This window comes from Mauremys mutica, chromosome 14 (assembly GCF_020497125.1).
Source record: "Mauremys mutica isolate MM-2020 ecotype Southern chromosome 14, ASM2049712v1, whole genome shotgun sequence".
NCBI lineage: Eukaryota > Metazoa > Chordata > Testudines > Geoemydidae > Mauremys > Mauremys mutica.
The window spans coordinates 12,782,473-12,913,458 of record NC_059085.1 but is presented as its reverse complement, the minus strand read 5'-3'; the positions used below and the strand labels follow the sequence as shown (position 1 = coordinate 12,913,458).

Genomic DNA, 130,986 nt, shown 5'->3' with positions numbered 1-130,986 from the left:
AAATCTTAGCCTGATTTCCAGAGACATTGCACCCTGCAGCATGCACATAGAGAGGTATTACGTGCCTTTCTTTTTTTGGCAAAGTAAATGTAAAACAATAGTTTGAAACTCCCTCTTAGTTGGCACTCTCTCTTTTGACTTCAAAAGAAGAGTCAGTGAAATGTCTGGTGAGATGCCATCAGTACACTATTCTAAAAGCAGCTCATTCAGGCCAGGACTGTGTGTGTTTCCCATAGAAGAAGAATTTGCCTTTTTTTAAATACTGGTGAAAGGTGATAGATCAACATAGAACACAAGCACTGGTCCACCCCTTGCCTTTGAAGGTCCACTTCACCTGGTGAGAGGGTCAATTCAGTCTCCATGCAGTCTCTTTGCTGAGATTGCCACCAAATGTAACAATGGCAAGCTGTGGCTTCATCACGTGGCCACCTCTCCTGCAGTCCAGCTGAAGTGAGGCCACCAACTCCTTCTATCACATAGTTCTCAGATGATAACTTTCAGTTCAGTGACCAAAGCCAGAGTTGAGCAGAGGATGGAACCTGAAGGGGGGTTCCAAAGAGGATGGAGCTCGGCTGTTCTCAGTGGTCGCAGATGACCGAACAAGGAGCAATGGTCTCAAGTTGCAGTGGGAGAGGTCTAGGTTGGATATTAGGAAACAGTATTTCACTAGGAGGGTGGTGAAGCACTGGAATGGGTTACCTAGGGAGGTGGTGGAGTCTCCATCCTTAGAGGTTTTTAAGGCCTGGCTTGACAAAGCCCTGGCTGGGATGATTTAGTTGGGGTTGGTCCTGCTTTGAGCAGGATTGGACTAGATGACCTCCTGAGGTCTCTTCCAGCCCTAAGTGTCTATGAAAGGATCTATTTCAGGGCCAAACGAACACTCACTGAAGACAGCGGGGCCTTTCAATGGGCACTAAATCAAATTCTTAATCACCTGTCTCATGAGCAACCCAGTCCACCTGGTAGGATACTTATAAAATATCCATAGCCACTTTCGAATTGTTTCTATAGGAAATGGACCCCTTATAATAAAAGCTTTGGTCTCCTTGCAAATAATTAGCATTTCTCAATACTTTTCAGGAGAACGTTGTTTAAAAGGGCAGGAAATTAAAAGAAAAGGGAGGTTTTACCATAATACAGCAGATTAGGTTAAATGAATAGAACATGTGAGCAAAGTTGCTCCGGAGATGTGTAGATCACAACCCACGCCATAAATGTGAGGGTTAGCAAACAAGAAATTGCTGTTCAAAACGCAAAATGTAAACACAAGTGAGACGATGCCCATCAGTCACAGCTCTATTAAAGTCAAGGCAATGGGGCAATCACACAAGTGAGTCTTTGGTTCAATCACACTAAGTACAGCGGATTAAAATAGGGGCAGATCATCAATACAATAACGAAGAAAGATCTTCAAGGGGACTATTATCCATAACAAGCAGAATGATCTGAAGCACTCGTTACAGCATAATGTGAGTTGAGAGAGAGTCATAGCACAAGATTTATTCTTGTCACAATCAACAGTTTTCAGTACTTTGGTAGTTAACGCTGCCTCTCTCCAGATTCCTCTAACAAAAACATGGAACAAAATAGTGCTTACGCCAGTCAATTTTGTGATCTCATAGTGAACACAGCATGATGAGATATGCTGCTCGTGGCTGCAGGATCCATGGGCTTTTTTCATTTGCACACACAGAGCAATGAGCAAGCCCCAAAAGAACTGGAGCCAGCCAAAGCTTATCTCAAAGTATCCACGCCCTGCTGCCCAGGTCTCCCATTGAACTCACGGAATACGCAGTGGGAGTGGCTCACATTCTGCAGTGAGAAAATGGGGCCCAGGAATGGCCCAAACTGTCACAGACTCAGTGTTTAATTTGTCCCAGAGCTGAGCTCCGGCGCCTCCGGGCCCGGCCGTTCAGAGCCCCCCGGGCGCCTCCGGGCCCGGCCGTTCAGAGCCCCCCGGCGCCTCCGGGCCCGGCCGTTCAGAGCCCCCCGGCGCCTACCACGTCAGTTATGAAAATAAAACAATTGCTTGAGCCCCAGCACCTCCTTCATTACAGATTGAGCACTGCCTAGACTTCTAGGGCACGTCTACACCACAGCTGGAAGGTCCATCCGAGGTCCGAGCGGGTGGTTAGCCTGAGCCGTTGCCCAAATGGCAGCCCACGCCGCCACAGCCACAGGGCTATTTTTAGCATGCTAGCTTGAGCGGAGCTAGCACATGTATGTCTACCCAAGCTGTGACTCACACCATCCAGCTGCTGTGTAGCCCCTTAGTTGGAATAGACCTGTGGTATCAGGCCACGCAATTCATCTCCCTGACAGCAGAGCCCTCACTTACCTTGCTGCATGCACTGGGTGCTAAAGTGATGAAACTTACTGAGCGGTGGGGTGGGATATTAGCACGGCTAGGGAGGGGTGAAAGGGAGAACAGTTCTTCTCTCTCTAATCTATTTAATGTGCTATCACTATGGTGTCTGATAACCTGGTATCTTTTTTAAAGCCTGCCACTTTAAAAATCCTCACTCTTGCTTTTCAATGGGAGTGAGCATGCTCTGTGCAGGGTACGTTATGGAAGGGAAGGCACAGGACTTGGTAGTAATGAATGTAAGGTGGGTGCTTGACTGAGACTGCTGGACTCAGACTCACTCGGTGGTTTTCTCCAGCTCTCTAGCTCAGACTAATGCAACTTCTGCTGCCTAGTGTCACCATAGAGGGTTTCCTCTCAATGTTGGATTAGGAAGCTGTGGAAGGATGACTTTACTATAGTACGAAAGAGTAACTTTAAACCAAGCATTCTTTAAACTAGTGCACGGTCCCTGCTGGACTTTTCACTTCCCCAGTCACTCACTCACCAATCAAGATAGATTACAGTTTTATGACTGAATTAGGCCAGAAATACATTTCAGCATAGAGCAGATCTACAAAAAGTTACTGCTGCTCTTTCAAGGTGGAAGGGAAAGGGCAGGACAGAATAGCCTAATAAAGTACGGCCAGAAGAGACTTTGGCCTCAAGTCTCCTGTACTAATAGAGGATGTGTCCCTGAAACTGGGGACTGTGGGTTCGTGTAATGAGGAATCTAAGGGGACCCACTGGAAAGTTAACTGACCAGTGTAGAAGTGCCTGCAGTTAAAGATTTTCAAAAGCACTTAAGTGTGTTTGGGGTGCACAACTCAAGATACCGGAGAGGGGCCTGATTTTCAGAGGGGTGGGGGCGCCACACTTTCTGAAAATCAGGACATGTAGAAGTGTCCAATATGGGGCACCTAGAAGTGGAGGGTCTAGTCACTTCTGAAAATCCTGGCCAAACTGAAACTCTCTCAGATCTGTGAGCCTAGCATAAATATAGACCATTTCCACAAGTTCTGAGCCTTGAATGGGTTTTAAATCATGAAAGGAAGCATTTGTTCCAGCTGGCTTAGTCTGAAAGCATGGCTGTGGGGCTTCAGTGCTTTCTGCAGCATTATGCTCTCAAGATCTGAGATCACTCATTTGTTCCATCAAACTTCAGCCCTTGCATCATCTCCCTTACTGCAGTAATTTTAAACACACTAGTCATTGCTCACTCATGGCACCTAATTCTGGGCCAGCAAACAGTGTCAAAGTCATATCTAGTGATTTTAGTTCCTTGGCAGCCCCTCATGTTCCAAATTCTTTGGAACATTTTCCAGAGTTCCTGGCTGACACTGGGGACTGCTAGTACCAGATGTATTGATGAGTTGCCCAACAGTGGCCTCACAGAGTCAGTTATTGGAGGCGACAGGATGGTGGTGGGGGACTGGTGAGGATTTCCGTTGATGGAGTTCAACCCAGCAGCTCCACCTCACAGCTTATGGAAAATCCTCAACACATCATAAATCACCACGTGACAACTCAAATAGAGGAAAACTGTCAAAGGAAGTGCAGTCAGAACGAGGAACTGAGAGTGCAGACTCCTGGGTTTCTATTCTTACCAATTCCCTGCAGGACGTTGGGAAAGTCACTTGGTCTTGGTAAATTGGGGATAATAGTATCTACTTCACAGGGGTGTCATGGGGCTTAACCTTTGTAAAGTACTTGAGACCCCTGGTGAAAGGAACAACAGCTCTACCAAGTGTTATCACTGTAACCATACTGGACCAGATTCTGGGCTCTGTTACTAATCAGAAGGCAACATTTGCAGTGGCGGGAGGTCCATACCCTAAAATGAATTGGATGAGTTCTCCTGTGAAAAAAGCAGCACCGTAAATTACAATCGTTTTAGAAAGCGAGTCACGTGCTTCACAAACCAACTGATAGTGTGTCCTTGTGGTCACACAAGACGTGCTTTTGCAAAACATAACTGAAAGCAGAACTAAAAAGAGGATGTCTCTTCTGTGTGGGAATATCCTGTCAAGTAGTTCAGTTACGGGGGCTTATGCCATAGTGGCTGCAGCGTATTTAGGAATCAATTCTGCACGTCTAGGTCGCTCAACAATAGCTAAGTAGAATCCTAGCAAACTATCAACAATAAAATCATGTCTGACCTGAGGCTGAGAAATCTGAATTGAGGAAAACTCGAGCAGAAAGAGTGAAGAACCCGAAACAAAGGTTTAGTATGAAAATGCTTCCTCGATTTCTGCCATTTCACTAGCACGATGCTCTGTATGTATCATAGATTCCAAGTCCAGAAGAGAGCTCTGATCATCTAGTCTGACCCCCTGTATAACACACATCAGAGAATTTCCCCCAAATAATCCCTAGAACAGACCTCTTAGAAAAATACCCAGTCTTGATTTCAAAATTATTAGTGAGGGAGAATTCACCACAACCCCTGTTAAATTGTTCCAATGATTCATTACTCTTACCATTAAAAATGTACGCCTTATTTCCAGGCTGAATTTGTCTAACTTCATTTTCCAGCCATTGGATCGTGTTACACCTTCGTCTGCTAGACTGAGAAGCCCTCTATTAGCAAATCTTTGTTTCTAAGGTAGGTGCTTATCGACTGCCACTAAGTCACCCATCACCTTCTTTGTTAAGCTTTTAACAGATTGAGCTCCTTGAGCCGAAGTGTGTGCAAAGCAATGTCCCTGTTGATGGATAACAAGCTATTTTATTGCAAAGATTTTTTTAGGCTCCTATTTCTCTTCTACTTGAGCATCATTAAAGTTAAATAAACAACCCAGACACTTCACTTAATCACTAAACACATTCTGCCCTAAGCCATCTGCTACCTGCCAACCCGCAAAGCACACCAGACTGGGAACCCTGCAATTAAGAAAAAGCTACATGGGGGGTGGGGGGGGAGAGCGCGTTAGAGGCAACAGATTCTCATGGAGCTGCCAGAGGAAGGAAATTCCAGAGACATACAGGCTCCAGCAAGGATGCTGTACTGCTAGCTTTCCCGTGTTCAGCCTTGGGGAGGTGGAGGGAGACTGGCAGGCCCGGAGAGTTAACTCAGGTCTCAGGACACTTGGGGCTTCATAGAAGAGACTCAGCAACTTAAATTGCACCGGGAAGCTGCTGGGTAACCAGTGCAGTGGCCTTAAAAGGTAAGAAGCTGCATTCTGCACCGTGCAGGAATGAGAATTTAAGCAACCGCATGGTTTCTAAGACTGCCTCCCTTTTGCAGTAGCGTTGTCACTGCCACAGGTGTCCTGGGGGAGAAGGGTTAGATTTGGATGCAAATCATTTTATTTTCAGTGGGAAGGGAGGGGAGCTTTTTGCTCTCTCTCTGGGAAGATGACATGCCATTCTGTGCAATCTCCCACCCCGCCCGAGCGCCTCCAGTCTTCTCCAGGCTTTCGGATATCCAGGGAGAATTTCATCCTGAACCAAGAGGTACGGCCAAGAGCTTCCTCTAAATCTGACACCATGACTACATCACGAGTTCCACCATAGAAAAGCTATTCTGGGCACATTATTTCTAACAGCAGCAGCCCGAGGCCCCAGATGAGGTCAGGGCCCCACGGTGCTAAGCTCTGCACGAACACATAGTGAGAGAGTCCCTGCCTAAAGAGCGTACAGGCTGAACAGACATAACAGATAAATGGCAGGAGGGAAACGGACACAGCGAAGGGATGCGACTTGCCCCAGGTCATCCATCAGGTCAGTTACAGAGCCAGAAAAAGATCAGGTCTCCTGACTTCCAAGGCAGTGCCCTCCAGTGGAGATCCCTGCCTCTTCCCTCTCCACCCCCCCAGCTCAGAGGGCCAGGCACATTATACCCATGTGAATCTAGGCCCCCTGAATTCACACCCTACACACTTCTGCAATAATATTTGTATAAAATACGCCTTGTGTGGTACCATATGAAAGCTAATACCCCGCTGGTTATTAATATCGTTGCAAAGTGCATGTGTCAATGGTATACGTGACGTTAGGGATTCCCTCTGATGATGTCACTAGAACATGTTTAAGACCAGACAGCCTAGCCTAGGTAAAGGTGATAAACAGGCCTGTCCTAGACAAAGGAACGTGGGTTTACCTTAGTTGATATATTACCAGTAAAAAAAAAAAGCCACTGAGATGAACCCAGTGAGGGTTAGCCTGAGCCTAAAACAATCAAGATGGCTCCTGTATCCCAGAGAGACACAGGAGACAGATTCCCCAGCAGGCCTTCCTAACGTGTAAGACAGACATCCCTTTGGGGATATAAGGAACACAGAGACTCTCCATCTTTATGGAGAAACCAAGCCATTTGATCTCTGTGATGGGTCCTGGTATGGCCGGCAACGGCTGGAAAGGAGACTAGGGGTGAGAGAAACCATCTTGAACAAAGATTTTAGATGAGTTTTTCCCGACTTTTATTGGCTTGTAACCATCACTTCCTTTTTCTCTCACTTGGCATCACTTCGTCCAAGCTCCTCTGTTCGTAAACTTGTTGGGTGTTTCTTATAAATCATCAGGGTGGCGTAAGTTAAGTAAAGCGTGAGTTAAGTAAAGCGTGTGCTTCCAGAAAGCTGACAGCTTGGAGTGTGTCTCTCTGTAAAGGCAGCAAACCAAACCCTTTCTCTAGGAGGGTCCAGTGAGAGGGACTGGTCCCTGCAGTGGGATGATTTTGGGGTGAATTTGGGGCTGGAAGGATACTAAGGTCAGCCTGCAAAGAGTAATGGGGTCAGGCAAAGCCTGGGTGAAGCTTGTGGGCTGCTGGCAGGATGCTGGAGTCAGAGCTCTGGACCAAAGCTGCACAGCCACAAGACACCCAAGGTCATAAGACAGACAGTGACCGACCCCCATATTGGCCCGGATGAGCTCCGAAACGTCACACCCCACCAACATCTGAATGTCATCTACATCGGGGGAGTCTCCTGCTGGCATGCAAGTGTTCCAGCCGGCAGCTTAACATGCTGCCCCAGCTTTACTAGTCTGACCATCACCTGTCTGTAAGAATTCCACTTTGGGGTGTGTTGGCTGGTGTCTCCCTCTTGTGTGCACACCCCCCTCCGGATGATATTGTGTAAGCTAAATTAGATCTAGCAGGCCATTGATAACAAACAAGAAGCCAGAATTGTTTGATCATCTGGTGCGTAGTGTAATACCAAATAAGATGCAAAAGGCATTAATTGACTTAGCTCCTCTGACAAATTTGAAATTGTAGTTAAATAATAATAATGAAAAGATGCTAAGTGATTGGTGCTGCTGTTTCTTGCGAGTAGTCCTGTTGAAACAGAAACGCACTCTGGCCTGCTTGCCTTCTCACCTATACTGGGTTTTACACCATTGTCACTCTATTGACTTCGAGTTACCCCAACGTAGCTGAGTGCAGAATCCGTATATTAGGGACTTTTAAGGATCCTATGTTGCACACAGGCAGAGTCTAACAATGAGTAACACATTTGTACAGATCTGTGCATCACAAATGTTCTACAGACACTTCCCAGTAGATCTTATTCGACCCACCACAAATAATTCAATCACTCTTATTCCAGCATCACTGTCTGTATCCGGCTGGAAAATGACACACACATCCAGGAGATGTGTCACATCCAGAAAGACAGGCAAGTGACATCTCCAAATACCGGATAAGAAAAAAAGGGAATGGAGGTGGGGTGGGAGGAGGAGGAGAGAAAGAAACCCAGTGATGTGCATCAAGCTATGAATAAACTTTCCCATCCTCCTACCCGAGCTTCAGGGAGACAAGAATCAGCCCATGTTGCCAGGACTGTATGAAATATTAACTGAATATTGCACCTGTGAGTTACAATGCTGAACCCAACTGAAAAAACCTAGACATGCAAAAAACATCGTTTGCCAATTCTTTCCACTAACTCTTGACATGAACTCCTAACCATCCCAGAGAAACTGCAGCTGCAGGATGCCGTCTTTCACGCATGAACATCCTCCAGTCGTAAACAGAGCGCTCGCTTAAAGGTTATCCGCTGTCAATGCCAGAACCCAGCTTGCAAGCTCAGGCTTTAAATCTCCCCTCTCCTTTTTATTGGATGGCATCTTTAGACTAAAGAATATTTTAAAGAACTTCCAACAGCTGTGTAGGGTTTCTATTTTTCTGCTGCCTTTGCTTTTAATCAGTTTATTTTAAATCAGCCAGGTTGGCTGGAAGACAGCGTAACCCAGACCTTATACCCAGATAGCCTCCCTCCACAAAGCCTGGCACAGCCATGGAGTGACTGTGGGCCAAGGCTTTCAAAGACTGGCTATATTTAGGTGTTTAAATAACTGGCCTGAATTTCAAGAGTGGGAAACCCTCTAACTTTAATAGGAGGGGCTGGGTGCTCAGCGCTGTGGAACATCAGGCTGGTTGGGAATCTAAACATGAAGTTTCTTTTTTAAAATCTTGGCCCAATGAGCGCGTTGGTGCATTGTTTATGGTGCTAGCTTGGAATGTGGGTGACCTTGGCTCAGTTCCCTCTCACCACAGGATTCCCGTGTGCCCTAAGGGTTAATCCCTAGCTGCGAAATGGGGATAATAATACATCCAACTCTGGGTGAGGATAAGACATCAAAAATTGCAAGATGCGCAGATACTATGATAACAGAAACCTTGTAAGTATATAAGAGAATTACTGTATAATTGTGTCAAGTATCAGAGGGGTAGCCGTGTTAGTCTGGTTCTGTAGAAGCAGCAAAGAATCCTGTGGCACCTTATAGACTAACAGACGTTTTGCAGCATGAGCTTTCGTGGGTGAATACATGTACATGCAAGTGCATCCGAAGAAGTGGGTATTCACCCACGAAAGCTCATGCTGCAAAACGTCTGTTAGTCTATAAGGTGCCACAGGATTCTTTGCTGCTTCTGTATAATTGTGGAGGCTAATATTGTTTGGCCTCAAACTTCCCTTTCAGCAGTACGAGCCATTAATCACAACACTTCACAATTCTTTGTCAGAGGATCTTAAAGCACTTACATCTACCAACAAATAAAACGTTACCATAATCCTTTGAAGGTTACTTGGTAGAGGTGCTCTGCCCAGTGGGACATTTCCGGGGTGGAACACAGCTGCTGTTAGAAACAGAGAGTGGTGGAAAAATTAGGACAGAAAGTGAAGATCATCATCTCCAACAGAAGATACGGGAAGTGTTTAGTTAGGAAAGATGACTTACCTAAGATATGGGGGGGGGGGACACGGGGAGGGGCGCTGATGTTTACACCCCACCTTGTATGGAAAAACTAACCATCCTTTTATATACAAAATATATACGAATGAGAATAGGTCATGCTGATGGGAGAGTGGCACTATATGTGAAAGAAAGCAGAGTTAAAAAAAACAAGTAAAAATCTTAATGAATCAAACGACAGAAATTCCGTGCTTGAATAAGAGTAAAGCAGTGGGAATAGACTACTGACCACCTGACCAGGATGACCAGGTGACTGTGAAATACTCGGAGACAAGAGAGGCTGCAAAGGCAGAACACACAATAATAAAAGGGGATTTCAACTATCCTCATATTGACTTGGTACGTGTCACCTCAGGACGGGATAAGGAGATAAACATTCTAGACACCAGTAATGACTGCTTCTTGGAGCAGCTACTCTTGCAACTCACCGAGGGAGAGGCAATTCCTGATCTAGTGCTAAGTGGCGCACAGGATCTCGTCAAAGAGGTGAATATAACTGAACTACTTGGTAATAGCAACCATAATGTAAATTAAATGTAGCATTCTCATAAGGGGACAAATATCAAAGAAACCCACCACGGTAGCATTTAACTTCAAAAAGGGGGATGTCACAAATATGAAGAAGCTCATAAATGGAAATTAAACGGAACAGTCACCAAAGTGAAATGCCTGCAAACTGCACAGAGACTTTTAAAAAACATAATAATAGAGGCTCAAACTAACATATACCACTCAAATAAATACATACACACAGGAAGAGGACCAAAAAAATACCACCTTGGTTAACCAAGAGAATAAAAGAGGCAATTAGAGACAAAAAGGCATCCTTTTAAATTTGGAAGTCAAATCCTAGTGAGGCAAATACAAAGGAGCAGAAACTCTGGTAAGTCAAGCATACCAGTATAAGAAGGAAATCCAGGAAAGAATTTGAAGAGTAACTAGCTAAAAACAAAAAAATAACAGCAATTTTTTTTAAAGTATATCAGAAGCAGGAAGCCTGCTAGTCAGTGAGGCCAACAGACAATCAAGGTGCTAAAGGAAACCTCAAGGAAGACAAGGCCGCTGCAGAGAAGGTAAATGAATTTTTTGCATCATGTGAGGGAGAGTCCCACAACTGAGCCATTCTTTTTTGGTGACAAATCTGAGGATTTGAGGTGTCAAAAGAGAAGGTTTTGGAACAAACCGATAAATTAAACAGCATTAAGCCACCAAGACTTATTCACCCAGGAGTTCAGAAGGAACTCAAATATGAAATTGCAGCACTACTAATTGTGGTATATAACCTATTGCTTAAATCGGCCTCTGTACCAGATGACTGGAGGATAGCTAATGCAGTGCTGCTTTTTTTTTTTTTTTAAAAAGGCTCCCCAGGTGATCCTGGCAATTACTGACCACTAAGCTTCATTTCAATACTAGGCAAATTGGTTGAAACTATGGTAAAGAAAAGAATGATCAGATATAGATGATCACAATATGCTGGGAAACATCAACCTGGCTTTTGCTTCACTAATCTATTAGAATCCCTTCAGGGTGTCAACAAGCTTGCAGACAAGGGTGATCCAGTGGACATAGCATACTTGGACTTTCAAGGTCCTTCACCAAAGGCTCTTAAGCAAACTAAGCAGTCATAGGATAAAAGGGAAGGTCCTCTCATGGATCAGTAACTGGTTAAAAGATAGGAAACTAGGGGGTAGGAATAAATGGTGAGTTTTCACAATGGAGAGAGATAAATTGCTGGATCCTCTAAGAATCTATACTGGTACCTCTGCTGTTCATAAATGATCTGGAAAAGAGGGTGAACAGTGAGGTGGCAAAATCTGCAGACGACAAAGTTACTCAAAGATGACTGCAAAGAGTTACAAAGGGATCTCAGAAAACTGGGTGACTGGTCAACAAAATGGCAGATGAAATTCAATGCTGATAAATGCAAATTAATGTGCACTAGAAAAAATAATCCCAACTATACAAAATAATGGGGTCTAAATTAGCTGTTAATTCTCAGGGAAGAGATCTTCTAGTCATGGTGGATAGTTCTCTGAAAACATTCACTCAATGTACAGCAACTGTGAAAAAAGCTAACAGAACATTAGGAATCATTCGTAAGGAGATAGTTAATAAAACAGAAAAATATAATAATGCAGCTATAAATCCATGGTATACCCACCTCTTGACTACTGAATGCAATTCTAGTCAGTCCATCTCAAAAAGATATATATATTTGAATTGGAAAAGGTACAGAGAAGGGTAACAAAAATGATTAGGGGGATGAACAGTTTCCACATGAGAGATTAAAAAGAATGGGACTGTTCAGTTTAGAATAGAGATGACGAAGGGGGGATATGATAGATGTCTATAACATGAAGGTGTGGAGAACGTGAATAAGGAAGTGTTATTTACCCCTTCATATGACACACGAACCAGCAATCACCCGATGAAATTAATAGGCAGCAGTTTAAACAGACACAAGGAAGTACTTCTTTACACAATGCACGGTCACCCTGCAGCACTTGTTGCCAGGCGATGTTGTGAAGGCCAAAAGTATAACTGGGTATTATAACCTAATGGAGGATAGGTCCATCAATCGCTATTAGTCAAGATGGTCAGAGATACAACTCCATGCTCTGGGTGCCAATAACTGCCAGAAGCTGCGACTGGATAACAGGGGATGGATCACTCATAATTGTCTTGTTCTGTTCATTCCCTATAAAGCAACTGGCACTGGCCAGCATCAGAGGCAGGATGTTGGGCTAGAATGATGGACCACTGCTCTGAGCCAGTATGGCCGTTATGTTCTGTTCTCTATACATCCTCAACCCCTAAAATAAATTGTTGGCATTAACCCAAATACAGTAGAACTACTTATCTCAAAAATAACTAATGATGTTTTGTACCACCCGCGTAATTGCATAAAACTGCATTTTTCAATAACTTGAGTATTTTTTTTTCTTTTGACCAATTGTGACAGATTGACAGTATCCTATAATAGCCCGGACAAACCTTATTGAGTTGAATATCTTTGGAGTCCATTGTATTAGAAATGCAATTGTCTGGGTGTTATTCAGGAACTTTATGTATTTCCACTGGGAGAGTAAAGAAAAGAACAGCATCATGGTGACCAGGCAAATTCACACAGGTTGTAACATCTCCAGAGAAACACCACCGTCTGAAGCGGTCTGCCTACACTAGTTCAAACTCTATTCCCCAGGGACCAAGAGACAAAGAAAAGATTTTTGGATGAATAGCCGGGTTTTAAACTGATCCAGCAAACACACAGGACTTCTGGTCTAAGGGGATCCCAATTTTAGGGAAAGGCTGGAAGGACAAATCACCACCCAGAGCCCTTGTCAATGTGGCCAGTGATCTCTGGGAAGCTTATTAGCAGGTTCTTTTATTGTTGCTAATATATTTTCTATATAATCCTTTCTACCTTAATAAATCAATCATCTTGCTTAGATAGAGAAATGTGGTAGCGTACAGCTGTAGCAGTTACACCGTATACCATCTTGGAGGAGAGAAATGAAGCAGGCCTATTTAGGCAGCCTATCTTTTGCTGGGAAAAGTCACAGTACAGTCAGGGAGCTGAGGAGCCTAGAAATACCCTGGGCAGTAGGGGGAGAGATGCCCATCTCCACCCAAGAGAGGCAATACCTGGAGAGGCCACAAGCCTGGGAGTGAGTTCCCTTGCTGACCAATGAAGGGGGAATACTAGGGCAATTACTCTGAACTACGATGATTTAGATGTTAGAACAGGAGTCAGCAATCTCTGGTACGTGGCTCACCAAAGTAAGCACCCTGGCGGGCCAGGCCAGTTTGTTTACCTGCCGCATCGGCAGGTTTGGCCGATCACGGCTCCCACTGGCCACGGTTCGCCAGTGGGAAAGTTCTGAAAAATTTTGTTCAGGCCAAAACATTGTTTTCAAAGGGCTAGATTCACAAAATGCCAAGAGGAGAATGTCCCCGTATAAGCTTTTGCCCAGTGGTTAGAGCATTCACCTGGGATGTGAGAGACCCAGGCTCAATTCCCCCCTCTACCAGATGTGGGGAAGAGATTTGACGCTGGGTCTCCCTTGCCCTAACCACCAGGCATTGGGATGATAATTACAGTGTTGCCAACTCTAATGATTTTGTCACAAGTCTCATGATAATTATTGTTTTCCTTAAAGCCCCAGCTCCTGAGGTCAAATGGATGTGTGATGATTTCAGCCTTCATTTTTAAAGAAAAAGTAAGTTTCTAGCCCTCGTGGCTGGGGAGAAAGCTTCAAAATGTGACCCCAGTGTACCCCAAAGGCTCAAATAGAAGGTAAATAAAAAAAGCCACCAAATCATGAATTTTGAACATTTGGGGTTGGCAATACTGATTACATAATCACTGGAGCTGGTGCAGGAACTTGGGTCTTACATCTCCCAGCTGAATGCCCCACGCACCAGGCTGCAGCACTTCTCTCTCTCTCTGGCCTTTCAACTTCCAGATTCTCCTAGGGCACTGTACTACTTTTTAAAATGGATCCTGCAAACTGGAAGGTATTTTTTTTAAAGCCACTGAATTTAGCAGTATGGATTAATGGTTCATACAAAAATATGCATGCAAATGATCTGTTATGTGTGCGCAGAGCTTTTTGCTAGATGGTAAATAAAAGTTTTGTTTTTTTTTAAATTATTTGCCATTGTCTGAAGTTGTAGTATATATGGTTAGAGTAAATTTGGTGGCCAAACTGCATGTAAAAAAACCCTTTCAAGAAAAGTCAGTCAAATTTTCAACCTTGTCAGCATCCCCTTACCAGTATTGTAAGTACTTTGGGAATCTTTAATATTTTTGGAATATCAATGCTAAAAGGGAATTTTAGGATTAGATGAAATGACCACTGGATGTCACTGTTGCTTTTAGAATGGACAGTAAGTTTGGAAATGACAAATGACAGCAGTTTGGAAACAAAACCTGTTAGCGTCGATCACTAAAAAGGGGTCAGAAATAAAACTGACAGCCATTTGTTTTCACTACACAGAAGTTTATTATGAAAGTTAAACATACAACACAAAAGGTAGCAAAAGCAATCCTGTAGCTTAAGGCAACTCTTAAAGGAGACGAATTCAAGAAAAGGATGATGCAACTTCTGTTTAAATTAGAAATTATGAAAAATATCAAATTGCATCAATAACTTAAAACGTACTTTAAAAAGTCTGCACTAACCAGCAGAGGGTAAGGGTTTCTGATCTTAATGCCAGCATTAAGATATAGTAAGCAGCACAATGCCAAATGATGATAGGGAACGTTCAGTATTTACACGAAGATAGTAATGTTTATACCTGATAGTATAATTTCTTGTGTACTTATGGTTTGGAACCATGATCTGAAACCATTAGGAACATTATGTAAAATAAATCTTCATACTATTCCATCGACAATACAGGGGATGCAGAGAGGATCCAGGACTAGAACGATGGGTACCTTAAATATCACATTGCAGAAGCTTTTCAGAAAAAAATGCTTCTTCCGGGAAGAGGAGAGGAAAAATAACATGAGCCACAAAGAATGTGAAACCTTATCTGTCAGATTAGCCAAATTTAAATTTATGTATCAATATCAAAGTATTTCCATTTTATGATGTTGTCACCGCAGTTACAGATAAGTGTTTTAGCGAACTTTTAAATATTCATGGTATTAACATACAAGGAGTCCCGTTCACATTTCCATTATTTGTTTATAGTTTTGCAAGACCTTGCCATCAGTAAGGGGACCATATAAAAATAAATATTTAGTGATCCTAATCATACACTATTTCAGTTCATTTTCAAAATTAATCATGAAACCATAATTTTTCTTTAAAATAGTGGTCTAGCTTCAGCATTTTAATATTAAAGATTATTTCAAATGACAAAAAATTAATTAAGCTATACAGAAAGCATCAGCTTCAAACAATGCCAGATGACACTGCTGTTTCCAGTTGTTTCTTTAAAGTAATGGATGTTGATGGAAAACTGGGAATAAACCTGTTACAAAAATTATTCATACAAATGAATCCATCCCAAATCTTACCCTGTTGGAAAATGCCATATATACTGTAAATTAGTTTTATATGTAGACGATTTAATAAAAGGAAGTGTCCCACAGGCAGTATGAGAGATTCTACACACAACCCCAAATCTCTCCTTTCATCATTCAGCATAAATTTACAAAAAGCATAAGATATAAAATACACTTAAAGCAGGTATCTTAAACATGATTTTTAATACAATATCACCATTGCAGCTGATCACCTTTGTCCCCAGTTTAACATGCTGTCAAATCCAATCGTGAAGTTGCAATATCCCTTTCCAGAACTATTTAAAAAAATCCCTGAATAAAACAGAAGCCAGCCTGCAACTTCCTAGGAGTCTCAGTAGGTACTATATACAGGGCTATATTAACCATTCAAACTCATTTAGTACAGAATAGAAACTAGGTTAGATCCTGGGGCAGAATGCACTGACATCAAAAATATTTGTAAAACATTTTATTTAAAAAAAAATGGAACCAATGAATTGCTAGCAGTTAAAAGGATATTGCAACTTTAACAAACATACATGCATGTTAGAAAGTTGATTGACAGCTCTGTGCTACTGGGTTTAGCTCGTAAATAATGCAAAAAATGTCAGCAGTCTTTAAAATGTCTTGCAAATTTTGAAGATAAAGAAGAAAATTGCAAAAAAGACAAGAATGCATATCTAAAATAGAGCAGGAGCACAATAATGACAACCAAAACTTCCAAAAGCCCATATAAAAAGATTAAGCTTAGAAAGCCTTGGCTTCCAGCAATTTACCAAAAACAAAAAAAATTGTAATCTGCAATGTCTTGACCTATTTTTAAGTGACAATTTTTTTTATTACAGTTGAGAAAAATGGTTTATAGCTGCTTAAGTTTCCATTTCACTAAAATAGTGCCAACAAAAATAAGCTTGCATAGAAAAACAATCTCAAATTGCCACTGGCTACATGCTTACAATAGGAAATGCAGATATTGTAACATAAACATAGTGCAAACCATGGCAGTTCATGCTGGTTGTGACTGCCGCAGGTCAGGAAATAGACCATAGTAACCCAGTTATCACAGTTTCTGGTCTTTTATTTAATCTTTTGCCAAGTATAAGCAATGCATATGCGCAGACCCATGGCATGTCTGCTGCTGCTGTTGATTAACGCAGTTTGAGGTCATCGCCACTTCCTAGGTTAGATCCAGGACTAGGGTCTTGTCTTCTTGCCTGCATTAATAAATATATATTCAAGGTCAAAGGTATGGTTTGGAAATATCAATTTAGTTGATTTTTTAAATGCATTAATTACAAGCTTATGACCACAAATAATTCCATGACACAAAATTTACACTGCAAACTGTTAAATAAATACTATAAATACAAAAATACCTTCAATACCTCCTACTTAATCATCCACCTTCGTGCAAAAACCTGAGCAAAAGCAAGACTTCACACAATCCTTTGAAGGTCTGGCTCTGGTTTTGATGGATCAGCAGAGGAAGAGCACTCTGGAGTAGAAGACCCTACACTGAAAATGCTGCGTCACAAGTTCCTGATATTCAAATCTAAGGGCTGTTAAATTACTAAATTAATTTCAACAGATGGGAGAGGTCAGAGGTAGCAGAATGGCTACTAAATATAGTACAGACTCCAACCATCTAAGGCTTCATAGATCAAATTTAACACCTTGCATTCTTCTTAGAAGGCAGCTAGAGGACAGGGAAGCCTACAGAGCACCGTTGCAATAAACTTGCACCACGTAGGCAAATGGCAGCATTCTGTCAAAAAAATGAAGTGTCTAGATGTCTTCAAGTGCAGCCCTAAGGAGAGCACTTTGCAATAATACAATCTGGAGATAACTAAGACATGGATAAGTATGATTAAGTCTGCATCCGAGGACAGACCTTTATGTAGTCTCTTTGCACCCAAAAAACTGCACACCTCATTTTAAAAACATTTAAAAACATTCCTTTAATTGGAGGTGAAGATATCAACCATGCTGTTTCCTGTAAATTCATCCCCTACCCACCAGCATCACCTCCCTCTTGTCTGACTTGAGCTTCTACTGACCTTTTTATCCATGCCTTAAATGAGGCCAACCATTCGGAAAGCCAAGTGACTGCATCGTCTTGGTCAGACAATAATGCAGAGCTGAGTGCCAGCCACAGAGTGGTGACCATCCAGCCCATCCTGTCTCACAATCTCCCCTACTACCCACATACAAAAACTGAACCAAAGTGAGAACAGAAGCCTGCAAAAATGCTTGCTGAGGGCAGTGAGAAACTGCCCATCACCAGCCTCTGGAATCTCTCTGACAGGAAGGAATAAGAGTCACTGAAGCACAGTCTGTCCATTCCTGCTAGATATCATGTGAAAAAAGTCTCTGTAACCTCAGAATTAATACTATGGTCAAAGGCTGATGACAGCTCCAGGAGACTCATCATGGACACATGACCTCTGTCTGTACCCCAAATTTTCCATGACAAAAATCTAGATCCTCATTATGGCACATCTATGTCTGCTGGGATTCTACCTCTCAACTGACAAGCAGCCTGGAGACAACAGTCAAATCATGACATGGATTTGGTCTTCACTCTCCCAGTATCCAAACTTAACTTTTGTTTAAGATCTGTAGTACATCCATCCACCTGTTCAATGAGTTCTCCTTTACCTGGAATAACTACCATGAAACTATAGTATTTCAAACACTCTGTAAGAGCTTCATCCACTCAGAACTTGAAGTCAATCAGGACAATACATCTCTGACTCCAACGCCAGGCCAGAGAAGAAAACTGTTAACTTGGGCCTCAATCCTGCAAATACATACTTGCTTGACTTCATGCATAAGTAGTCCTAACCAAGTCAGTGGGACTATTCACATGTGTAAAATTAAACATGCGTAAGCATTTGCAGGACCTTTGATGGGACGTCTACAGTATAACAGGGCAGCTTTACACACAACCATTAATCCCAAATAAATCCTCTCCTGAAATTTATTAATATGATGGATGTTAACTATAATCCTGTTTTGGAGTGAAGAACTTCCACACACACACACGAAATATAAATAAATCCATTACAATTGTATCAGATTTTCTGCTATTTAAGTCAAGAGTAATAATACCAAAATTTGAGACAGAGATCCAGTAAAAACATCTAACAGTGTATGTGATGTATTTTCTTGTTCTATGACAGAAAGAAGACACATTTTTAATGTCAATGCCTCTAAAAATGCAAGAAATGAATCTGTAACTCAAAGATTTAATCACAATACCAACTCCACCAGTATCAAGACTGACCAAAACAATTAGAGAAGAAGCTGTTCAGCTAATATAAAATGTTACTTATCAACACAATGAAAACACAGTAATATGGCAGGTCTGTCCTCTTGGTGGCGTGTCAAACTGTCTCGCTTGCCTGACTAGTTAAGTTTTTATTTCCTTATTGTGCAAGCAGTAACAAGCTCAAGTGAAGAAGTAACACAGAATAATAGGATTCCGAAACGACGAAGAATATTCTATTTTCAGAGGTGTTTGCCTGCAGGTATAAAGGCTGGCACTTTTTTTGATCTGTTGGTAGAGGAAATCCATTTAAGGCTGACAACGGTCAAACTGTTAATAATTTTGAAATCATCTATATTCTGGTGAGAACATTTTAAGAGTAAAAATAAATCCCCAGCCAAAAAACAACATCATTAACCTGCAGTTAGGGTTATAAATATAATCTTAGATGTTTACCTTCTTGTAGTTTTCATAAACACAATGCCCAAAAGCAAGGAATTTCTAAGCTGACAATTCAAAAATATAAATCTGAAAGGGGAGAATTAAGTTCTCTAACCTTAGTTCTCTTCTCCAGTGCATCCCCACGCTGTCTACTCTCTTAATGACAAGTATCACAGCAAGTCTACATGTGAGCCCTGGAAATCTTACCAGTTGTCCTGGCTCGGGGGGGTGACACGCTTGGGTGGAAGGGGCGGGGCTGGGGGCTAGCCTCCCACAGCCAGCGGCTCACGTGCTGCCCATACCTGTACTGCAATTCGACACCCCCAGCTGGCCCACACCAGCTGACTTGACCCACGGGTCTCAGGCTGGAGGGCTGTTTAATTATGGTGTAGATGTTCAGCCCAAGCTCTGGGAGCCTCCCACTTTGTAGGGCTCCAACCCAAGCCTGGATGTCTCTACCGCAATTAAAACAGCCCTCCAGCCCAAGCCGTTTTTAATTGCAATGTCGACATACCCTTAAAGACCCATTTCTGCCATGTTGCTTATAATGAATCAAGCAGACTTGTATATAATTTGCCTATTATTTCCCTTCCCATGCCTTGCTTCTGCTTCCTTGTGCTTAGACTGTGAGCTCCTCTGAGCAGGAACCATCCTTCATAACTGTTTGGAAACCACCTAGAGTGCAATGAGTGGTACCACAAACAATAATAGTTTTTTCTTTGCATCTGAATGAAAAGTGACAGAGGCACAGGACAAATCTAGTTAAGAGTTTTTTTTGTTCAAGATCTACATAAAATGATCATGTTTATTCCCTATAGGCTTTTCATTAGACTAATTCAGTTTAAACTAGTCTAAAAGGGTTTACTTTTGCCTCCAGTTCTGCTAATTTGAAGTCATGGAGGAAACATTACTGACTTCCTATTTAAGAGTGCCAAAGGTGTTAACAGCTGCAGCCAACTTGACAAGATTGGAAGAACATATTACAAACTGTGCCTTTAATAACTATCAAAGCCTCTTTAAGCAGGATTTTTTCATTCCTTTCAGAGTGATATTCTAACAACGTACCCCACGATTTTCTAATAGTACAAGAAAGTCTTTTACTCAGCAAGCTCTTCTAAAAGGTGTTTTTCCTTGTTCAATATATAAAAAGATTTTTTTAAAATTAGTTCTTACATTTTTCTAATGTCCAGGAAATGTTTCACAATTTTAAGTATTCTAATATCTTGATATATTTATTTATTTTATATTTGTACAGTGCATAGCACAATCAGGTCTTGCTTCTAGGCACTACTGCAAATGCAAATAATATTGCAGACCATATTCTCAGCTGGTATATATTAGCATAGCTCCCATGAAGTCAATGGAGCAACAATGATTTACACCAGCTGAGGATCTGGCTCTTCATGTTTTTTGTGGTTACAGTCTCACCATGTAAGGCCTCACTCCTCTTTGCTGTAATGTTGACATCAGTTATTTAAGTAATGATTAAGGCCCTACTTGAATTGCTGTATGATTGTCAAATAATTACAGACAAGACAAGGAAAATTGCGGAAAAGTAATCATGGACCTTTATTATTGCAGTAATTTGGAAAACCCGTCCTCGCTGTCAGCCGCCCAGGGTGGCCAATGGCCCCCACTGTCAGCCACCTGGATGACAAAATTGCAGTGAATGCCTAATATTGCGGGATCCACAATATTGCAAATTAAGTCGAGCCTTAGTAATGATCCAATTTACAAGTCAACTCATAACAATGCAAATATTATAATTAAATGTGACTCCAGAACAGTAACTAAAAATTACATCATTACAGTACTTATTTGTTCCTTGTATTTCTTTTGAGTCATACTTTCTGAATTTATCGACAGAGGAAGTTTCCCCATCATTACTGCAGTTAACCTACTTGTAGAACATGCAACTTGTTCTCTGCTAACTCCAAGTATTAATTAACCTCAACCCCTAATCATTTGACACATATGTTCAACTCCATTCCCTCCTAACCCGACTTTTTTTGCTCTCTCATTGCTTCCTCTTCCTTACTCTGAAACCATCCTCTCACCTGATTCCTTTATCTCTACCTTCAAGTACAACGCTATCTCATTTTAAGAAAGAAAAACCAACCCAAACTCAACAGAATAGCCTCTTCTCTATTTTCATCCTTTATTTATTTGCCAATTCTAACAGTCAAGTATTCCATCCCTTAATCTTGGGCTTTTGTGACACTGCATGCTCTCTTCCTCCACAAGCATACCTCAGAGTACTCCGTTCTCTCCCTCACACTGTCCTTGTCTTCCCACCCACCACCTCAGCTAAACTGATGACTCTCAAATTTACCTCTCTTTAAATTCTTCCACTCTGTTCAGTCTTGCACCTCCAACTGTCTTTCTGACATGATTTGCTGGATATCCTATCATTAGCTCAAACTAAGCGTGGCAAAAGTTGAACTCTTTCAAAACTAAAGCATCTACTCTGTTCTCCATCACTATTGTGAACTCCACCTTTTCGCCCATAATGGAAACTTGTGACTTGTATTCAACTTCTTCCATGTTATCAGACTGTAGCTAAATTCTGTCTATTCCTCCTTCCACTACAATTACTCTAAAATTTATATTTTCTCTTTACTATTCCCACAACAAAAAACCTTTGTCCATTTGTGGTCATCTGATCTCTTTTGTAACTTCCTCTCTGGTCACCCGGCATTTCATACCTTTCCATTCAGTATGGACTGTGACTGCTAAGATCTTACTACTTCAATGTTCTGATAATATGACTGAGCTCTTAGATTCCTTCCAAAGGCTTCTTCTCATCTTCTGCATCCAAGTTCCTCATCTTCACCTTCAAGGCTCTGCACAACTCAGCTCCTGTCTACATCTCATTTACTCCAATTATCGACACTCCTTCCAAGCTCCCCACACAAGTGCCCTTTTATCCCCTTTCTTCCATGCAGATCCTTATGCTTGGAAGTCCCTCCACAGCTGGGTCCACCAAATTTGAGATCGAAATTTCATCTAGTGATTTGATGCATTTGTCTGTCCAAACATTACTGTCCACTTTGGATTATAAGATCTTTGGGGCATGGACTGCTGGGTCTTCCTTTATTATACCATTTACACACTGGTGATACTCAGAGCAAGCTGTATTCCTTTCTGCCGGCCTCTCAGCTGAAAATTGACAATTCCAGCTCCCATCACTGTAATGTATACAAAAGCCTGATTTTTCAGAAAGCTTTCTGTGTGCAGACAATTGAATTAAAAAAGGAAATAGTCTATTAGTCACACGCAGCACTACAGCTTTTAAATGCTAGTGGGCATCTGTCCCTTGCACCCAAGGAAGGCTTTTGTAAACTGCCTGCCTCCTTTATATAACTAGAGAACATTTAGAGACTTTGTTTAAATCAGTTTTTTCGCATTAATTTGTTAACCTTTTTACAGTGTTAATGATGGTACAACCTGAATTATTCAATTTTAATGAGGCTGCAGTTCAATTTTCTTCCCACAAAAGGAGAATTGTGATGCATAGTTATATCCTACTACAAAACATAATTTGTAATTTTGAAAAGTATAACCAAACTATCATTGAGACTTGCTAGCAAAAGGTTAACCTTATTTATTTTTTTGCTTAGATTATTGCTTCTAATTTAGAGTCTCCCGCTGTTTGGAAAGAAGTGGAGTGCGATCTACATTTATGATTTTGATGATTGTCTCAATGCAAAACCTTAGATAAATGTAGTTATTAAATTTACTTTCAGTGCATGTTTTCACATCTAACGGTAAAAACAGCAAAATCACTTGACAGCATACTTCTGCTTTAAAAAAGTTTATTTTCATAAAAAAATAATTTCCACAATAATTTTATTGTCAAATCTCAATGAAGACTCCAAAGCATATGGTTGCATTTATAAATTTTCTTACGGGGCCTTTTCTTTTAAATTTATGAAAGTACCCACGATTTATGACATCAGAGCTAGTTGTAAGTTTTTGCACAAGCCACTGTGGAACTACCACCAGCTCTGCCCTTTCAAATAATGTGAAAGGAATGACAAATTATGCTCAAGTGTATTGAAAAGCATTCATTACAGTATCTTATTATCTTACTAGTAAATATTGACAAAGATGTAATTTTCCATTTCAACGAGTGGGGAGTTACACAGGCAATTCTGACAGTGAAATGACAGCCCAACCCAACTGAGTCATCCCCATTTATATGTACTGACCTGTACATGTATAAATATATGAAACATGTACTTGTTCTATCAATCACCAGTCTGCCAAACCATGTAGGCCACTGTATATAATTAATACATACAAACAACAACAAGATAGTTCTTTAGATCCTAGGAATACGAAGGAACTATATATATTATTTATTTTTATACTATACACACACACTAAATTAAACACTTCCTCACTAAACTTCGTCGCTTCTTGGGTGCAGAGTAAGAACCAAGCAATGTGCAGGTGGCAAGAACACTGCATAATACAGGGCAAAAGTATGGACATTTTTGGCCATAGCCATGGGCTAATCTACAATTTATGGGATCTTTAGTATTCACACAAGACAGAACCTCAGTTTTCAGTAAGGCTGTATCTGGAAAATCTCCACACAGTGTAGTATCAGGAATTCAGTTAATCCACCACAGAAACATAAAAAGCGTAAGTCAACTTTGCCATGTTTAAAACCTAGGATTTGAAGAATGCTCTGTATTTTAAATCTGATGCTTCTACACCATTAAGCAATCCCCTATGGGACTGTTGTAATAATTAGCCATAAGATGCATATTTCAAAAATTAAAGAAAATACTAAAAAGTCACACACAAACAGATCTGTCCTTAAATATTGTGCTGTCTGAGTTTTTGAACAGTGAGGGAGACTCATTTAAACAAAAACTGCATCTGCCTTTTTCAATTTAGAAACAAAATATTTTTTTCAATGAATCACACACCAAATTTGCAGGAAAAAATCATCATCTTACTACTGCATACTCCACTTTTCAGTAGGATGCTGAAGTTAAATTTGAATGAGAGTATTTGAAAATCCTAGGTTTGATGCTCAGAGAATTGCTTAACAATCAGTAGAAATGTATTAGAAGAGTTTAGTACTTTTCACTAAGAACAGATGAATGACAAAATAGATAAAATAGATAAAATAGATAATAGATAAAATAGAAATTACCTTGGCATAAACATTTGGTTATGAGAAGAGCTTGTATTTTACCAATCTGCTGACTTTGCTAAAATATAGACAGAACCCAGTGTACTGATGTTTCTTAAACCTAACGTTTTATGATTAACAGTGACAGTTTCATTCTAAGTATCCTGAAATAGAACAGTTAATGCTGTGGAAACAGGGATTTTCCCACACCCAAGAAACTTCACTCAACTCTCAGCACATGAAACCATGCAACTCTTTTGCAATATGGAAGGAATTATAACTGGCAACAAGCCATCTAAAATCTCTAAAGAAAGTAGGAGATGGTATGATGACTGAAAGAAATACAGGAACCTATTTGGCAGAAGACATTTGAAATCCTCCTCATGACATGTTAGTCTAGACTGTTATTTATACTGAACTGGTCCAGACTCTGAAAGAAAAAAAAAAGGGGGGGGGGGGAGAAGAGAAAGAGTAGAGAATGTACTACGATCAAGTCCTACAAAGAGAATTTAAAAAAGAAATCATCATCATTGTTCTCAAAGATCAACAAAAGAAAGGGTGTTTGGAGTCAATTTTGCTGCTATGCTCTTCTGCACACTCACTTTGGCCAACTATGTCAGAACTTTACTCAGGTATACGTATAGGCCAATGGATAATGGCTAGGTAGTAGGCTAGTATAGAATACATTTTATTGTTTATTAATTTGTTACTTAAAAACAAAAGCTATAGATGACTCAAAAGCAACTACTCTTTAGTTAGATTGTAACCATCTTTTTGTTCTATGGTTGTAGAATGTCTAATACAGGGGGCTCTGGTCTGTACTTTGGGTTCCTAGGTGCTAGCACAATACAAATAATTTACAATCTAAACTGTACAAATAGCTAATCTATGTAACCATAAATTATTGTTATTACCTTATCCTCCTCCCCACATTTCTTCCATTTGTAACACCTATTTATGTGGTCTTGTTTTAGGCCCTGATTCCGCAAGTAGCTCTGTGTGGGCACTGGGCTCATTGCAGGATTAGGGCCTTAGATTGTGAGCTCTGCAGGACAGAGACCATCAGATGTTAATATCCCTGATTATCACCCATAAATCCATGCAGAGAGAACCTTATATACACAAGGCTCCCGTCAATTTGGCACTGTGACCTCACTTCCACTTTGGAGCTTACAGAAGCATCTCTATGGATTCAGAGATTCTTGGAGAAGGAGCCTGGAGAGGGGTATGAACAACTATCCCTTTAGCCCACTGGAGTTGTCCCAGAAAAGACAAGACAGCCCCAAGCTGCTGCCCCTCTCTAGAGATCCTGGGGGCAGCTATGGGTAAGGGGATCCAAAAGCATGTGGAAACCTTGCTGAGGGTTAGATTTGGGGGGGGGAGGTGAGGGGAAGGGAGAGGACTTCAATGAAGATGGCTCTGGCTTATCATGAACCATTGGGCACCAGCTAGGTTTAGGGGCAGAGAGATGACGACAACAACAGACCATCCCCTTTCTCCACACACAAAATGGAACTGCGTGCATGTGGGGCCGAGGGGAAGAGAATAATCTCAGAGGGAATTTTAGATGACACTGTCCATCCCCAGAAGTCCTCCCTAGGTTCTTCTGGTTAATGAAATGATCTGGCTAACACCTATTAAAGTACTAGCACAATTGGGTGAGAAAAAAAGAATGTGCAACAGCAAAGGACAATTTTAGAGTCCATAAGATCTTCCCTCAACAGCATTGTGTTTAGTAACTACAAACTACTTTGCTTACAATTTCCTTTCTTCTTAGCCAATGGCACAAAGTTACTGGAAAATTGGTAGACACTGTTCATTAGGTATTTCCCTGGTGCAGAGGAACCTCTGGGTGGAATAAAGCTAGAACAACCTGCCCTAGTCCACCCTACTTTTCACATGGGCATGTCAGGGCTGTAGATCAGCAATGCTTTGGCTGCCAGAACAAACCTGTGGGAGTCATGACAGCCAGCTATGAGTGTGCTCCAACTTGCACTGGAGGCTAAAGCAGTCCCTGGAAGGTCCCATGACTAGGTGTGGATAGATAAAATGTATATAGAGGCACCATTACCTAAGTTTAAAGGTCAATGAAGACCAAATATTTGAAAGTTACACGTCACTCATTCAGCTATCAAGTCCAGAGTTGAAGATTCCTTGTTTGTACGCCTCGTTTGGTGTATGAGAGCACATCAGTAGCTGTCGGGAACAAAAATTCTTAGTGCAGACCTGTCAGATAATTAAGTTGGGACCTAATTTTAAATAATAGTCTTAGAATATGCAATTTAAGTAAATCAGAAGTATGGAGTTATGGATCTGACATTTTGCTGACATACAGTCTGCAGGGAAGAATAGCTCAGTGGTTTGAGCATTGGCCTGCTAAACCCAGGGTTGTGAGTTCAATCCTTGAGGAGGCCACTTAGGGATCTGGGGCAAAAATTGATCCTGCTAGTGAAGGAAGGGGGCTGAACTCAATGACCTTTCAAGGTCCCTTCCAGTTCTAGGAGATTGGTATATCTTCAATTATTACCTTTACCTTATTACCTTGTTTATTTATACAGTAAGCTCTTCAAGGCAGGGACCAGTTTATTTGTTTTGACAGCAGCCAGAATAATGGAGGGCCCTGATACTGACTGAGCTTTTGGGTGCTTAAAACGAATATTAAATAATAATAATCATGGGTATGAATTTAGGCCAATTTTTCCAAAGTAGAAGCCTAAAGGTAGGCTCCTAAGTCCATATGTCGGATAGTAAATAGGTAGCTTGATTCTCCAAAATGCTGAATGCCCACTGACTTCAATAGGAGCTACTGGGTTGAACACTTTGGAAACTTTTGCGGATCTTACCTTTATAGGCCCTATTTTGGAAAATCATGGCCGTGGGTATCAATACTTTGATTGCTGACAAGAACATATACAGTATTCATTTAAATGGAAATGGTACACATTGATGACCAGCAACAACAAAAAAATTTATAGTTTTTTAGTGGTTACAGTTATTAGATCATATGATATCCCTCAAATGTCTCCATATTTAAAGCATAAATTTCCCATGGAGAGATGAGGAAAGAAGAGACCAGAAAAATCTAAAACAACGGAGGATGAATCAAGAAATGGTCACAGAAGTCTCTTCCATGGGCAACTGTAATGTGATTCTTAATTGTATTTTGGCAGCTACATACTACTGGGATAAAAAGAGTAGATATGCTATATTCTTTGGCACCAAGTATCTGCATCTATTTACTAAATAATAAATGAAAAATCAAGCTACATTATGAACAATAAAAAAACCTGAACAATGAATGGCAGTTAGTTGCTTTTAGGACTACCTACCTACTGACAAGCTTTTAAAATAATCATTGGGAACATAAAATTTAGCAGCTTTCTTGACAAAGATTATATAAAGCACTTAACATCAACCTCTATCAAGGATTCCATTCTGTGTTTCCTGTAAATTCTATTTTCTAAAGACAGTTCCCTTTACTAAAAACCCACGAACAGTTCAACTTCTAATAGATTAGTTGGATTTTGTGCTTAAGTGCTGAGTGTAAGAAAGATCTGAAACTGCGCTACTGACTTCAAGCACAGACAATACAAGTGAGACTTTCCTTCTGGACATATGCCAAGCTCATCCAGAAGCTTCAATCATATTGCAGCTTATATATTGGTAATGAGTCTGGTCCAAACGACAAACTGGATCTTTCAAGTCTAATGGAATCCATCACCCTGATATAACCGACCTTTTGTTATTTTACTGTATTTAACCAATTTCAAATCAATCATAACTTTAAAAAAAATGTCTGAGATATAAGATGTGAATGTAGTAAAACATTCCAATAATCATTTCGCCTTGCGACTGTTCTACAAGAGGTTCAAAACAGCTAATATTAGACTATAAGTGCTACAAAGTGCATATATTAAAAAAATCCCAACAATTTATGTTCTGTACACAATTAATGCTGAATATAGTACAGAGAAAATCAATTCTGCAAATCAGGAAATACTGTAATATAAGCATCTTCTTTCAGTCAATGAAGGTTAGAAGGGGGCTGAGCAATGGAAAAATACTGACTGAAAGAGATCAATACTAATTATATATTTATAACAGCTATACTAGCCTTTAAACAATACTTCCTCAAAAGAAAACATTTCAGATTTTATCATATATCCATCAATATAAAATCTTAATTATTTTATATTTAAAAACTTTTCTTTAAAGTTGCACTGCCCCAAAAACTGACATTTCACTACAGAAAACAGGATATTGGGTTGGGTCAATTTTTCAGCATAAGATGCCAAAAAGCTGCAATTTCATGCTACCTTTTAAACAAAGAAACAGCTATTGTGATGGCTCTAGGCAACAGTACAGATCAAGAATTCACACAATCCAAATTATGAATGTAAATTAACAACTCTTGGCCTGATCATGATTTAGAGCTCTTTGGGGGAAAGTAGGACCACAGCTGGTAAAGAAGCACATGGCCTCTGCATGGGTGGCCCTTATACATCCCTGGAACCTTTATGGATGGGATCCAGAGCCAAGGTTTTATCCTGTACATGTAGAAGGATTTCCTTCAAAATTTCTGGGATTTTTTTCCCCCCAAGTTGAGGGAAGAATGAGCAAGATATCAAAAAGTAATGAAGTTTCCTTAAATTGGGAAACTTGAACTGTGAAGATCATTTATTTATTTAGGAATTACAGCATAAGTAAAATGGAGAAAAATTTAGGGAGAATGAGCTGTAAGAGAAAAATCCTTGTGGGGGCATTACCAGAGAGGTATGTTGGAAACTAATTTGTTATAGTGTGTGTATATCCTAGATTTAAAAACATGCATATATTTATCACAGGACACCAAACAGACCAATTGCTAGACCGGGCTATTTCAGGGAAGAACAAGCCACTCTGCTTCTTTACTTGCAGTGTTGCTACAGAGAGAGAACTGCAGTAATATGCGAAATGAACACAAACAAGAAAAAATAAAATTTTAAACCACTGATTTTTTTTATTTGGCATGAAATGTATTCAGAAAGCTTTGGACAACTCAATCTCAAGAAAATTAGACTCAACAGAACATCTCTGGCCAACCTCATGCACAACAGAATGGGCTGGGAGAAAAATTTAAAATTTGAGCTTTTGTCATACAATGTATACAATCCAAGCGTTCAAAAAACGGTTTCCATTATATAACTAATTCCCACAATACAAAGCTAACCCTCACAAAAATTATCTGTAGACACCATGACAGGAGCATATAATTTTTCCATTCCACGTTACCCATTCCTTGCTGTAAGACCACCATTTTGGTATCTTCTGCTGCACTAAACAGCTAGCAAAAAGTAGATGATTGCAGCTTTCTGTGACTGAATACAGACCATGTTACTTCCACCATATTCTGACTCCACTAGCCTGAGGTCCTGCAATCATTTCTTCATCAAAATCTTTCTAGCTGGCACTGTATTAGAAGCTCAGTTAAAATACAAAGTGAAATTTCTACTTAAATAAACTGTATTATGTCCACACAACATGGAAAGCTACTCTTGGAACTACACCTTAATTTCTTCAGGAGCCAGAGCCCTCCAACCCACCTCTCTGGTGTGGAAATAGACTCCTGTGAGAGACACAGCAGGAGCAGCAATATCACTTTGCAGCTGAGAGCCTCCTGTCAGCTCGAAGACTTCAGCAAAGACTCAATTCAAATAACTGCTGCTTTGTCCAACCATAATTATCTGAAATAATCATCATCCACACATTTGGACACCTTACCATTCACCTTTGCTTCCAGATTTTTAAATAAATATATTAAATAATGACAGTCCTAGCACTGATCCCTGGGTAATCCATATTGAAAACAGACCATGACAGAAAGAGATTGGAAGAAGATACAAATAATCTCAGATATACTGTATATATTCTCTAAAAAGCTTTTATTATGCCTGTAGGTGTAAACAGATTTAAAAAAAAAAAGCACTGCTTTTCTATTTCTATTTTCTATTATTCTACCAAAAGTTTCATTATGGTGCAGCTATTGCAGTGTCTATTTTATGTTTCCAAAAGTACCACTGTGCCTCATCTTATTGTTGTTAAAAAATAATACACGCTCTTTATTAACAAAAAATAGTTTAACTGTTCAAATGCCTAGTTTAGGGATCGTTCATTGGCAATGATCTACCCATTTGTTACATTTGAAAAATAATCTATGTAGAGACTAAGAATAAGCAAACATCTCTACTAAGAAAGCAAGCTGTATAAATAAAGAACAAAATCTGTGATCATTTTCATATGCTGCCAAGCTCTGGATGAATATTTCCAAAGAGCTGGCGCCTCTCTTTTGGGTAGCGGTGGGTGGAGTATTACAAGATTTCTCTCTCTCTCTCTCAAACTGGAATCTGGTCTTTATTAAAGCTATTTCAACTATAGTACTACAGTCTGAAATTTTCTAATTTTATACAGACACTGTTGCAATCCATAGGAGAACTAACTGATGAGATGTTAAAAAGTCTAGTGGTTCCCAGATTTGCTGATCATGCCATGCTAAACAGTATAAAAGAAGTTTAAAGATTTCCAAGTTTTTAATATTAATTAAAAGTGTAGTTTACTCTCAAAAGAAACCAATACTGATATTGGTGGGGTTCCACCCTTATTGTAATTCAACAGCTACAGATTTAAAAGTGCTCAGTTTCCAAGATGTCAATTCTAAGATGTTTCTTTTGTCAGCACTGTGAAAACTCAATGAATAAGATGTTTGAAGGCCAAATTATGCTCTTAGTTACACCTCTGAACTCATCCACCATTAGACTTCACTGGGGCTGTACAAGCTTAACAGTAGAATCTCAGTTTTCATTAAAAACAGTAACTTTCTAGCCCCTTATGGTTGCAGAGAAAAGGTTGAAATTGTGAGCCCTAAAGACTCCAGCACCTGAAGGCAAACAAAAAGTACCCAACATTTATTTTATTTTAAATCTCATGATTTAAGACTATATCATTTAGGGGTGGGGGTGGGGGCGATTATGCATTTTTAAACCTTTGGGGATGGCAAGAATGCATGGCAGTGATTCCTAGAGTAGAGGAAGTGAAGGCACTCTCTCGTAACTAACCAAGTAAATTGCCTGAGGCCTTTCAAACCAGCTTTTCCTTAGAGACTAGCTCAGCACAGCTCTTCCACATGCCTTCCACTCTTAGCTTACTGACTTCACCAGTCTCCGTAGGCCTGTTCCCCAGCTTGACTTACTTTCTGAACCAGCCCTTCTTCTTGGTCTCACTCCCCAGATCTTCCCTTTTCACTTAGCAAGGAGACAGAGCTCTGCATGACCATGAAGACAAGAGGAGATGAGATACCAGGAAAGAAATCTACTAAAGCTTGAGAGAGGACTAGTCATGCTGCCATTACGGGGAGCTGAACGGGCAGGGAGTAGGAAGTAAAAACCCTGCATGGCAAAGGAATTAAAATAAACCGTCACCACCTTGGTTCCCTTCTTATTCTTTTTGTTGCCTGCAACAGCTTCTCTAGCTCCCCAACACTTCCCTTATCCACATTAGCAGTCCTCCCTCAGGCTTCCCTTCCTGGCCTCACTGAGCTCCTGCTTTCCACCTTCCCTTCAAGCTCCTTTGTTTCCTCAGGCTCCCTGAGTTCCTGCTCTCTTCTCACTGAGAAGAGAAGGAGCTAGGGCCAAGAGACAGGACAGAGCTGGCCAGAGGAGCAAACCCAATGAGAAAGGATGAAGATGGGGCTAGGGAGCAGGCCCAAGGAGAGGGGAAGGTCAGAGTGGAATACGGCCAGGCCAGCAGGGGAAAATAGTTAGCAGGGTCTGAATCAGTTCATTGGCATTGCTATCCATAAAGAAAAGGACTGCCAGGCTACAGGAGCAGCAGCCAGCATTTCCAGGCCTCTCCAGTGTCTGTGGAAGAGGCAGAAGGTGGCAGACGCTCACTACCACTCCTAAAATGCCCTCTTCAGAGCTGCTAGCATTTATTTAAGGATTTAAAAAGTGAGCCTGTATGTCATGAGTAGGGTCCATTTTGGTCAATTTCACGGTCAAAGGATTTTAAAAATTGTAAATGTCATGATTTCAGATATTTAAATCTGAAATTTCACGGTGTTGTAACTGTAGGGGTCCTGACTCAACTCTGAAGGCAGCAGTGCAGAAGTAAGGATGGCGTGGTATGGCATTGCATTCAGATCTGGTCCAGCAGATGCCACTCTCCAGCAACCCAGGTCTGAAGGCAGCGCAGAAGTATGGGTGGCAATACTGCAACATCCCTACAATAACCTTGCAAATCCATCCCCCACTCCCCGACCTTCTTTTTGTCGGGATCCCCAGTTTGAGAAACGCTGGTCTCCCCTGTGAAATCTGTATAGGATAGGGTAAAAGTACATAAAAAGACCAGATTTCACGGTCCATGACCCATTTTTTTATTACCATGAATTTGGTAGGGCCCTAGTCATAAGTCTGCAACCAGTAATTGGGCCATCTACAGGGAAAATGGTAACACCAACTTATATGTACGCAAATAAAAAACATGTTGTTTTCCATGTGCCTTTTCAAGTTTTAATAACGTAAGTAGGAGATTAAATCATGCTTTACTATTTTCTTAACAGCAAAATTAAAACAAATAGGAATCCCCGATAATTATACATACAGACAAGTTATAGGAAATAATCTAGATTTTTGGTAAAGTACTAACCAGTTACTGACAGCAGCTGTGAAACCCTCACCTCCATTTCCTCCCGATGAGACCTGTCTCTGTCCTCGAATTCACGAGTTCTTCTCCGAGCTTCTTCAAAGGCTTGCTGTGCCAATGCATCCTCCTGCTACCAAACCAGAAGACATAAAATTATGAGGCTACATACGTTTCTCCCAAGTTATGTTCTATTTAACTCCGGGTATTGTTTAAGGACACCAAAGTTGACCACAGGGAGTAGGGGAGAACAATCTGACCTCTAGAATCTATTACTAATGATGACACAGAAGTCAGAAAGGACAGAACTTGAACTTCAGACTGAAGAATGAATGTGCAGGTTTAGCAGTTAGACAAGATATCCATTCACATGGAAACTGAGCAAATGGGATATGAAATCATCTAGACAAATCTGGAGCTATGCAATGCCACTTTTAAAAGTCACTTTGCAGATCAGAACTGCTTTTTAAAGAATTAAAAATATTGTTTCAAAGTGGAGTCTGACTAAATTTCTTAAACCAAGAAGTTAAAGGAAACCTCAAAGCTTATATTACAGAGGCAATACTTTTCATTCTTGATCTTGAAAAATTAAGTAATTTTGTAAGGTAGATGACAGAACTAAACAAACTAATGATAACTGTAAATGAGATTATCAGATTCTTTACATTCAATTTTTATGCTCTAAAACAAACATAATTTAACAGATTAGCAGTAAAACTCTTCATCACTTTGCATCTATAGCAACATCTGACCAAAAATGAATATTCACATCCCTTAGTATATAATTTAAAATACAAAATTGTATAAGGTGTAAAGAGCTAGAAAAATACTCCTCCCCCAGTTCTTGTGCACACAAACATAAATTGGTATCAGTGGACTTTCATATTTTCGTGGGGGGACGACCCAAAAACAAAAAAACCCACCAGATTTTAGTACATCTTTACAATAAAAAGGATGGACAGTAATCTTAATTTAATTGTTTTTTAAAATCTATTCAATATTTTCTATTAAAAATGGTAACATTTTGGATTTAAGTTTTATGTTGTCTAAGCCAATATTAACACAATAATAAATCTGCATATACCCTTTACTTAAAGGGACATGTTTAGTCAGTTTAGAAGAATTTGTGCAAATTTAAAATAAAAAGGTGAGTTCCTGTTTCTCTCACTGATGCTTCTAAGGATCAGCAAGAGATGAGTTGACCATACAGGTCAACAGTGAAACAGAAAAAAAAATAAAAAATGAAGAAATCTCTTTTCACCATTAACTTTTTTCAGTCACAGTAATTATAGATTGCACTAGTAACTGTCATATGTTATTTTCAAGTCGGTCTCTTTAAAAAACAGAAATGTTAACCTTGATTTATAGAGGACAAAAATGTTCCACTCCCAAGAACTCAGTTCAGTTTTTATATACCAAGGGATTAAGTGCATTAACTTTTAAATTTAAGATAACATGTCTCTAGCCTAAGAGAATGTCAAATTGCTTTTCTTGCCTGCAGCACTATCCTACACCCTAAAGCTACTTTGTGAAATGATGCAAAAAAGAGTGTCTCTTGTGGCCTAACACAGTTTAATACAAGCATCTGTCAATCAATATATCTTCATAGATCAGTCTCCAGAAAGATATATCAAAGGACAACGTTTACAGCTGCCATTAAGATACCATTTTGACAGTAACTTCTATGTTTAAATGACAACTTTGTCTCCTTTTGGCGATTTTTATATTGGTGTAACATATCAATTATAGTGGGACAGTGGAAGGGAAAATAGAGTTCATTTCGTTTAATTGAGAAGGACAGAACTAGAAGAGGTAGTCTAGCTGATTACTGATGACTAAAGAAAAGCTCTCATTTTTTAAATTTAGGCAACCCATGCAGAATTTCATAATTACCTACTTTACCAAAATTTTTAACGAAAATGGATTTTTTTAAATAAGAGATCAGCAATATTTTAAACTAAGCAAAACCAAGTGGAAAAACAAATTTTCAAGATAGCCTAAAAATTAAAAAAATACAGATATGCGTATGCTGATGCGTGTGTGTACTGATGAAGAGAAGCGCTCCCCCAACCCCCAAGAGTATCTTTGATCCGGAGAACAGCCCCAAAATTTTGTCATTTAGTTTCCAATAATAATTTGGTAACCATTTAGATACTGGAAATGTAGATACAAGTCTTTTTAAGCATTTATCTGGATGGAAGGCTAGAAAATACCATAATTCTAAGAAGTTAAGTAAATGACAGTTCTGAAAGGCTCCATGGGAACAAAAATAATTAAATAACTATTCCATCTTCTCAGGCAGGAACTCTGTTTCAGGTTGGAAGTCAAGGTTTCAAAAGGTGGCAAGGTATCACAAAAAGGTACCTTAAAGCTTTTAAGCCATAAAAGGATTTTGTTAAATAAGCAACTAGAAGATGAATCAGAATAGTTTCTCTAAGTTCTAGCTTCAGCCAGAATATTAAAAAACAAACAAACAAACAAACAAATAAACCTGGAATAAAACCCAAATTAAGACTTCAGAGGAGGGAGAGACACAATCTGCTGGTATCCAGACTAGCCATGTATGTTGATGGCTGAAAGGATGGCTCACCAACGCCTGGGAAAAAATGTGAGGTTGTCATTTTCTTAAATAAAAAATTCTGCTTCAGGCTATTGCAGCTCATTATGAAGTAAATTAAATGAACATTCATCAAGAACTTTTATAGACAGTGGATTTGGGGTGACTCCTGAAAAAAAGTTGACAGTTTCAGCCTGGAGAATTGTACAGTACAAAAAAAATATACCAAATTATTTAAATCAAGACCTTCTTTTTACAAGGAAGATAATGTATCTAGTAACAAAATACTGACAAAGTATCAATGAGAAAAGCATGCAAAACATTTCTGAGGTGTCTCAATATGAGCATAGGAAGTAGTAGAGGCTGTTGTGAATAAACACAGTTCTGCTTTAGAAGGCATTGCAGCTACTTGGTCAGAAAAGATAGGAGTGAAATAATCTAGATCTACATAGCAAATATCAAGAGCTAGAAGGAAAGGATCTAGTTTAGTGCTAATATATCAAAGCACACAAGCACTGAAGCACAGACAGATGTGGGATAGAAACAGCAAAAGTCTACGGATTAAAAGATGGGAATTTTGGCCCCCATTCAGCAAAGTACTCAAGGAAGAGTAACTTTAAATACACGAGTAGGTCCACTGAATTTAATAGGACATTATGCATGTTAAATTTACACATGTGCCTGAACACCTAGCTGAATGGGGCCTTAAATAAGGGTAGTGTGCTATAGGCTGCTTAACAGTAAATGAGAAGATTGGTACATTACATATAAAACAGCAAAAACATTAAAATAAGTCATTATAATTTTAATTTTTTAAATTAATTACCAAGTTATCTTTTGAAAAAAGCATATATGAAATTCATTGTCAAAAGACTGACTTAGTAGTAGATAGTTTCTTATTCCAGAAAGGTGGAAGAAAAGATCAATTTAGTCTGAATCCAATATTAACTAAAATAGTGATGAAATCAGAAAATAGGAGAAATTACATTTTTTATAAGGTAAGCTTTCCAAAAATGGAGGCTATGTAAATTACAAAATTGTTTATATAGTAGCTGTGTATGTAATATGCACAGAGACCACTTAGTCCTCTGAAATTAATCAGTTCTGGGGTGGGAATATACCAGCCAGTCATCCTCCATTAACATTACGCAAGAGTTTCAGAAGTGGAATTAAATTATGGTTTAACCAATTTAAAATTACAAAGGAAAAAGAAATACAGGAAGAGTGTTAAAGAAATAGCCCAGTGGCTTACAGTACTTATACACGTTTAAATACAAGAAAATTAGAATGCGTCTTTTGAGGGGTTGCTAAAACAGAAAGAATTATATTGCTCAAATGGCACACTTTCAGTAATGGGTAATTTGCTTTTAAAAAAGCAATGTAACCTCTTCTTTAAATGGAAAATGCAACACAACATAACCACGTACTTGTTAATACTAAGATACGCAAGAGAAGAAACTGAAAAGGAAGATTACTCACCTGTAATTTTGAGTTTGCACAGGCATATACCTATGCAGATCCACACTCTTGGTGTGATGCTTCCACCTCAGCACCCTGAGCTCAGAAACTTCAAGAAAGCACTGACATTTGAGGCTGCATGTACATTCCCTCATGGATTTAAATGTTCAGTGCGAGGATATATTCCAAGACAAAAACATTTGTTAAAATGGCGTTAAGGCTGAGAGTATGTATTAGTAGCTTAAGGGTGAAAACGAAGTGGTATAAACTCAGGAAATTCAGAGTTAAGACTAGGCTTAAAAGAAATTCAAATTTGTTAGGGTATGGAAACAGGCAACTAAGGAACCCGAACAGCCTTAGCTCTGGCCTGCAGTGGTATGCAATAAGAGATAGTGGTTCTAGATTATATTAACCTGATTTTTAAAAGATACAGTTTTTTCATAGTTTTCCTTTCATGGTATCACTACAGGTCGGGGGATAAGTTTGATTGGGCACCTTAATTGCGCATTTCCATATCTTATTTGGATTTCTTTAAATCATAAAAGGCTAGAAATCCTTCCCCCACTCTATGAAAACTTAGCCTTTATACAAGTTGTTGGCATCGGTACCCCCTTCGTCCACCCAGGAATGCTTACTCACCACAGGCAGTATTAGTTAAATTACCTGGACAAAATAAACTGATAGAGTTAAAGGATGCTCCCAACATCACTCCTACAGCAGAGGGTAGATAAGGAATCATGGACCTAACACCAAGAGCTCAGATCAGTGTGCTCAGAATGCACACTACCCCAAAGTTCATTGCTTTCTAGAAATGTCTGTGATCATGGTGCCAAGAGCATGCAAAACACCAAGAGTTTGGTGATCTGCAATGGAAATTCTCCCTGGAGTACCATCAAACTGCTCATCATGGAATTAAAACAAAGAATTCAAAGCAAAATGAAATCGTGCTAGCTATGAAGTGAAACAAATATGTGGTTCTACACAGAAAAACATTTCCACTTCTGCTTCTAAGTTTTTGTTTGTTTTAAGATTTGAAGAATGATGGTGCCAGCACTGATGTTCTTAATTGTAGATTGTGTGCCTATCACAACTTCCAGTATTTGGGGAAAGATTGGAGCACCTTACGTAACATGCCGTGGCAGTGTCCATAACTTAAGTTAGTCTAATCGGGCACTCTAACAGCTTTCCAAGGAAAGCACATTCAAATCAATTTTGAAGAAGTCTCATGCGTTATATGACAAAGTGTCATCCCAGTATGAGAGACCATATGACTCAAACAATAAATATTCTCAACAGAACTAGCAGATTCATTTTCAGAACAGCTATGAGGTGAAATGAGGTGAAATCTGAGGCATAGAGATATTTAGTAGTGCTCATACATTATAAAGGCTTGCCTCTGAGCTAGTAGTATAGTGGATTTGTTCCAATATAACCACAGCCCCTTCTGGAATAACTGACAAATTGTTTTGAAACAATATTATTTCCTGAATCATTCAAATTCTTATCAATCATCCATGTAAGGGTAGACATGACATCTTTTTACTCCTGAGAAATGCCATGTCATCAATGCTAGGCATTTCATATAGACACATAGTGCTGTGGACATTCCAAAGGGAAGGTCCCACTAGTGACAGTGCTTCTGTCTGACCCAGAAATATATGTATTCACAATGGCATGGCCTCTCTGAAATGTGGAAATATGCATCTCTCAAGTTGAGAGCCCTGAGGACACAAAGGGATTAGAGCATTAATATCACCATATGGAACTTTAAATGAATTGCTGAGTTTAAGACTCCATTACGGTATAAGACTTAAGCCTCCTCTTCCCTTTTGGAATAAAGGAATAGAATCCCTGACTTTCATACTGCTGTGGAACCCATCTGCCTGAAGTAATTCCAAAAAAAAGAAAATATCCCCAAAAGGGAACAGGAAAGGCAAAGGTGAAAGGTTTGTCAAATGTGTCTTGAGGTTCTCTGCAGTAGTGTCAAACTTACTGTCTTGAAGACAGTGAGGAACAGCTTTCAAGCTACTGCAGAATCCAACCCCACTTCCCTTTTCTAATCTCACAGATCATTCCATGCACGAGCAAGGAGCTTGTAGCCATAATGGTCACTGTTTTAAAGATGATTCTTGCCTTGTATTCAGAGGGGCATGTATCCCAATGATGGGGATCTGTAAAAGTAACTCTTGGAGAAAAATAGGTTTATTTCTTCCAATTTACAGAAAGTGCCCATCTGAAAGGATGCACCAATTCTACTGAAACAAAATCTAAGCAAGAAATATGAAATCACACTGAACCAGGAAGAGTGCTAATAAGCAATAAAAATATTAACTGGAAAACAACTATATAAAGTAGAAGCTTGAGAAAGTAGTAAATATAATTTTGCAGCAACATCTTGCAAAAGAGTCAATGCTATTCTCTGATTTATATATAAGAAGTCACATAAGGTAATACTGCCATTCAAAATGGCCTTGTTTCAACCCCATCTGGAACAGGCGGTAGTTATGGGCCCCAAAGTTTAGGAAAGCTATAGGAACGAGTAGGAAATATACAAAGAAGGGCAGCAAAAATACTAAAATGATGGACAAAACATGTAAATAGATTAAGGAGATGCAATTATATAGTCGTAAAGATGAGAAACTCAGAGAAAAAGACCTTCAAGTTAAAAATAGCAATATAGAAAATGAAACATTAGGCAAAGGAGCAATGGCCTCAAGTTAATGAAGTAATGTTTAGGCTAAAAATTAAGAAAAAAGTTTTAAATAGAATGAGTAAATGGAGTAATCAAGGCACCATCACTTCACATCTAAAAACAGATTAGAGAGAGATATGCTGGGATACCTGATCCCCCACATGGAACAAAATATATGCGTAACATATCTGCTCAATCTTTCTGCTTTATATTGCATCCTTTCCCCTCATCTGCTACCTCCCTCTTTATTCAGAAGCTCTTTAGGTAGGGACCATGTCTTCATTTATCTCTGATGTATCTACCACAATTTTGGCACTATAAAAATAAATGCTGAGTGGTTCTGCAAAATGCAGGTTAATAATGGATGATCTAAATGATCTTTATTGGTATTATTTATCATCGTATACCTTTGAATTCTTTTTCTTTTGAAGCAAAGGTAGACTCAGTCCATTGCAGTCATCATCGTAGCCCACATAAGACAGCGGTGACAAATTGCAGCATCAGCTTTCTGATACAAGCAGAGGAATTAAATTCTGAATTTATGCTTTTTAAGCACATGGTTCTGTCCTGGAACCAAGTCTTTAGTAAGTAATCTTGCAGAGATGCAATCAAATTTTTATGTACAATTTGTATTTTAAAGAGTCATCTCCCCAGCTAATGAAACCACAGATTGTAAATGTTTGCTGCACTCGTGTAAGCTTCAGAAAGACTTATTCACTTTACACTAGTAACTGTCAGATTTCTCAGAAGAGGTCATACCTATTCAAAGCAGTCAGCCACTATAAAGAAGATAAAGAAAAGCAAAGTAATAAGACAAAACTGTTCAGTGGGGAAGGAGGGAGGACATGGGCTTTTTTTTTGTTTGTTTGTTTTTAGGTGAACGGCATTAGTCATTGAAAACTTTCGTAAGTTTCAAACAGAATCTGCACTATTTGGTGTCACTACTAGTTTGCCAATCCGTTCCTGCAGAGTGGAGAATTATTAGTTTTCCAGTACTCAAATTTGTGCTGTGTGCCTCTCAGCATGTGTAAATGGCCCACGATCTATGCCTGAAATAACTCTCAATCTCATTTAATAATGGATTTAACTGCAGCTACACATTTTTAAGTCAATGGATTCCCACACTAGAAGTTTTCTGTGAAATTTTTACACAAGTGAAAGCAGAAGAGACAAATGAAAGGGTGTGATTACTTTGATGACTAATTAAATCTGAAGCCTCTTAACTGCATGTATTCTCTCTCCTGAAAGAAAATACATTTGTTTAAAAAGTAGTAGTAGTTACACTTATTACAGATTCAGTACATGGGTAGCCCAGAAGGTTTGAGACTGCCTTACCTGTGCTCTCTCTTCATCAAATTCCAGGCAGCCCATACCATCCAGTCTCTGCAGATCTATCCAGCCTTTCCAGATAACACAGACACCATTCAAAATCATAGGTGCCTTTAAGTACACCTGAAATATAGGCAGACACATGCATCTGACACATGCTTTTGTATATGCAAATGGTTACTGTATTTATTTTTTAACTATAACTATTACTCTGATACAAAGCAATGCTACATACGAAACATGTTTGAACCAGTTGGTAACTTGACATTCCCCTTAACCGTTTTTTCCACCAACTACACTTTAATCAAAAGTCTATAAATACTATAATTAATAATCTGGATATTGTATTTTGCATACTATACATACTGGAATTAATTTATTTTCCCAGTTTATAAACCAGTATGCACCAGAGTTTGGTGAAAATTCCGTTTCTGCTTAAAGTCACTTGTGTTTCTTGTCAGACCTCTTATGTTCATTTGTTTTATAATGTTATGTTATTTCATATATATAGTGGCACACTATCAGCAATGTAAGATTTATCACAAATTTGTTTTGGAGTGTTAGACAAATGTTAGACAAAACGCTTTTCTACACTCAGAGGGAGTTTTATTTTGCTTTTGCCACAAATTTATTTTACTTAATACTAGAAGAATAAACACCAATTTCTCTTCCTTCTCAAGCCTAAAATAAACAAATAAAGACTAAAAAAAAAAGTTGGAGCTTAATGTAATACACTATCCAAACCACAAAGACTTTGTGTGGCATGTCTTAATGTACAGAAGACTGAGGAAGCCTATTTTCTTATGTTATTTTCTAATATTTGTAAAAGGTAAATTGAAAAATGACAGAGGATTAAATATTTCTACTGAATCACACTTTGCATGGTACAATTTCTCCTATTACTGTGTAAGGTAATTGCTACTAAGAGCCTACAGTCTACATAGAAGTACATAATACTGTGATTTAAAGCTGAAGTATTTCCCCCTCCAAAGAACAGAGATGAATCTCCTCACAGGAAATTTAAAAAGAAATGGATATTGTGTTAAAGGGGTTTGACAGCTTACATTTGCTGACTTTTTAAAATGTCAAACAGAGCAGTGTGGCATAACTCATGAAAACGTTAAGCAGCTTTCAGTAGTTACTATGTAATACTGTCCTGCTCTGTAGACATACCATACCCGGAGTAAAAGTTTATCCGCTTTCCTTCCGCCACATTTAAACTAGGGTGGATAGCTGTTTTATCCATCCTCCATCAACTCCAATTTCAGCAGAAGCATACGGACCTCTTCGGGACTTGCAATTCTCCTTGACTACAAAATACCATATAGAGCAAGTGGGAGGCATGAGGCTAAGTGTTCATCTCCTTGTCACACCTCAGCCAACTGGGGCCAATGGGACTGGAGAAGTCAACATCCATCCAGGCACACAGTGGGGAGGAACTGAGGTGATGAGGCTGCTCTGTTCCCTATATTGTCTTGCCCTCAGTACAGAGTGATGCTGAGGGGAGGAGTGGCATGGGAGTGCTCTAGCTGACATTGCTAGAGGAAGGTTTTACTATAAGGCACCACAAGGTGGCATGGTACCCACAGGTGGGAATATGCATAGCTCGAAGGAAAACCTATATTCCAGAACAGTTTATTTCACAAAAGCTTATTCTAAGAAAGGCATGAGTTACCCTGATACAACTCAGTCAGGAGGTGAACTCTGACACCTAACAACAACATAAATACAATCTCTTAACTATTTCAGTGTTGATCATTTTAGGCGAAACATCTAAACTAATGTACTTCCACCTTTTCATGTATAAATATCTTCTGTCTGTGTGTTCCATTCTAGGCATCCGAAGAAGTGAGCTGTAGCCCATGAAAGCTTATGCTGAAATAAATTTGTTAGTCTCTAAGGTGCCACAAGTACTCCTGTTCTTTTTGCAGATACAGACTAACACAGCTGCTACTCTGAAACCCGTAAATTAAAGTACTTATTCCACATTCCTTAACTGTCTCCCACACTTTCCTAATTACCAAGAGTATCAACTGTCCCCGACCCAGCTAGCAAAATCTCCTGTTTCTCCTGACAACTTCAACAATAGTTATGTAATCAATATGCAAGTTGCAGCATAGTGAAAACTCTGACAGCACAAAGTAAATTGAATTGAATATCAAAACAAGGCTTAGTGTATGGACTGTTTACTCATTTTGGTTAAATTATCAATTAAAAAATTCCATTTTGGGATTTACCTTAGCTGCTGCACCAAAGTGGGCAAGGTCCCCTGGGAGAATAACATGATGGGGAGAGGAGTCGAGGAAAGCTGGCTGTATTTTAAAGAAACCTTATTGAGGTTGCAGGAACAAACCATCCCGATGTGTAGGAAGAAAAATAAATAAGGCAGGCGACCAGCTTGGCTCAACAGTGAAATCCTTGCTCGTCTTAAACAAAAAAAAATAGCTTACAAGAAGTGGAAGATTGGACAAATAACCAGGGAGGAGTATAAAAGTATTGCTCAGGCATGCAGGAGTGAAATTAGGAAGGCCAAATCACACTTGGAGTTGCAGCTAGCCGGAGATGTTAGGAGTAACAAGAAGGGTTTCTTCAGATATGTTAGCAACAAGAAGAAAGTCAAGGAAAGTGTGGGCCCCTTGCTGAATGAGGGAGGGAACCTAGTGACGGAGGATGTGGAGAAAGCTAGTGTACTCAATGCTTTTTTTGCCCCTGTCTTCACAGACAAGGTCAGCTCCCAGACAGCTGCACTCTGCAGCACGGTATGGGGAGGAGGTGACCAGCTCTCTGTGGGGAAAGAAGTAGTTCGGGACTATTTAGAAAAGCTGGACGAGCACAAGTCCATGGGGCCGGATGCGCTGCATCCGAGGGTGCTAAAGGAGTTGGCCGATGAGATTGCAGAGCCATTGGCCATTATCTTTGAAAACTCATGGCGATCGGGGGAGGTCCCGGATGACTGGAAAAAGGCTAATGTAGTGCCCATCTTTAAAAAAGGGAAGAAGGAAGATCCAGGGAACTACAGGCTAGTTAGTCTCACCTCAGTCCCTGGAAAAATCATGGAACAGGTCCTCAAGGAATCAATTCTGAACCACTTAAAGGAGGGGAAAGTGATCAGGAACAGTCAGCATGGATTCACCAAGGGCAAGTCATGCCTGACTAACCTAATTGCCTTCTATGATGAGATAACCGGCTCTGTGAATGAGGGGAAAGCAGTGGATGTGCTATTTCTGGACTTTAGCAAAGCTTTTGATACAGTCTCCCACAGTATTCTTGCCAGCAAGTTAAAGAAGTATGGGCTGGATGAATGGACGGTAAGGTGGATAGAAAACTGGCTAGATGGTCGGGCTCAACGGGTAGTGATCAATGGTTCCATGTCTAGTTGGCAGCCGGTATCAAGTGGGGTGCCCCAAGGGTCGGTGCTGGGGCCGGTTTTATTCAATATCTTCATTAACGATCTGGAGGATGGTGTGGACTGCACCCTTAGCAAGTTTGCAGATGACACTAAACTGGGAGGAGTGGTTGATACGCTGGAGGGTAGGGATAGGATACAGAGGGACCTAGACAAATTAAAGGATTGGGCCAAAAGAAATATGATGAGGTTCAACAAGAACAAGTGCAGAGTCCTGCACTTAGGACGGAAGAATCCTATGCACTGCTACAGACTAGGGACCGAATGGCTGGGCAGCAGTTCTACAGAAAAGGACCTAGGGGTTACGGTGGACGAAAAGCTGAATATGAGTCAACAGTGTGCCCTTGTTGCAAAGAAGGCTAATGGCATTTTGGGTTGTATAAGTAGGGGCATTTCCAGCAGATCGAGGGATGTGATCATTCCCCTCTATTCAGCACTGGTGAGGCCTCATTTGGAGTACTGTGTCCAGTTTTGGGCCCCACACTACAAGAAGGATGTGGATAAATTGGAGAGAGTCCAGCGGAGGGCAACAAAAATGATTAGGGGGCTGGAACACATGACTTATGAGGAGAGGCTGAGGGAACTGGGATTGTTTAGCCTGCAGAAGAGAAGAATGAGGGGGGATTTGATAGTTGCTTTCAACTACCTGAAAGGGGGTTCCAAAGAGGATGGATCTAGACTGTTCTCAGTGGTAGAAGATGACAGAACAAGGAGTAATGGTCTCAAGTTGCAGAGGGGGAGGTTTAGGTTGGATATTAGGAAAAACTTTTTCACTAGTAGGGTGGTGAAGAACTGGAATGGGTTACCTAGGGAAGTGGTGGAATCTCCTTCCTTAGACATTTTTAAGGTCAGGCTTGACAAAGCCCTGGCTGGGATGATTTAGTTGGGTTTGGTCCTGCTTTGAGCAGGGGGTTGGACTAGATGACCTCCTGAGGTCCCTTCCAACCCTGAGATTCTATGATTCTATGTAAACCAGGGGGGCCTGCAAGAGAATTTAGGTCCATCTTGGCACCGATCCTCATTTTTATTTAATAGAATCATAGAAGATTAGGGTTGGAAGAGACCTCAGGAGGTCATCTAGTCCAACCCCCTGCTCAACACCAACTAAATTATCAATTTATTGAGCAATACCGTGTTTGGTGGTATATCGTATCCCAAAATAAAGGACAGTTCCTGTCCTGATGCATTTGGGATTCTAGCTCCCCCTGCCCCAGTTCCTCATTTCACAGTTAATAATATATGGGGATATACTTATCTTATTGAGCTGGAAGGGACCCTGGGTCACTGAGTCCAGCCCCGTGCCTTCACTAGCAAGACCCAGTACTGATTTTTGCCCCAGATCCCTAAGTGGCCCCTTCAAGGATTGAACTCACAACCCTGGGTTTAGCAGGCCAATGCTCAAACCACTGAGCTATTCCCCCTGAGGAAGGAAATCCACAGAAAGGGTAGAGGCACACACTCTGGGAGGTACAGGGAAAAACTCAAACTTTCCCTACTTCTGGAAGATTGATATGAAGTCTTTGTTTACATATGAGACTGACTAGGGATGGGAGAGTGAGATTAACAAACCAGATGACTGACCAGAGGTTCTACTCTCCATCCAAAGAAAAATCAATGCATTTGTGAACTCAAGGCTTGGTTACTGGAACACAACATACCTCAGTATGAAATAACACAGTCTGAAAAGGCTTGAACTAGCACAAAATGCAGCAGCTCATCAGGTTAAAAACAAAGGTTGCCGTAAACACATCCTGCACTGGCTCTCCACTGAGTACAAGAGGTTAGTTCAAGGTCTGTCCTTTTAGTCAAAACCTAGCTACCTGAGACATCGCCTCCCTCCGTGACAATGTCATCCCACGAGTGCTGCATTCCACCTAAATAACTGAATTGATGACCAAGAGAGGAGCTTTTTGAGTGCAGGTGACTGAGGCTGAGGCTACACTTGCACTTCAAAGCACTACCGCGGCAGCGCTTTGAAGTGCTAAGTGTAGTCAAAGCGCCAGCGCTGGGAGAGAGCTCTCCCAGCGCTGTCCGTACTCCACCTCCCTGTGGGGAATAACGTACAGCGCTGGGAGCCATGCTCCCAGTGCTGGGGCTTTGACCACACTGGCGCTTTGCAGCGCCGCAATTTGCAGCGCTGGAGAGGGTGTGTTTTCACACCCTGCTGCAGCGCTGCAAATTTGCAAGTGTAGCCATGGCCTGAGCTGGACCTTGAATCTAGACTATGTAACTTGCTCCAAGAACTAAAACAGGCTACTAACTTCAACACATTTTAAAATACAACTTTGCTTTCCCTCAGCAAGAGCTACACACACACACACACACACACACACACACGAGTGCCAAACAAACATTATTTCTCCTACACACTGGGATAGGAAAGAAAGATCTTGTTTCAGGTTTTAAATATAGTAAATCAGATATATGTAACGGGGACCAAAGTACCTAGAGAGAGAGAGAGAGAGAGAACAACGCAGCAGTTGTAAACAGCCCATTCAATGAGCACAGAGACAAAGGAAGTGAGACAGACAGTTGAAGGGACTGGTAATATCAAAAGTTAGCTTTCTGAGGCTTTGTCTACACTGCCACTTTACAGCACTGAAACATTCTCACTCAGGGGTGTGAAAAAACAGCCCCTGAGCAATGCAAGTTTCAGCGTTGTAAAGCAACAGTGTAGACAGTGCACCATCAATGGGAGCTGCGCTCCCAGAGCTGGTAGCTACTCCCCTCGTGGGGGTGGGTTTTCTTACACTGCTGGGAGAGCTCTCCCAGAGCTGGTGCTGTGACTACACAGCCACGTTAAAACGCTGCCATACCCTGAGAAACAGGCAGAGTCATGAGTCAGCTTTTTTGAGAATAGGAACTAGAAGGAAATGAGAGGTTAAGAGGATATCAATTATGCCTATTTTAGGCTCATTAAAATATAAAATTATTTTAAACAAAAGCACCACAAAGCTAACAAGCTTTTCCAACTCCCAAAAGGCCCCTCTTTCACCAAACCTCCCAGTCCCTCCAATTAACTGCACTGATCAACCACAAAAAGCTTGGGCTGGGAGTTGTATAGCACTTCCTGAAAGTCACCAAATCTGGTCTTAGACAGACAAAGGAAGTGACTTTCAAAGCCAAGGAGCCCAGTCTGATAACACCTTGCTTGCCAGCCCCCTCCCATTGACTCTAGGAGCTGTTTGTACAGAGTACCTCTGTTGATTCCCTGTGTGATACCATGGAGTTACAAACAGACAACCAAGCAGCCAGGATGCAAACCATTTAGGGCTTTACAAGTCAAAACCAAACACCTTAAATTTCATCTGGTAACCAGAGAAGCTTAAGAAGCTCTGGGATTCCATCTTTTAACCCTCAGTTGTACTGCTTTCAGCAAGCATACATTACAACAACTCAGGAGTGAAAACTAATTGTAATGTGAAAGGGGGGGATTTTTGAAAGATCTACAACTATGCTAGAAAGACAAGATGGGTAAAGTAGTATCTTTCACTGGACCAACTTCTTTTGCTGAGAGAAAAAAGCTTTCCAGTTACACATAGCCCTTCCTCTGGTCTGGGATAGGTATTCAGTGTCACAACTAAATACAAGGTAGAGCAGAGAGTTTAGCTTAAGTAGTTAGCACATATTCTAAGGGTCAATTATAAGGTGAAGTTGGTCCAATAAAAGATATTACCCTCACTCCACCTTGTCTCTCTAAGATCGTGGGACCAACACAGCTACACCACCACTGCATATAAGTACACTGACAATTTTCAAATTACTTGTATAAAAAAACCAACCTGTTTTTTTAAAAAATCTTATTGGAAGCTGTATTTATTTATGTCGCCCTCTTTCTCCCTACATCAAAACACATTTTTCCCCATCAAAACATCCAGGCAAGCATATTGGTGAAATTTCCTTTATTTTAGAGAAAAACGAAGGTTTGTTTCTCTCTCCCCTCTTTCTGGAAGAAGGGAAACAGCTTGCCATTGTAGCCTAAACCGTTTAACCACATATTTCCTTCTTTTTAGGTATAACTCTGCTGGTTCCCTTCAATTTCCAAACTCTGACAAATATTAATAAATTCCTGTTGCAGAGCTGTTATCGCCAACACATCTCAAAATCCAAAGGCATAGCATCTTTTAAAATCTGATATTAGCATTCCAAAGTCATTTATTCAGAAGTTGCTAGATCATAGTAAGGCAGTCAAAGACTACAGTAATTCTAATAAAACCCCAAGATTCTCCTTTCCTATTACAAAATTATTTTTACAGTTTATGATTAAAATTAGGCTGAGAAATGTAGCTGTTAACAACAATACCATCAAAACTTAAGGGAGAATCTATTTTCAAGCTAAAACGGCTTACCAAAATTTTGCCATTTTTCCCCCTAATGTGGCTTGTCATTATATCTGAAATTCATTCTGGTTTGTGAAGCTCAGATATTATCGCTATGAGCACAGAAAAGATCATAAGGCAATACAGTTCATATTTAGTTCAGTGTTTGGATAATGTGCAGAAAACCATCACATGGGACCATACAATGAAAGATGAAATTAAGAAGAAATATTAAATAGCTGCCTCATCCATAGAGCAGCCTGTCTTGTGCACTGAATGAAGCAAGGGTCCTGTGGAGAAGATAGAAGCTGATCATGTAACTAAACACTGTATAGCTATGCATACACACAAAGCAGAATTCAAGTTGCATAGGCAACCATAAACCTGCTACTGTATTTTCTAACTTCTGAAAAATTACAAAAGTAAGCAGTCATATGTAATTTCTCATGTTTTTTTCAAAAAGAACATAAAACTCAATCTCTATTATGTATACCTGTAACAACCTTCCTCTCGTGCATCTGCAGCAGATTTTGAACCCTAAATGTTCAGCACTGCAGCAGCAGCAGTCCCCTGACATGTCAACTAAAAGATAAGGCAGATTAGCAAGCAGCACACGAAGGCTAATATCCTTTGGGGACTATTTATTAGAGGATGCTGCCTAACAATCTGAAACTGTGGATTACATATGCAGTAGCACAGCCAAGAATAAATATTTGGCAGACTCCTTCTAAGATAGAGTAGGGCTAACTGGATGAGACTTGGGTCTACCACGTTAGAGATCTGGGTTCTATTACCAGCTTGTGTAACTTGTGAGGCCGTTCTCAATAATAAGGATTGTGAAGGGCACAGAATTAATTTAATTTAATAGAAGAACCATGTGCAAAACCCATCATCTTCTGGCTCCCAGCACAGTGCATCTTCATCTATGCCAAAACATATTTTGATGGGAAAAACCACTTCTCTGTACCTATCCAGAATTCCTGCTCCTTATGTGGACTGCTGAAACAAGGAACCAGGGTGGTATTATGCATAGCGTTAATGGAATCTTGAGAGTTTCTGGCAGTAAGCCAAAAAGGAGCAGTGCCACATGAAACAAAAATGTGCAATGGAAATTTCAGCAACTTGTAATGCAGACAACACTGAACAGAACTTCATGAGGCCAGCAAAAGGTACTTTATTATCCCCTATTACTATCCCTCTGCTACATTTCAAAGTCCTGCTGTAAGACATAAGAATAGCCATACTGGGTCAGACCAAAAGTCCATCTAGCCCAGTATCCTGTCTTCCAACAGTGGCCAATACCAGGTACCCCAGAGGGAATGGACAGAAGAGGTAATCATCAAGTGATCTATCTCTAGTCGCCCATTCCGAGCTTCTGGCAAAAAGAGGCTAGGGACACCATCCCTGCCCATCCTGGCTAATAGCCATTGATTGACCTATCCTCCATGAACTTATCTTGTTCTTTTTTGAACCCTGTTGGCCTTCACAACATCCTCTGGCAAAGAGTTCCACAGGCTGACTGTGCAGTGTGTGAAGAAATACTTCCTTTTGTTTGTTTTAAAGCTGCTGCCTATTAATTTCATTTGGTGACCCCTAGTTCGTGTGTTATGAGAAGGAGTAAATAACACTTCCTTATTTACTTTCTCCACAACAGTCATAATTTTATAGACCTCTATCATATCCCCCCTTAGTCATCTCTTTTCCAAGCTGAAAAGTCCCAGTTTTATTAATCACTTCTCATATGGAAGCCGTTCCATCCCCCTCATCATTTTTGTTGCCCTTTTCTGAACCTTTTCCGATTCTAATATATCTTTTTTGAGATAGGGTGACCAGAACTGCACACAGTATTCAAGATGTGGGCATACCATGGATTTATATAAAGGCAATATGATATTTTCCATCTTATTATCTATCCCTTTCCCTTTCTTAATGATTTTTGACTGCCACTGCACATTAAGTGGATGTTTTCAGAGAACTATCCACAATGGCTCCATGATCTCTTTCTTGAGTGGTAACAGCTAATTTAGACTCCATAATTTTGTGTGTATAGTTGGGATTATGTTTTCCAATGTGCATTACTTTGCATTTATCAACATTGAATTTTTATCTGCCATTTTGTTGTCCAAACAACCAGTTTTGAGAGATACTTTTGTAGCTCTATGAAGTCTGCTTGGGACTTAACTATCTGGAGTAGTTTTGTATCATCTGCAAATTTTGCCACCTCACGGTTTACCCCTTTTTCCAGATCATTTATGAATGTTGACTAGGACTCAGCCAGTACAGACCCCTGGGAGACCACCATTATTTATTGCTCTCCATTCTGAAAACTGACCATTTATTCCTACCCTTTGTTTCCTATCTTTTAACCAGTTACCAGTCCATGAGAGGACCTTCCCTCTTATCCCATGACAGCTTACTTAGCTTAAGAGCCTTTGGTGAGGGACCTTGTCAAAGGCTTTTTGAAAAACTAAGTACACAATATCCAATGGATCCCCCTTGTCCAAATGCTTGTTGACCCCCTCAAAGAATTCTAGTAGATTGGTGAGGTCTGATTTTCCCTTACAAAAACCATGTTGACTCTTCCCCAACAAATTATGTTCATCTATGTGTCTGACAATTTTGTTCTATACTATGGTTTCAACCAGTTTGCCCAGTACTGAAGTCAGGCTTACCAGCCTGTAATTGTCGGGATCACCTCTGGAGCCCTTTTAAAAAATTGGTGCCACATTAGCTATCCTCCAGTCATTTAGTACAAAAGCTGATTTAAATGATAGGTTACAAACTACAGTTAGTAGTTCTGCAATTTCACATTTGAGTTCCTTCAAAACTCTTGGGTGAATACCATCTGGTCCTGGTGACTTATTGTTTAGTTTATCAATTTGTTCCAAAACCTCCTCTAATGACACCTCAATCTGGGACAGTTTCTCAGATTTGTCACCTAAAAAGAATGGCTCAGGTTTGGAAATTTCCCCTCACATCCTTAACTGTGAAGATTGAGGCAAAGAATTCACTTTGTTTCCCCACAATGGCCTTATTGCCTTTGAGTGCTCCTTTAGCATCTCGATCGTCCAGTGGCCCCACTGGCTGTTTATCTGGCTTCCTGCTTTTGATGTACTTAAAAAATATTTTGCTATTACTTTTTGAGTCTTTGGCTAACTGTTCTTCAAATTTTTTTTTGGCCTTCCTAATTATATTTTCACATTTCAGTTACCAGAGTTTATGCTCCTTTCTATTTTCCTCACTAGGATTTAACTTTCACTTTTTAAAGGATGCCTTTTTGTCTCTCAGAGCTTCTTTTACTTTGTTGTTTAACCATGGTGGCACTTTTTTGGTTCTCTTGCTGTGTTTTAATTTGGGGTATACATTTAAGTTGAGCCTTTATTATGGGGTCTTTAAAAAGTTTCCATGTAGCTTGCAGGAATTTCACTTTGGGCACTGTACCTTTTAACTTCTGTTTAACTAACTTCCTCATTTTTGTGTAGTCCCCCTTTCTGAAATTAAATGCTACAGTGTTGGGCTGCTGTGGTGTTTTTCCCCAGGGATGTTACATTTAATTATACTATGGTCACTATTACCAAGCGGCCCAGATATATTCACATCTCGGACCAGATCCTGTGCTCCACCTAGGACTAAACCAAGAATTGCCTTTCCTCTTGTGGGTTCCAGGACTAGCAGCTCCACGAAGCAGTCATTTAAGGTGTCAAGAAACTATCTCTGCATCCTATCCTGAGGTGACATGTACCCAGTCAATATGGGGATACTTGAAATCATCCATTCTTACTGAGTTTTTTTATTTTTATAGCCTCTCTAATCTCCCTGAGCATTTCACAGTCACTATCACCATCCTGGTCAGTAATATATACCTACTGCTATATTTTTATTATGAGAGCATGGAATTACTATCCATAGAGATGCTATGGTACAGTTCATTTAAGATTTTTACTTCATTTGATTCTATGCTTTCTCTCACATATAGTGCCACCCCCTCACCAGCACGACCTGTTCTGTCCTTCCGATTTATTTTGTACCCTGGTACTACTGTGTCCCATTGATTATTCTCATTCCACCAAGTTTCTGTGATTCCTATTATATCAATATCCTCATTTAATACGAGGTACTCTAGTTCACCCATCTTATTATTTAGACTTCTAGCATTTGAATATAAGCATTTTAAAAACTTGTCACTTTTTAGCTGTCTGCCATTACATGATATAATTGAATGAAACTATTTCATTTGACTGTTTCTCATCAGATCCTACCTGTATTTTGTCATCTTCATTCTCTCCTCTTTACTAGGACATAGAGAATCTCCATTAATAGATCCTCTCCCAAGGAATATCTCTGTTCAAACCACATGCTCCTCTGCACGGGCTGGCTTTCCTTCATTTAAAAACTGCTCTATGACCTTTTTAATCTTAAGTGCCAGCAATCTGGTTCCATTTTGGTTTAGGTGGAGCCCATCCTTCCTGTATAGGTTTCCCATTTCCCAGAAGTTTCCCCAGGTCCTAATAAATCTAAAGCCCTCCTCCCTACACCGTCATCTCATCCATACGTTGAGATCCTGCAGTTTTGCTTTTCTAACTGGCCCTGTGTGTGGAACTGGAAGCATTTCAGAAAAGGTGACCATGGAGGTCCTGGACTTCAATCTCTTACCTAGTAGCCTACATTTGGCCTCCAGGACTTCTCTCCTATCCTTTCCTATGTCCTTGATACCTACATGTACCACGACCACCAGCTCCTCCCCAGCACTATACATAAGTCTATCTATGTGTCTCAAGAGATCCTCAAGCAAGTCACCATGTGGTTCTCCCCGTCATTGCAAACCCAACTATATATGTTTCTAATGATTGACTCCCCCATAACTATTACCCATCTCTTCTTAATAATTGGAGTTCTCAGTGCAAGATGATACTATTACATCATTTGGAAGAAGGGTCCCAACTATGGGATCGTTTTCCTCTGCTCCAGTTGGATGTTCTCCTTCTCTGAGACTTTCATCCTCCTCAACAGCACAGAGGCTGTCAGAGCACAGGTGGGACCCTGTGTCCTGGAAAGTCTCATCTATGTACCTCTCTGTCTCCCTTAGCTCCTCCAGTCCAGCCACTCTGGTCTCCAAAGCCCGTACACGGTCTGTGAGGGCCAGGAGCTCCTTGCACCGAATGCACACATATGCCATCTGCCCATAGGGCAGGTAATCACACATGCTGCATTGGGTGCAATAAACTGAATAGCCCTTACTCTGTTGCTGAACTTCTGCATGTATTCGCTTTTTTACTCCTGCAGATCGGTGCTTTGTTGAGGCTTTGATCCCACAAACACACTACAGACAACAAACTTACCCCAAGGGTCACATAATTGCTCCTCCTTCACCTGGAGATCTCCCTCACAAAACTCCCTCCTTAGCTGCTCCTGGCCGCTAGCTCCATTTTTTCTACCATTTTTTGGTCGCTTAGAAACAGGCTTTTTAAAGCCTGGTCTTCCTTAGTAGCCCCGCCTCCAGGTTAAGGGTTGATGGGTGCTGAAGGGCTTAGGGATCAAAGCCTCGTTAAGAAGCTCTCAGCCTTTCCTAACAGGCTGCTAAGCTCAGCACACGGTCCCCCCAAACAAACAGACTATACGGTATATTTCAGTCAAGGAGCAAGCACACCACAAACACAAAAAACACACAGTGTGTTAAAAAAACTGCACTTTAAAAAATATTAAGCAACCTAAATATAAGTGTTACTATTACTCCCCTCAATTTACACTGTAAAGTGTTTTTCCTCAAAATTAGGGCACATGCATTCCGCTGCCCTATCATGACCAACTCCCCCTCTGAAAGGGCTAGGGACTGATTTTAAAAGATTCAGTACAGTGCATATATTTAAGAACTAAAATATGACAGTCCCATTACATTTACTAACTAGACAAGAGGAGAGTTCTCAATTGTTTTGAAAAAGAGATAAAGGGTCAATTTATTTGTATTCAAGACACTAAACCTAGTTCTCAGTTTCCCATTCTATTTAAGTCCTCTGGTAAATCCTTATCACACAATACCAGGGTGATTTACTGATGTGATTCAGATGTTATCTGTACACTTCATCCACACATCCTGCAGTTACAAAAAGAAGTGTTCCCTCTCCCTAAAGCAACTGAGCCATTTCCTCCCCCACAGACTGCACACAGTTCTCACCACCCACTGACTAATGAATCAGCACACTAAACAGCAGCCACAGGCACCACTGTGACAAACTCAGTCCCCCAGGAAATAACAGTCCCCAGTGAAACAGTATGCCCCCTTCTCTTTTGTTTTCTATCATATTCCAGCACACTGGACCAAGATGCATTCTTTTAAAAGACACTCAGCTCTGACTCATTGCCCCAGTCTCGTCACATGCATCTCTTCATTCATAAGTGTTATGTCAACTGCCTGTTTGCTGGCTGATCACAATAATTAAATTCCAACGTTGATCCCACCTGTCTCTGAATCATACCCATCACGGGCTATTTAAAACAGCAGTCTCTCCAATGGTTTAGTTTACTAAACATTGTCTCCTGTGTAAGAAATATTTATAAAATATTTGCTCCCAGTGAGAGAAATTTCATAAGGTTAAGTCAAACTTTTTATCATCTCATCTACTCAAAACCTGGTTGATGTACCGGGCCCACTAGTTAAAAGGTACAAACTCTGTTCAAGAGAAGCAAGTAAAATATTCAGTTAGGAAGTTATGTATCCATCTTTAGCTTTCAATTACCTTAGTAAACCTAAATGTTTTTATACATGTTTACTTGTATTATCAACTTCTATTAAAGTCCCCAAATATAACATGAGTCACAAAGTTCTTACTTTACAAGTTGGAGAATATACTCTAGAGGCCACTTATGAAGTAAAAACATGTTAACACTTTGTATGATAGCATTTATGGCACTAAATGAGGGGATTGGAACTTTCTCCCCCAATATTTTCAGAGTTTTAAGATGAATGTATGTAAATTAGGAATTTTTGTAAACTTGTTAATTTTTATTTTAAAAAGTAGTACTTGCATATCATTACAAATAAATCCTTTTGATAAAACGGGATGGGCTACAACAATAATTGTGACATGCAGACTAATTAGTAAAGTTTAAAACAAGTTTATAGCTTAAGAGCAGTCAATGTAAAACTCCTGCTTCAGATAATACTTTTACATATTGACCATTCACACAAATCTGCTCAAAGAAACTAAGGGAAAAAATCATCATCAAGTTACAGGTGACACACAACTAATCAGAATGTCTGTTAGCTTCATTATGCACTCTGTGCCAACTAGTTTTCTCCAATAAGGAAACAGTACATTAAGGTTATATTAGCAATCACTAAAAGATGCAGGCTTTTACATTGTTGCTATGATCAGCACACTAAGATCTAGTTCTCATTGACTCATTTCAAATGGATGATATAAATCTTCAACAAATTTTTAAACACATAAACCAGTAAGGGGCACAGCATTTTTTAATCTTAGAGCCAAACACAGTTTATTACTTTTCCAAAATAGTATTAAGTAAAACAAATAAATTTTAATTAATGAAGATTTGTAGTCAATCCCTAAATTATCATTTGAGAAAGAGTAATTCTGGCTATCAATATTGCAGACCATGGTGATAAGAAAACAAAAATAAAGAAACTGGATGGCACACTGGACTTGTACACAAAATGCACCAAGATCCAAATATTGATTTAGATCAAGTGTGACTATGTAATTGACTAGTAACTTATATAATACACTCTGCTTGAGACAATGCTACTAGTTCTTCACTATCATTATACCAAGTGAACTCTCAAATTGTTAAATTATGTCAATGTGCAAGGTATTTTTTTTAAATCTTATTTTATTTGGCATTCCTAGACAAAAGGCTGAAATTAATCTCTGACCTCAGATTCTTAGATGTATATATATTAGCTGGTGACATTTATGCAAGTGAGCGTCATATACAAATATTCTAAATTCTGGGTTGCTTACCTAGATCTTTCTAAACAGAGGTGTTACATCATGGGTACTCTGAACATAGATTATATTAACAAATTCATTCTTTTGAAAGTTGTTTGTTTAAAAGAAAACAATAATATAGTTTAATCTCATAATCACTTAGAGAAAATTCTTAAAACAAAACATCTTTTTGAAAGCTAAATTTAGCCAAATTAGTTACTTAAATTTGGTCTTAAAAACAAATCTCATGAAGATGAAAAGGAAGATACTCAATGCCTGACAAACTAGGCCCCATCTCCAATTGGTATAACTTTTTTTCCCCCACTAAGTAAATGTCACCATGCTTTGTAGACAAAACGGTAATAATTTTACCATGGGTATTTTCCCTTTTCATTGAGCCACAGTAAACGAATGAGTCTTTTGGTTTTTCCTTATTTAAACATCTTCCATGATCTTGTAGTACAGTGCCTCCCCATTGGTTAAATCTGATTCTACCATTCTACCATTTTCCCCTTTGCATTATGTCACCTACACCTCATATCCAAAACACAATATTAATTTTGTAAATCACATTCCACAATCTTTAGAAAGCTAGAGTTCAAAATCAAAGCTTATATTTACTATACGTCATTAGCCTTGGGCAACTAAGGAAACCCTGAAGAAACATGGAAATGAACATTATGGCACATTAGCTCTTAACATTTACATGCTGGACTGTCTACTAGAAATTATTCTAGCATTTTATATAAAATGAGAAATTATATATTGTTTTTAAAAACAGCATTTCATAATTCAATATTTCAGGGCTAGAAAAATCAGACCTTTTGAGTTTTGCTGAATAAAAAAGGGATAAGATACTCTTTAAGCAACTGAATTGCAAACTTTCCAGAAGCTCTTATGAATTGCTAATAAACTCTAGGGCAGTTTTGCTAAAATTTGGGATGGCAAAGTATTAAGAATATTTGAGCCTAGTGTTAAATAGAATCATAGAATTCAAGATCCGAAGGGACCATTATGATCATCTAGTCTGACCTCCTGCAACATGCAGGCCACATAAGCCGATCCACCCACTCCTGAAATAATTCTCTCCCTTGACTCTGCTGTTGAATGCTCCAAATCATGTTTTAAAGACTTCTAGTAGCAGATAATCCACCAGCAAGCGACCCCTGCCCCATGCTTCGGAGGAGCAAATATTTAATCTGTAAATTATTTAGACAGATATTTATATCTAAGCAAGTCATAGTGCTATTTAACATTTATAAACTCCGGAGAGTTTTCCCTCTCCCACCCATAGAGCAAAGGATTCTGATTTTGTACCTTGGAACTTGTTACAGCTAAATTAAGAAACACATGGTTTCCAGGAATGATACACGGTGAATCAACTTCACCCTCCACATTCTCAGAAAAGTGTGTCATTTAGTTTTAACTTCAGCAGTGAGTCTATCACCTGCCTTATTCAACACTCAAGAACAAGGAGGGAGAACAGTGCTAATTATTTTCAGTAGTTTTAGGCATGCAATGGGAGTATTTTCGCACACAAATGAATAGATTCATAGCCATCCATATTTAAATGTACAAATACTGAACTACTTTTGATAATCAGGCTCAAAATGCTAACTCTTCAGAACATTCTGCTGCTAAAATGAATATTGAAAAATGCTGCAATAATTTCTATCCAAGAATGACAACACTATAGTAGCATTCCCTCAATATCGCCACTCAATATAAAAATATGGATTCAGATTCAAAGTAACTAAGTCTTATAAAGGTGATATTTATTCCAAATCCTAGAGCATTTCCCAAAAAGCATGTTCCATAGCAAAAGCTGATGGATTGTCATTAAGCAACTTAGCAACATTTAAATGGTGCCTGCTTTAATTACAAACAAAAAAATCATTTTTCCAGGATATTATTTTTTAAAAGTATTTACATATCTCAATATTAATGGAGTGCCATTCATTTGTCCTAACACAAAAGAATATTCATTTGTCAACTCCAGCTAGAAAAACACTTGTTTCAAAATTCTAAACTGTGACAGACAACTTTCCATATTGCCAAAACAAGTCACTGATAAATTTGAGTTTTGAGACTATAACAGGATTCAGAAAAGAACTAGATGAGTTTATGGAGCACAGGTCCACTAATGGCTATTAGCCAGGATGGGCAGGATGGTGTCCCTAGCCTCTGTTTGCCAGAAGCTGGGAAAGGGCAAGTGGGGATGGATCACTTGAGGATTACCTCTTCTGTCCATTCCCTCTGGGGCACCTGGCATTGGCCACTGTCGGAAGACAGGATACTGGGTTAGATGGACCTTTGGTCTGACCCATTATAGTTGCTCTTGTGTTCTTATGAGTTTGGGTTTCTGAGACGTAAACAAACAGAAAATCACTTTTCCTGCTACAGCAAATAGCATAGAATTTTCTAATGTAGCTTTTAGAAAAGTAAAAGCAGCAAAGAATCCTGTGGCACCTTATAGACTAACAGACGTTTTGCAGCATGAGCTTTCGTGGGTGAATACCCACTTCTTCGGATGCAAGAAGAAGTGGGTATTCACCCACGAAAGCTCATGCTGCAAAACGTCTGTTAGTCTATAAGGTGCCACAGGATTCTTTGCTGCTTTTACAGATCCAGACTAACACGGCTACCCCTCTGATTTTAGAAAAGTGAGAGTCATAGTACTATTAGTGCAATTTTATCTTTTGCTACTACAGTGACTATGTAACATGATACCTTTTCCAGGACTGTTAAATGTTTGGTTACAATAAACAAGCTAATTAGCTGTTTTAATGAACCACACAGTTGGTCTGAAGAGAACTGCAAACAATAACAGAAAAGACATGATTAATAAAATTTTCCAGTATTACAGGTTTTATTCCTTGATTAAAAATAGTCAGTGCTGCGTTCAGAAGTCAGTGGAGAAAAAATTAAATTTTAATTGTACCGAAACTGTATTCTTAAATGAGAGATAGTTACTTCCCCATAATTATTTTCTGAAGTGATACAACGTGATACAGTAGCATTCTGGAATACAGGTACCAACATGCAAACCTGGAGGTAATTCCCATATTCAAGAATTCTGAACTGTTGGACTGAGCATGGGGCACACATTATACTTGACCAAACCCTGCAAACAAAAGCTAAAGTAAAACAAAAAGGCACCCTGACAACCTCAACAAGTAGGCCCACACTCCCCAAAAGTACAGTAAAACAAAAACACACCACCACCTCCAAAACACAACAAAATACAGATTGCCACTGAGACAGCAAGGATTAAAATGCCTGGATACATTCAGATGAGCAGAGATGCTTTGGGGTTATCCAAAATAAATCTTTTGAGGGTCAACTGTTACATTACAATGGCTAGCAGCAAAGAGTCCTGTGGCACCTTATAGACTAACAGACGTTTTGCAGCATGAGCTTTCGTGGGTGAATACCCACTTCTTCAGATGCAAGTGAAGAAGTGGGTATTCACCCACGAAAGCTCATGCTGCAAAACGTCTGTTAGTCTATAAGGTGCCACAGGACTCTTTGCTGCTTCTACAGAACCAGACTAACACGGCTACCCCTCTGATACATTACAATGGCTAGACTCTATAAGGAAAAGGCTTTTAAACTTAAACCTTATCCTCTCTACTACGCAAATGGTAGGTTTTGAAAACCTGCAATTCTTTAATTTTAACTAGGTACAATACATATGTTTTTAAAAGAATAATACTGTCATTTTGACACAATATTAAAAAGACAAATGCTTCTGTGCTTCTATTAAAACTAGGCTTGGCAGAATTTGATTTTTATTTTTTATAATTTCAATGGATATACAGAAGTTTATTTTATCTACCATATATACTCGTTCGTAAGCCAAATATTTTTGGTAAAAAATGACACAAAGAGGTGGGGGTCAGCTTATAAACGGGTCTACACCAAAATTTGCTGATTTTAAAAACTCTATGGAATCACTGAATTGAATATCTAATACAGGGATTGGCAACCTTTGGCACGTGGCCCGCCAGGGTAAAAAGCCTGGCGTGCCGGGCCAGTTTGTTTAACTGCCGCGTCCACAGGTTCAGCAGATCGCGGCTCCCACTGGCCGTGGTTCGCCGCTCCAGGCCAATGGGGGTGGCAGGAAGCAGCGGCCAGCAGATCCCTCAGGCCGCGCTGCTTCCCGCCTGAAATATAGGGTCAACTTATGAAAGGGTCATACAGTTTTTGCTATTTTTACCTATCCATTTAAGGGGGTGGGGGATCGGCTTATAAATGAATGGGCTAATGAACGAGTATATACGGTATTTAAATTTTTCACAGGAAACTATGCGGGGTGTCAATGACGGATGTTGAGATTCAAAAACTTAAAAGCTTTAACACCACTAAAACGCAAACTATCAACTTCACAAGTCAAAGTAAATATCCTTAAATCAAACTGTAATAAGTTCTCACACCATATTTTTCTTATGTTGCCTATCTGTAAATTCTGATCATCAATGGAAATATTTTTGTTGGTTTCTGAGTGTACAGTGAAATCAGAATTTATGGATAAAAATCTAGTATTTCCAAGTCTAACTATAACACTGCATACATTTCACTAACAAATCATACTCACACAACTAAAATTGTGCTGTTTTCTCCCATATTTAGATACATTATATGCTTTCCAGATGGAAAATCACAAAAAATTGGTGAGGAAATTTATTTTCACTATTTTAAAATGGTATGAGAATACAGAATTACAAATAAAAACTACAAAAAGGGCTTCCTCTAATCTAAATGTAGACAATACAAAATTTACAAATAAATTGCAGCACTCCCCTTAAAGCACTTATACATGGCAAGGCCACCATGCTTGCCAAGTGGAATTCTGCCACACATCTGGGCAGCAGATTAGTGAGGAATAATCAGTGCTCTGCCCTACTCTGGAATAAGGTAGTACTCAAGAACAACAGTGCTTTGGCTACTAGGAATAAAATTGACTAGGATGGCATTACGGTAGATAGCATTTTCTCTCAAGAAGTGGGGGGATGGGGAAGAGAAGGCAGGCAGCTCAGAAACACAGCAGAAAGATAACAAAGGGATAAACAAGAGACGAAGAATAACTGATGTAAGTGAAACAGGAGTTATCCCAAAACTGGTGCAGCATGGTTTTTTCCACCAAGAACACGGAGCACCAAGGTTCAAAGGCGAGCTATTACATATTGTTAGTCTGTTAGACTACCATTTCTGAATTGGTGAAGTGAACTCAGAAGCGCGTAGCAAGGGAGCACCCATTAGAAAGCACCCAATGTTTGAAAGAAAAGAAAAGCAGCAACTATGGATGCTAGTAGGATCGAATAGGGGCAAGGAAAGGGGCAAAAACAAGCAACTCACTTCCTCTGCCCCTTTAACAATCATCCAATCCCTCAGCAACTCTTCAACCCCCCTTCTTCTTCCCATGTACAACTTGGCTCTGGAGGGCATGAAGCGATACTATATAGACCATGCAACCAGTTCCACCAGAACCAGGTTCACTTAGGAAAGCAGAAGGGAAGAGGATAGAACCTTTACCTATCCATCCCTACAGAACAGCACAGAAAAACTGATGGCTGGAAAAGCAAGTTCAACTTTTTAGATTGCATGCGTTAGTTATTTTTCTCTCTCAATCCATTCATTTTGGTGTATTTAAATTTTACTACGTTCATTTTGAGAAACTTGCAATTAATTTTTCACAAAGCAGGTCATGGGACAATATATATATATATTTTTTTTAGCTTTTGTAGTTTGCAGATCAAAAAAGGTTGAGGGCCACTGTAATAAATGCCATGAAACAATTATTTTGTTCACCCTTTTAAACTAAAATTGTCATATATATATATATATATATATATTTATTATATATGAAAAAGCCCAGGCTTCTCAAGGAGATGGGCAAAAGACTTCTTCATGCCTCCCTGGAAACGTGCTTCAAACTTTTTTTTGGGGGGGGGGGGCAAGGAGCGGGGTGTGGGCTTCAGCCTTCATATACATTCAAATCCTTGGCTTTTCTGCTGAGACTGCCCAACAAGAGTGCCAATTAGTGACAATTCTGGTGATTGTGTCATTTGTAAAACTGCCCTAGGAAACGTAAGAGAAACTAAAATTTGTTTCACATAGGCCACAGAAACAAATCAATGTAAATGTTATAGTTTATGATGAAGAGGGAGACACAAACAGTTAAAAATTACCTGTTTTGCTTAGAATTGTTATACTATTTTACCCCACTTCCAAATCTTATATATTGTTGAATACATGGTTAAATAAGGAACTTTCTGAAGGAAATTAAGCACATATGGTACACAGAATCTAATGTATGAATATTTATTCAATAAATGGTATGGTATTAAGACAAATTAATGCAAGTTATTCAATTTTTGTCTTTTGTACTTTTTGTAGCTATTTAGCTTTCATCACCCAATAACATTTTACAGCATCTTGCTTATTCTGCAAAGACGACAATCAGCTTCTAATGAGGAACATTCCCAACAATGGCTGGGAATTTTCTTTAGTGAATCAACAAAAGTAGTTATTTTTCACAAAACTGTCTTAGACACCAAGCTTTTTATACCTCAAATTCCTGAAAAATTTACTCTAGTCAAAATAATAAATTAGATTCATTTCAGTTTTGTATAGACAAGAGATGGACTGAGGAGAACTTCCCAACAGTTAAACACCATTACCAAATTTTTGGGGTGGATTGATTTCTTAAACTCCTATGCAGCACTTACCACTTCCTGACCGCCCCACCAACCATCCAATTCTTGACATTAAAATAAACTGACACGAGCTACACTACCTCAAAAAACAGTTTAAACTAAATGCACTTAATTGGGTCTTGATTTCCAGACAAGTTGAAGAAAGATAGAGAATGGAACAAAACGTTTATCCAGATTCTTCCATAATGGAAGAAAAGGACCTGCCTGTAAATGATCTGTTGTATCTTCTGATACCTGTATCTTTAAGTTCAGCCAAAGCAAATGGAAATGCTAGTTTTCTTGTCCACTCTTATCTTCTCTACAAGCCTGGATCTTGGGGAAGCAGAGGAAATGTATGGATTTTCTACTTAGCCCAAACATCTGAAAATATAACCACCAGTAAGCAGGAGATATGACAATCCTTACATTGGCAAACACCTGTGGTTGGCATAATAACCCTCAGTACAAGAAAAGTTATTATGTTCCTATTTATCAGGCACAAAGTTTGTTGTGGTAAGATAATAAGCCAACCTGCTTGACTTTTTAGCTGAATATCTACTATGCATTGAATTGCTTATAACATGCAAGATATCTTCATTTACTAAGGGCTGGGCTACACTGGGGGGGTGGGGTGGAACAGTCATCAGCATAACTACATCTCTCAGGAGTGTAAAACAATCCACACCCAATAGATGTAGCTACGCTGACCTAAACTCCACTGTAGAAAGCGCTAGGTTGATGGAAGAATTCTTCCATCAACCTAGCTACCGTCTCTCGGGGAAGTGGATCAACTACAGTCCCACTCTGTCGCTGTAGTGTCTCTCTATACTGAAGATCTACAGTGCTACAGCTACAAGCATAGACAAAGCATTAGAGTTCTTTCCTTTAAAACGGTATATCCTCATCAGAGGTAATCCTTTTACTCTCCACATGAGTGGCATCCCTTTGCTCCCAACCTTGCTAATATTCAGTAGCTTTTACCATCAAAGGACACAAAGAGGAAGATTTTTGAAGCAGCCGAACAGTTAGGCCTCCAGTTTCCACTGACAGTCACTGGAAATTGAGTGCCTAAGTCTCCTAGGCTCCTTTAAAAAATCCCCACCAAAATAAATGAACATATACCAATTAAAGCGTATCTGGTAAATCAGTCCAGTTCTAAGGCCCAATAATTATCCCACCGACTAGTGCAGGGGTAGGCAACCTATGGCACGCGAGATGATTTTCAGTGGCACTCACACTGCCCGGGTCCTGAATACTGGTCCGGAGGGCTCTAATTTTAATTTAATTTTAAATGAAGCTTCTTAAACATTTTAAAAAACGTATTTGCTTTACATACAACAATAATTTAATTTAGTTATATATTATGGACTTATAGAAAGAGACCTTCTAAAAACGTTAAAATCTATCACTGGCATGCGAAACCTTAAATCAGAGTGAATAAATGAAGGTTCGGCACACCGCTTCTGAAAGGTTGCTGACCCCTGTACTACTGTATTCCAATACTCAATCTGGATGATAAAATAACTTAAGATGCATTCCAATAATTTACAGAAAAATCATTTTAAGTTACCAAGGTTTTTAGTAGTAAGTGTCTAGATAACTCATAGGTTTGTACAATTCTTTTTAAAAGGTGGAGGTATTCTTTTAACTGAATTTCACAAAAAGAGCTAGACTCAGTCAAATCTTTAATGAGATGAAGCTTTTACTTCTCTCCTACATTGAAAAAAAAATATGAAACCACACAACTGCAACAATTCTGTCTAGTAAACAGAGGCCAAAGTGTGAACAAAGGAGAATCACAAAAAACCCAAAGATTGGATTTTCCCCCAAACCTATGCTGCAAGCACTTCAGGAACTATAGCAATCCATGCAACACTCATAAATCTTATAGCTGGCTCCCCACTATGAACGTTAACTCATACAATTATTCTATTTTCATTCTCGCTTGGGCAAATATTAGGAAGCTAGAGGCTGGTATTAGGAAATTTGAAGTCTTGCCTTTACAGCGTAGATGGCCGAGTTTAGACCACTAGAAAAAGATGAAACATATAAAATGCTATTGAATAAAGTGGTGATTCTACAACATGTAACAAAAGCTCGAGTTAAGGCAAAAGCAGTTTTACAAATTGCAGACAAAGTACTACAGGGACATAAAAAAGGGTTGCTAGGAATCATATGAATCTCAGTAAGTATGGAGATGTTAAAAAAGTTGCTAACCTGAAGTTTTTGTTCTGAAAGTGTGTCAGTCTGCAATGACAACATTACTGCATTTATGCCTTATGCATAACTCTATAAAGACAAACTGCTGTCCTTGCACTGCTTCAGCTACTTAACAGCAACCCTACTGACCAACAGCTGCATCACAAAAAAGAAAAAAAGAAAAAAAATCTCTGGCTGCACCATTCCCTGATTCCCTTCTGGGCTGTGGGAGCTCCAGGGAAAGCAGGATAGGAGATTGACAAGTTCTGTCCAAGTCAATGGGAACTGAGTATCAAAGGATAGTTACCCCATACCACAAGTATCCAGAGCAGACCAAGAAAGAGAAAAAGGAGAAGCAACGAAACCAAGAATAAACCAGTTACTGCTCCCTGATTGTCTGCCACAGCCTTGGTACAGGTTAAAATAGTCTGGAGGAGGGAGTGGCAGTCCTTGAGTAGCAAAAAAGTATTAATTGTGAGCCCCTGACCTTTCTGAAATAATACTTTGGGCCCTCATGCTGGAGATTAGATATCATTGGATTAAATGGACTTGCCCAAATGTCACATAGGAAGTCTACAGTGCTGGGAACTGAACCTGGAATTCCTGAATTCTAGGTCAGTGGATCAATAAAATCATCCTATCAGAAAAATCTTTTATGAACAGGATTGTGCTCAAAGGGCCCAAGTGCCTTAAGCATACAAACCTTCTAAGCAAGCTCCAGATGTAAAGTGGGATGGACATGTAGTTACTACAGATCTGAATTAAAGGACTTTGAAAGCCCATTCCTAATCACAGTTCCTCCCTGGACTTCCAGCTAAGTAGAGCATATTAGATGTTCTGTGCGCTACTCAAAGGCAGTGATAATGTTATGACCACACAGACCTAAAGGTCTCCTTGTGAGGAGGCACACCATGGTAAGATGGCCCTTGGTGAATCCTACTGACTACCATCTGTTCTTTCACCAATGGGGTCAAACAGTGACAGTATTGTTGTAACACTCTGCTCAGGGCACCCAGAACTGCAAACCACTATGTTACCTCGTTCTGCTTCAACAAGGGAGAGCTTTACTGGCGTTTAGACTGTACATCAGCTCCCTGTCACATTAAGTCTGCCCACCTCACTAAAAGTTCCAAGACACTGACATTCTTATCCTTGCCTTGCAGGTAACACTCAGTTCCAGAGTTCCCCAGAGATGCCTCTTTGCAGTGTCCAGTGACTCTCACTGGATACTCACAGAATTATCAAGCCTGCTGCCTCCAAAGAGACAGTGCACACATCAACTGCTGGCTCGCTGAGGACCCATTCTTTATCTTAATATCTAGCACTAAGATGCTTTTGTAATAAGACAGGAATAAGTTTATTTATAAAGAACAGATTTAAGTAATACCAAGGAAGAATTGAAGAAAGAAAGAAAAAGGTTACAAACAAAACAAAAAATAACACTTCTAGTACCTAAAACTTAATTCTATCAAGCTATGTCTCTGCCCAACACAGTTTCTCACCTTAAGTTACTAGCATCTCCAGTCTTCAGGCAAAAGGATCCAAGGTTCACAGAACCAGAGAGTGCCGTCCCCTTTGTCCCCTAAGCGATGGATAACTAAAATGCCTTTTTGCTCCCCTTATATTTCCCAGAGTCCATTGCCTTTGTCTCAGGAGCCAGGAAGACCTCAGGGATGTCAAACTCTGGTATGTTCCCCAGTGTGCTCACCATGTTGCATCTCCCATCATTTGTTAGCTTGACTGCTTTGTTTACCCTTTTTGTAAATGGACTTTCATGGTCTATGGCTTACAAAACTTAACCCAGATGGGCAAATCGACATTCCTTTGTCTAGAGCAGACTTGTTTGCCAAGTCTGCCCCCCACAACATATTTTAGGAACATATTTCCAGCACACACACACACACCTATTTACACACCATCGGTATATACATCATGCAATGATATTCATGACCAATGTGTCACCAGTTTTTATATAACTTACTCAATACAATAATATTGTATACCATCAGTTAATTCAATTACCCTCATACAAACTGTTAAAAAGACACAATAGGACAAAGTCTAGAGAAGGAATTTCTTAACACTATGTGACTGGCTCTTGGAAGAGCTAAAGCACATAAGAGGAGGCTATTCTACTTAGTCTTAAGTAATACAGAGGAGTTAGTTGTTCTACTACTGTTAATTCTTGAATTACATCCTAAGAGCTAATGTTAAAAAGAAACCCTGATGCCATGATACCAAACTTTTTAAAAGGAGATTTCAAAAAAATGAAGAGGCTAGTAAAGAAGGCCCTAAGGTCAAATGAAATAAAACCCTTAAATGAATGGAGGCTACTTAAGGAAACACTAATAGTACCTCAGAAGACACCTAACAAAAAAAGGGAACCCAGAAGACAAGCAATAAACCAATATAGTTAATTAACAAGGCTTGAGAGGATATTCAAACAAAAAATTCTGAAAGAACTGTAACTCTAGGGAAGTCAAACAAATATAAGTTACAGCAGGCTATATGTAAGAGGGAAATTAAGAGGATAAAAAGTGATTTAAGAGGAAATAGGTATAAAAACAAATTATTTAAATATACAGAAGCAGGAAGCCTGAAAAAAATTGAGGAGTCCACTAGATTACCAAAGGTTAACGAGCAGTTAAGGAAGATAAGGACATGTCTGAGAAACTAACTCATTTTTTGAATCAGTTTACCACAAAGGATGTCAGGGAAATACCTACTACAGACCTGACCTTTTTTGGCAATAAAGATGAGGTATTATAAGAGACTGAGGTGTCAGAAAAAGAGATGCTGGAACAGACTGATAATTTAAAAAGAAACAAGTCACCAGGCCTAGATGATACACCTCCAAGAGTTTTGAAGGAGCTCATGCATGAAGCAGCTGAGCTGCTAGCAAAAATATGAAACCCCATGTAAAAAGCCACCATACCAAAGGATTGGAGGATAGAAAAATATTCTAAATCTATTTTAAAAAGGTGCAATGGGTGATCTGGTGAATTACAGATCAGTAAGCTTTACATCAGTAAATTGGTTGGAAAAGTAATTAAAAAATGACTGAGTCTAACCAGCTTGATTTCAGCAAAGAAAAGTCTGTCAATAAAGTAGTGAATAAGGCAGAACTGGTTAACAATTTATTTATACTTTCAGCAGGACCTTGAGAAAGTTTCTTCAGCTTCTTGTGAGGGACTAAGTCATGCATGAAAAACTGGGTAAGACAGAAAACAAAATAGGAATAAATGGTCAATTTACATCTTGGCAAAAGGTTAACAGCAGGGTGCCTCAATGCGCCATACTCCACCCAGTTTTTAATATATTTATTAATGATCTCAACCGTGGCATAATTTGAAGAGAGTGATAAATGTCAGAGGGACTTAAACTAGGTGAATGGCAGACAATGGCAATACTAATTAATACAAAACGGAAGAAGAGATTTCAATTACTCAAACACTTTACAAGGGTCTAAAGTTACTATATGAACTCAAGAAAAGACACAGGCATCTTGGAGGCTGGCTGTGTGGAGGACCTCTGATCATGTGCAGCTGTTGTCAAAAAAAAGCAAACAAGATGTTTAACTGCATAAGGAATGAAATGGAGATTAATATGGGGAAAATATAAAGTTTTATGACTCAATGGCACAGCTTCCTCTGGAATATTGTGTGCAGTACTTGGTTGCCATACATCAAATACAGTGTTGTAAAATTAGAATAGGTTCAGAGAAGCATGACAAAAATGATTAGGGACAGAAAAACCTCACATGGATGGAGATGGAAGAGAGTAACTTTACAATAATAAAAGCATTTAAAATAATATCAGGGGCTTCTATTTTCTCTTTTACATAATAGAAAAACAAAAGGGATACTCAATGAAATTAAAAGGTAACATTCAAATTTGATAAAAGGAAATATTTCCTCACAATACAGACCACACTGCTATAGCATGTTGTTGATGTAAAAAACAATGCAATATTCAGAGACAGATTCAACTTACATAGATGATAAAAATATCCAGAGTTACAATAGTTAATGCTAGCAAAGGGAATCTGAAAAGAAATAAAGCCTTGTTTAAACCAATCTCTAACTCATAGGGATGAGGATGAGACATTCATGTGGGCAGATTACCCTACATCTGCCTACTGTTGGGCTTCTTGAACCTTCCTGTGAAACATATGGTGATGGTCACTGTCAGACAGGACCCTGGACTAGGTGGGACACAAGTCTGATCCACTGTGTAACTCCTACACTTCCTTTGAGCTTTTTATTTTTAGAAGATCGTTGAAAGATTTTGTTTTATGATCTTTAGGATCTAGAGGCCAATTTTCTAGAACGTATATATCCTTGGAGGTACAAAATAACTCAAATTGCACATATCTGTCTGCGAAGATCTATCCCCCAGAGTCCCAATAACTATTAAGGAATGTGTTATCCTCAAAAAGGCCTCGTATGTCAGACTCCTATCCTGTGGATAAAGAACAGGATGCTAATTCATTTTCCCTGGACAACAAACTGGACTCAACTATGGAATTTTTTTTAAAGCTCCCTTAGAAAAGTGTTTATCTGGAGAATAAAATTACATGATTAAGGACAAAAACTGTTTATAGTCGGCAGTAATGCACTTACAAATCCTGAATAAACTATTTCTGGGACATTAGTTGGTTAACCAAACACTCTGAAACAGTAAAGAATTCTAGAATAAAAAGATTCCAGTATTTGTAAGTTTAACTTTATCTACATTCAGGATCTCAGAGTTATGCCTAGAATAATAATTAAATGACAGCTCCCTCAATAGCCTATATTTTATTCATATAATTAAAAACATGCCTTGCTGGCATAGCTCCAGTGATGAACAAACACACATTATGCCACTGCCTCAAGAGTTAAAGCTTACAAAAAATTGTTGCATGGAGCTACAGAAATCACATGTCTGAGTATAGAGACAGCTGAATATGTGCAAAAAAAAAATCATAAAACTCCTTACAAAGTTATATAAAGAATAAATGACAGACAACTAAACTACAATACTATAATGCCATTAGAGGTGCTTTCTGTTGATGATATAACACTTCTACCCTGTTTGCTTCTCTTCTCAACATGCTATGGGAGCAACTTCACTTTAGACCAAGTTCTGTATAGTACAAGCTTGATGTCACACGTGATTTATAATAATGCTATATCACACCCATGAATTCATGATTTGTCCAATGTACAGTACAATACCATTCATGTTATATTGGATGATCTTCTACTTCTAAATGGCCCTAAATGAAAAAATACAGAAGGAGACTTACATTTAGCCAAATATTCTGAAAGTTTACTATAAACTAACATGTAAAAAGCAAGTAGCATCAGTGATAAGATCAATTCTATTTGGCTTTGCAGTAGTATATACTAAATTCCTGCAAATCTGGTGGCTAAGTTTGCAGACAGTACAAAATTATTCAAGATTGTAACTTTTTGCAGTCAGCTTTGGAGTTAACTAAGGGATCTCACAAAACTGGGTGACTGGGCAACAAAATAGCAAATGAAATTCAGTGTTGATAAATGGAAAGTAATGCACTTGGAAAACATAATCCAAACAATACACACAAAATTAGCTGTTACCACTCAAGAAAGATCTTGGAGACATTGTGGATAGCTTCTGAAAACATCTATTCAATGTGCAGCAGCAGTCCAAAAAAAACCAACAAAACACTAACAAAGTTAGGAGCGATTAGGAAAGGCATAGATAAGGCAATAAATATAATGCCACTATATACAGCCATGGTATGCCTATACCCGAAATACTGTGCGCAGTTCTGGTCACCCGATCTCAAAAAAGATACATTAGAATTGGAAAAAATACAGTGAAGAGCAACAAACATGATTAGGGGTATGGAACAGCTTCCATATGAGGAGAGATTAAAAGACTGGGATTGTTCTTAGAAAAAGATGACTGAGGGGAGGGATATCATAGAGATCTATAATATCATGAATGGTGTGGAGCAAGTGAATAAGGAAGTGTTATTTACCCTTACACAATACAAGAACCAGGGGTCACGCAATGAAATTAATAGGATGCAGGTTTAAAACAAACCATAAGAAAGTACTTCCTCATATGATGTACAGTCAACCTGCTGGGAATGTTGTGAAAGCCAGAAGTATAACCGAGTTAAAAAAAAATTAGATAAGATCACAGCAAATAGGTCCATCAATAGCTATTAGCCAAGATGTTCAGAGTCACAAACCTATGCTCAGTGTCTCCCTAAATCTCTGACTGCTGGAAGCTGGGACTGGACAACAGAGGATGGCTCACTTGATGAATTAACCTGTTCTGTGCATCCCCTCTGAAGCATTTGGCACCGGCAACTGAGCTAGATGTACCACTGGTCTGACCTAGAATGGCCATTCTTAAGTTCTTAATTCACCCCTTTAAAAATTCATTCCAAGGAAACAAAGTTAAAAAAAATCATGGAAGTAAATAAAATTGTTTATTTTTGAAATAGGCAAATACAGACTTCAGTTTGCTATGTCACAAGAAAAAATTCCTCATTCAATTATGAGCCAGAATCAATATTTTTCAGTAAGAGCCAAACTCAATTCAGCAGCCTTCCCCCTGCTCCCTGCCCAAAATGTGTTTTTTTTTTTAACTCTTTTGCAGGCTTCCACAGTACAGCAGAATAGGTTTACAAAACACAAACATGATACAACTATCAACTTGAACTCCAGTTAATTTCAAAATACGAGTTAAAAGAAACTTCAGGTACTACATTTGACCCTGAGTAAGTCCTTTGAGAATTTGCAATCAGATTTTCCTATTTATACTGACGTGGGAAAACTCAATAGGCCATTATGTAAAACTTTATGAAATATTTCCTTGTCTTTCAGTTGTTTTTAACGTTAGTAGTTACGTGAAACAAAAGAAGATTGAAAACAGATAGTGTGAATTTTAAGTTGAGCAAGTCCCTTTAAGAACCTTTATAAAAAAAGAGTGTTATTAGAAAACAATACTACAGAAAAATTACCCAGCCCCGGGGGGAGTCCAAGAGTATATACACTGTCTGACCCAAAGCCCATGGTCAATGGAAAAGTCTCACTAACCACAATGGCTTTGGATCAGGCCCATATAGCCTACATAGTACAGAGAAACATATCCATTAAGCATTCTTCTTAAGTATTTTTCCTATCCAGTGAAACCATACATTAACCAAAACAAAAAAAAACAGTAAGTTTATCACAGTGACCTCTCAAACACGTTTTCTGAGATGAAAGATATAACCTAAACACTAATAAAGTGCTACTGTGCCATTAAGGAATTTTAGTCAGGGGGCAGGGATAGCTCAGTGGTTTGAGCATTGGCCTGCTAAACCCAGGGTTGTGAATTCAATCCTTGAGGGGACTATTTAGGGATCTGGGGCAAAAATCTGTCTGGGGAATGGTCCTGTTTTGAGCAGGGGGTTGGAGGACTAGATGACCTCCTGAGGTCCCTTCCAACCCTAGTATTCTATGATCAACCATTTCAGAACAGCAGAACAGGCAAAGTCAGCAATGTATTTAAAGTAGTATTTATTCTTTATAATTTGCGATGGTAAAAGTCAAGCAAAAAAATGTCCAGTGGACGAACAAGAGCAAATTCCTACACTTCATATCAATTGCCAACCTGAGCCCTGCCAAGGGAATGTGCTCAGTGAGACTAATGAAAATTTCTCTAAGATAACTTGCTAGTTAAGGTTTGTAATTTTAATGAAGTCCCAAAGGTGTGTCTACTGTATATTAAAAGCTAACAAATTTCAGTTGTGCCTAAACGTTTTATTATGAAGAAGTGGGCTTCTGCCCTCCAAAATAAATGAAAGTTAATAGAAGGAAAGAACCAAGTATTACCTCACATACCTTTCCCCAAGAAATATAAAAAGTGTTTTAAAGTAAGTTACAATTAAAATTTATTTTTAACAATCCTTAGAGAAATTTAGCAGATTTCATCTTAATAATTTTCATCGGTATTTTTATAACTAACTCTACTACACATTGAACTGTGGAACATTAAGAATTTCAAATAATACACACAGTTTATATTAAAAGCCCACTGACACTGCACATAAAAATCTTTGAATTGCAACAATTTCCTTCTTACCTTGCCTGCCTCTCTTTCAAAGTCGACATATTCCCGGGTCGGTGTCTGTCGCTGCTCCCCCTGCCAGCTGGCCGGAAAAAACTGGAGAGACAGATTGGTTCCTGTGGCCACAAAAGCCTTTTAGAAAAATCAATACAAACAGGATCAGGGAGCAAGACATTACATAAATTATGCAGGCAGTCATTTATTTTTACATCAGTTTATGTCTTAAGCCAAGCAGCATAGAGAATACTTAAAGTCAAAAACATGCACTCATCATTTTTCTTAAGTATTAAGTTACAAACATCTGATTCCATTTTGACAACATTTGCCATTGGCTGCTTCGGATATAAAATACAACATGGAATCAATACTTTCTTTCAAATCAGTTTTTGCTGACATTAGAATCTGTTATTTCAGAATTCTGTCAGGAAATCCCATACCAACAACTCAGTACCAAAACCTACTAAAAAAGTGCTTACATGTTGTAAAAAGTAGTATTTTTCCCAGTTAGAAGAACTTTCAGAAGAAAGTGAACTGCAGAGACTTGTTACTGTGAGCACAGATTTTGAACAAAAAAATCCTATCTGTTTTTCACAGATATATAAATCCGGGAGGCATATTACCTGAGATCTAAAGACAAAAATGCAAGGAAAATATTTATTTACCCTTATTTTGCATGCTGACAGACAGGTGAGCGAACGCACCATCAATTTACCCCTCCATATACCACATAATATTATACTGTCAAATTGTGAAATCTTGTTGCCCCCATAGCTAGTGCGTGAGTGGGCAAACACTTCAGTGAAATCCAGATTAGTAGATGTTCCATGTATGAGAAATCTGTTGTATTCTTTCTCAAAAACTCTTGAAGGGACATTGACTTAACCTTATCAGAAATGAGAACCCTTGTATTCAAGTAAACCATGACCTTCAACTTCAACTGAAAATAAAGTTTCATTTTCATTCATAAGAAGTTTAGACTTATGCATATCACACAGGGGCGGCTCTAGCTTTTTTGCTGCCCCAAGCATGGCAGTCAGGCAGCCTTCGGCGGCTTGCCTGCGGGAGGTCCCCGGTTCCGCGGATTCGGCGGCTTGCCTGCGGGAGAGCTGCGGTACTGGCGGACCTCCCGCAGGCAAGCTGCCGAAGGCTGCCTGACTGCCACCCTCGCAGGGACCGGCAGGGCGCCCCCCGCAGCTTGCCACCCAGGCATGCGCTTGGAGTGCTGGTGCCTGGAGCCGCCGCTGATATCACAGCAATTTAAACAGGGAAAGAGAGCTCCAACTTGCACAGCTGGGAGGGAGAAAACAATGTGGGTAGAAGTAGAATTCTGATTCACCGTTTCAGTTATGATATAGTACAGTGTTTAAATATGCACACACGGATACACACTTATACCAGAACATACTGTTAAAATATAGTTATATCAAATAGAATGTCTTACAATCAAATTTCTGGACTGGCTACCATTATTCACTTAAATTTAAAAGAATACTAAACCAGAAAACAGTTTATTCATAAAAAGTACATAAAAATATAGCTCAAAATAATCTGAATTTAGAGAGATGATTTACTGAGAGGAGCATAAAATGGATGTTTCCTCTAAGCAACGCAGAATTCAGCAACTTAGCGGTAATAAAAAAAATCACTCTACTACACTATCACTTAAAATATAGTTCGCTCTGCGTCATTTTGTATAAGTCATTGTAGAAGAACAGTGTCATAGGATCAATATCTCTCACTTTGAAAATGAAACCTGCTTTGCCCAGACATTTTTGTAACAGAAGGAGACTAATATCCCGTGATTAGGTTTCATCTATTGACTTTCTCTTACAAGCAGTTTTTGAGCATTCCCATTAAGCCAACACAGTCAGTCATTAAAATTGACGACAGCAGTCATTAGTATCAAAGTGATATTGTACAAATATATTAATCTGTTTAGAACACAAAACATACAAAGAAAAACATTTTAAATAGTATAAACGTGCAGTAAAAAGCTAGACAGAAGTGTAACTTAAGGATACACTCCAACAGCTTCAGGTAACATGTAAACCGTAAGAACTGAACTAGAGCAATTGTCATCAGAACTCTGGTGGAGATTCTTTGTATTACATCATTTTCCCAATTCGTAGTTTTTTGTTTGCTCATATGTAAATACAATATTTTGAAAAACAATTTTCTAGATTTAAAAACACTGTTCTGAATCAACAATGCAGTAACACCAACACCAAGCAGCTTTACTACCATCCTCTCAGCATTTTTAGCCTTTAAAAACTAAGGCTGTTATTAAAAACAAACATGCACACGCTAATACAAAACTCTGAAAGGGCTGACCAGCTGAATTTTGCAGCTTTCCAGACTGCACAAGTTTCTGATGGCCCATGGATGCTAGCTCTGCAGTAGTATATTCTATTTGGGGAAAAGTCACCCTAGCGTGAAGCACCAAGAGAAGAAATCCTTACATGTATCCAGGAAATCATAGAAAAGCTTGAAGGCGGGGAAAATAATAAAAAAAGACGACTGAAAATATGAATGCATGCCAACTCCCACTGGAACTGTGCAGCCTTAGCCTGTATCTGGCCTATAGGCTATCTAAAAATACTGAGACTTATGTGAATTATCAGAAACACTGTGTTCCTCTCCCCAACCAATTACATTAGATCAATAGTTCACGTACAAAATCCAATAGCCCATCTAATGTATCATGTAAACGTGGCTGTTATTGCCATGTTTCCCCAACCATCTGTCTGTGTGTGTGTCTCTCTCTCTCTCTCTCACACACACACACACACACAATTGTGTGAAGGCTGGGGATGCCTCTCCTATTCTCCCTATCACCAGATAGGCATGTCTGACTACTATCGGTATGTACGTAAAAAAAATCAGTGATGTATTGACCATCCATCATCATTAGTGTTTTGAAGGGAGCTAGCAAGTAGTCTACAGTCCCACAAACCCTGTTTCTGGCTTTCTGGTTGAGCTCTAGAAAGGAGAGAGAAGTGTCTGTCAATCCAGGGCTTTTCAAGTTATTCCCATGTTGATTAGATGTCAGCCATGGAAGGAACTCCTGCCTTCCATCCTCATCAGGATGTCATTCCCATGAGTCTGACTGCCATAAATAACAGAGCGAGTGGAAACCTGATGGTCGTGTAACATCTAAACCGATACTATGCAGTCACAACAAAGAGGAGGAACAGACCACCACATCAGCACTCTGATACCAAGGTTATAGAGTGACTTCAAAAAATTACAGACTTTCTGTAGGTCAGGCAGCCAGTGGTTGTTTTAGGTTGGATATGGCACTTTAAAGCTCTTGGGTTTTGTCAGTGTTCAACATTTAAAAAAAACAATTTCCATTTGAACTTAAAAGATTTACCATAAAAGATTTATAGGTGATTATAAAATATGTATACGCAAGAGACCAAGACTATTTAAATCTACCCAGAAAATATGCTTAACACAGGGTTTGGGGGGTTTTAAGTTTCAAAAGTAGTTTTATGGATCAATAGACTGTAAAGGTTATTGGTTACATTTATTTTTCTTTTCCAAAGGGCTTTTCATTACCTAATAGACTAGAAGAACTTGTTTAGAACCATTCAGGTTAACTGAGTATTTATGTACAGTAAGTGTCAGGGGAGTTATTTTACATGCACAACCACCACTTTTCGAAGATTACTGTGGCTGTAAGCAGGCTTTCTCCTCAACGTACGCAAAACAATATACCACTGATAATTTAAGACTACATCTCAGTAATGACTTTTTTTATTTTAAAAAATTGTTCATGACATAATCACTTTGGTCTGAAGTTAGAGAACTGTGACCTTTGTATGACGCATTTATGTCCCAACTCCATCTTTATATTACTCTGAGACTACTTCTGGACACAATGCCATCACAAGGCACAAACCTCCCTGTGTAGAGATGAGAATAAATTCTTTATCTGTAGCAAATCATCTACATAACTTTTTTTTTACTGAATTAACTGGTTAGTTTTTAAAACTTTGATCTTACAGTACCCTCACTTTCTAAATGGATGCGTAACAAGCAATCAGTCTTACTGGACCAAACCAGATGTCTTAGGTCAAGAAAAAAAGAAGCTATTTCCTATTATAAACAACAGACTGAAAAACTGTGTGTAACAGGCATCACCAGAGATTTTAAGGGGCAGAGTTGTGGCAGGGAGAGATGGCAGGCATAGAAATGAGACGGTGAAGAGACAGTAATTTCCCATTTTACAAAAATAACTCTTCACAAACCGTATTAGCTGTAACTAATTATAAACTTAGATCTGAAGTTTTCAGTGAAGTGCTCAGTGACAGATGTATATTGTGCATTGACACCGGTCCAGGAACCTTAAAAGGTTAAAAATTTATGTTTTTCTCCATCCATAATTGTTTTCAACAGTAAACTTTTAAAAATATTAAAAATAATAATAATGCTCAATGACAATAATTTAAACAAGCCCAAGAGATTTGCTATGCAGGGGTCTGAATAATATCTACTTTTTTGTACAGATTCTCTATAAACCTTGCTCACTTACAATACACATTATAAAACATCCCCCTCTAGCTGTATTAGACAACTGTTGAAAACGGATGATAACTAGAATAGGAGGAATCTGCTATATTAGAATACTCTTCTATTCACAAATTAAAGTAAATACAGTAACTTATTTTAATAATTTGTGTAAAGGTGTATTCCACCATGTACACTGTGCCTAAAAAAATCCCTAGTTTTACTATGTAGTAATGTAGGTTTATGATAAGTAGATGGAAGTGTTTTATTAAGCCGAAATAAAAAAAAAAAGGTAAATCCTCCTCTCATGTGAAATAAACCCTTAGTGAAGGGGAAAACTCTGCCACCATTTTAATTGTTTTAAATAAAATAAAACAAAACAAAAACATCGGTGACTTTTCAATATGAATGTTTTAAGGAACTGTACAAATAACCACATCACTAACAAGCATGCTACAAGATACAGATCTTATTCGAGAAACATCAAGCAGAATTTTTTTTGACTACATGGAGCCATATTAATCTTGTTTTACTTCATGGATCAGAGTGGTCTACTAGTACCATCACTAAGAAAAAAAATCAAATATTTAAAATTTTAAAGTTTAGTTTGAAACGTGCCTGATTTGGCTCAGAAAAGATTATTTACTCTACTTCAAAAAGCTTTCGGTGACTGCATTTTTTTCCCCATTTTAAATTTCACTATATCAAGGTTATTTACTAATTCATTTTAACCAAATGATAGGCTAGAATTCAGAATAATTTTATATTAGTCTTATTTATTCCTGGAAGTCACTACTTCCTAGACAAAGGAATTTAAAGTTGAAATAAGTAGCTTATAATTTCAACATATGCAACGGTGAAGGAAGAACTGCCAATATACTCTCACAGATCATTTTGTTGGCTATAAAATACTTTTTCACATACATAACACTACTTTTAAATCTTAATGTACAAGAAACATATGTTTTTACTCCTCTAGTAATAGCAGAATTAGCTATTACTATTAGGCAAAAGAAGTTTTCTAAAATTAACTTTTATAGAAGCAAATACTGTTATATGGAGAATATTAAATGTTAACGAACATTTATCTTCCCTTTCTTTTCTAGAGCACAGATATAACTAAAGCTTTCCATAACTGGGTGCTTCACTTTAGAAGCACAACCACCGTATGTTCCAATGCAAGGCCCACTCCCTAGGGGGGCAGATAAGTAAATCATTGTTTAATCAACATTCAACGTATTTATATTAAGGTACTTGTTTACAAAGTATCCCTTGATTTATTTAAAAATAAGTCATAGAATACGTATTATGAATCCTACATACTGAAACGGATAGTTTTTACAAAACATTTCTACAAAACATCCCTCAAACAGCATCCACTCTGCCCCACCCATCCATGAGAGTTTTAAATCAATGACTTTAAGTGTTCCTCTTCCTTAGAGGTTTCAGAGTGGTAGCCGTGTTAGTCTCTATAAGCAAAAACAACGAGGTGTCCTTATGGCACCTTAGAGGCTAACAAACGTATTTGGGTGTAAGCTTTCGTAGGCTAAAGGTCTAAAACCCACTTCACCAGATGCATGGAGTGAAAAATACAGTAAGCAGTATATATATTCATGTGCTGTAATATATATACTGCTTACTGTATTTTTCACTCCATGCATCTGATAAAGTGGGTTTTAGCCCATGAAAGCTTATGCCCAAATAGATGTGTTAGTCTCTAAGGTGCCACAAAGACTCCTTGTTGTTTTTCCTCTTCCTCAAAGTATTTTAAAAGGTTACTATACGTTTTAGTTAAGCTGCTGGACAGAAAGACACATTTATTTCTTTAAAGAAGTGGCTGGATGGTTTAACTTAGGCTGCTTGGGTTTTAGTTTCCCTTTTTTATTCCCCATGCAGTGAAAACATGGTTGCCCAAACACTTTTGCTGGTAGCAACACCAGTTATTTAGACCGTGAAGTTTTATGCAGCCTAGAGAGGTGGGGGAGTTTAGGGCTGTTGCTAAGTTTTGCGATTAAGTGCCTGGCCGCGACCCCAGCGGGCAGTTTGCTGAACCCAGCTCTCGCCCCCTGGGCGCGCTGGAGCGGGGCAGAGGAGGAGGAAGTCGCTCCTGCCGCTGAAGCGTTCAGCATCCGCAGCTTTGTTTGGCAAGCGGCAGCCGCTAGGCAGCGAGCTGGGTGCCCGGGCTCCGCACAGTTCCGGGTTGTTCTCGCGTGTGACGGGTCGGTGCCGCGCCGCGCCGCGGGGGGCCCCGCCAGGCGAGCGGCCCAGGTGGGTTTCGGGGTGGGGGATGGATGGAGGCTGGAGGCGCAGCACTTACGATCTCGGAGCGGCCGTCCCGGCAGGCGTTCTGGAACCGGGCCTGCCGCTCCTCGTGGGGTCTGTCCCTGAAGCCGGTGTATTTAATCTGCGAGGAACAGGAGGCAAATCAGAGGCGGAATCCCGGGCGCCCGCCCGCCCGGCCGCGAGAGATAAGGGGAGATACGGCACCGCAGGCGGGCGGGCGCTGCCCGGCGGGACGGGGCTCGGGCGCCGCTGCGGTGGGGAGGGAGGCGCGGGCGCCGCCCGGCGGGACGGGGCTCGGGGAGCGCCAGGGGTCCCCCTCACCTCGCACTCGCGGCTCAGCTTCCTGAAGAACTCCTCGTTCTCGAACTTGCTCCGCTGGTCGGGGACAACCCGCGGCATGGTGGGGCCGCCGCCGCCGCTGCCGCCTCCCCCCGCGGAGTCCCGCGCCCCGGCGGCTCGCCCCGCTGCCCCTTTGTTCGGCCCCCCCTCCCCGGCCGCGCCGCCGCCTCCTCGCGCCCAGTGCAGCAGCAGCAGCAACCGCCAGAGCTCGCGCCGCTGCCGCCGCGCGTCTCGAGCCCCCTCCCCCCCGACTTCCTCCCCGGCTCGTAAACTCCGGCCAAACAGCCGCACCATTCACAACTCCGGGGCTGATGCTGCCGCGCATGCGCGGCGCGAGCCGGGGGCTCGAGCTGCCGCCCCTCCCTGGCAGGCGCTGGGCGGGCGTGAGTCACCGCCCCCGCGTGGACCTCGGCAGCGGGGCGGCCGCCCCTCGCTCAGCCCGTCTCGCCGGCTTCCGGCTGAGCCCCCGCAGGGCGGGCGAGACCTCCCCCCGCCTCCGAGCCCCGACACGCTCCTGGCCGTGGAGCCCCGCGGGGATCGGTCACGCGCCGCTCCCCCGCGGGACACGGCGCCTCGGGGCTGGGCAGCGCTCTGGGCGGGCTTGGCTGCCCCCCGCCAGCCCCCGCGGGGGCTCCGGGAGTTCAGACAGGCTCAGGTGCTGGGAGGGGGGAGGTGTTAATTCCCCCCCCCCTTTGTTTGTTGTGTCCCGCCCGGACAAGAGCAGCGCGTCTGCTCGCTGCCAGATCTGGTCCCGCTCCCCGGGGGAAAGGCGAAAGCTTCGGTGACTTGTAACAGCCACGGATTAAAACAACGCAGCAAGAGTGATGGTTAAATCGACGGTCAGGCCCTCATGTAATCAAAGGGTGCCTGAGAATGCACCTCAGAGCTCCCTAACTTTTCTGCTAGTGGAATATTTTGAAGGCGCGCGAAGATTTTTCTGTGACTAAGAGGAGGATGCTATCTTTGCCGTTACTGATGGGGTGGACTATACGGGGTGGGATCCACACAGGTACTTAGGTGCTTAAACCCCACTTTTCCCTGCACCTTGATCCACAGAACTCCTGCTGAATCCTGGGGGTGCCTAAACGCGCAGCCTAAGTTTCTGCCTCTGGGCACATGCTCTGCCGCCTCCTTCTAGGCATCGGGAGACCAATCTCCCACCTAAGGGCAGGTCTACACTACAGCCTGGAGGGACACTGAGATCGATCCACCAGCGGTTGATTTAGCAGGTCTAGCGAAGACCCGCCAAATCGACAGCAGATCGCTCTTTGGTCGATCCCTGAACTCTATCCCCGACCAGAAGAGTAAGGTAAGTAGACTGGAGATTTTCTCCCATCGACCCCCCCACAGTGTAGACCCCACAGGAACTCAACCTAAGGTACGTCGACTCCAGCTATGTTATTCACGTAGCTGGAGTTGCATAGCGTAGGTTGACTTACCGCAGTAGTGTAGACATAGCCTGAGCCCCAGAGCAATTCACAAATCAGGGAAAGATAGCTATTTGGTCACCTAAATCACATGTAGGGCCTAATCCACTAGGCAGCCTCTGTACACACCTACTTGATCAGGTCCCATTCAAAATCCTGACAGAGGAGGAGATGTCACCATCCACTTTATAACTTTATCCCCATTGTTAGAGCACTCACTTGGGTTGTGGAAAAATCAGGCTCAATCCCCCCGTTTGGCCCAATGACTGTTCCACTGTAAATGCTTAAGTAGTTATTAGGCCACAGTGCAATAGCTGAGATTTGAGGGTGCCCTACATCATAGCGTATTCTCCTGATAGCATTTGAACAGGGGTCTCCCAAATTTCTTCCCCCACCCCTGCAGAGAAGGGGAGATTGAACCTGAGTCTCCCATATCCTAGGAAAGTGCTTTAACCGGTGGGCTTAAGGTTAGAAGATTGGCAGTGGCATCCTCAGCCCATTTTGTGGAGCACCTAACTCAGTCCTACAAGAAATCGCTTAAGCTCCCAAGCCACCTGACTCCAGGAAGTAGGATCCCATTTGTGGATCGCTAAACAGAACTAGGCACCCCCCTGCAGCCCCAAAACGTAGGTACCTATCTCTGAGAGAGGGGCAGGGCTCAGCCCACACCCTTCTCCTCAGCATCTCCCATTGGTTAGCTTAGGCAGCTCCCCACCTAGCATGCTGGCGGATTGCACTCTGAGGTGCCTGTCTCTCCCCATTCGTTATATAGAATGCCTAGGTCCCTAACATGGCTTTGTGGTTTACAATGTTGCTCCTGTGATTTCTAGGTGAGATGATGCTCAGCGTTGCAATGCATAAGTCCCTTTGTGGATCCCATCCACAGTATCTTACATAAATGTAAGAATATGTGGACATTCCTTATAGATACATTACCAACCAATATTTGACCATTTCTATTTCAGCAGCCTTTCTATTAAAGTTATAGCTAGGCTTGTCAGAACTCAATTTTTATTTTTTTTATAATATTGATGTTTGTTTAAGCAGTTTTTCCCATTTTTATCTATTTACATTTTCACTGTTGTGGGAGGGGGGGTGTCAGACCATAATTATTCAACAACAGTGGACAGCAAGATTTGTAAAGTTAAAGCTTTATAACCATTAAAACACAAATTGTGAACCTGATGGCAAAATATATAATCAAACTCTAGTAATCAAACTCTAGTAATTCCTAAGTGACATTTTTCTTTCTTTGCCTGTTTGTAAATTTCAATTATTATCAATGGAAATATTTGTCAGTTTGTGTGTGCCTGGTGAAATTAACATTTGCTGACATTTACCAATAAAAGTTTAATCCTTCCAAGCCTAGTTAAAGCATATTAAAAATATAGATCCCTTGGTAAGGAAATGAGGTTTTATAGTCTCCTAGTAACATGTTCTTAACTTTACATATACTCATGCAAATTGAGAGAGCAAAGTTAAGCCTGGATGGGAGTCATGATTTACATGCAGTCCTTGTAAATTAAGGAGGATCAGATGATATGAACAAAGTGGCTGTATCCTTTAATTGTTTATTTCTAGACTTTCGTATTTTAGGATTTTATTATTGTTGGGTTTTTTTGGTGGGGGAGTTGCAGTAGAAGAACCATTCTATGGAAAGTTTAATACATTTTCCACTTCTACATACTTTCAACTTTACTAATAATTTTTTTATTAATTTCTTATTTTTAGTATTAATGTACCTTTTGCCATTACAGTTTTCTCTGTCTATCCTGTTTAAAGGTTATATGACAACAAAATAATTGGACCAACTTTTATTGGTGGAAGGGACAAGCTTTTGAGTTTCACAGAGCTCTTCCTCAGGTCTGGAGAAGGTAATCAGTGTGTCCAAGCTAAATACAAAGTATGCCCTGTAAATACCTTTTATCTTGGACACTCTGGTTACCTTCTCCAGACATGAAGAAGATTATTGGTCCAATAAAAGATATTACCTCACCCACTTTCTCTCATATCCTGGGACCAACACAGCTACAACAGTGCAAACAACAAAATCATTGACAAATATTTATTATTTCTTCTAGTTATGGTCAAAGTGAAGAGAAACTATATTTTGATTGACATAATAAAATAATGATAATGAATAGTTATACTCAAATGTGTACTTCTTAAAGTAAGTGAACTTCTAAGGCAGGCAAAACATATTTAAAGAACCAAAGAAAAAGATTATATACATGTCTCCCAGCAGGATCAACAGCATCTGCTAACAGTGTGGCCTCACAAGAGAACTGCCAGTTTTTTACAGTAGCGATCCAGCTGCTTCCTGATTGTCAGTAATCCTTCACCACTATTACTTCCCCCAATTTACGTCCCTCTCCCAAACTTAACATTGCCTCCAAATAAAGTTTCCAAAAATATGTGCCAGGTCAAAACAAATTTGATACTGGCTGTGAAACCCTTAAATAAGAAATGGGACTTTATACAAATTAACAATTTGTTGATTTCACCTTGGCATATATTTTTTCCACATTTTATTTGGAGGCAAAGTTAAGTTTGACTGATTTCTTCCCCACCACCCTCTACATGTCACTTGTCTTCTTTAAGTTTTCATCTTCTCTTCTCTGCAATGTTTTTGTTTAAATAAAACCAGGCAATAATATTAGTGGACTGCTCGCAAGAGAACAAAACACTGCCTCCTCTTTGTTGCCTCCATTACTCTTAACACAGAAACAGGGCAGGAAAGTCCCCTGACAGCTAACTACTGGTTGTGAAACACTGGCACAAAATAACATGTATTACTCCATGCATTTTTTTCTTTGTCTTTAAGCTGAGCTGATATTTTAAAATTCACTTCTACTCTGAGAAATGACACCTTCTTACTCAACAGGTCTGGTTCCTCTTTATAAAAGCAGATAAGACTCTTAACAGTGATAAAACCATGTTTTTCTGTTTTTTACTTTTGGTAGGGTGACCAGATGTCCTGTTTTTAAAGGGACGGTCCCGTTTTTTGGAACTTTCTCTTATATAGGCACCTATTACCCCCCACCCCCATCCTGTTTTTTCACAGTTGCTATGTGATCACCCTAACTTTTGAGCACTGCAGAACCATCACAGCAAAGAATGAGCTGGATTTAGTTTCTTCTTGTGCATAACCAACACAATTGCTTACTAAGTTCCTCTCAGTGACACCTATGCAAATCTTTTGAAGACCCTGAGGTTGCACAGGTGTCACCAAGGGTCTAATTTGGACTGCAGATTCTTTCACAAGATAAGAATGTAGCCTGCCTGTTAGCTCTGTAATGGAGTGTGCATTCAGAAAGTAGAAATAATTGAGCATCAATAAACATGTTGCTTTTACAGTTGCTTTTCAGAGCAGAACTGCTTTTCAAAGTAACTTTTATACAATTTTAAGGCATATGAATAACTTGAAGTAGGATGGTGCTTTAATATTTACAGAGAGGTTATTTCTGAGCAAGGGAATTTTATTCAAATTAGAGGTTGTGTATATGCTGTGGTTACTAAGTTCTCTTCCACAAAGAACGCCTTCATTCCTTAGGTTGCAGTTACTGATGAGCATTATTTGAAGTGCAAAGTACAGGTGCTGTGTCCCTTTTTTATCCTGATTTCATGTATTGTGCAAATTAATCAGCAAGATGTCTGTGTACACTAAACCATTGATGTGTGGCATTTGGAGCATAATCAAATACTGCTGGTATGTATATACAAGCCAATCACAGTTCAATTAATATAACAGACTATTTGAAAGGTATAATTATGAGCACTAAGTGTGAAATTCAGTCCATTCACATAAAGCCCTAGTGTTCAGGTTCTCTCCTGTACTCCTAGACAGGCTGGATTTCCATACATGTACAGCTGGTGCTCCATCTGTAGCCCCTTCGCACCAGTTGGGTAGGGAATTGTAGATCCAGTGACCCCATAAAAACCTCTTCCTTTGACTTCCCCCACCAAACCATTCCAGCCCACTTCCAAAGTGATCTTCTTTGCCAGACCAGCATCAGCTAAATCCATCGTGTGGTCCAAAGACCCCCTACATAACTCTGATGGGGGTCTCAAGTGGTACAAAGGGCCTTGGTCTACTGTACCAGGGTGAATTTCAGTCTGCTAGAATATACATATCTAATGAATCAAAGCAACTGCTTTGTAAAGAAAAAGTGATTTTTATTTAAAAATATACGTGCACCATATCTCTCACTGAATCAGAGCATGCATAATCTGTTACAGCTAAATGGGAGGGAGTGTTTCCTAGTGGACAGAGCATTGGAATGGGATGCAGGAGACCTGGGTTCTACTTTGCCATTGGCCTGCTGTATGACTGGGGGCAAGTTATTTCCCTCCCTGTGCATCAGTTTTTCTTTCTGTAAACTGGCTATAATGATACCGACTTCCTTTGTGTAAAAGTGAGGTGGTGGTATTATTTTAATAAACTTCTCTGACATTCTTTTACCAGCAATTATATGGTTAAAAAAAAGATAAGGACATGTAGAGGCATAAAAAGCTACATTTTGATATCCAGTAGCATTAAGTTTGTGATGCCACAAAGAGGAACCCTGATTAGTGAACGAGGCAATACCATAGGCAAACAACCCATCATAAAGACGAGGAGTCCGGTGGCACCTTAAAGACTAACAGATTTATTTGGGCATAAGCTTTTGTTGGTAAAAAACCCACTTCTTCAGATGCATGGAGTATTCTTCAGATACCAGACTCCTCGTTGTTTTTGTGGATACAGACTAACACGGCTACCCCTCTGATACTTTGAACCCATCATAATAAGTTGGAAGTCAGTTCAGATTCTTTCAATTAGTAAAGGGAATGCAGACATTTTTCTAGAAACCAGCATGGAATGCAGACTTCAGAACATCAGAACCAATTATTCATCTGATGATGCAATGTGTATTGAATTATACAATTAAAGAATTAAACAGATTTTCCCAGAGGGCTACTTGACTTTTTCATACCTATTCATTATTAAAAACATGGATGAGTAAACTGATACCAATTTGCATGATTCTACACCATTTATGTACAGTTAGACAATGGGACCATGGGAGCTGCCTATTGAAAAAGCTTTTCCTTTTAAAGATTGTGGCATAAACTGAGAAAAGGAAGAACATCCAGACTCTTGTTTCTAAAACTCACGAGAATATCATTTTAACTGGGCAAAAGGCATAATTCACGCATGCCTGCACACATAAAAAAATCAGCGTTTAGAAAAATTGTAATAAACTTGTCATTGCCACCATTATTTTTATTGTTATTTTCTTTGAAGGGGGATGCTCTGGTACAGATAATCACTAAGAAGCTATTCATGTACTCAGGAAAAGAGAAATATTAACTGCTTAACATATTAATATTCATATTACATCTAACGTACAAAGCATAAAAATGCGATACAAATTGGAGACTGTGACCCACAGAGCTTACAGTCTAAACTGCGTCAGGACTTTTTTTAAAAATAAAGACTTTTAAGCAGTGAGAAAAATGGGCCAGATCCTCAGTCCCAACATAGCCCTTTATGGTGTCTGGACAGGGCAGAGGGGCTGTAAAGCTGCCCTAACCTGGCACTCACCCAGCATGGAGGAATCTGTGGGTGGCATAAAGCTGGCATAACCAGAAGGACTGCCTGGCATGTGGTCAGAGTGGGGCTCCAGCAGACAGCAGTCCCCAGCTGATGTTACAGTCCCTTGGAATCTATTACCAGCCAGAACCAGTTAGAACTGGGAATGGGACTGGAAATAACAACTCCTGGCCAGTCTCGGAATGAGGGCGTGGGCCCTGCACCAAGCCGTTTGGCTGGACCTGAGGATTAAGGACATTCACTCCATTCCCTGAAACGACAATGGGTGTAAAATAGGATTAACTCCATGTCAGTCCCTTGAGTTATAGTGGTGTCAAGCGAGAGACTCAAATCCAATGCATGTAATCAAATAGCTCATCATTGCAGTCCTCTTGAGAAAATATCATCCTGAATACAGCAAAGCTTAGAAACAGGAGCTATTCTATCTTAGCCCTACTTGAATTGACAGTTTTGAGGTATTTCAAAAGTCATCAGTGAGGGGGAGAAACCATAGATCCTGTCTTGCCAGGAAAAGGGTGGTCAGTGGGCTGCCATAAATTTAGACAACTGGACAGGTTCCAGGACAGCAGAAGGTCCACATTTCATCAGGGCTGGGTAGTCTGCCAGCTACATAGGCCCTGCTGCAGGCAAGTCAGCTCTCTCTAAATATGCTTGGGAGAAGCTAAATATAGTTTCTGCAATTTCAAGTCTCAGCCTTTAGATTCCTATAGTAGCTAGATTTAAATGTAACAACACTTCCATTTAGTTATTTTTTATTTGTGTTTATCTTATGTCTCTTCCTCTGGGTTGTTAATATCAGTGTATCATTAATATAACTCTAAAAATATTCTGTGCTTTGACTTTGTTGATCCAAACTAAACTTGTGGCTAACATCTGAGAGGGGGAGAGAGAAAGAGGTTATGTGTATAAATCACATGTATCAGGTCCTAAAATCACTCATCTCTGCTCCTGCGTGACCAGAAGAGAACATTTTCAAATCCAAGATGTGTGAGCCAAAAATTTGGAGATGCCAGCTACTATCAGAGTGCTAACTTGAAATGGCTGGGGAGAGTGAAAGTTGCAGCGGAAACTGACAAATAGGGCCTAATTCTGATCTCTCATGTTTAAATTCATGAAACAGCACTGGTTTCAATGTTAGCCATTGTTACTCCATTTAACCCAATAAATTACTCTTAATTCACACCACTGTCAGATCAGAATCAGGCCCACAGATTATGACCTGTGCGCAGTCACTACTCTCTAGTTCTCAAATTGAGACAGGAAGCAAGGGTGTTTTCACAGTGACAGCGTGTGCAAACACTCTCCTTTCTATTGTGTTTGATACTGTGATGATTGTACTAGGTGACAGCATAAGGCAAATAATTATTAAGAGGAAAAACTACAAACTTGCACGTACAAAAATAAGACATTTTAGTTATACGGTAAATTTAGTAAACAAACATTTTAAGCTTGTGTGCCTTCAAATAACTCTTAAATGATAACTTATTGGAATGAATATTAACAGCAGCCTTGCTCATACAGTCATGAAAAGCTCATCTTTTCTCATTTTCAAGAAGTGTTTATCTTCACGTGATTTATTATTTGGGGGTTGAACAAGGTATCAATCTGGAGCTTCTAGAATCTATAATACATTACAGTCACACATTGCTTGCATTCCAACATATACAAAGGAAAACAATACAGAGATTATTTTTGGTGGCATAGCATTTCTTCATTAATGTTATATTCAATACATCTGTTAACTGAAACATTACAAGTGACATCATTCTTAAAACAGGTAATGTACAGAATTATGGCTACTCTGAGTACGAGTTTTCAGATTCTGAAGAGGTTATTCATGTCAAGTGCATCTAAAATTCTCTCCTCTTAAGCTATGTTTACACAACAAGTTATGCTAGCAAAATTTATGGGGTGTGCATATTCCACCTCTGGGCACTTAGGGGTGAAATAGTCACCCACACCGATATAAGCTTTCATGTGCACAGTGCTATATCTGGGGAAGAGATTCGTGTGGTACAGCTGTGCCACTGCAGGACTGTCTGTATAGACATGGCCTTAGGGATCCAACAGTGAACAACTATTGTATTTAAGGAGCTGGGGTAGCTGCATCATAGTTAAGGTTGAAGATAACTTCCCACTATAATCAAAATTTTTAAACTTTTCCGATGCTCAGCTGGCTCCCTGCCCCAACCCAATTCCTCCTAAAATGGTACGTGCTGGATCTCAGCATAGGTGTTTTTCTGGGAAATTTGGCAAAAAAACAACAGAGTATTAAAATAGGGGGGGTTGAAATTTTACATCTTTTCAAGATACAAAGAGAGAGACTGAGATTTCCAAAGCTGACTAGAAGATATAGAAACACAACTCTGGTTAACATCTACAGGAGTTGTATGTCAAAGTCTCTGAGTTGGCTTGGGAGAGATCATCCTGCATGTATGGAAGTGAACATTTTCCTACTGCCATATAATTGTCTCCGAGTCACCATCACTTCACCTGATTGAGTGTACATCCAACTTAAAAGTTACATAAGAACATAAGAACGGCCGTACCGGGTCAGACCAAAAGTCCATCTAGCCCAGTATCCTGTCTACCGACAGTGGCCAATGCCAGGTGCCCCAGAGGGAGTGAACTTAACAGGTAATGATCAAGTGATCTCTCTCCTGCCATCCATCTCCACCCTCTGACAAACAGAGGCTAGGGACACCATTCCTTACCCATCCTGGCTAATAGCCATTTATGGACTTAACCACCATGAATTTATCCAGTTCCCTTTTAAACGCTGTTATAGTCCTAGACTTCACAACCTCCTCAGGTAAAGAGTTCCACAAGTTGACTGTGCGCTGCGTGAAGAACTTCCTTTTATTTGTTTTAAACCTACTGCCTATTAATTTCATTTGGTGACCCCTAGTTCTTGTATTATGGGAATAAGTAAATAGCTTTTCCTTATCCACTTTCTCCACATCACTCATGATTTTATATACCTCTATCATATCCCCTCTTAGTCTCCTCTTTTCCAAGCTGAAAAGTCCTAGCCTCTTTAATCTTTCCTCATATGGGACCCTCTCCAAACCCCTAATCATTTTAGTTGCCCTTTTCTGAACCTTTTCTAGTGCCAGTATAGCTTTTTTGAGATGAGACCACATCTGTACGGAGTATTCGAGATGTGGGCGTACCATCGATTTATATAAGGGCAATAATATATTTTCAGTTTTATTCTCTATCCCCTTTTTAATGATTCCTAACATCCTGTTTGCATTTTTGGCCACCTCTGCACACTGCGTGGACATCTTCAGAGAACTATCCACGATGACTCCAAGATCTTTTTCCTGACTCGTTGTAGCTAAATTAGCCCCCATCATATTGTAAGTTGCCCCACAAAAATCAGCAAAAAATTCAAATAAAAAATTAATAGATTATAAAATCCAATTTTTACCTTGGAGTCCACATAACACTAACATATAATTACCTTATGCAATAAAAAACTGTTCCACAGCATAGTTATTAAAAATAAAATCTTGCAGTGTCTACATACACTTCCATAGTCCACACAGTCAACTTGCTTCATAACACCAATCGATTTACTATTATTTATTATTTGTATTATGGTAGTTACAAGAGGCCTCAAGTGAGACCAACACTCCATTGTGCTGGAAGCTGAATTAACACATAGGAAGAGACAGTCCCCTGCCCCCAAAAGTTTATAATCTAATTACACATTCAGGGCTTATACAGGAAGTCTGTGGCAAAGTCAGGAACTGAACTCAGATATCTTGAATCCAAGTCCACAGCTATTTATAAAAGATATTCTTCATCAACGCATTATACTGGAAGCAAACTCACAGAACTCTGACCCCAGGGACTATATACCTTTAGCAATCTTTACTGCACATTCTACAAATGGTATGTAAATTAATGCTGTTGCTGGAATGGAGATTCTTTATCTAGTTGCACCTGACTTACATCAGTACTGAGAAAGTAAAGACAAGCTCATTCCTTGGGTGTGTTTCTGCCCTCCCTCCCCTTATTTTAATAGAGTGCTGTAGTTTTGTTCTCACTGATTTTATCCTTTGAGAATTTGGAAGTGATTTTAAGGGCTTGGCTACACTTACAAATTTGCAGCGCTGCAGCAGGGTGTGAAAACACACCCTCTCCAGCGCTGCAAATTGCGGCGCTGCAAAGCGCCAGTGTAGTCAAAGCCCCAGCGCTGGGAGCACGGCTCCCAGCGCTGTCCATTATTCCCCACAGGGAGGTGGAGTACGGACAGCGCTGGGAGAGATTTCTCCCAGCGCTGGCGCTTTGACTACACTTAGCGCTTCAAAGCGCTGCCGCGGCAGCGCTTTGAAGTTTAAGTGTAGCCAAAGCCAAAGACGTGGGGAGTGGTAGTAACTTTATTCTCAGATTTTTTTCTCTGCTGCTGCAGTTGTTTGTCTTTATTGAATGTAAATTACTACGGTCCCAAACCTGGAACTGGATCCAAGTGGTCAGAGCTTTGCACCAGCACAAAGTTCCCATTAACTTCAGTGTAGCTCTGGGCAGGGGCGGCAGCTTATATGGGCTCAAGGTGCTTAAGCACCAGGAATATTCAAGGCTGGGGGCTGTGCTCCACCAATATTTGGAGATGGGTTTCTCCCCTGCCCCCGCCTCGGAGCTTCCCTGCCTGAAAGAAAACAGCCAGTGCCTCTCTCCTTTGTTTGTGCTGCTTCTACCTAAGGTTATAGAGATCAGCGGCCGGCAGCCTCTTGGAGCACCAGGGGAGGGGAAGAGGGAGAGAGGAGGAGGAAGGAGGCACACAGGTGCTTGGGAGCTCTCCCCCCCCTCCCCGGGGCAGCAGCAGGGGTGGGGAGGCCACACATGATGGAACCCCCCGCCCCGGTGTGACAAACTGGGAATGTTCTTAATGTTTTCTCTGAATACTGTGTTGGTGCCTCAGTGTCCCCTATGCAATTCTTAAGTATCTAGGTGGTGGATCAGGGTGTGTGATTGCTACAGATCAAAGGGCCAGTGCACCTGAATCCCTGACACGCTGTCTCTTAGCAACTGATGGCCTGGGCCCCTCCTTTGCAAAGGTGCCAGCAGAAGGTGTTGGAGACAAAGAGGTCAGGTGACCTTCTGGCCCAGGAAAGGAACTGAGCAGAGAGGAGGGGCTGGAGAGGGTTTGGGAGTCTGGAGCTGGCTGGGGACGAGGAGTGAAGTGCAGACAGGGGGGGTCTGGCTCACTGCCCCCAGAATGGACCCGGCCGAGGGGTTCGGTTCACTGTACCTACAAGCTCTGTTTTAGACCATGTTCCTGTCATCAAATAAATCTCTGTTTTACTGGCTGGCTGAGAGTCACGTCTGACTGCAAAATGGGGGTGCAGGACCCTGTGGCTTCCCCAGGACCCCTCCGGGGTGAGCTTCTTGCCCTGAAATAGTCTGCTCCAAGGGAGAGGAGGCTCCCCAAAGTCCTGACTGGCTTTGTGAGGAGCAGTTCCAGAGCATCGCCCAGGGACTCCGTGACACCCGGTACCCACCATAGGGGAGGCGAGTGGGCTTTCTGGACCTGAGAGAGTCCCTAGGAGCATGTGCAGTGACTGTGGTGCAGAGTGAGTGTGCTGCGGGGGGGGGGGGGAGAGGAGGGGTCCCTCCCCTGGAGCTTGCTGCTGCCGGTAACGGGGTTGGGGGGAGTCCTCTCTGGCCCTAGCCCTGGGGCAGCCTGTCTGCATCCCAAGTTCCTTATCCCCAGCCCTGCCCCACCCCAGAGCCTGCGCCCCCAGCACCCCAACCCTAAGCACCCTCCTGCACTGTGAACCCCTCATCCCCAGCCCCACCCCAGAGCCCTCACCTGAGGGGAAAAACATGCAACTTAAGTTTGGTGGTCAGTTTGGAGTATCATTGTGTTTAGCACAATACTTGATTATTTTACACCCCTTTAAAGTATATAACTAGTTGTATACAGGTGTTACGAAGTGGGAATGTTCTTAATGTTTTCTCTGACTACTGTGTGGGTGCCTCAGTTTCCCCTATGCATTTCTCAAGGATCTAGATGGTGGGATAAGGAGGTGTGATTCTTGTAGAGCCCTAGAGGGCCAGTGTGATGCTGTCTGCACAGAGAATGGCTGAAACCCTGTCTCCGGGCAACTGATGGCCTGGGCCGCTCTCCTGCAAGCTGCCAACTGAAGGTGTTGGAGAACAAAGAGATCAGGTGGCCTCCTAATTCCTGGAAAAGAGACAAAGGCCAGAGGGCGGAGTGTCAGTGCCTGTGCGGACTTCCGGGAAGTGCATGGTGTGGAAGGGGATGCTGGGATGCTTTGGAACTACTCCATACAAAGCCAGTCAGGACTCTGGGGGAGCCTCCTCTCTCTGAGCCGACTGTCTCCAGGGCAAGAAGCTTACACCTTCCTGGGTCTGACCTCGGAGCATTCAGCATGCCCTTCCACACCATGCGCTTTCCGCAGCGAGTGTGCCCAGGCAGGTCCTGGGGCAACCAGAGGTCCCTGCACCCCAACTCCGCAGTCAGACGTGACTCTCAGCCAGCCGATAAAAACAGAAGGTTTATTAGACAACAGGATCACAGTCTAAAACAGAGCTTGTAGGAAAAGAAAACAGGACCCCTCAGTCAGGTCCATCTTGGAGGGTGGGGAGCCTAGACCCAAGTTCTGGGTCTCTCCCCATTTCCCCAGCCAGCTCCAAACTGACACTCCCTCCTCTAGCCTTTGTGTCTATTCCGGACAAGGAGGCCACCTGATCTCTTTGTCCCCAACACCTTCAGTTGGCACCTTGCAGGGGAAACTGAGGCACCCACACAGTATTCAGAGAAAACATTAAGAACATTCCCACTTTGTCACAACAGGTGCAACAAAATTTAATACCATATATTGAAGCAGGCAAGTGCTGCTTCTGACTTTCCACTTTTAATTGACCCTTGTGGTGCCGACACGTTGTAGCTTCATTTTATATCGGCTTACAGGGCGAGAGTGGGGGGGGGGGGACGACCATCATTTTGGGCACCACCAAAAATTTATACAAACCTGCCGCCTATGGCTCTGGGAGAGCACAAGAGTCCATCCATGCAGATCTGATTGCAAGCTCAAGGGCTAAGTGTGTACTCCTTGCTTATGTCCAAAGGCAGATTCCCCAGGACACCTTACCATAAGATTTTTTCTTCCCTTAGTATTATAACCTCTAATCTGCATGTTTGTATGTTGCTCCCCCCTTCAGGATTATGTTTCCTAAAGGAAGGGAGGAAGAATAGAAAAATTCACATCAATTGGCATTACCACAGCAAGGGATAAATGATGACAGGAGTAGGGATTTACCCCCCGCCCTTCACCTCTCAGTTGCCTTGCTGGTCTATTTTGGCCATTCAGCTTTTGGGAAAGTCCGATTATGCTAGAAATTGACGCTCTAAATAAACTGGGGGGCACTTCAAAAGTTTCACAAGAAAGACTTCTAGTGGCTTTTCAAACCCTACAGTCTAAATTTGATTCATGTGAATCAAAGTCGGATCTGGTTTCATCAGAGAGTCTAGCTCTCGAACAAAGAACCTCGACTGCTGAGAAAAAGCATGTGAAAGTTCTGCGAGGAAAGAGGAATGCAACTCAGATGCAAAATGAGACCCTCTTATTAATACACTAATAAAAGGTATCACTTCTCTACACAGAAATACTGAGTTTTATAGATATAGTCTTCTACAAACAAATACTGTACCTCAATGCTAGTAGAATCACACCTGAATCTGTCTCATGAGCTGTAACTCGATGTGTCTTGCCATAAAAAATTCATGCATTGGAGGAAAAAGAACAGTTTTATTATTTCCCTCATAAAGATACTTAAGGTACATACATACGTATAGTATTGGAGTCCTAACACCAGGTGGCAGAACTTTCAGCAGGTTTTCTTCTGTAACCTGCTGATAGCTGTATTGCTCAGTACAGTTTATTCTCCCATAGGCCATAGATACCTGAAAAGTTTAGTATCCCAGGGAAGTCAATTCCCAATGAATGGATGAAGATGGGAGAAATCTGTTTCTTCCCCACTAGAAACATCCCTGTCTATTTCAATCTATGAATTATTTACAATCCATCAGGCACAAAGCTACTACTGGCTATCCCTGTTGACTACATCAAGATAAAACTAGGGCCCTTCATTTTTGTTTTTATTTTATTTAATTTGTCCTGGGAATTTATCGGTGTTTATTACTACAACAACAAAAACAGGTGAAAATCAGTGCAAAAATATTAATAATTTTTCTGGGTAAATATCACGGTTTATTCTGGTGGACGGAAGGACAGGAGGGAAAAGTAGATGAATGCTTTGATGAACGGAATTCACTGTGGCCTGCTGCAGAACTAAAACACAATGCCACCTCTGAGTTTAAGAAAATAACATCTCTAGTCCCCAAATAAACCTTTTCATTTCAATAAACAGTTTACTGTTGTAGACTTACAAATGTTTATAGGCTAATAGTTCTATTGAATAATTGGGCCACACCATTTGCAGCGCATACATTCAACTTCATCCTTTTCTCCTGTTTTTGTTTTTTTTTAAACTTTCAAATACTTCCATGTGTTCTGAAATATGTTCTGATACCGATTTTCGTTTTCTTCCCATGTTAGTGTGTCAGAGCTTTAAACCGTTATCTGCTAGCAGTTTGAAATGTGCATGTGGTGGGCATGAGATTCACAAATACGTTCAGACGCGCATGCATTTCAGAGTTTGCATGCGTGCCTGTTTTTTTTATTGTGTCTCTCTGCTAGACTAATACAGAGCCTTACTTCACCAGGCAGCTTTGTATATACACCCAGAGAAATGTGTTATCGTAACACATGTATCTCATGCAATGCATTGTATTTTCCTAATAAAACAAGTTATTTTGTATATATTTGAATGATACAAAAGTAGGGTGAAAATAGGAAAAAACCCGAATAATACTTTTTTTGTAAAACCCGGGATTTTTTTTCAGTAAAAATCGATTGAAACTGAAAATGAAGGGGCTTAGATATAATTAAAACAGGATGACTCAGCGTCTTCTTTTGATCAGTGCTGAAACTTCAAATTACCACACCAAGCTACAAAAATAATGTAAGTGCTAATCATACTATCCTGTGAGCCCATTTATCCATCTAAGTACAGCATTAGTAACAACAACATCCTTACAGAATATCTACTAAGAGGCGGGTAGCTCCCTGGGGTACACCACCCAGCAACTCATCCCTTTCACATGCCCACCAAGATGCACACCAGCTGATTCACATAACTTTTCAAGTAAATGTCTCTGTCTATTTTTCTTTCTTTTTCTTTCCTTTCCTTTAATGCTTCTGTTGGTTTCCTTTTATCCCCTCTATCTCTTTGTTACCTCACTTCCCGGCCATTCGCTGACATTTCACCCAGCTTTATAATAGCACTTCTTCCCCTCTCCACTTTCACTCTCCAGGCCTCCCAAATGTCACTGATCCCAGCTGAAATATCACTCACAGCCAGGGCTGCAGGAAATGAGCAAGGTTCTTCCGACAGCTCCTGCTCCTGCTCGTGGTTACTAGAGGCTGCTGCTATTCCACAGGGTCCTTCTCTCCCTATCTTCACTCAATAGGCCTCTCAGGGTACGTCTACACTGCAATTGGGATGGGATGTGGAGGCATACCTGAGTTGGCTCTGATCAAGCTACCTCTCTAAAAATAGCAGTGTAACCATCCAAGGCTCCTGGGCAGGACTGTATTTAGGTGGGTAGCCCATGCCAGGGCTTGTGTCACTGCAGCTACACTGCTATTTTTAGCAAGCTAGGCCTGGTCTACACTACAAACGTAGGTCAATAGAAGCCACGGTAAGTCGATCTAATAATGTATGTGTCTACACTACCAAGTCCCTTATGCTGACCTAAGTCGCCCGTAAAGTCAACTTCCATATTCCACTTCTGTGAGAGGCGAAGCACTTCATTCAACATCCATGGGTTGACACGGGGGTAATGTAGACACTATGTTGTGTAATTCAAATGAATTGGCCTCCAGGAGGTGTCCCACAGTGCTCCACTGTGACCACTCTGGAGAGCACTTTCAACTTCACTGAATGGCAGCCAGGCACACAGGAAACAGCCCCTCCCCTGTAAAAGCCCTGGGAACTTTTGAATTTTCATTTCCTGTTTGATCGGCATGGAGAGTTCACCAGCACAGCTGATCATGGAGACTCAAGGCTGCAAACACGCTCCAGCATGGAGTACACAGGAGGTGGTGGATCTTATCGCTATGTGGGGAGAAGAGTCTGTGGAGGCAGAGCTCCGATCCAGCAGAAGAAGCGTGACATCTATGCCAAGATCACACAAGGCATGGGGGAGAAGGGCCACACCAGGGACACGCATCAGTCCCACATAAAAATAAAAGAGCTTCGGCAAGTGTACCAGCAGACCAGGGCAGTGAACAGTTGTTCTGGTTCTGCCCCACAGACATGCCGCTTTTACAATGAGCTGCATGCGTTTATATATGTATAGCTATCCACAGTGCACTGCTCTGTGCATCGATGCAAGCACTGCTAGGGAGAATGCACTCCGCTGACACAATGAGCGTGGTGTGGACATGCAAGATCGACTTGATTAGTTTGGAGGCTCGATGTCGACTTACATAAAGTTGACTTAACTTTGTAGTGTAGACATGGTCCTCGTTTTGGTAGGCCTACATGTGCTGTAAATGTGCCACCCAGTTGCTGTGCAGACGTACCCTCAATGTAACACGGTGGAATTGAATGTAGGCAGGTGGAGAAAAATGTCAGAACCAATTACTTCATGCTCTCTCAAGCACCTTCCTTGTGGCCCTGAGCACTGGGAATGCATCCCATACCTGGGAAGGTATGATGAGGAGGCAACATGCATGCACGAGCGGGAACCACTACACTGGAGTGAGAGATATGTTATGGGAAGAACCAGGAGATGGACTGGGGAGCTTGGGGCTAGGAAGGCAGGAGAGTGGAAGGTGAGGAGGATAAGAGAGGCAGGTGAAGGAAAGGGTGGATGAGACTAGATCATTGTGGGGGAAAGGGCCAGTGGAAATGGAAGCTAGACTATGAAGAATTGTCATCAGGGAGTGACACTGGTGACGGGAAAAGGAGATAAGGGAGAGACTGGGACATAAAGAAACATAAAATAAAATAAAGGGAAGGTTGCAGGCAGTAATTCCTGCGGCTAGTTCACACAGCGGGAATCAGGAAATCTGGATTATATTCCCGTCTGTGTAAAGGTCTCACTGTGTGACCGTGGGCAAGTCATGCCAGTACATTGTGCCTCAGTTTCCCCCTCTGTAAAATTGAGATAATATATTCCTCCCACATATGTAGGTGAAAAGTGCTGTACGATTCTTGAATGAAAGGAGTAGCCAAGATTTTAAGCCGCTTATATTTACTATTAGAATGGGGCACAAGCTGAATTAGGAAAAGCTCACTCGCGTCCATGAAAATGCCACTCAAAAGCTCGGTTTTATTTGTGCTATTTGTAGATACCTAACCAGGTATTGAGTGGATAAAGGACAAAAAAAGATCATGACACATTCATATGTACCCCGTTTTGCACCCATTTCTGAGCCATACAGTCACACAAGCAGCCATGTGCAATATTTAGATCCCATTTGACGATGTTATATGCCTCTAATTTCTTGTGCTGTTGCCAGTACATGGACTTTCATATGTAGTTTCTTGGAAACATTATACGGTGTTTTGAAAATCAAACCCACACATTTAAGTCTGAAACTGTCTGTAATTCACCCCGGGGCATATTATTTAACTATATCTGGGATTTTCTTTTTTGTCCATGGAAAGTGTATTGTTAATATTTGATAAGTAACAAAACACAGAGTGAGCCCTGAACTAATAAACATGTGATGCAGAATTTGAGACATAGTTAAATCAAGAGGTGTACAGTATCTTTTGGATGGAAATATCTGGGTCTCCAAAATACCATTCCTCTGAACTGCCTTTGAACTTGAGAAGTGCTGCGAGCTATACAGGATACAAAGCTGATTATGCCTTTTCTCTGTAACAAAACATATGTACTCAGGGAACATATGAGTCTTCAGAAAGTTAGTTTACAGGAGATCAAAATTCAGCACTTCCATCTTCTCTAGCACTTCCAGAAAAGTAGCCCAGCTTCATTTTCTCCAATAAGAGTATACGTCTTTGCATTTTCATATCACTTGTTGTTCAAGGATCTCAAAGCATTTTACAGACATTAATGAAACCTCACAACATCTTGTAAAGTCAAAATCGTCTGAGTTTTACAGTTGGGTAGACTGAGGTGCAGCAAGGTTGTGCATTGCCCAGGTCGCAAAACGAGTCAGCAGTAACTAGAACCCAGAACTTTTGACTCCCAGGCCTGTGTTATAACAACAAAACCACTCTTCCCTATCTTTGCCCACAGATAGGACACTTTATCCTACTGCGTCACGACAGTGGGCTGGAATTATGAGATAGCATTAAATCCTATTCTATCCTGTTCAGTTCCTTTTCCCCTCAAGTCAAGTATCCTTTCAGGAACTCTCAAACTGTCCTAGACAACTTCCTCCTCTTAACTTCCTGTATTTTTCCTTTAAACCCTTTATCAGTCTCTCATCAGTTTCTTAATAGATTGAGCTTTTGCTATAACATATATTCTTCCGCCGCATTTCTGCTCTCAGTGCAATTATGCCGTGACTCTCAGTAACAGTACATCCCTTCTTAGGGTTTCTTTCTTTAGCTGACTTATACAGCTAAGCTACAGAGCTACCTATGGAACTACTGAGAAAGTAAAGTGTTGGATTCACTGTTCACAAAAACCTGTGGCTACGCCCCAGCATTTTTGTCTTCAGTTCATTTACATTCATGGGGACCCACCAGCCTTACCTCAGAGTGTGGTCTCAAATTGTTCCCATCAGGTTCTTGCTGGCATATTGTTTGGTGTGGGCAATTGTATGAGGAAAAACTATCATCAATATATGTCATGGTTCCTTCCCCACTCTGAACTTTAGGGTACAGATGTAGGGACCTGCATGAAAACCTCTAAGCTTAATTACCAGCTTAGATCTGGTTTTACTGCCACCACCCAAATCCTTTAAGAGTTATTTGGAAAACTCTGTCTACCTTCCCCCCAGACTATCTCCCTCCCAGTAGCCTTGAGAGACTTCTCCACCAAGTTCCTGGTGGACACAGATCCAAACCCCTGGATCTTAAAACAAGGCGAAATTAATCATTCCCCCGCCTTCCCCCACACCAATTCCTGGTGAAGCAGATCCAACCCCCTTGGATCTTAAAATAAGGAAAAATCAATCAGGTTCTTACAAAGAAGGCTTTTAATTAAAGAAAGAAAGGTAAAAATCATCTCTGTAAAATCAGGATGGAAAATAACTTTACAGGGTAATCAGATTCATAGAGCCCAGAGAAACCCCCTCTAGCCTTAGGTTCAAAGTTACAGCAAACAGAGGTAAATCCTCTTAGCCAAAAGGAACATTTACAAGTTGAGAAAACAAAGATAAAACTAACACACTTTGCCTGGCTGTTACTTACAAGTTTGAAATATGAGAGACTGGTTCAGAAAGATTTGGAGAGCCTGGATTGATGTCTGGTCCCTCTTAGTCCCAAGAGCGAACAACCTCATAACAAAGAGCACAAACAAAAGCCCGCCCCCCCCCCCACCACCAAGATTTGAAAGTATCTTGTCCCCTTATTGGTCCTTGGGTCAGGTGTCAGCCAGGTTTACTGAGCTTCTTAACCCTTTGCAGGTAAAAGGATTTTGGTGTCTCTGGCCAGGAGGGATTTCATAGTATTGTACACAGGAGGGCTGTTCCCTTCCCTTTCTAGTTATGACAATATAAAACAAGCAAAGTGTCTGATAAGGGGTAGAGACTATTTTAAGTCCGAGTGGTTGTTGTACTGAAAGATGTCTGCAACCAGATGATGTTTCTAGCCTGTTTTGAACAGAATACACACATGCTACCTATATAGGTCAAATATAACTTCTTCAGGGGGAATAGCTTTATTGCTAACTTCAACATCAACAAAATATAAGCGTCAGCCTAAATTTTCTCCCCAGGCATGGTTATTCTTAGGAATTTTTCCTGCAAGACTGCCTCTGTCCCAGCCCCTAGGGAGTGGCTTGGCAGGCAGAACTTTTAAAGTTACCCCAACTTGTAAGGACAGAAATAGTAGTTCAGAACTAGTAGCTGTGTTTAAATTGTCAGTATTATATTCTAAAGGGCTTATCTGGAGCTCCTACTGTATCCTGAGTTGTATGTATTGCACTGGAGAAATACGGCCTCAGTTCAGGAAAGCTTCTGTATTCAGGAAGGGTCTTTAAGCATGTATTTATGTCCTATTGACTTCCGTGGGGTTTAAGCACACACTTTAGTACTGTCCTGAATCAGGGCCTATAAGACTGATTTTTAAAATAAACAAACAGCAAAAAGCCCCTGAGTATAAATAAAAGAATGGCTATAACATATTAGAAAACTGCTTAATGCAGCAAAGGAGCACATCAGCTAACAGATCTTGTAGAGGTGATGTCTTGTAATAACTGGGGTAGAAACTGGTCTTTGAATTGGCATCTTTTCGTAACATATTTATATGAGTCGGAAGGTGGATTATAACGTGTAAAGTTTTCCAGCTCTCTGTCGACTTTAGAAAATATTCCTGGAAGCATGTGGTGTTTGATGAACTCTTTGAAATGTTTTCCTTGGATTGGATAGTGTGTTGAATTTTGATTACGGAAATATACACTAGTAGAAGTTATGCAATGATGGATTAACAATTTCCTATCATTTTGTTAGGCTTATCATTATTTTAGCTGGAATACGTTTGTGCCAGTTAAATAATTCCACAGAGGCACTGATTTATTTGGAAATGAAAAGCATTTGAAAGTAAATTTTGAAACAAAGACCGTTTTAATCAGAAAAAGTAACTCCAGACTTTTCAAAGCAGACCAACCATTTTCCAAGCTGGGGCAACTTAAAAGTCTTTCCACTCTGTCAACACAGCTTGGGTTGAAGTGAGTGGTTTCTAAAATCAGATGCAGAACTCTTTAGGCTTCTGCAGTGCTGTTATTAGATGTAGCACTATACCACCAAGCTAGCCTGGGCTTCCTTCTTCTGCAATCATCTGTGGCTGAGCTGTCCTGATTAAGAATGTCAGAAACGATCCCTTTGTGACTTTTTATGAAATATTTAAATCTTCATTGGGGCAGGGACTGGAACCTGAGTATCCCAGGTGAGTGCTTTAACCCCTGGGATATAGAGTCATTCACATAGAGCCTCTCTCTGGCCCAATGAACATTTAAGTATTTTATACAAAATGGAACAGCTTCTACAGGAAACACAGAGACTCACCCCAGAATACCCTGTCGCCCAGTGGTTAGAACACTCACCTGGGAGGCTGGAGACTGGGGTTCAATCAGCATATCCTGGGGGAGCCCTCTAACCACTGGGTGTAAAGAGGGCACTACCTCCTCCTCCTGTAGCTGTGTTTTGTGCAGGGCCTGATCCAGTAGGTAAGGTGGGGAAACGCCTAGTTTGAGGGTCCCTCTAGGGCTCAGGCATTGAGCAGCTTAGCAGCATCCAAATTAGATGAAGGTTTCTAACCATTAGAGGAGTGAAGTTCTGGAACAGCCTTCCAAGGAGAGTAGCGGGGACCAAAGACATATCTGGCTTCAAGACTAAGCTTGATAACTTTATAGAGGGGATGGTATGATGGGATAGCCTAATTTTGGCAATTGATCTTTGATTATCAGCAGGTAAGTATGCCCAGTGGTCTGTGATGGGATGTAAGATGGGGTGGGATCTGAGTTACTACAGAGAATTCTTTCCTGGGTGCTGGCTGGTGAGTCTTGCCCACATGCTCAGGGTTTAACTGATCGCCATATTTGGGGTCGGGAAGGAATTTTCCTCCAGGGCAGATTGGCAGAGGCCCTGGAGGTTTTTCGCCTTCCTCGGCAGCATGGGGCACGGGTCACTTGCTGGAGGATTTTCTGCAGCTTGGGGTCTTCAAACCACAATTTGAGGACTTCAATAACTCAGACATAGGTTAGGGGTTTGTTACAGAAGTGGATGGGTGAGATTGTATGGCCTGCATTGTGCAGGAGGTCAGACTAGATGATCATATTGGTCCCTTCTGACCTTAGTCTATGAGTCTATGAGGTGGCACCCACTGGCAGAAATGTAGGTACCTCAGGGATTTTACTGGTGGAAACGTCAGCATCTAGAGAATTTAGGTGCTCCGGGGCTAAATGCCGGTTGAGTTGCAGTTGCTTTGAGGATCTAAATTTTCGATTTAGGCATCCAAAGTGGCAGTTAAGCATCTAATCCCTTTGTGGATCATGTGCATATGATGTAAGAACAGACTGGACTAGACATTGCATGTATGAAATATTGCCGGATTCATTAACAAGTTCAACTGTCAACTTTCTCAAACATCTCGTCTACCCGTTCTAAAACCTGCTGAGATACTCTATTCATTTTAAGCTTATTGCAAACTTAGATTAATGGCATATCGTCTTGTTCCTTATCCACCTGCTACTGGAAAACAACATAGTAATTCACGGAGACATAAATTTCAGAGAGAAGAGATTGTTGGATTCTATAGATTTAAAGAGAGATTTGAGTAATGTGCAGTAATTATAGCCTCTGTGGGCAGCAAATGTTGTAGTTAAGATTGCTTTCCTTTGATTAATATGCCTGTATCTTTTTTACCTATTAAATAACTCCACCTGAAGAATAAAACATCCAATATGCACTGTCCAACAAATACTGCCTCGGTGTTACATATTTAATACCTTCAATAAATAAAGTCATAATTGCATTCACTAGCTTATAATGAATGGTTGTTTAAAATAATAAACAACCAAAGACAATTATTCAAATCGATATTAAAATAGCATTTCAAATAAATAAAAATAACTAGTAGAGAACCCAATGAGTGGGTCTAGACACTGTTGGCAGATGAGTATAGAAGCTTTCACTTGTGGGTCACTGGTTCAAATTTGACCAAGATGAGTAATGACGCAGAGTAATTGATCTCAGATGGCTACTTGGTGGTTGGCATAAAATGAATGTGGTGGTTTGAGTTCATTTCCCACTGGACAGGTGTCCACGTTATAAAAATTGGTACCACTGAGGCCAAGGTCTGAGTGAAGACAAGAAAAATGAACTAGCCTCTGATTCTCAGAAGTTTTCCCTTCACATCAAGGCTGGAGCATGTCGATGGGAAGGAGCTGAAAAGTTGGCCCTTAAAGAGAAACGTAGGGTATGTCTGCACTCGGAGCGATGGGTGTGAGTCCCACATGCACACTGGCTCTCATCCTGGCGGTGCACTCAGAATAGAACGTAGCCACGGCAGTGTGAGTGGTCCGATGGGCTGGCTTCCCTGAGCGTGTCCTCATCAGAGACCCTAAGCACATACTTGGAGCGGTTAGCCCGTCCCGCAGCTTGTACGCCACAGCTAGGCTCTATTTTTAGCACGGTAACTGGATCAGAGCTAGTGTGAGTACATCTGCCTGAGCTGGGAATCACACCCCCAGCTCTAAGTGGAGTAGAGGCTCTGACTATGCTGGTAACATTCTCGAAGCATCTCTCTGGCTTCTGTAACCAGCAGAGAGACAAAAGTTTGCTAACAATCTGTTTGTATGCAGGAGAATTTGATGCTTAACTGGAGAAATGCTGGTGATATTCCCTTCTAATCAGAAACTACTATTTGCATTATGGTTCTCTAATAACACATCCGCGGGTCCATAGAGCACAGAAGGAAATATATGTTTGTTGCAACTCATCTACTGGCTAAACTTTGAGTGGTAATGCATTTCTTAAATGATCTCCAGGGGGGCAGAAAGAGTCTCTAAAATACTTCTCTCCAGAGGGTCATTTATTTTGACAGAAAGGCTAACGCGTATATCATTCTGTCCTGCCTCTACCCTGATCAGACTTTCTGGATGTAATATCCCTACTTTCTGTTCTTTGCTTAAATGTTATTAGCTGCCTCCCCAACCCTCTTTGTTGCAAACAATTGTCTGGGGTCAGTCTTTGTATCTGAGGGCTATTGTCTCCACTCCTGCTTCATTATGCAGGGCCGGCTCTAGGCACCAGCATTCCACAACGCAGCACTTTTCAAGGGGCGGCGTTCCAGGTGTTGATATTTTTTTTTTCGGTTGCTTCGGCGGCGGCACTCCGGCCCACATTTGTTCATTTTTTTTTTTTTTTGCTTGGGGCAGCAAAAAACCTGGAGCTGGCCCTGTCATTACGGATGAGAAACTACAGGCCTGCTCCTACTCTCATGTTGGCTTCACACCAGGGTAGCTCAGTTGGCTTTGGCAGATTTACTCCTGATTTATGTCATTTGCAGTGACAGGAGAATCAGGCTCTCTCTGAAACAGGGACAGCCTAAAAACCAGGATCCTAGATCCTGTTGTGCTTTGCAACTGGACCCCAGCACAGAGAAGCAATCAATTGAGTCCGCTATCTATGCAGGAGCTTCACTCCTTTCTCTGCATGCACATTGCCACAGCTGAGAACTATCCTTGTGGGCCAAAGCCAACAGCTTTTCCAAAGGGGTAGGATGTCTGCTTAACCAGTCCTGGGGGAAGTTGTTCTTGGAATACATTAGATATTCCAGCAAGGAAATCTATAACTAGTGAAAGCTGATGAGATCAAGTGTTTACCTCATTCTCTGCTGTGTGACCATGGGTAAAATCACTTGCAGCCTGATCTCAAGCCAGAAGGTTCACACACTTGGAGTGCAGACGTGCATACCTGCTTTTCATGAACATCCCAATGTATGCATGAATGCGGTTTGCCAGGCAGACGCTACCCATGTGTGCACGCAACCGGGGATTTAATCATTTACAGTAACTGTTATGCATGCAAAGTAGGTGCACAAATGTACAGAGGCAAAGGTGATAGGGCCAGGCACTGAAAGATCAGGCCCTAATTTTGCTGGGATGCACTATTCTCATAGACAAAATGAGCATAATATTTATCAACTTTGTACGCAGGCCGTGAGACGTCATTCGTTAATGCTGGGAAACTGCACTGAGATCCTTGGGCAGAAGGTAGAAGAGAAGCACAGAGTATTATTTTCTCGTCTGCTTTTAAAGGAACTCAGTCACCCAGGAATCCAAAGGAACAGTATTTTTCTCACTACCCTTATCCGTTACAGGACATCAGCACCTGGAATCAAAAGGCCAGACGGGATCCCACTTTTCCCTGTCTGAGAAAGTCTGGCCCATGATCTTTATTTCTCCTGCATTCTGGCCTCTTTGCTCTCCTCTTCCAGGGCAAACTGAACCTAAGTCAGGCATAGCCAGCCATGGGAAAATCCTTTGGAGGCACAGAGCCAGCACAGCAGCTCCTACATTACTCCCCTCCCTGTGGGGAACGTGAAGGGCAGTGACCGGGGCTTTTCAACAACTAGCTGGCAGCCCCTGGGGCGGGGCGGGCAGGGAGGGATTGGCAGCTGGCACAATTTCAGGTTGCTCTAAATTCCACTAGGGGACTGGCCTGGGGCACTGGTAGGTCTGAATCAAAAGCCATTTTTGCACTGCACCTCTGATGCTTTACTGTGTGATTCTAAGACCCACTTGAGGACCAGGGCCCATGTTTTTAACTTTATTTTCTTTGTGTGGAATAAGAACACAGGCATGGCAAAATATGTATGCAAAAATGAGATACAGGGTACTATCAATGACAAGAAATCCGGTTTTTATTTTTTTAAGGAAGGACAGTTTTTTGGTTAAGGCACTGAATTGGGGATCAGCACATCTGGGTACAATTCCTGACTCTGCCACAAATTTCCTGTTTGACCTTGGGCAAGACACTTAGTTTCTTTGTGCTTCAGTTCCCCCACGGTACAATAGGATAATAAATAATCCATCCTTTCTCTCATTCTGCATCTGTCTTGTCTAGTTGCCCAAGCACAAATGCCAAGTGTAGACCTGTTTTACATGAGGACAGCTTGCTTAAAATTGCTTAACATTTGTCATGCAAACTAACTAACTAAACACAGCTGATAAGCAGGGAACAAAATCTTAACTTGATGCCTGAAACCACTTGAAAGTGACTCAACTGAGATCTAAGACCCTGATCCTGCAACTGTGCCCACCCAGAAGTCAGCAGGCCTCTACATGCACAGACACAGCTGGAACACATGGGCAAGGAAGACGTGCTCTTGTTAGTTATTAAAATAAGGAGAAATGCAGCCTGAGCTTTTTGCCAGCCGGACGGTCCCTTGAGACCGACACAGGGAATCTGCATTTTGTATAGATGCTAGTCATTTTCAGAATCTATCCTCAAGGCATGTCAGTTTGGATACTGTTCAAACGAATGAATCTCACTCTCTAAGTTCTTTGGGTTTATTTGCTTCCATAAAGGTTTCGTCCAGTGTTAGGGTGCCGTGTTCATGAACAGATACCCTCGGTGGCCAGGCTGCATGAGTGATTCACATTTAGATATCAGCCTAGTTAGCTATTTTAGTGCTTAACAAAAGTGTCCTGCTAATATGCTTCTCTGACTATTCCAAGCCACCTCTCACGTCTCCTTGGGTTCCAAAAGTCCTTGCTGCCCCCTTGCCAGCTGTGAAAACCTCCATCTTGATCCACTATCAGGACAAAAATCCAGGACGCACTCCAAACTGAAAATGCACGGACAGTGTAAGATACATTGAAATGAATATGAAAACATGTAATACAAGGATGGCTGACCCAATTTAGCTTGTATCTTAGAAATCATATGTGTTCCCCTGATCTAAACAGTTTCCTCTTACCAGAATGTTAATCACGCTCCCGTAGTTCCCCACTTACCCACTATACAGAGTTAACAAAGAAGAACCAAACACACATGTGCAATGAGTCAAATAAAACACCAATCTCTGATTCTCCCAATGGGACACGAAATGTATAATGGCACAACCCCATGGATCACTTACTGAAACCCATTCCTGAGAGTAGGAGTTAAGCGTCCCAAAGTGGTTTTCCTCCCACATCTTTTCTTCCCCACTTCTTCTCCTGATAGATTCATTGTGTGTCAGAAGCCTGTGGCTGTGGTTCTATAGTCTTGTCTGGTTCCTGTGGCCACAGATGATCAGTTGACCCGGTTGAGTCAGAACATTGTTGGAGCTGATTGAATGGGGTGACACTGATCAGTCAGGCAATCTTGTGACTCAGATCAAGGCTAGAGAGCAAACCAAAATCTGCTGGGAAGCTCAGAAGAGACATGGAGGAGTTTTCATGCTAGGGAGATTTATTGAAATATTGTTTGGGTCATCTGTTTCCGAGAAGACTTTAGAAGAAATTGCAGCAATTGTGGGATTGGTACAGTATGCTACTTTTCAAAAAGTATGTTCCAAAATAGAACTCTCAAAGAACGGGGATTCTCTTTTGTGTTTCTATCTTGAGGCTATTTTAGAAAACATTTGTTTAGAGCCATGGTCAGCTTCCTCTGTGATCATCTGTGAATTGCTGTTCATCTCATCTCTAGCTAATGGTGCTAAACGGTCGAATAGAGACTCTAGCGCATTGCTTACTGGCTAGGAGCCCTTTTAATTTATCCGGATGTCTTTTTTCCCCCCTTGTCTAGTTTTGTTAGAGTTGAGAGACAGTGGCCCAGGTTCAGATAAAGACAATAAGGGAGACTGGTTTTGGTTGTAGAGTCTTAAATAAATGGTATTTGTATTCTTTATTTGTTAACTTTTACATTGTAGCGATAATCAAACCAGGAAAGCTGGTATATTATATTGAACAGAATGGTGTTGCCTCCTTTCCACCCAAGTGGCTAGTCAAAGTTTGGGGCTTTCTCGGTGTTCCAGCTGGGAGTAGAAATTGGTGGTAGGCAGGTATTTCTTGGATGCAGTCTTGTTTCTTTACAAAGAATGTACAAAGTCCCGTGTCTCTGAATGCAGAAGGAACAAAGAACAATAAGGAGCAGTTGCTTCCCAGCCCCCCCCCAAAGCGTCTTAAGTCAACAAAACCTCTCTAGCTTTCTCCAGGGTCACGCTGTGTTTACAGGCTCCAGCTTGGCCTCTGTTTTCTCTGCCTCCCTCTCTTCTGGTCTGTGACCTCAGTATCTGTCTGTGGGTTTCTCTCAAACACCCACATCCATTGGTCACAATACCCGGGAGAACCCTCTGCCCCCATGGCGCTAGTTTCTGGGCAAACTCTCTTAGGCTTTGTTTTGGGTTGGCCCCTCAACTGTCTCTTACAACGATCTTACATGGAGGACTCGTTCATGCATCAGCACGAGTGACGTTTTAACTCAACCCATAACAAGCTCATAACAATGGTTGTCTATATATGCCCCTGTTCTCTAGAGAAAATTAGGAATAAGCACTTAAAATTTGATGTGATAAAATCAACAAGAATCCCATTATATTTAGATAAATCATCCCGGTGATGTATTTAAGAATTGTCCCCATTTTGCAGGCAGGGAAACTGAGGCACAGGAAGATCAGCAGAGGTGAGTATGATGAACCTGCTAAGGATAAAGCTGTTGCTCTCTTCCTCCTGGTTGGAAGATCAGTCACTTGGAGGGAAAGGTTCTGGGGTAACTGGAAGGCAGGGTGTCTGGGGGCTGTCTTGGCAGGGTGCTAGCTGGGACCCATCATGTGCTAGAGCTTTAACGTCTGCTAATTGAAGTGCTCATAGGAACTCTGTCTGAACTCATAATACACAGAGCAAACTAGCAAACATGCAGAGGGGAGTCGTGTAACACAACAGCAGAGCTGGTCGGGAATTCTTCGACAAATCATTTTCATCCAAAAAAGCCGATTTTGTTGAAACTGATTCTCTTTATGAATCCAGGTCAGGTTCAATGAATTTTCTAACTCCAAAAAAAGAAAAAAAAAAGAAAGGTGTCAGAATGTTGAAATGTTTTGTTTTACATCTCTGGGATGAAATATCCTGGTTTTTCTGTTCAAAGCGACTGAGTTTTGAAAGGAAAGTTAATTAGACTGACCGAAAGGCTTTAATAAAAAAGAGGTTGACACTGAAATCGGACATTTTGATTGACCTGAGATGGAAAAGCAGCTTTGGCTTGAGAAATTTTTGAGCTATGGACTCTTCATCCCAATTTGAGATGGGGGAAAATTTCACTCTCGAAAATATTTGCAGGATGGAAAACTGCTTCGTGCCGAGCTCAACACAGCGCTCCAGACACCCCAAAGGGGCTGATGATTGTAGTATCTAATAATTATGCCCATTTTGCAGACAGGGAAATGAAGCACAGAGTGCTTAAGGGCCAAATTCTGAGAGGAGCTAAGTAGTTTAAAAAAGACGCTTAGATCCCTAAGCTCCTATTGATACAACACAAATTGAGAGCGCTCAGAACCTCACAAGAGGCATTTAGAAGGCTCAGACTGCATGGGTATTTCTACATTGCAGCTGGGAGCCAGCCTGGGTCCATGAACTCATGCTGGCAGGGCTCGTGCTAGCATGCTAAAAATAGCTGCGAAGAGAAACCAAAGGTGCTTGTCAAAAGCAAACTTATAAATAATATTGTGGCTGATATTCTTTCAGTTTACAAATACACCAACTAACTCCAGCATTTCAGGGGCAAATATTCTGCAGAAGGAAAACACAAACAAGGAAGCAGATCTAAATTGTGAGCTCTCTCTTTAGCCTAAATGGAAAGAAAAAAAAATCATGACACATGAGGCTGACTGGGCCTCGCTGTTATTGGAGAACGCTGCTCTGCCCTTTGATCCAGTATTCTTCTGCTAGACTGTCTTCATTTCCCACGGTGTTGGCTGTCGAACTGTCTGCACTTTATAATTCTGCTAATGACGCTGCATACATCTGCAGTCTCATCATCAAAGCAGGGAGCCAAGTTCGGTTGCATATTTCGCTGAAGCGGTGAAGAAGAAAACCAGTGTTGGTTTGTTAGATATTCCATGGCACTCTGTGAATATGTCTGGATTTTCATGACAGCCAAAGTTCTGCTGTTACTTCTTACAGACGCCAAAGGGAGGGATCCCCAGCGTACAGTGGGTTGAGGCACTTTGCCATACCGTACATGGGGCAGATCCCACTCGCCTAACTCATGTGAGTAGTCCCATTGCAACTTGTGAGGGTAAGAGTAGCCACATTTGGCCAATGACGAATGCAGTCAGACTGAACCAGTTCCTAACGTCACTTTTTTTCTATGCCTTGCGTGTTAACGGCAGCTCCCATTGCTAACTACTGAGCAAAATGTATAGCTGACATGGTGTCCTTTTGTTCTAGCACAATAGGGTTCTGGTCCACAACTGGGGCTCCCAAGTGCAACAGTAACACAAATCAGTAATAGTATTAGTATTGTATTGCTAAGATACAGCTAGAAGCCTGGGCTTATCTGTGGATTATGATATATGCTTATATGCATGAGCTCGGAGAGTTGCTCACAGATAGACACACATGCTGGATGCCGTAAAGGGTGGGATATTGTGCGGCTATGTCAGCCTCATAAGAGAGCTACAAGAAAACATAAAAATACATGTCGACCACTTGGAAAAGATGCACTGTTTCATTATGCTCTAAACCAGGTAGGTCTTGTGAAATTTTACAAGTGATCAAAACTATAGGAAAGTTTTTTTTAAAACTTATGACCTCCCATTGAAAAGACATGGAAGATGACTCATCCCATGTCATTCAAACCAAGACCAGAGCAAATGTTTTAATTCATTTTCAAAAACAAAGATAGGGCCAGATCCTGGGCCGCAGAACTCAGTGAGGGCTTTGTGAGACCAGTGCCTGAGCACAGTGCATGTTGTCTAGATTATCATTCCATATAACTGGCATAAACTGTTTGATGTTGCTGCAGCTGGCAAAAAGCCAGCCTGATACAGGTGAACGATTGTCGTAGCCATTCGCTCCAGTCAAGGTGCTAGAAGTTTTGCTACTGCCAGAGGGCTTATTGTGATCTTGTGCTGCTTTGTAATTCCATTGACTGCACAGAAGTTCCTCCTGATTTGTACATCTGCACGTGAGATCAGAACCAGGCCTGTAATATCGCTACTGAGAAGGTCGGTGAGTCTAAAGGAGCAGCACACGAGTGGATTTTCATTTGGTTTGCAAAAGAGAGAGATTTGGGCCAGATTACGGCTCTCAGGGAATGCATGAGTAAACCTGTCTAGTAATTGTTTGCTGAGTCCCTGCGAGCACTGTTTATGTTTTTCTCTGGTAGGTTACCTGTACCCAAAACTTTGCCTGGGCAGAGCAATGTTATAACTGCCATAATTTCACCTGGCACAGCTGAATTTATTTTTACGGCCAGTTCTGCCTCTCTCAGCATGTATTACTCAAAGAGCTGGGAGTCAGCGTGCCTTGAGAAAGCAGGAGCCTCAAAATATGGTGAAGGAGCGTTATTTCTCAAAGGAAAAAAAGCTTCAATACTTCAAAAGCTTCTGAACATTTTATACCCGTAATCTAATAGAAAATTATAGGAATTACCTCAGTAATGGGTAGAGCTCGGCTCTGACAGTGCTTTTAGCCCTAAGCTTTGTAGTAAGTAGTAGGCCAAAGCCACAGAAGCACTCCTAATAGATCATTGCTTAATAAAGGAACCTAACCTATTTTTGCTATAGATTTCAGTGTAATCAGCTGCAGACCACATTCTTGGAGAGAACCTGTATGCAAGCAAAGGTGTGAATCTTTTAGTAGGGGAGCACTGTGGGCTTGAGAGGAGGCGGGAAGGTCAACGTGTTTGGAGAGTCCAGTTCTCATTACGGTAAGACTTAAAGATGCATTTTGACACCTGGGGGATTCAGTGGATAGCTGTGCTTGCTGGATGCAAAGACTTTGGTTATAGCTACACCCCTATTCGAAAACTGGCCCATGAAATAAGCACACTGGAAAGACGGCACCATGTTACATTGGTTACTAAAGGTGCAACTCCAATCTCAGTTACACCAGATAACTGCTGACTGCCATGGAGTTATTTGGATTTACACTGATGTAACTAAGATCTGAATCTAGCCCTATTTTTTTTTTCCTGCTAAAGATACACAGGACTCTTTTCAGGGCAGGGGCTGTCTCCTACTATGTGTACGGACAGCACCTAGCACATTGGGTCCCTGATCTTGTCTGAGGCCTTTTAGGTGTGTGGCAAGAGTGATTTCTCAAGATCAGCATTGAGGGGAGCTGGATAATAAGAAAAAATACATTTGCAAATGCAGCTGCCTTTGGAGAGTTTTCACTTGCAAACCGTATTTGGAGGAGCTGCGCTGACCTTGGTGAGGTATAGAATGAGTCACCATTTTACTGCCACTAAAAGCTGATTCGCTCTTCTTTGAAGTGAGCAGCAGGGAGCCCATTTCTCGATGAAGAAAGCTAGAATATGGTGACTATGCAGGCAGAAATGAGAGAAGATTAGAAACCACTCATAAAAAAAACCAAAACACAACACCCCAGCAGATGGAAAAGTTATTGCCAAGCTAGGCAGTTCACTACCCGAAGTCATCTACTGTGCCAGTGACAAAAAGCATAGTCCCCAGTCCTGCCAGACCTTGAACAAACACAAATTATGTGGAAAACATTCCACAGTTCATACAAAAAAAGTCTCCTTTTTAACTTCTAAACCTATCCAGTGAAATCTGGAGAAGAGACCACCTTCAGTAAACAGCTGCCTGGTCGAAGAGACTCCTGTAAAGTATCCTTAAATGTATTGAGTAGTTAGTATTATTTATACTCTGGTAGCGCTCCAGTTGAATTTGGGGCCCGCTGTGCTAGGTGCTGTACGAACAAATTCTCGGCTCCAGAGAATTTACAGAATAACTAAACAAGGTGGACAAAGGGTGGAAAGGAAAACAGCCGAGAAGAAAAGTGACAGCTGGCTGGTGGGGGAGGCACTGGGGCTTAGTGCATGGAACTGGGACACAGGAGACCTGGATTCTGTTCCTGGCTCTGCCACTGGCCTGCAAGTGACTTCAACTCTGCTTCAGTTTCCCCATATGTAAAGTGCTTTGAGATCTACTGATGAAAAGCACTATGCAAAAATGAGGTACTTTTTTTAGTGCAGGGCAAGGAAAAGAACCCACATCTTCTGACTCCCACTCCAGTGCCCTCTTCTCTAGACCAGGCTATACCTCAGTTTTGCCTCCCCTTTGCTTTCCCTTCATTAAGCCACCAGTTTTTGCAGGGCCCTTGATTGTCCCTTAAGAAAGCCTTCACCATCAGTCTGTGTCTTGCTTTGTGATCTAGGTTCTTAGATCATGCTTACAAGCCCGGTATCTGAGTACCTATGGATACTGGACGTAGCTAAGAAAAATGTAATACACAGAGAGTTAATGTAACTGTCAGCAGACCTTGAATGGCGGGTTTAGTAATTTTCCATGAGGCCCTAAGAATCCAGTTTTGCTTTTCAATTTGCTGCCTCTAGGCAAGATGCAGCAAGTTTTTATACACATGGTGCCTCCTTGTCTGTGTAGTGGTCTCATGCATAACAAGGAGAGGAAAAACAAAGTCTATCTATATAAAGGATGCTATTGTGCAAAATTATTAAGTAAACATTGTAGCTGAAGCTATATTTACTGACGCCCACATATTGAGTTTTACTTTGCTATATGGAGTGGGGAGGGGGGTGAGTGAGCTGTGTTCATTTTCCCCCGTTCAAGCAATATATCTTTTCAGCCTCAAGTCTCATAACAGCTTATTTTCACACACATCCATTTTTTTAGCCCATGCGCAGACCTCCTTCTTAGCAAAGAGGACCCAAACCAACCTCTTGCTACACTAGTGATCTTCTTAAGCTCTTGAACCGGAGCCTGCAGTCTGCTTACTATTATTTGGATAGTGAGCTGTTATCCCTGGTAAACAGCAACCACTTCTATGGGCAGGAGAGAAACGCTGGGTTGCTAGGTGAGGTGGATTATTGCCGCACAGCTGAATCTCCACTCCCCGGCGTAAGGATGACTGGAAGGGCTTTGGCAAGGGTCGCCCAAACTGACCTCCCTCTTGTTGTTGCCAGTGACTCACCCTCTGATAAATCGATGGGATCTATGAAATGGCAGGGAGTGGTTTAATTAACATGCTCTTTCTAAGCAAACGCATAGTTTCCACTAACATCAGTAAATAGGCTCTTGGACTTTTAATATTTCTTATTAAAAAAAAGTGCACGTGGAATTAATCTACATCTGTAACTCATGCTTATTCACCATGGTGCTCTGCCTCCCTCTAGTGGCTGGGTGACACAGAGCACTTGATGAGCCCACTACAGCCTCGGTTAAGAGACTTGGCTCTTTTAATTCAGGCAGCAGAGGCGCATGCTTCTTGAACCAGACGTCCCAAGTTTTTGCCTGGTATAGATGGTAGCATGAAGGGCAGGGTTCGATAAGCCTCGGTTCATCCCCCCACCCAGAGCGGTACTTCAGGAAACTAAAATGTAACCTCCTGGTTCCCCTTTCCAGGTGTCCTTTCTCCACTTGCAACACACGTATGAACCACCACCACCTGTATCCAGGTAAGCACAAGCAGCAGATGTTTACCTAAAATAAAGTGGGCAAACCCCACACAGTGCATGCAGGGTATAGACCACCTCACAGACCTCATTCCCTCCTCCACTGGTCAAGGGGGAAGAACTCCATCCCACCATCCAAACCCCACTCACTCAGATCCAGTGGGTGGTGAAGCAGATGGTTTCCCCACCCGTCTGCTTCCATCCAGTGAGGTTTATGGTGTCACACCCTACTCCGCTCTGCCTCCACAGCTCCAATTCCACAACATCAGGTCCACTCCATCACCACTGGGCCAGACCCACAGAGTTGAGTCCACTCTACCAGCCGCAGAGAGTCATGTCTACTCTATCGCCAATCTAATGCTGTAAGGTCCAGTCAGAGAATCCACTACTCACAGGACTCCAGCGTGAGAAATCCAGGCCACACCAGGACCCCAGGGAGAGCATCATATATTTTCCACACAGAGTCCTTCAGTGCTCCCTGTTCCTTGGGTTTTGGAGTCCATGCTCACAGTCTCCTACCTTTCGATCAGGGTGACCCACTTTTCCCAAGGCTATTCCTCTCAGAATCTCCCTGCTTTACATAAATGCACTTACATGCACCATTCAATAGAAATTCCAGAAAGAGACCACAACCAAACACAGAGCAATAAAACACTGACAGAAATGCACTGGGGTGAAATGATACGTAATTTAACCCCTTTTCCAATAGAGGAAAGTAAAGACTTTCACCCTTCTAAGCTTCCCAACTCTGGAGCTCACACATCCAACTGGAAAAATGCACGTAGGAGATAAGATACAGGACTAGAACTCAGAAGAGCTGGGTCCTGGCTCTGTCACTCACCTGCTGGATGACCTTGTGCAAGTCATGCCCCTGTGCCTCAGTTTCCCCTTTGTCTATTTAATTGTAAGCTATTTGGGGCAGGGACATCTCTGTTACTGTCCTGTGCAGGCCTCACGGGGCCTCTAAATGCTACTGAAATACAATTAAAAGGGGAGGTTCTCAAAGGCACAAAGTGGGTTAAGTGCCCAACTCCTATTGCCTTTCAATGAGAGTCGAGCGGCAAACTCCCCTTTGTGCCTTTGGAAATCCCCCCCAGCCCCGAGTCATACCAGTTGGGCTGAAGTCCCCTAGAACACTCTTCTGGGAGATTATGCTTTGGGGAGCAGAATTCTGCAGACTAGAGCTACCCGAGGACCTTCTTGTCAACGTTTCCATGTCAGTTTTAAGCTCGATAAAAGCTATGTTGTTGCTGGTTGTGAAATCCAAGGAGGCTTAAATTCTTTAAGGTGCCAGGAAAAAAAAAAAGACGATAACTCAAGATTTCTTTCGGTCAAGAAGGCGGCCTAAAAAAGTGACTGACTGGCTACGTTTGGGCAAAGCATTACCTCACCAGCCCTCTGAGTGTCTGCCCTCCCTGGAATTAGGGCGGGGGAAAGCAGCCTGGGGAGAAGAAGAGAGAAAAAGGAGACAAACGGAAGAAGATGTTGTTGATTAGCTGAGCTGCCCAGAGAAAAAGCAATGATGGGTCTTGCCAGGTTGGACTGCATGACAGTTTGCCTTGTAGAAGACAAATTGCTCCTTTCAACAGGAACTGGGGATTTTTAGATTCCGGAGGTAATTGTTAGAGACAAATTTCCAGCTGGCGTGGAAGCAGCCTCTAAATCAGCCCCCGCAAAAAAACCCACTGTGCAATCTCTCTGCAATTTACATGCACCCCCATTTTGTGCATTCAGATTGGGTATCCAGTTATGTGATTAGCACGCACAAAGGGGGCGGGGGCATGTGTAATGGATGTGTGGGTAGCGCTGAGGGCACAATATTTACAGGCTCATTGTTTTCAAGCTCTAAACCGGAAACTGTCCCTATCTAAGTTGTGGCTCTCAAAGTTCTGAGTTCCCCCCACAGTCCCCCAAATAATACTTGTTGCAATGAATGATCTTCCCCACAGTGAAACAAAAGGAGTGGCCAGCGGGCAGGGAGCGGGGGTGGCAAAGAGGAAACTTTGAATGGGATGTGTCCATTGGTTCTAAACCTGAATTCCATGAGACAGGGCTGTCTCCTAGAAGAACCCTGTGCAGCTAGTCAAAAGAAAGGGACTCGCGTGGCTAAAACTCCATCCGAAGCATTCCGCATGTACACCTAAATATACAGTTCAGCATGGTTGATCCATGAGAAAAGTCCCAGCAAGAGGTTTGTGAATATTTGGATGCCTCTGTTCTTAACTTTCTTACTATAGGTGCTTTATGGTCCCCATCTCTGTATTAGCAAAGACCTTCACATTGTCTTCACAACACCCCTGTAGGCAAGTATTAAGGAGGCAGCATGGCCTAGTGGATAGAGCACTGGAGTCTATTGCCACCTCTGCCATTAGCCCACTGGGTGACCATGGACAAGTCTTTTCCCCCTTTGTGCCTCAGTTTCCCTACCTGTAAAATGGTACTGCCCTCCTGTGTAAAGTGCTTTGAGATCTATGGATGAAAAGTGCTATGTGTGAGCTAGAAATTATTATCATTATTGTATCGATTTTACAGATGAGGGACTGGGCACAGAGAATTTAAGAGAGTTGCCTGAGGTTACACAGTGAGTCTGTGGAAGAGCCAGGAATTGAATCCACATCTACTGAGTCCTAGTGCAGTGCCTTAATCCCAATATCACCCCACCCCCGCTTCCCATTTTGCTGCATCTTTAAAGCTCAGACAACATGAAATCAGCCTCAGAGAGATTTCTTTGTTTGGGTGGATCTGGCAACAGCTTCAGCCCAGACAGTTTTTCCAGGATACTTTGTCAGTGAGATGTTCGTCTCCCAGTTCTTCATAGTTTATCCGGTGAAGTTTATTCAGTGGGTGTGCACTGTATTTTTACTGCCACGAACCTGGTAGTTAACCATGAGGAATATAGTTCCTTGAGACGAAATGAATCACTTCACTTAAAATTACATCTGTGCACAATGATCACAACAGAACCTGACTCTCCACAGAACTCACCTGGCTTTGGGGTTTGTTCCAAACTTGCAACAAAGCCCAGATTTAGCAAAAGCTTAGCATTGACTTTGTTTTCAAGTGAACTCGGGTGGGGATATGAGGCCTGTATTGAAACTGAGCAAAACTCAGAGATCAAGGGACATTAGTGTAATTAACCCAGGCTCACAAGCTCAATAAGCCTTTACTGAGTTATAGGGTTTTTTAACCTCATCCTGCTGTCTGTGTTCTAGGGATGGACTCCTCTCTAGAGGCTTCTTTTAGCCTAGCCTTGAGGGTGTTATCCTGATGGCTAAGTCTGGCCTTGTAAAGTTGGAGTTGGGAGAGACTCAGATATATCCGCCTGAATTGGTTTGGAGTTTGAATTGTGTGTGTATCTTGTGGAGGAAACATAAATGAAGATCACTTCCTAAAATGGTAGCTGGGATGCTCTGGATCTTCAGGTAAATGAGATCTGATATCCATTTAAACCTCTCATCAATTCTACTAAACTAGTTTGTTTTGTGGCAATTAAACATGGATAACCAATTGTTTGTCTCTTGGAGTGTGCTCGTTGGTGCATGTATTTCCATTACACCTGATTGGATGACCTGTTAGATGTGCAGAAATTTTTGTCATCTCCACTGGCTGATCCTAATCACATGACAACTAATGGCATTTTGAAGCCAAACAGATTCTGCTTTAGCTTCAGTGGTAGCAGTTGTGTCTTTGGAGAAGACGGTCTTGTATTCAATCCCTGCTTGTGTTAGTGAAGTCCATTGGGTCACAGTGTGCAGATATGAGAAGTCTGTGCAGCAACATGATTGTTCTGGTTTCTGTTTAATACTCGTGCCAAACCAAAGCCTTGTAAACTTCCTGAAACTGGTTACACAAGATAACACTTCACAGGTAAGCTGGAAAAGCCCATCAGGCCACCTTGCTCAGGGAAGTCTCAGAACATCATCCATCAAAACCATAATAGGCTCTAGTTAAATCAGGAATTATTTTGGGGAAGTTCTCTGGTTTGAGTTGTCCAGGAAGCCAGCCTAGATGATCACCAATGGTACCTTCTGATCTTAAAATCTATGAGTCTATAATGGATTCCATAGAGATTGAAGGGTCTCTTTTTTTCATCAGGTCAAATAATGTGCTAAGTGAAAATGTTTGTGTGTGTTTGCAAAGCAATGCTCCTTTTCCTTGTGGATTGCAGCTAAGAACTGTGACATCCTTTGGCCAGCCAGAGAGCATATTGCAACCCCCAGAGCTACCCTCTCAACGGGCGTTATAAATGAGGAAGCCAAGAATGACAGATTCCCGGCGAACAAAAATGGGCCATTTGTCATTTGGAGGCTCAAATGAATGGATTTTACAAATTGCCTCCATTTACTATACAACCTTGTTCTGTATACAAGTGCTTCCTTCTGTCTTACTCCTCAGGTGACATGTATAGTGCTGCTCCAGCAACAGATTTGAGTAATGTGATGAGTTCTGAAATGGCCTCTTAAGTGTTCACTTGACTTAAGAAAACCCACACAGAGAAAGAACTAGTTACAGGAACCCCGCTGTCCCATGCAACATTCCTGTAACATCCACAACTCCTGAAAACCCATTAATATTCTGCATCATTAATATTAATGGCAGGAGAACAGGCCAAGATTTGGTGTAGCATCAAGTTGCACTCAAAAGCTTTATGCACTTCATTTGTTGCTGAGCAACATTAAGATGTGCATCAAAAATAGCGGCCAAGCTGTAATGTCAGCAGTGCAAGGCACTTTCCTAAGAAATTAGAAATGGGTGTTGATGGCCATCATGTAAAAGTGCTTTCCTGCAGTCATTCATCATTCCAGCTGGGCTTCAGGATAAATACCACTCTGGTTCCTTTACTCTCACCCTTTTAAATAATTGTGTTGCTATAGCTGTTGGGAGTTACTTGCATATGTTGTGTGCATCTCTCTGAGTTCTATTCTTGGCCACAGAAAAGAAAACAGGTTGTGTTCCTGCTATACACACAGAGGAGTTAGATTAACATTTGTTTGCTGGAAGGTTGCAGCCTAACACACTACTTTTGCTTTTAGAACCCAGAAGGATAAACGCACAGCAACGAAAACCAGATATTCTCTAGTTCCAACAGGAATTCTGAGGGGGTGGAAGGGAAATTCTATGGCCTGTGTTATACACGAGGTCTGACTCGATGATCACGGTTGGCCCTTCTGGCCTTGAATCGGTTTCCCTTGCGGCATGTACAAAGCGGTATTTCTCGCAGGCCTATCCTAGGCCATTGACCATCCAGCCTTAATCTAGGAACTCTATCCTTGCTAGGCTTGGATTTCCTTCCTATATAGCAGGACAGCTATGACTCTCTTTAAGAACGTGAAATCCCTGAATGAACTTCCTCCAAGTGCTTCCACACTGTCCTGCCTTCCTGGTGTTAATTAACAAAAAGATACATGTTTCAATAAAAGCAAAATGTAATTTATCTGTAGTTCAAAGCAGAATCTGGATTTAATTCTAAAAAATCCACAGATTGAGAGTCAGGCACTTTGGAAGGATTATATAAAGCCATTTTATGTGGGTGTTATTTCACATCAGCTAACTTTCTTCATGACCCAAACTATTAGGGGCTCCAGATGTGCTCAAAGATTCATCTGCATTGAACTTAATGCTGCATAGGAGATGGGCTCCATTCAGATTGTATGTAATATACACACGCACATCTTAATTAAAAAAATCAGACCTGGAGACTATAGGAGTGTACAGTGTTTAGCATACAAGCCCTGATTCAGCGAAACACTTAAGCATATGCTTAATTTTAAGCATGTGCTGAAGTCCCATTGACTTCAAAGGGATTTAAGCACATGTTTAACTTTAATTAAAGTGTTTTGTTGAACAGACCTTAAGCATATGGTTTAAGTTAAGCACCTGTGTAAGTGCTTTGGTGGCTCAGGGCTACATTTGCTGCTACACCAGAATCTAGATGGTGTTGGGCTGGCTACTTATGGACTTTAAATGTGGACACAGGGATTCCTCTACACAGACTCACAGGGCCAAATCCTCACCTGGTGTAAATTGATGTAGTTCTATTGGAGTCAATGGAACTTCACCAAAAGTACATCAGCTGAGGAACTGTTCTCTAGGAGTCAAGAGATGGAAAAATCACATTCAGTGCAGGTCATTAAAATGAGGCATTTGCTACCTATGCATATACCAGTAGTTCTATTTGTAACCGTTCTATTTCTCTCTAAGTGAGGTACTCGCATGGCCTCCATCACTGTACTAGCTGAGGTCCTCACAATCTTCAATGTATTTCCCCTCACAACACCTATGTGAGTAGGCCAGTGCTATTATCCCCATTGTACAGATGGGGAACTGAGGCACAGAGCGGCTAAGTGACTTGGCCAGGGTGACAAGACATCTGAGTGGAGAGGGAACTGAATCCATGTCTCTCAAGGCCTAGGCTAATTGCACCATCCTGCCTGTCTAGTTCATAGTCTAAGTATAGGGGACATGGCAAATACTGTGCTAAAGGTAAGCACTGTGGTTCAGTAAATGTCAATATTTAAATGGTGTCTGTTACAGTTAGTCTAGTTAATCCCTCTTTGGCCATTGCAGGATTGTTCCTCCTTTTCTGACCACAGAGGAGAAGAGTATGAACTCCAATGCAAACTGAACATAACAGGGTGTTCAACCAGCCTCCAGTGAACACACAGATGCATTAGAGTACTAGCACGAAGATTTTAGCTTGGGAATATACCATTTAAGTGACAATTGTGCCTCTGCTCTGAACATTCACAGGCTCATCCAAGAGATTTTTTTTCGGGGTTGGGATTAAAAAAGAGTGTTGTCTAGTTAGAAAAGAGGAGACTGGAAGTCAGGACTCTTGGATTCAGTTCCCACCTGCCACTGATTTGCTGTGACACCATGCAAGTCACTTTGGTTTTCAGATGTTCTGAGCTCTCGCAATGCCAGCTGAAATAAATAGGTACTGTGGATGGTGTGGCAAAGTGCCTGCTTCTCCTCAGCTGACTCAGTCCCTTTTTGCCTTGGAGACACAGGCTTGGGCAAAGCAAAGTCCTTCCTGGTCACGCAGGGTCTGACTGATCCTTTTCTCAGTCAGTTCCTTGCTGTTTTTCTCCCCTTCTGGGGACAGAGTGCAGTCTTCCTTGCTGGAAGAGAGTAGAGTCTTGCTGCACCTACTCGCTGGCAGCTTCTCTCACTCCCCCCCTGCTTCTCTGCCAGGGAGGGTTTAAAAAGGTCTCCAGCAATTGGGGCCAGCTGAACCTAATTAGTTCCCTGGTAACCCCTGTTCCAGCTGAACCTAATTTCTCCTTGGCTATCTCCCCCCACTGGATAGGGAGAGGCCTTTTAACCCCTCTGGGACTAATTACTACCCCTCCCTTGGTAGCTATTTGTCCTGGGTTTGCCACAATGGTCAACACCTCTGCAAATCAGGCCGTTAGCTCCTTTGCATCTCAATTTCCCTATCTGTAAAATGGAGATAATAATATTAATTGACCTGTCGGGAGTGTTGTGAGATTTCAGTTAATTAATGTTTGTAATTTTCTTTGAGATCTTTGAACAAAATGTGCTACTGAAGTTCAACAGAATAATAAACATTACTATTAATAAATCCCACAGGAACTTGTGCAACTAAACCATATTTTTAGTTATATAAAATAATTATATATTTTATATTCAATGTAACTTGTTCTTCTGATCCTGCTCCCATTTTATTTTCCTTTTCTTAGCCTATATTTTTGCACTTCACAGTTTTCATCACCTTGTACAAGAAGAGAAGCCTGTCCCACATCAATTTAAAATTAGACATAAGACAGGCACTTCATGACCTTCTGGCATAAATGATGAAGGATGTCTCCCCTTCAAATAAGGCACCGTTTTGGCCTCCTCCTGAATGAAATGAGATAGGCACCCTTATCCAAAAGCAATCTGTGATTTTTAGCACATACCCAGGTACTTGTGGTGTATAATCATGCTTTTTTAATGAGGGCAGAAATATGTCCTGAAGTTGTCAACGGGTTAAGTTACAAGAAATTCAGTAGCACTGGAAAAGAACTTCTTGAGAATGGAGCTCCACTGGATTAATCCAAACAAAACACAAGAGATGAATTAAAAATAAAAAGGCTATTAAATTCTTTCCGGATGTGATATTCAACAAAAGGGCTGTTGTGCACAAAATGGGGGAAAGCAGTTTTGGAAGGACCACCGCGGATTTCTTTTTGGTTTGTTTGAGTGTAAATTTAGTTAGTGAAACGATATATTAAAACTTCTCCTTTGTATTCCCATGGTCCTTCGGTTCACTTTTTCCTTAGTGTGCAGAATGTGAAAGGTTGAACCACCAAGACTCACAGTTACAGGGCTGCTTAGGAAAGAGCTGTGTTAAAACTATGAAATGTCCTTTCCTAGGAAATGCTGTCATTCTGAAATGACTTCCCACCCCTGGGAATGAAAAGTCAAAATATCACACATTTCCATGAAATGAAAAATTCCAGAGAGTTTTGAATTGTGAACACAAAGTGTCAAGCTGAAACAAAATGATTAGACGGGTCAAAATTAAATTGTCACTTCGTAGTGACATTTAGAAATGAAAAATTTTGGTTTGAAATGAGATTTTTTTCATTTCAGTTCTCCAGATCAGAAAGTGAAAAAGTTTGTCCAAAAATCGACTGTTTCGCAAGGAAAACTTTTATTTCAGTAAAACCACATTTTTGGAAATGGTTGAAATGTCAACCAGCTTTACATACAAGGAAGCCATGAGATAGGCAAACCTCAGCCCCCCGCAATCACAATCCACATCTCTTCTAAACATCATTGTTTATCTACTTCCTCTACAGCTGCTCTATGCGCTTAAGTCCTCTGAGCCTACAATTCATATAATCTATATGGCTTTTCAAGGCTGGCTAAGACAAGGCTGCTAAACCTACAGTTGAAAGGAGCCCCAGATCACAGGGCCCCAACCAGAGCTAATGTGATGTTTACTATTCAAAGCCCCATGCTGGAAGCAGTGAAGAATGAGCTGCTTTGTGCAGAGAGAGTTCTGGGCCGATGGGAACTTGAGCCATAGAGGGCGATCAGGATTACTCGGCCTTTATTGTAGATGCAGGGGCACATCACAAGTTCCTTCCTTCCTCTTGTTTAACAAGAAATCTTGACCCACCATCAGGGGCGGCTCTAGCTTTTTTGCTGCCCCAAGCACAGCAGGCAGGCTGCCTTTGGCGTACCCGCCGTTGAATTGCCACCAAATCTGTGGGACCAGGGACCTCCCACAGGTGCGCCACCGAAGGCAGCCAGTAGGCTGCCCCCCGCAGCTTGCCGCCCCAGGCAGGCGCTTCGAGTGCTGGTGCCTGGAGCCGCCGCTGCCCACCGTGCCCTCCACAAACACACTCAGCCGTTGTGGACTCATTGGGCCTGATTCTCCACAGCCTTGTAGCTTGAGTGCGCTCTTGAGTGTGTATCGCTACCACCAATGTGACTGCATGGAGCATTTTGACGTGGGAGCATTTTACAGGTGAATAACTGCCCAAGGTATGAGGCAATGGCAATCAACATACTATTACCCATTCCCCTGATCTGTTCCCAGGCTGGCAGCTGGCCTGGCATAGGGGCTTGGAGTGCAGAGAGTAAAAAAGCCACACAGCATCTTGGGACCGCAGCCTGCCCAAGTGGTCTGACTTTGCAGGGATCCTCAGTCTGAATAGACAGTCCCTGGTTCTTTTGGTGTTGAACCTGTTGGTTGAACTCTGGCTGGTTATGAGATAGCCTTTCTACTGCTTGAGGATTTGTCTTGTTGATAAAGGACAAGTACTCATATAGGATAACGTCTTTTCATCTGAGAAAACTTTAATGAACCCTTCTGACCTTAAAGTCTATGAGTCTTATACCACTCTTATCAGATAGATACGTTTCATTACCCCAGTTGATGGAGGAGTAAATTGAGGCCCAAAGAGCCAAATTCATCCCTGGAGCAACTCCAGTGATTTTTCTCAAGGGTTTGCTTGGCCCAAAGGATTTAAGCAGCAGATTTTCAATAGGACTCAGCTGCCATTTAGGCTCCAAATTTCAGAAGCCAACGTGCTGAGCTGTTTGGAAAATCAGGCCCTTATTTTGGTGTCTACATGAGAGGAGAGTTCTTCTGAAGATCTGGCTCTGATGCTTGGTGCTGAGATCTTCAAAACCTAGCATGGAGCTCCTTTGGGAAATCCGGCCCCATGTGACTTATCCAAGGTCACACAGTGAGTCAATTACGGAGCTGGCAATAAAGGCAAGAGAGGTTTTGGGAGAGGTGCCTGGGTCTTGGGAGAAGAAGGATCTGAAATCCTATCATAGCATAGCTCTTCCAGCCCCTTGGAGGCTGCTTCTTCCCATTAGAACAAATCAGTAGGTGTTCACTGAGGATCAGTAGGATTGTCTTCTATCAACTTGCTGTCACAGGCCTAGTGGCTGGATCTCACTTCCAAGAGCGACTGGTTATAATTAAATATCTGCTGATTATTCAAAAGGTTGGCATAACCATTCGGCCATAAAAAGGGGGAAGTCGTACAGAGCTGTCAAGCCTCAAAACGGGTGCTGCTGTGGTCGGTTGCTGTTGTGTCACAGACAGTAGCCACCCTGTTAAGTCTGTGTTAAGCCAGGAGTTAAGTACCTTTCGGGTCCTTTGTTTGTGAGGCTTGCAACGTAATTAAGGATTCATTAATAATTAATGCAAAGGGAGTAAAGATTTCAAGTCACGGGATTTATAGCTGTTTTGTGAGTGACTGGCCTTTATAGAGGATACTGTCTGTTGATGTCTGATGCAGGATACTTATGATTTAAGCACAGCAAGACAGTCCATTAGTATTGCTGACCTTCAGCTTCCCTGGTCTTGCCTAAGAAATCATGCCCTTTAATCCTTTTGGAATCTGATGTCCAGAGCGGCTGAAGATCCATACCTCCTATTGACATCAGCTGGAGCTGTGGGTGCTCAGCACTTCTGTAAATCAGTACCTTGGGCCCTGGTTGAGTAAATGCAGAAACACATGCTCAGCTTCAAGCCTGAGAATAAACCTATCGGCTTCAATGGGACCGTTCATGTGCTTAAAGATCGGCATATGCTTAAGTGCCTCGAGCCCAGATTTGTAAAAGGTATTAAAGCACCTAGTGGGATTTTCCAAAGCATCTAGGCACCCCACCCCCATTGAAATCAATCCCACTAGGTGTCTAAATATCTTTAAAAATCTGCTGCTTAGTGTTTTTCTAGTTTTTGCGTATACAGGACTAAAGCCAAGATAACCATTGCAGCGGCCTGACTAGCTGTTAGATAAAACATAAGAAGAAGTCAAATCTCCAGATCATGCTGTACTCTGTTGATTATTGCCTAAAGAACCAGCTACAGTACAGCTGGCAGGACATACACCCAATGTCAGTGTGTATGTCAGATGCATCTGGTAGCCCAAACAGAAATTACTACCGATCTGCCAAGAATAACATCCACTGATTTCAAATGGAGTGTTAGCTGAAGGTGGGTGCACAACCGGTGAAAAGGAATCAGCAGCAAAGGAATTAAGGAGAGAATTAGGATCAAGGGCTATGCAGGAGCTTCTTGGCTCTTAACTGTTGTGGTGGCATCAGCATTACTTTGCATTTCTAACACTAGGAGGACACTTCCCCTGGGGGCATGTTATGCCATAACTCTCCATTGTCAGAAACAGCATACCAGCCTAGATGGAGCATTGGTCTGATCCAGTCCAATATTACCTCTACGTACCGGAATCTAATTGCTCTCCACTTTCAATCTGGATACACTTTACATGATGTAAGTGACAGGTGCCCTTACAAACACTTGTAATAATAATTAATAAATGACAAGTATGACCTTGCAGGCCTGATACAAAAAGAAAAAGAAAAGAAAAGAAAAGAAAAGAAAAGAAAAGAAAAGAAAAGAAGGGTGCAGTTCTATGCACAAACACTTATGGCAATTGTCAATGTAAATGAGATTCCTGTGTGTACAAGCAGACAGTCGTGCATCTAGCTGGTCACTTTCCCTTGCAAACTCTCCAGTGGCACACACAGTTGCAGCGATGGTGTGTGCAAATCAAGCACAGATGCTTAAAAACCAGGTCTTTCGTGTTGTTTAAAGGAAAATGACACCAAAGAGGCCAACAAAAACCTAGAGCTGCTGACACCAGTCTTAAGTAAAAGTGATTCGTCTGAGACTTTTAAAAAATCCTTTCTGTTTAAATGCTTTGTGTGCATTTCATGCTTCTGAAAGGTGAAAGAATGATGGCTGTGGGACAAAAGGCCTCTTCTTATTTACACAGCAGGTACAGCATGGACAGCATCGCAAGTTTCCTAACACTGCCCCACCCTATGCCTCAAGCGTGACCTAGAGGGGTAACTTCTCTGCTTCCAAATCTTTGCCCTCTCTGCTGAGAAAGCCAATCAGATAGCTTAACAATTTGTATGTGGCTTTTCCATTGGGCATGAGACTGAGACCACCAAACTCATTCACAAAGGCTAACAGCTCACAACCAACCTGGACTAGATTCATGGCTCCATAGTCCCATTTCTGCCCTCCAGCCATCCATTTCCCCTCAACCAGAATTCACACAGGAAAGGCCTGGTTCTTGTCTCCCGTGCTGGTGTAAATCAGGAGCAGCCCCACTGGATTCAATAGTTACACTGGTGCAAGTGTGAGGAAAGCCAGACTTCCTAGGGTCCGTCTACACTGCAGTCGGAGATGTGATAGCAGCACATGTAGACATACCTGAGCTAGCTTTAATCTAGCTTGTGCAAGTACCAGTAGCAGTGACGCTGCGACAACATGGGCTTCACTGCAGGTTATACAAGACCAGGTGGGACCCTGGGTACTTACTCAAGGGCTAATCCGCACTGAAGTCCATGCTGCTACTTCACTCACACTGGCAAAATTAAAGCTAGCTCAGGTATGTCTGCACATACTGCAATCACACCTCTGACTGCAGCACACTTCCCAACCCCCAGACTGGCTTTTGCTGTTGCCTATAATTCAGCTGTTCTTCGGAACAAAGGGGAATCTGAAATCACTGGTCACACAACACAGACTACGCTGGGTACAAAATGTATTCATTTAGATTAGAGTCAAAGCACTGAGACAAACCTAAATCGGATGCTGCACAGGGAATGTAACAATGCTGGTCAGAATGATGTCAAGCAGTTTTCCATTCCGTTCACATATTGGCCACAACAGTAGTAACAGGAGTGTCTGGAACGTGCAGCTCTTTGGGTTTAAAAGCTTCTGAGTGCATTACCACTGCGGGCATCATTTAGCACTTGTGTTTTATGGCCACAGCGTTCCAGCACCTTCAGGTAATTGCCTCATTTGATTGAAATAGCAATCACCTCACACAATGTTACTGGCACGTTTGGGTTAGTTGGGACATGGGTTTAGGGGAAGTGACTTCTCTAGGATGGGTCAATTTTGTGTTAAAAACAGGAAATCTGTTTTATATTGATTCGTGTTTCTCTTAACGTATTCTCGCAAGTGCTCATTAAATTTTCATTTGATTATCCTGTGCCTGGTCATATTTTCCCCATGCTTTTCAGTGGGAATTCACCATAATGGACAAACAGCTCAAGATACCGTTAATTTAATCAGAGAGAGGTAAATCTGGGGGAGTAATGGAATAATGGATTCATACTGGGACAGCTGATGGTATAATGACCCCATAGCTGAACAAACAGAACAATTCAAGCTTGTCTAGTGCTATTAATGTTTGGTATTTCAAAGCACTAAGTACCAGGAAAGGGGGGAAAATAATTAACTAAGATACTCCTCAAACTGTAAGAGAAGGAGCTCTTATAAACAGACGATGAATCTTCTAGGCAGCGGCAAGAATAAGAATAAATAGTTACCATTTGGCATTTCTATAAGAACATAACATAAGAACGTAAGAATGGCCATACTGGGTCAGACCAAAGGTCCATCCAGCCCAGTATCCTGTCTACCGACAGTGGCCAATGGCAGGTGTCCCAGAGGGAGTGAACCTAACAGGTAATGATCAAATGATCTCTCTCCTGCCGTCCATCACCACCCTCTAACAAACAGAGGCTAGGGACACCATTCCTTACCCATCCTGGCTAATAGCCATTAATGGACTTAACCTCCAGGAATTTATCCAGTTCTCTTTTAAACCCTGTTATAGTCCTAGCCTTCACAACCTCCTCAGGCAAGGAGTTCCACAGGTTGACTGTGCGCTGTGTGAAGAAGAACTTCCTTTTATTTGTTTTAAACATGCTGCCCATTAATTTCATTTGGTGGCCTCTAGTTCTTATATTATGGAAACAAGTAAATAACTTTTCCTTATTCACTTTCTCCATATCACTCATGAGTTTATATACTTCTATCATATCCCCCCTTAGCCTCCTCTTTTCCAAGCTGAAAATCCTAGCCTCTTTAATCTCTCCTCATACGGGACCCTCTCCAAACCCCTAATCGTTTTAGTTGCCCTTCTCTGAAGCTTTTCTAGTGCCAGTATAGCTTTTTTGAGATGAGGAGACCACATCTGTACGGAGTATTCAAGATGTGGGCATACCATGGATTTATATAAGGGCAATAATATATTCTCCATCTTATTCTCTATCCCCTTTTTGATGATTCCTAACATCCTGTTTGCTTTTTGACTGCTGCTGCACATTGCGTGGATGTCTTCAGAGAACTATCCA

General features: G+C 41.1%; 1 protein-coding gene across 3 annotated transcripts; it reads right to left on the bottom strand.

Moving 5' to 3' along the window:
- Positions 1-15,747: 15,747 nt before the first annotated feature.
- CBFB (core-binding factor subunit beta) lies at positions 15,748-81,060 on the bottom strand. Of its 3 annotated transcripts, none has more exons than XM_044987644.1 (6): positions 80,906-81,060; positions 80,619-80,705; positions 73,805-73,921; positions 41,134-41,250; positions 33,098-33,224; positions 15,748-16,774 (listed from the first exon to the last, which is right to left on the bottom strand). In XM_044987644.1, the coding sequence occupies exons 1-6, from the start codon at positions 80,981-80,983 to the stop codon at positions 16,755-16,757; spliced, it is 546 nt and encodes a 181-aa protein (XP_044843579.1). In that variant the 5' UTR covers positions 80,984-81,060; the 3' UTR covers positions 15,748-16,754. The 3 variants fall into 3 exon arrangements, with proteins under 3 accessions (XP_044843579.1, XP_044843578.1, XP_044843580.1); XM_044987643.1 differs by having other exon boundaries at positions 33,129-33,224; XM_044987645.1 differs by lacking the exon at positions 73,805-73,921 and having other exon boundaries at positions 33,129-33,224.
- Positions 81,061-130,986: the final 49,926 nt, after the last annotated feature.

Coding starts and splice junctions, on each gene's coding strand:
- CBFB (XM_044987643.1), bottom strand. CDS start 80,983: ATGCCGCGGGTTGTCCCCGACCAGCGGAGCAAGTTCGAGAACGAGGAG. Junction 80,706..80,905: donor AGCTGAGCCGCGAGTGCGAG/GTGAGGGGGACC, acceptor TGTTCCTCGCAG/ATTAAATACACCGGCTTCAG. Junction 33,225..41,133: donor TTGATGAAGAGAGAGCACAG/GTAAGGCAGTCT, acceptor CTGGTTTGGTAG/CAGGAGGATGCATTGGCACA.